The sequence below is a fragment of the Tachysurus fulvidraco genome, chromosome 22 (genome assembly GCF_022655615.1).
Source record: "Tachysurus fulvidraco isolate hzauxx_2018 chromosome 22, HZAU_PFXX_2.0, whole genome shotgun sequence".
Lineage (NCBI taxonomy): Eukaryota > Metazoa > Chordata > Actinopteri > Siluriformes > Bagridae > Tachysurus > Tachysurus fulvidraco.
This window is the reverse complement of record NC_062539.1, coordinates 5,100,960-5,238,441: the sequence shown is the minus strand read 5'-3', so window position 1 is coordinate 5,238,441 and position 137,482 is coordinate 5,100,960. Positions and strand designations below refer to the sequence as shown.

The 137,482-nt window shown below is 38.5% G+C and overlaps 3 protein-coding genes and 1 long non-coding RNA gene across 7 annotated transcripts in view; 3 read left to right on the top strand and 1 right to left on the bottom strand.

The window, feature by feature from the left end:
* The first annotated feature begins 21,919 nt into the window (after nt 1-21,919).
* Nucleotides 21,920-94,849, top strand: ncana (neurocan a). Of its 2 annotated transcripts, none has more exons than XM_027150424.2 (15): nt 21,920-22,264; nt 46,492-46,562; nt 52,524-52,901; nt 53,921-54,095; nt 55,112-55,239; nt 55,532-55,813; nt 57,885-58,364; nt 63,899-64,672; nt 71,706-71,819; nt 85,853-85,966; nt 91,081-91,239; nt 91,351-91,433; nt 92,493-92,637; nt 93,410-93,592; nt 94,014-94,849. In XM_027150424.2, the coding sequence occupies exons 2-15, from the start codon at nt 46,493-46,495 to the stop codon at nt 94,109-94,111; spliced, it is 3,183 nt and encodes a 1,060-aa protein (XP_027006225.2). In that variant the 5' UTR covers nt 21,920-22,264; nt 46,492; the 3' UTR covers nt 94,112-94,849. The 2 variants fall into 2 exon arrangements, with proteins under 2 accessions (XP_027006225.2, XP_027006226.2); XM_027150425.2 differs by having other exon boundaries at nt 21,941-22,048.
* A 12,315-nt stretch (nt 94,850-107,164) lies between these two features.
* tm6sf2a (transmembrane 6 superfamily member 2a) lies at nt 107,165-112,949 on the bottom strand. Its single transcript, XM_027150455.2, has 10 exons — nt 112,710-112,949; nt 111,886-111,989; nt 111,191-111,288; nt 110,979-111,082; nt 110,751-110,833; nt 110,466-110,590; nt 109,669-109,770; nt 109,270-109,362; nt 108,969-109,088; nt 107,165-108,464 (listed from the first exon to the last, which is right to left on the bottom strand). The coding sequence occupies exons 1-10, from the start codon at nt 112,802-112,804 to the stop codon at nt 108,255-108,257; spliced, it is 1,134 nt and encodes a 377-aa protein (XP_027006256.2). The 5' UTR covers nt 112,805-112,949; the 3' UTR covers nt 107,165-108,254.
* On the top strand, nt 111,875-113,280 carry LOC125139917. Its single transcript, XR_007139061.1, has 3 exons — nt 111,875-112,012; nt 112,337-112,415; nt 113,065-113,280. It is a non-coding gene; the product is annotated as an uncharacterized LOC125139917 (long non-coding RNA).
* Nucleotides 113,281-115,080: 1,800 nt separating this feature from the next.
* Nucleotides 115,081-137,482, top strand: part of sbno2a (strawberry notch homolog 2a) — a 25,977-nt gene continuing 3,575 nt past the window's right edge. The window contains exons 1-32 of one of the 3 annotated variants that reach the window (XM_027150608.2): nt 115,081-115,243; nt 116,082-116,282; nt 118,198-118,283; nt 119,001-119,100; nt 123,239-123,418; nt 123,928-123,999; nt 124,183-124,291; nt 124,569-124,729; nt 125,366-125,499; nt 125,773-125,863; nt 126,024-126,167; nt 126,483-126,600; nt 127,242-127,347; nt 127,506-127,659; nt 128,068-128,244; nt 128,511-128,608; nt 130,357-130,439; nt 130,556-130,738; nt 131,122-131,243; nt 131,320-131,451; nt 131,570-131,705; nt 131,854-131,966; nt 132,073-132,144; nt 132,541-132,649; nt 132,812-132,883; nt 133,386-133,529; nt 133,863-133,957; nt 135,638-135,730; nt 135,840-135,971; nt 136,266-136,342; nt 136,770-136,960; nt 137,137-137,482. The exon at nt 137,137-137,482 is cut by the window's right edge and continues 3,575 nt beyond it. In XM_027150608.2, the coding sequence (XP_027006409.1) occupies nt 116,163-116,282; nt 118,198-118,283; nt 119,001-119,100; nt 123,239-123,418; nt 123,928-123,999; nt 124,183-124,291; nt 124,569-124,729; nt 125,366-125,499; nt 125,773-125,863; nt 126,024-126,167; nt 126,483-126,600; nt 127,242-127,347; nt 127,506-127,659; nt 128,068-128,244; nt 128,511-128,608; nt 130,357-130,439; nt 130,556-130,738; nt 131,122-131,243; nt 131,320-131,451; nt 131,570-131,705; nt 131,854-131,966; nt 132,073-132,144; nt 132,541-132,649; nt 132,812-132,883; nt 133,386-133,529; nt 133,863-133,957; nt 135,638-135,730; nt 135,840-135,971; nt 136,266-136,342; nt 136,770-136,960; nt 137,137-137,482 (3,950 nt within the window). In that variant the 5' untranslated portion in view covers nt 115,081-115,243; nt 116,082-116,162. Of the gene's footprint in view, nt 115,244-115,398; nt 115,542-116,081; nt 116,283-118,197; nt 118,284-119,000; nt 119,101-123,238; nt 123,419-123,927; nt 124,000-124,182; nt 124,292-124,568; nt 124,730-125,365; nt 125,500-125,772; nt 125,864-126,023; nt 126,168-126,482; nt 126,601-127,241; nt 127,348-127,505; nt 127,660-128,067; nt 128,245-128,510; nt 128,609-130,356; nt 130,440-130,555; nt 130,739-131,121; nt 131,244-131,319; nt 131,452-131,569; nt 131,706-131,853; nt 131,967-132,072; nt 132,145-132,540; nt 132,650-132,811; nt 132,884-133,385; nt 133,530-133,862; nt 133,958-135,637; nt 135,731-135,839; nt 135,972-136,265; nt 136,343-136,769; nt 136,961-137,136 lie in introns of those variants that run through there. The other 2 variants (XM_027150609.2, XM_047806422.1) reach the window with 2 other exon arrangements.

Below are 137,482 nucleotides of genomic sequence, written 5' to 3'. Positions count from 1 at the left end.
AATAATAATAATAATAATAATAATAATAATAATAATAACAAAAACAACAATAAAATAACAAAAACAAACACAATAATAATAATAATATAATAATAATAGTGTTTTTATTTATTCTTATATTTATATTTATTATATTTATAATATTTATTATTATATTAATTATAAATATATTTATTCAACACGATTTAATAACTAATGCTATACACTGATTACATATGAGAACTTGACTAATTTAAAAAGATTTACTTTTAAAAATTGAGTACATTTAAAAGAAGCAACTTTTTAAACTTTCTCAGTTATATTTTTTGACTGAATGCTTGTTGAATAATAGCTTTTAGCTTCAAGGATAATTCTGCACTTCTGTTCAAATCTACAGCATGTTTTTTTTTTTTTTTTCATTTGTACTGAAAAGTACAGTTTGGTTTGCTAACACTTTCCAGCTCTATTAACACTTGAATAAACATCAATAATGCCTGAGGTTCTCTAATTGCCTTACTGTTGTATTAGGTGCTTAAAATAACCTTTCTTAGTGTAACATTAATAGCAGCAATTCCAAAAGTGTTTCCTTTCTAACAGAACTTACAAAGCTATCAAAGATGATCTACCATTTCCACTATCTTAGCCTGAGATCTGGCTGCCACTAGCTGATCAGCTGGTTATTCCTGTAGAACTAAAGGAAATAGAACTAGACCACACGTGTTTATTAGAGACTGAATCTGAGATAAAGTGCTACACACTGAGAGGTTTTGTACTACCAGTCATTATAGTCTTAAAATGCGGTTCTATCACAAATGAGATGAGGTAGATGGACAATATCATTTGAAAAAAGTCTTAGATTTTCATGATCATTGATGTGATGTAATTCCTGCGACCACCTGAGGATGGAGACAAATACTCACTTGTAGTTTCTGAGTACGTCTCAATTGAGTTGAACAAATTGGGAAAATCTTTAGATTAGAATATTAATATAATGTCTTATTCATATATACATGTTACTTAGTCTAGATTTCCAAAATGTGATGCTTGATGCTACAAATAGGCATGCGACAAATAAATATTTTTTATAGGTGCCACTGAGGATAAAAATAAAAGCCATATTCAACTGAGCTACATGTCCCAAATATTAATTTCCAAACATCATGTCCTACTCAACCAAACACACTGTCTTAAGTCAAACGCACTGTTCAAATTTCCAAACATATCTCCTGTCATGCGACCCCAAGTGAACTTTCTTTGTGGCACCAAAAGAAATTTGTGCTGAACGATGTACTGAAGCATTCTTTAGAAAACCATGTACAGTAATTGCTCTGAGGAACCTTTTTATAATTGTTATTTGGAAGAGTGACCAAGTATCCAAGGACTTTTTACTAACTAAATGATGGCTTATAAAATATAATATAATGTAATAACATTCATCTAAATCATTTTTTTTAGAGAGGCAAATACACAGTTGTAAGGTTGTACAAAGTTGTAAGGTTCTATAAAGCAAAGATTTGCAAGTTAGGGATCGTACTTGATTTACAAATGGACTCTCATTATTGCTATTATCGTCATAGTGTGGTCCGGTTATTTTATATGTGCTTGCCTAAGTGTTCTGCAAAAATAGACAGACTGCTTCATCCACTTCTTCGCATAACATCAAGTGACTCTGACTCAGTGAAACTTTAAAGGTCAAGAAAATGAACTAGAAAATACACTGAAATACACATTTATTAAATATAGATTAAGATCTTAAAATATAGATCTGGAGTAAAACAAAATGTTGGGAAGTCAAAGCTTGGGGTCATAGAAAAAGTCTTTTAACGCTCTAGGTTTATTCTTTTCTCCCAAGAATGTAGAATGCAGGGTCCAGGGTTCATTGCTCAAAATGACAACATAACAAAGCAGTATATAAAAATGATGAGACATAAGACATAAAGGCACTGGTGGTTTGGTTAGGGTGGAGTCAGAGACAGGAGTTGCTTCTGATATAACTCTGCAGTGGTCAGTGCTGCTCTGCTGGGAGGAGAAGAACCGTCGCTCTGAGCTTCATCGAAACAACAAACAGTGGGATAAAGATCTTATTGAAAGAGATAAACTCAAATATATTCAAATATTCAAACACTCTTATACATAAAGAAGAGGAAGGAAATGACATAAACGCTTAGCAAAACATCATCCTCACCCTAAATGTAGGCTACCTGAGCATCTCAGTAATGAGTGGGCGGATAATTTATTCGTTCACGGCATTCACAGGTGGGTCGTGTTTTGTCTTTGTCGTGATTTTTCTCATGAAGAACACGTTTTAGTGTGCGGAGATGATTTTGTTGGATGTGAGGCTCCGTTTTTGCAGAATCGTTCTGTACCATTGCATTTACATTTTATTTTCTTCTGGCAAATACCTTTATTCAAAGCGACTAACAAAACTCAGAGACTCGAACAGAATACAAAGCACAAAAGCTCTCAGTGTTGCAGAGGCTTAGGAAACACCTGTAGACCTGTTTGCTCATTCAATTGTCCAATCAGGTGAGAGTATTATAGCGCACACAGGTACAGATCAAAGGCTACAGATAAACATCAGGATGGAGATCTTGGTGACATTGTACGGTTTTAGTATTTTAGAAAAAGCTATTTGCATGCAGAACAGGCCAAATTCTACACAGTAGAAAATTTATTGATGCCGCACTCAATCTTTATCCTGTTCCTGCCTTCATACACCTGTTCATCATGTCTTGCTAATTACCCTCCCTATTTATACCTGTTTTATTGTGTGTGCTTGCTGAGTCCTTGTTGTTTGTTACCTGGTGTTCTCTGTTTTATGTTTTTTTGGGGGTTTTTTCCTCTAGTGTTTTGCTGTGACTCTTGGGATTGCTGTTTTGTTAATAAAACCCCTGTCTGTCTTCTATCCTTGCATTTGGAGGGTTTGGGTAACACTTCATAACCACTTAACACTCTTAACAACCGTAGTGTACAGTAAATCGTCTCAGGATGCACTGCTGCAACCACAGAATATTTAATTTGCTTGTTTTGTTTTTTTCTATGATGCGACAGAGTGCTGCAGTTACATATGCACAAGCAAGCTCTTTAGGCCTAAAGCAAGCATGAAGGAGACTGAGACCACTTTGTATTCACAAGACATGAAGCAAGTGGACCGCAAAATGAACCCACGAAACAAACCTTGCTGAGGCTATGTCTGGGGGTGAGCCGAGCGTGCTTTGCTCGTGGGCCGTTTTTTACACTTTTCTGACTCATCAACCCTTTCTTATATTTATGCATTTGACAGAAAAGTATAAATCTGAAGCTCCTTATTTCCAGATATTCAGACACTCGTTCAGCACTTGTCAAAACTGGCCTCGCTCTCATCCAAATGAAATGCACGGCTTTAAAATGTACAATATCTCACGTATAGCAGGAGAAAACCAGCTGTGTTAAGCTCCAAAAAAAAAGAATTGTTAGGTTATTAGTTTCATATCTCTTTACCTTGAGGATGATTGTGTGGCTGATTATTTACTCCAAACTGTGTGGCTGATTATTTACTCCAAACTGCTGAAGCGTGATTAACAGCACTATCAAACAGCTAAATTACACCATTTAACTCACTCCTTATGCCATTTAGACAAAGACAGAAAGACAAATAAATCTACTTTATTATTCCGCTTTACTTTTCTCTTATAGTTAATGCATTACAACTTTATGCTCTACTGAGAATTTTGTCTCTTTTAATATTGCATTGATTTTTATTTCTTTTATATTATTTTGATTTCACACTATTTGTGATATACAGGTTTTATTGGATGTTACTTCTTTTACTTCTGCTGCTGTGTCAACTTGATTTTCCCTTACAAAGGATTAGACATCTCATCTCGCTCCGCTCTCGTCTCAATCTGGAATTTGAAAGGTAATCAATAGTTTTCACAGAGTTGTAGAGATCTGGCAGATTTGATAGGCAAATTATATTTCTTAGGATTCAGCTAAAGTCATGAAGTGATAAAGAAGCCAATTACATTGTTTTGCTTATTTGAAGTTATTCTTTTCATAGCAGTCCAACAAACTACAGCCTGGAAGAAAGGAGTATGAATGCTTTTTGATTCATAAACATAAAAGTGGAGCACAAAAGTGGTTGTGAAACAAAGATCCCATGATTAGATAAATGGCCATTAAATGAAAGCCTACCATGGATTTGTTGCTGTTTGCTTGATGGCTGCTGTGTCAGTGTTTGTGTATAATCCTTAAGAGTTTAACTCTGGCAGTGTGTGCAAATGGCATTATCTGTATCTGTGTGAATGATTTTGGGTCATCATAAGCAGATGTAGTTACTTGCTGCAAGTACAAACCTGTTGTAAATGTGTACATTATTTATTTTACAGCCAAATACTTTTGAATTGAAGACATAATACTTCATAAGAATAAGACAGCTTAACCACTTGAATTCATTTTACAAGTTGAATTGATAAGGTGCATTATTTAAATATCTAATTATCCATTTCAGAGCTGTTTTTTTTATAGTATTCACCTGTGGATACAGCGAAAGAGAGAAAGAGAGAGAGAGAGAGAGAGAGAGAGAGAGAGAGAGAGAGAGAGACAGAGAAAGAGAATAAAATGAGATTGTCACAGAGAGTGCTCCTCATTTCTTAATGTTTCCTCGTTTTCTTGCTAGAGTAACTGACACCAAACATGTTTGCTAAATGAGACATCCTTGTTCACTGAAGCACTTATCGAGGATTTGGTGCACAGTCGCTTCACCTGCCACTGAACACAATCGGATCTGCTCTACACCAAGTGATTACACACTGTATTAACTTCAGAACATTTCTGTGGGTCTAAATCACATATTGATGTTGTGGCTTCAAGATTGTGCTCTGTCTGAGCAAAAAACATCTCATTACATCAGCAAACACAAAACATCAAAATCTTTTGCCCCGGTTATTCAGGGTGTCCCACAGGGCTCTGCACTCGGACCTATATGTCACCATCATGGTCAAATTACCGTTATGCAATGGCACACAAGTTGAGTACTAGATAATGCTAGCTGTACATGTTTGTTTATAAGCCTCCATGATCACAGTAGTAATCATCAAAATCACATGTTAATCTTGTTCTTTAGCTGGTTCTTTTTGGGGTATTTTTGGCACAGAAAATAAAGGTTTTACACCAGATAACAGCATACCTCCTCAGTTTATCCAGGTTTGGGATCAGCACTGAGACTTAAACCCTAAGTGGCTGGGTTGGTTCCCTGTCTGGGAATCAAACTCAGACCACGGTGGCGAGAAATTTCTTTTCTGGTTCGAATATTCTCTCACAGACACATCCAATGTGAGTGCACTCGCTGATAATTGGGATGTTGCACTCTTTGTATCACTGCTCATCAGATAAAACTCTGAATTCTAGTGCTAGTTTAAACCTGTTACTTTAGTAGTGTTAGCGATATCATCAGCGGACCTGACAAATGATAGCTTTTTCATGTATATAACTTTTGACTTGAAATTTCTGAAAGTTCATCTGATGAAGATAAAAAGGAGGAAAGGAAGACAATTACAACTAGAGTACCTAAAACAGGAATGTAGAAATGAACATGAGCTAGCCATTGAGACAACGTGAGTGTAGCTTCTTCTTTATCTATTTCTGCTAGCTGGCCATATTGTGTCCAAAATGTCACCCAGATCAAGATGGGTTCTCTTTGAGTCTGATTCCTCTGAAGGTTTCTTCCTCATATCGTCTCTGAGAGTTTCTCCTCATCACCCTCGCCTCTGGTTTGTACATTTTTATTCAGAATTTTTATATTTCCGTGTAAAGCTGCTTTGACACTATGTCCATTGTTAAAAGCATCAGACAAATAAAACTGAATTGAATTTAATATGTCTCTAGATATCATGGTCTAGAGGTATCTTTATAAACATATATAGGCATATTTTAGACATGTAGGTATATAGAGATATAGGTATATCTTAGACATTCATTCATTCATTTTCTACCGCTTATCCGAACTTCTCGGGTCACGGGGATCTCAGGTGTCATCGGGCATCGACGGAGTGCCAACCCATCACAGGGCACACACACACTCTAATTCACTCACGCAATCACACACAACGGACAATTTTCCAGAGATGCCAATCAACCTACCATGCATGTCTTTGGACCGGGGGAGGAAACCGGAGTACCCGGAGGAAACCCCCGAGGCACGGGGAGAACATGTAAACTCCACACACACAAGGCGGAGGCGGGAATCGAACCCCCAACCCTGGAGGTGTGAGGCAAACGTGCTAACCACTAAGCCACCGTGCCCCTTATCTTAGACATATTTTAGATAAAACTCCCTAACTTTCTAGTTTATCATTTTCTTGTCCAAGTCATGTTTTTGTATTTGTATTTCTTTGCTTGTTTGGTTGGTGATTATTGATTTGCTCATGTGTTGTGTTGGAACTCAATGCTTATGAGCCACCGTGTCATTTCCAATCCCATACAGTACATAGCTACCAAATGGGGCCGCATATGTTTTACCCTAGAAACATTAATTCTGCCTGTGTGTGTTGAGCTGTTGCTCATGGAAAGTTTCAGAGTAGCAGAAAACCGTTGGAGGGCATTCTGACTGCCCTCTTCCATATACATGAGCTTATAGACACCCACGACTGTTTCTGTCTGCATTGTCGTTAGTTTGTGTAGACACTATAGATCGTATAGTCTGAGTAAAGAAAACACTTAGTTGTGTAACCTTTTCCCCTGAAAACCGAATAACCTTCAGAACCTGCAGAAGACACCACATGTGTGCAGAGATACAGGAGGAGATGTGTGTGTGTTTACAGTATGTGTGCATAGTGACAAGATGTGCAATAATGAGTAGCATCACCTGTTTTTTGGCCACAGGATTCAAATAGCTGTTCTGTTTCACAGGACACACACGAATACACACACATACTACTGTACATACACACAGGTTGTGATTAAAAAAGATTAAAAAAATAATAAAATAAAGAAAAGGATATAATAAAAAAAGTAAATGCCCTTGAGACATCTACACTCTTTTTCTCTCACACAATAACAAACAGGATAACGATGGACACACACACACACACACACACACACACACACACACACACACACACACACACACACACACACACACACACTGCCAACTGCATATTTAAACAGGCAGAAATAGGAATGAGATGAAGATCTATCCGTGACCATTATCTATGACTTCTGAATTCATATGCACAAGCAAGTGTGTGTGTGTGTGTGTGTGTGTGTGTGTGTGTGTGTGTGTGTGTGTGTGTGTGTGTGTGTGTATGTGTGTGTGTGTGATGTGTGTGTGTGTGTGTGTGTGTGTGTGTGTGTGTGTGTTCTCCAGAAGTCGTATTATCAGTTTTGAGCAGCTTTAAGCTTTAAATAATCATAAATTTGACATTTCTGGGCAGGCACAATTTGCTTAAAGACAGCTAATTCTACTCAGTGGTCTATATACAAAACAATAACAAATGTGACTGTCACAATTTTTTTTGTCTTCAATACATTGTTTCTGTTCACTGTTACCGAGTAAACTCTAAGAAACACTGCATTTAACATTGGAAGACTGTAATCCTATTATAAATCACTATGAGCTAATTTTATACAATACAATGTCAACACCAAGTCTGAATTCATCAGTTTCCTGTCAAATGTCTACACATCAGGTGCCAAATGCTTTACTTAGTAGCAGCAATGTCTGACACAGTGAAGACAGATAAGCATCCTCCTCCTCCTCCTCCTCCTCCTCCTCCTCCTCCTCCTCCTCAATTGATCAGTTATGTATCGTAGTTTCTAGGAACTTCAGACAAAAAAGTGTGATAAAACCTTTGGAGATATCAACAAGTCCTAGGTAAAGCTCAAACCTGCATAAACATGCACAGATCAGCTATTAGCTAGCTTAGAGAGCTAAACCAACTAAACACATCATTTCATTAATTCAGCTTTATAACGATTGTTTGTAATGTCAGATACAGTAGATTAATAATTCTCAGCGTATGTAAGCATCATATTTGCTAGATAGCTTACTTTGAAATGTGTATGAGTTAAGATCAGCTAGCTAGATACCAAATCCCCAACAGCATTTTGCTAATTTACCATTCTGCTCATTTAGGCTAATGTTGTGTTTCTTATATATAGCAGTATATACTACTGCTAACTGTGGTGTTGCTCACTTCACTGGCTAATTAACAGAACAGAAATTATAATATTTTTAGATTCATTGTGTCAATTGTAGCTAACTAAGTAAGCAATGCTAACAAGAACACCACCATGAGAAAGATCGCTATTTGTTTAGTTGGCTAGGTAATTTATCCAACTGTTTTTGGGGTTTATTAGCTTGCTAGAATGTTTAGATCGGTAGCCAGATCATGTTAATTTATATAAGTTATCATATACATAGTTAGCTAAAACATTTTTGGATTAAAAAAATACTCAAAAGTATTTTAATGACTTATTCACTTGCTTTACTATAGCTATGATTAGTATATTTACTAAAGTGAATTATTAGAAATTAATGAAATGATTTTATTGATACGTTTATTTAATTCATCAGTAAATTCATTTTATTACATGCATTGGAACCTGTAGTGTTTACCCTGCTGGGCTCTGTTTTGTAGTATTTTTTGTTGTTGTTTGTTTCATTAAAGTTTCATGGTGCTGTGTAATATTTAAAAAAAAATGGGGAAGGAGTTTGTAATGACTAGGCTTGGGATAATAGCATTTATAGCTTTTGGAAAGGAAATTTTTGTGTATGTATGTGTGCAATACAAATCTCTTTATTAAAGTTCTTATTGTTGCAGCTTGGAAATAATTTTCTAATCTTCTGCTTTTTTTTGGGTGGTATGATATTATACTGAGTTTTATATCAGTAGAAAAACAGACCAAATTTACAGACTATTCGTGCTTCTTTGCTTTCTGTTGGAGCGTCACAGTCGGGGCGGTTGCACTCCTCCATAAATCACACCGCTATTGCATACTAATGATGCCACATGTCCCATGAAACATTAGAGTCTACACCATCTGTTTTCCTGGAATATAAAGCTCTGTTTTGTGACTATTCATTGGCTTTCTAAACAGGACTGACATAGTGCATGCATAGCCCTAATTGTTTTTGGGGTTTTTTCAATTTCCCTTTAAAATCTGTATCGTAGGCCAAACATACATATATGCTTTTTTTTTTTTTTTTTTTTTTTTTGGGAAAAAATTCTTCATAAAATTACTCTTCATATCTTTTCTAAGCGTGTTTGCACATTCCAAGGGGCCCTGTGGGGCAGCAAAGTCTCTGAATGCTCTGTGATTGCCATTCTTTTGTCAAATCTCGCTTTCAATCTAGCGCTATTGTCCGAACTCGTGTTTGGATAGCTGGTGGGGGAAGGATGATCAGGAAGGAGAAGGATGGTACTACCAAGCCTTCTAACATACAGATTAACATTGTTCATAGAAGCCTTTATTTTTGCCACATATTCATTATAGCACAGTGAAATTCTTTCTTCACATATCCCAACTTTGGAGGTTGGGGTCAGAGCACAGGGTCAGCCATTATACAGCGCCCCTGGAGCAGAGACGGTTAAGGGAATTGATCAAGTGCCCAACATTGGCAGCATGGCAGTGCTGGGGCTTCATCCCTAACCCTCCGATCAAAAACCTAGAGCCTTGTGCCCTGCCTGCCCCAGAGTCGCCCTTTGAGCCAGATAGAAAATACCTTCCTGCTTGGCCACAGGAAAAACCTCAGTGATGACAGTGATGGTTGCGTACGAATAGTTTGCTAATTTGTTACATTTGGAATTTCTATAGAGTATCGAGATGTTAATGTTCTGCCAATTTTTAAAGATCTCACTTTACCTTATAACACCAATTGTATCATATTTGCTACACACCTTTCTGAGACGTCTGAACCACCCACATAATATGTGGAAAACGTATCGTCCATCTTTACCTGAACAAAGACAGAAACTGTTTTCTTTGCCTGAAGGCGAAATAAAAATGCTGTAAAAATGTTCTTGGTTGGAAAAATAAATCAAACCAAAATGAATGTTTGAAATCTTCCAAATACAATCAACTGCCTTTGTTTGTGAACGAATTCATATACGTAATTGCTTATCCAAATCTTTGGCACCTGAAAATGCTTCAAGTTAAAATGAACAGAATCTTCTTTCAGTTGTCAGGCCATATAGGGTTAACACATCTTTAAATTTGGTTCAGGTTTCTAGTCCCATGGAAGACAGGAGATGTGTGTGTGAAGTCAATCAGTTTTGATGCATGCTGTGTCACCAGCAGAGCACTACATATGGTGTTTAATTAAACCAGTCAGCCTGAAAGAAAAATCAAATGACTCAGGTGTGCTAACACACACACCTACAAGCAATGGAGACAGAGAATCGGTAGGGTGGCCAGACCAGTGCAGTTCAGTCGAAGGACAGCCAGGCTGAATGATGCCCACATCTATGCTAATTTATGAGGTAAAAGTTTTGTAACCCAATCATCTGATTGGTATAAATCACACCACTCATTAAGAGAAGAGTCGCTCCCATCAGTAAGCATGGTGTTTTTCGGTTAGCAAAAGCAATTGTTAAAGTATCATTTGCTTTTCATGCCGTTTCTGTGTGTTTTTTTGCCCTCACCTGCATCTCACCTGCGTCGGTTTGTTACGGCTTAAAAACAACGACTATTAAAGGGTTTCTTTTATTTAATGGTTCAGCTTTCATTTCCTGTTTTGACTCTACCAACACTTAAGGCTGTTAAATTAGCTCACATTTTTCTTTAAATTGTTTCACATTTTTCTCTTTTCATCTTCTTGGGAGCAGGTACTGCATGACGATTGACATGAATCCTTGGCTTACAGCCTTTCTGGTGGTGAGCCATTTTCAGTCCCTTACTTTGTGCATTTTGGTGTGGAGTGTTGGTGTGTCATTGGTCAGAAAACACTTCTGAATTAATTCTGCTTCTACCATCACAAATTCCATCATCCATAAAGGTTAGTGACTCCGTTCCCAAAGCAGCCACGCAAGCCCAAAACATGACACTACCACCACCATGCTTCACTGATGAACTTCATAAGAAGATCCTTTCTTTCTATAAACTTTGGCCTTTTTATCAGAACTTTTGTGATTTATCTCTGTATTCAGTTGTTCAGTTCAATATTATTTGGATCATTAACACTGAATATTTTCACAAATCAGCTTTACAGCAATATATAATAGACTCCCTTGGATGACACTGGATGACGTGATAAATTATTTCCATTGTAAATTATTTACATCGTATAACATATAGCAATTAGTCAAAAATGGCAACTGTATATACTGTATACAGTGTCACCCATATGAGGATGGGTTCCCCTTGAGCCTGGTTCCTCTCAAGGTTTCTTCCTTACTAAGGGAGTTTTTCCTTGCCACTGCTGCCTGAGTCACCTCAGACTTGCTCATTGGGGATATATACTTACACATTGTGAACTAAATCTATCTAATATTAATCTTGAATTTTTGTATTCTATTAATCTTTATATTATTCTTATAATAACCCTTTGTTCTATGTTTATGTTCTGTAAAGCTGCATGGAGACAATGTCAATTGTAAAAAGCGCTATACAAATAAACTTGAATTGAATTGAATTATAAGCCGGAACTTATGAGCTATCAAGCAACTTATCAAAATGAGCATCTTATCAAATGAGTTCGATTTCTTACTGCTTATGTAACTTCTTGTATGGCATCTATATTTCTGCTTGTACAGTCTTCTATTAAACAACTAACAGGACAAACCTGGACAACAAGAAACATCTGTCAGTCAGATAATCCAATATTTTTGACAGACTTGAGTTAAAATACAAACACACGCAAGACACTCAGATGCCAAGACGTAACAATGGAACAGATTATATTGCAAAGTGTTTCTAAACTACTACATGAAGGTTATGAAATACATTCCAGACATAAATGTAAACCAGCAGTCTTTCACAGTTGGTGGTACATATAGTCCCTTGTAATTGTATTCGCACCTGGAGACTGACAGGCGTAGGAATAATACAGAGAGTCCAGTTCAAAACATTTCTCTACAATAACCTATGTAGATGATGCAGTTGTGAGCATATTGTAACAGACGTCATGACATCATGCGTTGGAGAGCAGCTGAGAGACAAGATGTTGTTAAAGAGAGTAAATGGAGACCAGGGAGATGAAAGGATCAAACAAGCATTAATTGGCCTCTTAACCAGCGCAAGGCTGCCAGCTTTTCAACACACTGACAGGCTCAACCAAGGTTTTTAATCAAAGGTGTGTGGGGAGGGGTGATGTAGCCCTCGCCATTCTGTTCCCACTACCTCCGTGATGGAGTAGTGGAGTTTCCCACCGAAGCTAGCGATGAGCTCATACTTTACTCTTGCTGATGGAAAGGTGATGCAACACGACAGAAACCTCAGTTATGATGAGCATCACACACATACCTGGGAAAGTATAAACACACGCACACAAGTATTGCAGCATATTTGCAGTGTTTTTCACAAAATGGAAATGTATGAAAAAGGATTTGAGGGCAAACGTGCAATATCCAGGCCTATTTGGGTAACAGCTTCTACATACATACACAATATAAAAAAAAGAAATTGACAGAAGAAATAGATGGTGACAGAAATACATCAATATATAGTGATCTTTTAGTATATAATACAAACAATCTAAATATAAATAAACAATACAGCAGAAAAGCTTATTTTAAGCTTTTAAGCTTTATCACAGAGTGCATGTAAAACTTTTAAGTAGTCCATGTTACCATAACAACCACAGAAATACACTGAAACTGAGAAGCATCAGACAGCATATTTGTTGTTCTTTAATAAATGATAAAAAATTGCTGCTATACAAGAGGAATAAAATTAAAATCAAAAGATTAAAAAGATGTACTTCTAGGTGGTAAAAGGAACTCAATAGGCCAACGTCTACCCACTGAGCCCCCACTTCTCTGTTTGTATATCTACTTTTATAGTTTTATTTTATTCTAATCAGAGAGACTCCGAGCAACTTTAGCTGCTGCCTTGGTAATATTCAGCTTGTCTGAGTCTGATAATGAAAAATATTATAAACAATAAAGAATATAGTTTTATTACATTGTCATGCTAATACCATATTCACAAAGATAAGGTGCTAGTTTAGAGTTAGTTGTGTTAGTGCTAGTCAAAAAGCTATGTTAACTTCCAGCAGAATTGCAGTAGGGTCAGTTTAAAAATAGAGAAGGATGTGAGATAAGTACTTAAATAGAAATATCACCTTAAGTGTCTTCTTTTATAAGTGATTTCTCCAAGTTAAATCTGGGTTATTACACCGCTGTCCTGCACTCATGCTAACTTCTCTGCTTGAACACAGCACCCGTCGTTGACTTATGCTCCACTTATTAAGCATTTGTCTCCTCGGCATCTCTTTCTCCATCCCACATTTCTCCCACTATGGATTCCGTTTGTGTATCAGTGGTAGTCCCAGATGATGATGAGTGTAACAACTGTACAAAGATAGGTCATGCATTAAAGGGCCCAGCTGCCATTGAGGGGAGCTTCACACACACTGTGACTCAACTGAAACGTACTCTCACAAGAGCGGCTCATGATGTGAATACTAAACTCCCCTGTACCTCAGAGACTAATTGAAGGTTTTGTTGTGCAGGGTGTAAAGTGCGTGCGTTTGTGTGTGCGTGTGTGTGCATTAGGGGCCCTTACACATACAGCACACACACACACACACACAAACACACTCGCTAAACAGATACACTCAGAGTAGATTCTTAATTTAGATAATTCTGTCTGTATCTTAATAGAAATCCAAAGCATTTTATTATCTATGACAAAGTGCATTTACATACAGTTGCATTGAGTTACAGAAGCATACACAGCTGCTCCTTGGTGGTAAAACATAACCTTTGCGGTTAAATTTTTTTTATTGTTTTTTTTAAAAATCAACCTTTTTGTATAAACCAAAAGATAAGAAAATAACGCACAAGCCTAGCGGAAGTAAGATTCAAAAAACACAAAAAAACCCCAAAGGAAATAATGCTTACTCCCTTACTGTATACAACTTGGATTCACACACCGATAAACTTGAAATGGGACTTCAAAACAGTCTCGCACTTTTCTTTCAGCCGTTTGAGATCTTTTCTTCTTTTGTAGTTTCTCACAGCCAAGCCATTTTCTCACAGGCTTCTCTCCCCTGAGCTATTACTCATGCAGGCCCACACCTCATGCAGATGAAGCCCAAATTAAAATCTAATTAACATTTGCCATTTGTTTAAGCCCCAGCCAGGATTGCATGCTGGAGAGCCCTGGTTCAAACCCATTCTCATTCGTCTCCTAAACGTTTCCTCTGTTGCTGACAAACCAACCGAGCAAAATCAAATGAATCTGAAACTTGTCGCATAAATCAGACATTTGTCATTGTTGTTGTTTTTAATCTGCTAAGTGAAAAGACACAATGCATACATGCCCAAACATGCTGTTTCTTTGTGCATAAATGCCTTCTTTTCTCATTCCCGATGTTCTTTTTATAGATTTCAGAAAGAATTTACTATGTGTGCTAGCTGGTCTTGCATGTACGATAAATTAACAATGTTTCAAGGACTTTGCTCGTTTTAGCTTCATAAATTAGATCAACATTATGTTGATCGTAAGCCAATGAACGAATGCTTTGAGAACTATGACACTGACAACCCCCAAATTCCCATTAATGGACATGAGAACTCACTTTTTTTCACTGCAGATAGTCCTTATTGGCCCAGTTGGCCCATTGTTTTCACTTTAATGACAAGAACTGGAATGAAACAACTGAAGACTTAATGACTAAAACATGGCATGGACACTCAGACCTGGTGCTAATGAGATTTACAACAGCAAGATATACAGCTTATTAGGTCAGAAAGACCATTTAATGTGATCTCTGAGTTAGCAAACAACCTCCTTCAGGGATATCAGCTCTGCCGAAACTTGAGAAGACAGACAAACTATAAGCAGGCAATTTAATTAATGTTAGACAGCATTTTTGAGCTTGAAGCAGACATATCATCTAGAGCATTGTGCACTGTTTTATCTAAAATCATTAATTACATTCTGAAACCTCTTTGCTTTCATTAATTTTAAACAATTCGTTTAAGGTATATTCTCTGACATTTGCATTTGAACTCATTTTCCACTTCTCTCCGTCTCTCTCAGGTCATTTGTGGGTGACTTGCTGCCTCCTCCAGCTCAGGGTTTTACTTACTGTTGTTTCTGTGATTGGAGATGGAGAGAGATTTTGACATTTTGAAAAGGTGGCAAGTCACACAGTGTCAGGAGAATCGCCGTGCGATGGGGCAGAAACAAACAAAAATGACAGGAAAAGGCTTTTATTACAATATACATAATATACAATACCTTGCATACTGTAAGTATTCACGCACCATAACTTTTCCTTTACGCATGTTATTGTGTTCCTACCTGGAAATAAAACTGACTTCATTGGGACTATAAGTCATGAATATGTACAAAATAGCATACAATATTGGATTCAGTGGAAGAAATATTCTCAATGAGTTAAATTAGTTTAACTGGTTAATCAAAAGTGAAAACACAAAGAATTAACTGGAGTTGACCTGTGTGCATTTAATCAGTCATATAATCTCAGTATAAACATACCTGTTCCTGGAAGGATGCAGAGGTTTCCATACTTAAACAAATCTTATGATGTCAGAAACAGGTGTCTCAACGGGAACAAATAGCAAAGACAGAGGTTTAATAAAAAATAACAAGACCGACACATTCAGGAAACACCAGGGAAAAACTAGACAACGAGATACAAAACAATATACAGAAACTAGGAAAATAAAACAGAGAACAAAAACACGTTAACACGAGACACCCAACTACATCCAGGACTCCACAAGGACAAAACACATGCAACACAACAGGTATAAATGTGGAAATTGATTTTTGAGAGATGGGAACAGGTGTGTGCAGGGGCAGGAATGGACTAAGGATTCAATGGGGCAAACACATGTTAGAGCACAGTACACATAGACACTGAATATAAACAAACCAGGGGACGTTCCGGCAGGGAATTGTCAAAGAATTTCATGAATATCAAATACATCTGGAACAAATTCTTGGAAAAGTATAATTTCTTATCTTATGTCCATTTTATGTATCTGGGTATGGAGAGCATTAATCAGAGAATCCAACAAGAGGCCAAAGTTGCATTCATCACGATGCTGCCAACACCATGCTTTACTATAGTGGGTGGTGTTTCTCAGGATGATGAGAGGGGCGATGGTCTGTTTTGTGGTTTAATAAATATTAAAGAAGGCTGCATTGGAATCATCAGTGATTAAATAACAATACAGTATAATCATAATACACACATATATATATATATATATATATATATATATATATATATATATATATATATATATATAGTTATAGTGTAGCAAATAATTGTTCTTCAGTTGTTGTTTTCATAAGCTAATTAATTTGCCTTTGAAAAAAACAGCTGTATTTGGCAAACTCTGACAATCCAAACTGCATTTTTAATGCAGTAAACATCCAAAGAAGTATTGATTGTTCTATAGAAACTCTTCTGGCTTAATCATACCTCCCAGCAAAATCGTTCGAGCCAAAAGCCGATGCCGACTTTTAGTTCTATGTTGGTGAAATATGTAGCGCTCGGAGCAGGTACCTCAGATAACAAATACAGTCCTCTGGCTGTGTGTGTGAGAGAGATGAAATTATATGTGAGCTACAGCACCAATAAAAATCCATAATGTGAACTTTTGGGTCACTGGAGCACCATTTCAGAGGGCTATCTGATGGAGAAAAACTAACCACAAGAGAAAATCACATAAATTATAAACAAGTGAGAAGCATATGGTTGGATATGCTTCAGTTTCACACTGTTAGGTTAAAATTTTTTGTCTTATCTTAAAACAGGATGTTAAAGACAGGTGATTATCTGACTGGTCTAAAATCATAGCTGTTGCTACAACTAGACAGAACTCAAATTAAGTTTTTTTCTAGTCGGAAAATTGTACTCATTTTTCTAAGACCATTGTATAAACACGATCCTGATATAAATATCTGTTGCTCTCTCTTTACACTTTGTATGATTTAACATGTACCTCTCTCTTTTTCTCTCAGGTTCTTCGGGGCCATATCCAGATGCATTGTACATATTAATAAACAGCTGTTGGGAGTCCAGAAAAAAGACTAATAACATCCATTAACAGATTAATTAGCACACAGCCCACTTAGCTGAGGGATGGGAGTGTGAATTGTACCTCTAGTGGTTTACTGATGTACTATAGATCCTTCTCACCTAGCAGATCATGGACACTCTACTGGATTGGAAGATTTTCTGGATTCACAAAGGCTTAATATATTCTAACATTATTATATATTATATTATCTCTTACACAGAGTGTATACTGTGCTATACAGTATATTAAAGTGAAATTTATTGGACCTTATTTTACTGCCAGTTAAGTCCATGCTGTTAATGGAAGATGAATTGGATATTAAAACATATTGAGCTGTCAGTGAAGCAGCTGTGGCTGGAACAGACAGACTACCTTCTGGCTTAGGGCCATATTTCGAGATCGAGTTAATGTTAAAATTGTGCATATCATATCATTATCAGACCTGAGAATTAACTGCAGACTTAAGCAGCACTCATACATTAATGAAATACTTCTCTGAGGCTTATTAGGATTAAGAAATGCTTTGAGTCCCTATTTTGGTGCAAGTGAAAACATTTCAGAAACACATGCTGGATGAATTGAACTTTCGGGCAGAAGGAAAAAAACACTGAAAAACAAAAAATAATAATTTATGATATGAGGATTAAAATTGTCTCATGGACTTCAGGCCAAAAGTCCATGAGACAAACCAAAACAAATAAATATGATGACGGCCAACTGTGGGTGAATCCTATGTTGAATTTCTGTGATTACAAATTGTTGCTGTAATCACTGTTATATGTCAGCTTTAAAAGATTCATTTGATATATATATATATATATATATATATATATATATTATCTCTTTCTCTCTTGCATGTATTCTGCAAATCATTGCAGTTGAAGGCAACAAATGTAATCAGTTTGCATTTGCTATCACTGGAGCTTTCATAGGAATGGTCTACATTTTTCTGCCAAGAAAATACCAAACAATAAATAATCTGGCAAGCTCAAATGCATGAACTGTGGGCAGGTCACATCAATAATCCACAAAATCCGCAAAGGAATTCAACATTCAGCAAATACAGAGAACTGTCCCTGGATAAATATTGATTGCCCTTAGGATATCTATCTATCTATCTATCTATCTATCTATCTATCTATCTATCTATCTATCTATCTATCTATCTATCTATCTATCTATCTATCTATCTATCTATCTATCTATCTATCTATCTATCTCCAAAATTCCATCTCTCTCTCTCTCTCTCTCTCTCTCTCTCTCTCTCTCTCTCTCTCTCTCTCTCTCTCTCTCTCTCTCTCTCTCTCTCTCTCTGTGTATGCATTGGGCAGCAGTGGGAGGATTATGTTTTAAGTCTTCTAGCAGTCAGCAGTTCTCAACTTGTACTGTGGTTTTCCAGCAATAACTCCAGAAACTTTATGATAAGCCTCAAAAAACAGGACCAAGACTGTATTCCTCTGTGAAAAAAACTCACATCAAATGAACATTTCCTATTAAACTAGTCAAGGAAACAGAGAATGTATTTCAGCTCATATCTTCTTAGCAGGACACACACCACAGGCAAGCTCCATGTGAGATTATTGTTTGGAGTTCCACACTGTGTTGGAGTGCAGGCTGAGACAGGGATCGCAGTGGGACAAAGCCATGGGACATCACCGCATTTCATCTTGAGTGGTTTTTATGGCATGTAATGTTGTTACCAAAGAACGGCCCCAGTGTATTTGATCTGGAGTTATTAAATAAACGCTAATACCACTCCAGACAGAGTGGAATATCTACTAAATTGGATGACACAAATCCAGTGTTGTTTTTGGATAGAGATGTATTGTGTGTCTTCCCCTGTTTATGCAGTGAGATGTGTCATATACATATACATAGTCATTACTAATTGGCCTGTTCTAAGTTGGCTGATAGACATTACCACGTGAAATCTTACAGCAGCATCGCAAAATTAGGACAGCACATAGAGCGTAACACGCAAACACACAATCTGAACCAGCAATTTTCTTCTGACGCTAATTAACCAAAGTGGCTGCTGGTAAAAATGCTCCAGTGTTGCACTATTACAGCTCACAAGTATGTAGTAGTTAGCACAAAATAATCAGACATGTAAAGCAGAGTCAATGCAGTAACTTCTTCAGGCAACCAGGATTTGATCCTCCTGCTTGGAGATATGTAGAGTATTTCAAAATGATTAAGCCGGAACCATCTGGAGTGTGGAAAGCTTTCTGCAAAACATGAAACACATTCGGTTTAAATAACCCTCCACACTGGTGCTCAGAGTGCTGCGAGCACACACCAGCCTTTAGTAATGCCTCTCCCATCATAAGCCTCATTTCCAGTAAATTCAGAGGCCATTACCCCCATTACGCTTCTCATGACTGATGGATATTCGGGCCCCTGAGACCCAGTTCTCAAGACCAGATTGAAATATGTAACAACGTGTGCCAAATTCTTCCTGACAGTCTACATAAAAGCATCTGAACGCTCTCTAAATCCTCTTAGAGAAGCACAAAGCTGATAAATATATATATATATATATATATATATATATATATATATATATATATATATACATATATATATATGTCCTATCTATCAGTCTCTCTTTCTGTCTGTATGTCTTTCTGACAGTCTGTCTGTTTGTCGATCTGTCTCTTGTTCTTCTTCTTCTTCTGTCTGTCTAGACTTTTAGATACTAATGTTTTTCCTCTGCTAGACCATATTCTGTGTAGAACCCTACAAATGGTTCATGATCAGAAAAGGTATCAAGTAGAATTCATTTAGGAGGCTGAATAACAGAAAAGTTACATATACTATTATTTTCCCACGACAGCATGCATTCCCAAACATCCAAAACTTTGACAGCAATTACAAATTTATCCCCATTTTTTTCACCGTTTTTTTTTTTTTTTTTGCCAATTCCCCAACAGCCAGCTCTGCCCTATCAGACTCCAACTACTGCCTGAGGTGGGTGAACACTGACAACTTCTTCCTTTGAGACACATAAATCCAACCAACCACATCGTTTCAATCTGCTGCTGATGTTGTGTCATGTGGAAAAACTCTCATACAAGTGAATTAATTGTTGTTATAGAACAATAATGTATTAATCAAGCACATAACATTAAACCTGTGATTTGTGTTGAGGTTAGCTCTACATTTAACCCTTAACTTCAGATAATTAATGGAAAATCAGTACAGGCTTGTATTTTACAATCCAGTGGGGAAAAAAGCAGTACCATCATAGAAATTATGAATGATAGAGAATGATGGATCAAAATAAACGGCTGGGCATTGCAGCAAAATGCAATGGTAGAAAAAGTGCAGACCTTTCCATAGTTCATTCATCTTTCAGTTTTTAAAGCAAAAGCACCAGAATACAAGATGTTAAAGGTGATTTCTTTTCATCCTTCTCATAATGTATTTCTTTAGAAAGTTGTTTCTTGTGCTCAGGGTCAAGGTGGACATGAAGCATCTGGAATACATGCTGCATGAGATAGGAGTTCAGTGCTGGGCACCATTAACAAGAGTACATTCACACGTTCTCTGAGCTCACAAGAGGGCAGATAGCACCTTTTGAGTGTGTTACTGAAAAAGTGTGTTTGAAATAATGGTTGGCTGTTTTCATGTGAAAGCCTTCATGGACCATGTGAAGAGTCATATTACATTAGAGACCTTTGTGGTGGGTGGGAACTGGCCAAGACTAAATTAGACAGACAATCGAGAAAATGGAAAAAAATCAAGTGATTGAAAATAGTCTATCATATGGCAAAATTATCTGCCAATAGATGCATGAAATGAATCAAATTATCTAGAAACCAGCTACATAATCTTATATTTTATTTATAATAATCTAATAATAAGAAATGTTACATATATTTGCCCATATTCATGATGTTTCCCCTTGCTAAGATATAATTTTCTGCAGTGTATCTACTGAAGATTCTTTTCATATCAGACACTTACAGACGGCATCAGAATGACTGATGAATAAAATTGAATAAATTGCATCTATTTAACTATTTAGTTGTCTGAAGAAAAGCTTTAAAGCTTTAATCCTGGACTGGATGATGATGATGCGTGTATTCACAACCTGTTTATGTCAGCTGTGTTGCTGTGAATTTCAATGAGTCTGTGATGGTTGTTGACTGGATAGGGATCCTTGGAAATCTGTGAATGTATGGTTCCCAAAGTTCTATCATTAGTCCCTTAGTTCTCGAGGTCATTGTTCTTGCATCATGTTACATCATCAGCATATTTGAAAAAATGTGTCTAAGCCTTTTTGATGGGTGAGTCCTTGAATTTCCATCTGTCCACTATCTGTTTCTCCTTGGAGCATGAAACACACAAGTTAGTGAGCTATGTAAGAATAAACAGGATTAATCTTGGAGCTCGGATGCAATGCAAAAACAGACATTTGTAATTTTTGGAAATTTCCTTTTAGTCAAATAAGTGAAATATATATATTTTCACTTTAATGCCCACACTATCATGGCATATCAATGCATATATATATATATATATATATATATATATATATATATATATATATATATATATATATATATACACACAATTTAACCAGTTGTAATGACTTGCAAAAGACCAATGTGTTATCACAGAAACTAGCGTTATAATCAGTCATTAGGGATTATTACATCTCCTTGGAGGAGTGGCCTCTGGTGTGTGGGCGTGGTTTATATGAACGGGGGAGGGGTTTTGTGCCTCCTGTCAGCAGCACCTCTTTGTTTGAGATCTGCGCCTCTAACGGTGCACGAGCCCCGGAAATCTGCGCTCTTTCTCTCTCCTCTGCGCCGGTAATAGGGACGACAGCAGACCGTGTTCAGACTGTCGAAAAACGTGTAAGTGTGTAGACACGCACGCGGGTGTGCGTTTGTGTTCAGGTAATTTCTTTGAGGTGAGTTATTTGTATCGCGGTGAAGAGAAGCGTCCAGGCGCCGCACAGCCTGAGGCACCGGCGCGCTCCTGCGCTTTAACGGCTTACCGGCGCTTAACGGCGGCGCTTCACCAACGTTCCGACCGACTGCCCGCTGGAAACTGCGATATTTCTGCAAGAGGCAAGAAACTTCCTTCCTTTAGAACAGAATTGCTGACTGAATCCATGAAAACATACAATGTCCAACTGCACGCATATGCATGCTGTAACTTATTATTCTCCATGACTTTATCACTTTAACATAAAATATTTAACATAATGAACTGAACTGGATAGAATGAAAAATCCTTATCCGTAATCTGTGAGGTCTACAAATGAAGACGAAATTCAGATTTAACAAGCTGAACAGAGGCGATGTTGAGAATTATGTATTGCTTATTATTAGCTGCATCTTCTTATCTTCTTTCTTTTCTTTGCATGTGTGCGTGCTGGACAGTTCACTTGGACAGCATGTGGGTAATGGTAATGATTGGATTCTGCCTGGTTAACAGCAGGAAACTCCATCTGAGGTCTTCCAAAGTCTCTAACACTCTGTTGGTCTCGAAGTGTTTGTGTGTGTGTGTGGTTAGACCGACCTCAAGCTGTTTCTGTTTGCCGTAATGAATTGCATGTCACATGTTTGGGCTTCGTCAGTTTTCCTGGAAAGATGCAATTACTGGCTGAGGAGTTGCACTTTCATTCAGACCACAAAGGTTTTCTGACTAAATCTTGTCAGTCTTCGTTTTATTGCACTGCTTGTATGTGTGTGTTTGTGTCTGTGTGTGTGTTAATATAGTGCAATATTGCACCGGCTACAGTAAACACCTTTTTACGGGAGTATCGATCCACTCATGCATGCCCCCACCCCTCCACCCTGCCTCACTCCAGCAGACAGAAGGAAGATGTCTGTGCTGGCAAATCTCAGTAAGTGCCCTCGACAGGCAGCTGTGTCGAGAGCAGGCGTTAGGCTCGACTCTCTCCTCCAGTGGCAGCTGCTGTGAAGTTGAGAGAGATCGAAAAACTCCCCGGCAGCTGCAGTATGCATTATTTATGCCGACACCTCTTCACCGGCTTACCAAGCATGAGATGCTTCAACGGTTCTACAGCGATGACAAAATGATGATACCAGTTTTATGACATAATATGTAAGAGAAAAATAGGAATGTGATTATTTACAGCATAAAAAATGCAAATGTGCAAAATATTTAAAAAAAATTCAAAAGAGTGGCCTGGCAATATAAACCCAGGGCATTATGCAGGGCATAATTTCGACTCAATTTCAGTTGAGTCGAGTTTGTTGGTCTGCAGAAGTAACATTTAGAGACCTAAAGGGAGTCATGGGGTACCAATAGTTTTGTCAAACATTTTGTCAGAGTAGAGAGAACAGTGAGGTTCATAGCCCTTAGAATGACAATATATTCCTGCTGTGTAAATGTCAAATTGTATTCTATAGTGCACTATGTAGTTCTATAAAGCCTTTGTAAAGCCTAGTGAAGGGTTACGAGTAAAATACTTCTACATGATGATGACTTAAGAAATGTATAACCATGCTGAAAAACTAGTCACATAAAACAAACCAGAAACAATAAAATATTTGATAACATTGTAAGGTTGCCTCCTTATAATTGGCTTTGCTTAATAAATGCCAGTTAGTACCTTGTGTAATTTATGTGATATGAATGCAAAGTGTAGTGTTATTGCTGTTGTTTGTTCTGTGGCAGAACTAATGACTAATTGCTATTCAAACTCTTTTTGTACTAAACATATTCAATCAAGCACTTAGGTATTTAAAAAGAAAAGCTTTCTGCTTCTTCTGTCGTGAAGCACACACACGGGACTGAGTGTTTTCTTTGTAATATCGATTCATATTGATTCACAAAGAAGTGAATCAATGACCAATGACCAAAGATTTGCTCATTGTGTTATAAGCTTGGGTCAGTACTGAAGGGTAAATGGATGAGTGTTATAGTCAGTGATTACTTACAGGTAGTGTTAGCATTGTGTGTTGGATCTTGTTTTTCAGTTCACTAGGAATAACACTAGGGAATGATATGATGACATGATGAATAGAGGTCAGGTCATTGCTAAGCTGATACATTTTGTTGAGCGGTCAAATATGATTAGAATTGTTTGATTAGTTCTGGAGATATTTCTCTAATTAACATTGATTTAAGAAAAAGTCTACAGGACTTCTTGAGGCAAGAGGTAACTATGGTTATTTGCATGAAAATAGGATAGTGTGTGTTTATACATGAAGAACCAAGAAAATGATCTGAATTCAGTTATATGAATTGAATTGATATATTGATAGTAAACTGTATGTCTTTATTGATGTAGTGATTTTGTGGCATAAGATTACAAACCTGATGGAAATGCAAAATGGAAGGCAGCTTTCCAGTGGAGTTTGTTTTAATCAGATGAAAAGCCTCTGCCTGCAACCCGTCTGAAATCGAGTGCCGGGCATGCTGCTTGATAAGGGTCAGAGGTGAAGGTCAGGTTTAGGAGAGCTTGCTGTTGTAATTGAGCTTGCAGCTCTTTGTTCTTCCACAGTGCCTTGTCCAACAGCAAACCTACAGCTGCAAGCTTCTTTGTCCTCTTCAATGGACTCAAGGGTCTACCCAGAATGCATCACCTCACACCGTTGAAGCCTCTCGTCTGCCAGAATATCCACTTAATGCCAATCAGCCTTTTACATATTCATGTACAAAGGAGCGCTCGACCAATTAATGTCCATTTTCAAGAAAGGCAAGAGGCCTTGGTGTGTGGCCGTGATCCAGATTTTCTCTCATAAGTGTGTTCACTGCTTTTCTTTGTGTGAAGGATAATACACTGTAGATGAAACAGTCAGTGGCTGAGGTTTAGGCTTTATTTGTGCCACCTCTATCCCTAAGCAGCATTTTTTTCCATTTAGGATTTTTACAAACGTGATGGAGATGAGATGTTAACCGAATAAACACTCTGAATCGGTTGTGTTTGGTTTTGAGCAGCTGCGTTAGACATGCAGGAGAAATAAGCTTTGTGCTATCGATTGCTCAATACTGCTGACCATCTCGAAACTCCGCTTTCTGCAAGCTGGGACCGACAGATGGATAGATGGACAGACGGACAGGGGAAAAAAGCACAAACAAACGGGATACGAAGCGTAATACATTTAAAAATCAGAGCTTATTTTCCCCATTTTCTACCTTTCAGCGAAGCAATTACATTCAGACATGTTCACACAAACACACACACACACACACACACACACAGGCACCAGAAAGGTGGCCAAGTAGACTGCTCAAGGTTCTTTAGTGGCACGCATGCATATTTAATTGCGTCTAGATGTGTGGAGGTTCACAGGAGGGTCTCTGGCTCCTCGCCAGTCACATGACAGCTCTGTATCAGATCAGAAGCCTGTTCCTTCCCGATTCAGTGAAGGAGAAATGGGAGAAAGAGAAAAATAGAGAGAGATAAGCTCCAGACTGACCTTATGGATGACATTAAAGGTGATGATCCTCTAGAGTCACTGGACTGGAGATAGAAGATGGTGGAAAGGAGAATTTATTGTTTTTAGTAATATATCTAGTTATTGTTATGGAGCACAAACATTTGATGAATTAGATTCCATCTCGAAAATGATTCTTAGATCCACTGAAATTAAGCCATCTTTTCAGTACTCTACAAAATGGGTATCATCCTTCAGCACAGAAAAAGGGATTTAAAAGACAAAGAAAAAAGATACCTTTTCAATACATTTTAAATGATATCTATTTTTTATAAGAATACCATTATGGTCAAGACACATATTATAGAACTAAAAACTGTGGGGTGAGATTAAATTGACTATATATTTTTTTAAGCAATGTAAGTCAGACCAGGTTGAGCCAATAATGGAAACATTTAAATAATGCAGTGTTCAAACCATCCCAGAAGCAGTGTTTAAATTGGTACTGTTGAGGTTTTTGGATTCTCCCTATGGGCAAATACATAAAGCTTCTGTTTAACGTTTACATCAGGGAGGTGTTTAAAAAATAGAATGAACAAACGAAAGATTTTTTTTTTACTTGCTATTACTATAGCATGTCATAGATTTCACACAAAAAGAACAAGAGGAAATAAAAAAGCCGGTCGAGAAAGCCGGCACTTAGCTACTAAAACAACAACCCTCTAATGCTTTTCTTGTTTTTTTTTTTTTTCAACCAACAGTGTAAAAGAAAATGACACTCCATATTTCTAAACCAATCTTAACATACTCTTTTTAAATAGAGTTTTTAAATCAAGTCACAACCAGTTACTGGGGATTCTTAAGGCTAGTAATGGATTTCACCTTCCTTGTCACATCATTGCTGCTATATGATTGCTTGAAATCTGCACAGAGAAGTAGTTGAATCAGGTTTGTCATTTAAAATCTAATATTATAGAGTCTCACCACACTTAATTCCCAGAATATCTCTAAATTTCATCAGGTTTCAGTGAGTTTTGATGTATTTCCTTACTGACCTGTCGCAGGTAGCCCTGCTGTTCTCTCTGCATCTACTGGTGTCAGATTCACGTCTTCAGTACTTTTGTAGTAATCTATTGAAGAAATGGAAATGGAAAGGAAATCTGAAATGATTATATGAAAAATCCTCTGAACTGTATCGCTGAACTTAGATGCAGCCAGAAAGTGTTGCGCTCACTCCATTTACACCTGAAGCAAAACAGCACTATTTTATAGAAATATCCATTTAGAACCTTTTGCATGACCTTTACCTACATAAAAAATGCTCGAGAAACAGCTTCCAGAGTGTAGAAAAGATGTTTTTTTGTGTTGTAACAGAATCATTTGGTGCAGAGTTTGCATATTCTCCTCATGCACATCTTCAGGGGTTTCTTCCTGTTACACAGGTTTCCTCCCCAGTCCAAAGACAGGCTGGTTGGCATCTCTAAATTGTTGAATTGTATGAATGAGAGTGTGCCCTGTGATAGACTGTGCACAGACTGCATCCTTTACATAGACTGCATCCTTTACAGGGTGTACACTGCCTTGTGACTCTGAGTCTTCTGGGATATGTAATTGGTGAAGAGGAACAGCCAGGAACACTTGGTGTAATATGAGGCAACGGTCTGGATTGGATGTTAGTCCATAAAACCATTAAATCTATGAGCAATGTCTCATGTCCTGTCCATCTACTGACGTGTATTTCAGGGGTTGGAGGAAACCGAAGTACTGTGAAGTTGAAACCTACACTGAAACAAAGAACCACCATCAAAACCGTGACCATGGAGTTGTCCACACATTATATGAGGAGTCATTTACTTTATTTATATTAAGAATATTAAGCTACCTGCCTATTTTCCTCCCTAAATGTTTATCTGAACAATGACCATGAGGTTACAGCAATTAATCCATATATAGTACCTGAGTGCTTGATGATGAAGGTGTAATTATTATTTTGTTTCCATAGACATGAATGTGGTTTGATTTGAATGAGAACTGGTTTGATTGGGTAATTGTCGAAGAGTACATATTTATTTTTTTCCACTGTGAACCCAAGATTTAGTTCATGCTCACAGGTTTGATTATGTAGAATTTGTTTGTATTGTAATAAAAGTGTGATTTCTTGGTCTTGAACCAGGGATTTAACAGCATGAGTCAATTTAAGGTCAATTGGTATTCCAGAAATGTCTCATACTGTGCCACAAATTTAAAAAAAAATGCAAGTCTGTGGCATGCAAGGTCAGTAGGTCTGGGATTTCATCTGAAAGATTTAGGCTCAAAAATGTATAGGACATTAATAACAATTAATGAATTGCATTGAAATTTTGCATCTTAAGAAAGGTCCAATAAAAGATACTCAACCAGTACAATAATGCAAGGATAACATGCAGTGAATGAAGGTAGGGTGTAAGTGTAAAAAATCAACTCAGCATGGTTGAGAACACAGATGGCAATGTCACACAAGGAAAATCTGAAAACAGAAAGAAAAGGAAAACAGAAAACGGCCAAACCAGTCCGAAAAATCATGTCCTTGAAGTGTCAATACATATACTATACATGATAGGACTTAGCAAGGCACTAATCAAGGAACCTAGGATAGGATCAGCAAGGCACTAATCAAGATGAGACACAGAACAGGCGAACAGATTCACACTAAATGATTCACACTAAATGAATTCACACTAATTCACACATATGTTTAAAAGAAGGTAATGTATATGGCTAACAGGTTTCTGGACACCTGACCATCTCACCCATATGTGAATTTTAAACCTTTTTCCATTCCATAGTTAGGCCCCTTTATGTTGTTATGATGGAATGTTACATCTGGAAGGCTTTCCCCAAGATATCTGAGCGTGCCTGTGGGGATTGGTGTTCATTCAGCTGTTCATTCACTGTTGTTGGGATGGTGAGGAGATCTGGGGTGCAGTCAGTGTTCCAGTTCATCACGAATGTGTTCACCTTGGAAAGCCATGCCTTCATGGAGCTTGCTTAGTTTTACTCACATAAAGTTCTATTCATCGTCCCCGGTGCTTTCCACCTCCAATTTTTCATGCTTGTAAAATGTCTTTGAGTTTTTCAGTGCAATTACTTTGTCTCTGTGGAGGGATTCAGCACCGGACAGCTCCCATGTTCCTACCCTAGAGCACAATCTCTCCATTTGCTGCTGTCTGATTATAACACGCATGCATTATAGCACAGATGCGGAGTAATACATCGTAGAATAAAGCTCCTGTCATTTATCCAGCTCAGCGTGGATGTGAGGACACAAGCATTTATTTATCTCCATCCTATCTTCTCTTCTTATGCTAAGGTAATCAGAAGAACATTATGCCTGACATTGCGTATACAAATGAGCTCATGGCACCTAATCAATCCTGCGCATCACACTGAATCGCGATTGGTGCACTGGGAATTTATTTTTTGTTCGAAAGTAGAGATAAGTGAGTGCCAGCAAATCAAAGCTGACTGTTGGTGAGGAGGCCATGAGTCAGCCAGCTGGGAATAGGTTAGTTGTACTTATTTGTTCCACTTGCATATATTTCCAAAAATTGTCCAACATTCTCCTGGGTGTACTTTTTACTATCCCAGCTGTTTTGTTTCCCTAGTTGACTGCGGGATGTTTTTTTACATTCTGACGGAAGGTTAACCGTCTGTGCCAGTCACTAGAGATACGGATAGTGTTTATATTTGTGTTTACATAGATCTAAGTAGGTATTTGCTCTGCTGGGGATACTGTAAAATGTCATTTGTCCTTGTTTGCCTTTCCAAGAATTAGTCATGACCCCCCCCCCCCCCCGCCCCCAGCTCCCCCTTTTCGTCTGCTTTTTCTCCGCGGGCGACTCGCAGGCCGATCCATCAGCTCTGCATTCTGCAGGAGGGCCGTCTCCCTCAGCCAATCACCAGAGGTGGTGGTATAACCAATAAGAAAAAAAAATCAGCTTAAACAAAGGCTTGAGTCTGTTCCTTTGTCTTTGGCCAGGCTCCATCATCCATTTTGTGTTTCTGACAGCCTGAGGCTGATGTGGTCACAGCTTCTCAGCTTCATCGTAGAAGAATATAGATGAGGTCTGTACCACATGGCATATAAGGCAAGACATGCATAATTTGATGTAAATGAATAATTTTCATGTCATTCTTCAATTTTTTAATGAGTTCTTTCAAAATTGATTTCTTTTGAATTTAGGTCTGAAAAATATTTAAGCTGGATAAAAACATAGCAGATTATATTTACATTGTGGAAGAAATTTAAGGAGAAATAAATAACTTTTAGCAAATGGGTCTGGGAAACAACCCGTAAGGAAATCATGTCTCTAAAATGACATCTTTGCAAGAAAAATCATCTTCTTTACATCTTTTAAAGCATCATTAAAATACTTCAGTATAGTACAGCGTTAATGGAGCAACAACATAAGAAAATAAAGCAAATCAAGGAATATGACAGCAAATCTGGCAAATTCAATTTGGTATTTGAGGACAATAACCTATTAATCAAAAACATTGTTCATTATAACACTCTCTGGTGTTTATAACAGTTTATAATAATCACACCCTCCAGTGTCACCCAAATGAGGATGAGGTTACCTTTTGAGTCTGGTTCCTTAGGGAGTTTTACCACAGTCGCCTCAGTCACCTCAGGCTTGTTCATTGGGGACAAATACAAACACATTTAAATTTAAGTCTAATATTAATCTTGAACTTTTTTTTTTACTATATTTCTTATGTCCTTTAAAGCTGCTTTAAGACAATGTGCATTGTTCAAAATGCTAAAAAATTTAAACAGTAAGTCTAAAAAAACAACAAATTCGGAATTACAAGAAATTCAAAAAGACAAGAGCAAATTCAGGAAAAAAAGCAAATTTGGAGATACACTAGAGAAAACCACCAATTTTGGAACTCAATAGCAAATTTAAAACAGAACAACAAATTTTGAAAAGAATTCGGAAACACAACAGCAAATTTCAAAGGAGGACGACTATGTAACAGAAAAATACAAAACTATTAACGTGTAAGAAACTGTAATACGTTGATCAAACTATTATAAGAAAAACTTAATGCTAAATTTTCAGCTTGTGGAAAAATCGACCAGTGGAAACTTTTTTATTCTATTTTTACTTTTGTTATTCTGTTTTTATCTTATCTATTGTGCTTTGTCATATCACAGATATGGTGTTTGCTTTTGTGATTTGTTCTTACCATTTCTGTTTGCTAACCTATTCTGCACTTGGGCTGCTGTACTCTTTAAACACTGAATTACTTGGTGCTCAGTCCATTTAGAAGGATACGTACAGCAATGTAGAGCTACAAACCGTCGACTTTTGACCATCGACTTAATGACATCATCATTAAATCTGTCAACAAAAATTGTACAAACTGGCACAACTGTCTGTATTTATAAACATGTCTGAAGTGAGTTTCATACATTTTACAACATCTAATGTTTTAAGTAGTGACAGTACAATGATGGCTATTCTACATTATTTCATTATCACTGTCACCGTCAGTAATTGTTTTGCCTCTTCGCCACTGACAGTCGCAGAGAGAAATTTGAGGGATAAAACAGTTTTTTTTTACTTGTTTTTTTTTCTTTTTCTTTTGCACATATGTCTGATTGGACACCTGGAGCATTTTATGCCCTACAATTTAAACGTGATTTGATTTTCTTTGTAATTTGCATATGCCTCAGTGAAAAGGTGATCTTGCTGTTCGAAGACATTTAAAAGCTGTGTGTGTTTTTGATGTTTAAATATTGTAATTGCGAAGAAGAACTTTGAATAGATTTCATAGCTAATGCACTTAATGCACCATCTCACTGGCTTCATTAACAATTCAATATTCCCCTGCTTCAAAATGATATACGTACATACATAAATGGTGTTATAAAGCTAAACCTCAACATTGATTAAGTGAGTTGTGATTGAGGCTCAGATTACAGAAGCTTAAATGTTTAATATTATCCGATTACACAAATGAGACAGATCCAGCTTGAGATTCTGGTGAAATCTATTTAATTTTTTAATTTAATTATTTATTTGCCTGGAAGAGAGGGGGGCACGGTGGCTTAGTGGTTAGCACGTTTGCTTCACACCACCAGGGTTGGGGGTTCGATTCCCACCTCTGCCTTGTGTGTGTGGAGTTTGCATGTTCTCCCCGTGCCTCGGGGGTTTCCTCCGGGTACTCCGGTTTCCTCCCCCGGTCCAAAGACTTGCATGGCAGGTTGATTGGCATCTCTGGAAAATTGTCCATAGTGTGTGAGTGTGTGAGTGAATGAGAGTGTGTGTGTGTGTGTGTGTGTGTGCCCTGCAATGGGTTGGCACTCCGTCCAGGGTGTATCCTGCCTCGATGCCCGATGTCACCTGAGATAGGCACAGGCTCCCCGTGACCCGTGAAATTTGGATAAGCGGTAAAAAATGAATGAATGAATGAATTTGCCTGGAAGAAATTCAAGAAATTTTTAATTTTAAGATATTTTTGTAGTAAAGTTTCCAGTACTAAAGGCATCTCTGTGAGAAAAGAAGTCATTAAATAAGAGAACCTCAACAAGAAATGTAATAATTAAAAGGAATTTACTTCCAGCTCTGAATCCAGAGAACATTGCCATGCACAATGGAGTCAGATAAAGTGGTTATTATTTATTTATATAAGATTCATTCATTTAGAATGATCTGATGTGGTGCTCCCGCAGTTGCAGAATTATGCCGAGTCACTCAGCAGCATTAGAGTTCAGATTTAGCTAAATGATTTCTTAAGAAGAAGAATCCACCAGCTGAATTCTTTATTATCTCAAATCCTGTTTCATATAGAGGATAAATCCATAGAGCTTATTGTCTGCACAGTTCATTTCACTACAGAGTGTTTAAAAAAAAAAGAAAGACATATAGTGTGTTACTGCTACATAGCAGAGTTGTTAACACATGCAGAAGTGATAGCATATGCTTAGCTTCACAGTTTAAGGTGAGATGTGAAATCCCTAGGCAGGGAGAAAAAGTTAGATCAAATCTCCTTGGCAACCAGACCAGCAGCTAGAGTGATGTTCAATATTTTGAATCCTACCCCATAGTTTCTGAGTGAACAAAAGTGCCAGTTTATGTATAAAAATAGAAGTAAGATATAATCACTTAAAATTAAATAGGTATCTAACCAAGACTCGTTCAGTCTCCAGATTTGATTTATAGAAGGAAGTGTAAGCAGATTAGGACAAGGAAGTGAATATTACAGCTAAGAGAATTCTGTAACTGCTTGGTTTTAGGACGTAACTGAATATGGATGCAGTTATGAACTTCAGTGATGTAGCTGAGTTCGAGGAACTGACTGAGTCACGACATGCTGACCGCGAGGCTTTACCGCTACCCCTCTTTTTTAAGCCACACCTACTTTGGCTTTAAATCAAAATACAGATACAGATACAGATAGTGATGACAAAAAAGCTTGGAGGCAAATGTAAATGTAAAGCAAGGGTTAGAATTACAGGTTCATGCAAACTTTTTTACTTTGTCTCAAAAATCTATGAAACTAAACACTAAATGCTTTGCTGCCATAAATTAAATATCTTTCTCTTTTCCATTTTGTCCTAAGGGTATATGCACTCAGCTGTAACACTATGCTTCCCAGGCTACTTCTCTTCTGTTAAACCACTCACTCATCCCCAGGGTACTAATTAATTACTTACACTCTCAGACTCTACATTCGACTCTTTGAGTGACTGGCATGATTAGTTCAGCTAATGCCGGGGACTAGTGTTTGTGGAAGACATCAACCTGTCCTTCTGTCGGTATAACTTAGGGATGTGATTCTCTCCATCTAAGCTGAATCAATGTACATTTTAATGTGTAATAAGCAAACTAATCTATGCAGTATAGATTTAAAACAGCCAACAATGAAAATAATAGGATTCTTTAGTGTTCAGGGTGCTATCGATGTAACAGATACAAAGGCCACTCCCTGTCACTGCTACTTACATGAAGACCTTCAGTAGGGCTGACAGATGCAGGGGCTACACTTCCTTCAAGAAGACAACTTCCAGACAACAGATCAGCCATGCCTCCTTTATTAGCTCTGGCAGGCGGCTTTCACTGGAACTGGTGCTTGGTGAAGCCACACCTCTGTTGTGCTGAGAGTGATGAGCCATCCCTCCTTGACTACAACTGACGGTCATAGCAGCCAAGCCTCCTTCTGGCAAAGATACCCTGAATACATTCACTCAGACTTTCCTCACTAGATCTGAGAAACACAGAGGCCACACCTTATTTGTTATGACTGGCAAGCACAGTAGCCACACCTTTGTCAGTGGTAATGTGAGGTTTTAAGATGACACCTACTACACTAGGACTATAGCACAAAGGCAACACCAATTTTCTTGTGATTGGCTGGATTGAAGCCATTCCATGTTTGTTAGGATGACCATTCACAGAGGCCATACCTCTATTCTTGTGATTGGCAGGATTAAGGCCATGCCTTATTCATTAGGACTGTTTCAACAGGACTGGCAAGCACAGAGACAGAACTTCTTTTAATGTACCCGGCAGGCACAGAGGCCATACCTCGGTCAGTAGGACTGCCAGGTTTCAAGGCCACGCCTGCTTTACTAGGACTGGCAGGCACAGAATCCATGCCTCTTTCACTAGCTCTAGCAGACATAAACCCTGTACCAGCTTTCACTGGGTCTGTCAGTCAACGAGGCCACACCTACTTCACAGTGTCTGACAGGCAAATCAGCCTCGCTTCCTTCTGGTGGACTAGCAGGTAAACACGCCATGCCCACTTTCACTTTGAACTGATGATTGCTGAGACCTCAGATCTGAGATAGGCAAAGATGCCCCAAAGATGGCTTGCACAGAGGCCACACCTCCTACTCTACATCTGACAGGTGCAGAAGCCACGCCCACTACATTTAAAAATGATAGAACACGAGTAATAAAGAAGAGAAAGGCGTGTGGTATTGGATTTTACTGAGCTACCTAGAAACGCCTGTATCGATTCTGTAATTCTATTTTCTCTCTGCTGGCTGATGCACTCATTGTAGGCTTGTTAATATACAGTAAGTATGGTTTATAAAGAGAATATTGATGCGACAGGATTCGTAGCATATTTTGTTTCAAACCAGCAACAAGCCTGCTCGTCCCTATATTGTATTTTGATTCAATAACCATGCAGAACAGGTAAAATATTTATAGCACATTCCTACGTTGTCAGCAGATATTGTGATCAAGTTGATTTATATTTCAACAGAAAGTACTAGAAATTCTCAATATGAGATAAAGCAATATGAATAAAAACAGCTTCGTAGCCAGCAATACGAAGCAAAGGCAAAAGGCTTAAGTATTTTTAGATGAGGAAGCATGAAACCGCAAATACACATCCATGTTGGTTGTAAAAATAAAACCGCTTGGTACAATGCACGACTGCTTTCTGTAAGCTGCATCTCCCTCTCAAGGTTACTGTGTGTGTCTGGTCTATGTGTGATCAATTAAAATGTATACCATATAGGCTGGCCTGGCATTAACTCATGTAAGAAGACTTCATTGTTTGTCCATTTTTGGACAATCATTCTGATTTTTCCCTAAATATCTTTTATACTGCAGTGCTATAGTTACTATTTGTAGGTTTATATTAATGCACTTGCTCTAATTTGATCATTTCAGCTCATTCATATGGACTTTTATGGCAGATGCCAAATAATAACGATGATGCAATTCTGTATTGAGATCTTTATTTATGATTTATGGAAGGAGTCTCCAGTTTCAGTCATTTTTCCACAAAGGCACGGACGGTTTTGCTCCTTGCAGTTTCATGACCATCTGCGTTTTATTGCCTCGTTAACAAATATTTATAGCTGCTCACGGTAACAGGATCTAACTTGTCACACAGATGTTCCGCATCATTAAATGTAACTCTAAATGCATAAAAAATATGACATTTATTAATAATAAACTTTGGGAGGTAACAGTAACCTCATTGATCCACATCCCATCACAGCACTGCATCAATGATTATTTTGCTATAACTGTTTGCTCTGTTGTGTTTTATTCCTGACATGTAACAGCGATTATCTTGTGATAGACAAAGACCTATACACTGCACCTGATTTATGTGCCCAAGACAACCTCGTTCATTATAAAGCACTGAAATACACACACCTGCTTTATATTGATTATTATATTGAATATATTTTACGTAGCTGCAGTCAATCAGACAATCAGACTATCTGATCAGCATTGATTCTTGACCTTTGACTGTTTAGAAGGACTGTGTGGGAGATTAATGGCCCAGCTCACCTTAAGAGTCAGAGCTATACAGATACCAAAGCAAAAGAGTCTTTTGTAAAAATTTGGCTCTTTGGGATGTTGTTTTCTTTTCACATAAAAAGGTTTGTCCTTTAATCTAACCCCAAAAAGCCCCAGAAGATCGCTGACCTGCAGTCATACACCAGCGTCTTTGACAAAAGTGCAAAGATTAAAAGGAATCCGAATGACCGAAGCTTTGTTGTATAAAACACTCAGATAACATTGTTGTGGCTCAGAGAATGTATGCTATAGGTGACAGTGGAGATGTCTTGACTCTACTAGATGCTGCTAAGCACAAAAAGCAGCATGGAAAGTAGCTTGGAAAGGGAATATACTCCAGATATGCTAAGGAGGAGTGTGTTTTTGTCTCATGTGTGTGAACCTGTTTTTTATAGGTGCAACATGGTGGATTATGAAGCGACAGAGAATCTGAATATGTGTAGAATTCTTTATAGTGGTATTATGTTCGCTTCATAGACTGGTATGAACCAGGGCTTAATTTGTACATGTATCCATCCTGAAAGAAATGAAAATTAAAAAAAGTTTGTGACAAGGTCATTGGATGGAACTTACGTAGCTTAGGTAAAAAAATCCATTTATAAAATACAAGATCGACATGTAGTGTGTGTGTATATAGAGTATGTATGTATTCGTATAGTATTTTAAGCTTAATATGTGAATACACGAGTTTAACAAACACATCCAATAGCTTTAGTACAATGTCTGTTAGAGATCACAGCAATAATGTACAAAACTGAAACACGCACACCAGCAGCAAGTGCTAAACCTCAAACAGCACAGTCACCATCTTCAGAATGATTTTTATCAGCTAGCACTTATTCATGGTACTTTGTGATTTTGAACTTGATTAGCCTGTGCTAAGATTACATGGGTTACATCATGGGAACGAGTAGAGTGAAGAAGATGTTTTGTTAATAAGATTTTATTCCACATTTTATATGATTGTGAATATGTGAACATTATGTGAATGTGTGTGTGTGTGTGTGTGTGTGTGTGTGTGTGTGTGTGTGTGTGTCTTCGGTCTGACAGATAAAACAAGTTAAAACAGTCTTGAACTCAGCAGGACCTGATGGTTCCATGCTAACTTAATGAAAGGCCACATTTTGAGGAAACTCTCTTCCTTTGCACTTAAATTTGAAGCTTGGTGTCTGAGGGTGGCGTTTAACATGCACATGAATTTTCTTTATATCTGTATGTATGGACCTTTTCTGGATCAACACCTGCTGTGTATTTGTTTAAATTGCTTTGAATTCTCTCTCTGTCTGTAGACAGTAGCAAGAATTGGTAGCAAGAATTTCTCTTCATTTTGGCACATCATTTTTTTCTACCAAAAGTAAGATTTATGACAATCTCCACAGCTCCTCTCCTACTGAAACATCCGTATCAGGCTAAACAATGAGGTGTTCAACTGCTACTCCACTGACTGACACCTGAACGGTCAGTTATTCTCAGGACCATCTGTATTTCCTGTACTGTGGACACAAACCTAAAGAGTTTTTTTGTTCGTTTTTTTTTTCATACCTTTTTTCAGCTCCGCAGATTCTTGGAAAGGCTAATTACAATTCACAACCTTCACACAGACATGCAGCAGACGACAAGCAGCTCAGAGTCAAATTTCCTGTCTGACTATTTGCAGAACATGAAGCGGCATAATTATTAATAATTCTTAGTAAAATCTTAAAAATGGTACAAAAAGTGCTGTGTTAATTCATTAAAATCCACACAGCTCCATCCAGCCTGAACAAAGTCTTTTACTACGACATCTTCTAATTGCTCTGATGAACACCTGAACAGAAAATATTGGGAGAAAGAAAATACTTTCTTTCCTGGAAGTGCAGCTTGTAAATGACTTTGTAAATGGGTGTTTAATAATAGCAATTAAATCTAACAGAACCATGATGTAATCATCCACACCAGCTACAGGACTATTTATTTTGCATGCACTAGCTTGACAATTTTAGTGGCCAGAAATGAAGGTATCTGGTCTGATCTAGTGCATCATTTTAAAATCTTCTTTTTGCTCCATGTCTCTTAGCTAAGCTAGAGTTAAATACTAAATACGTAATGACCTTTAGCATACTATTTTTACTTCTACTTAAATATCAACTTGACAGCTAATCACATATAATTATAAAAATGTTGCTGTTTTTACAAAGTGGTCAGATTTGTGGGGTTTGATTTGATTGGACATTACTTAACCACACCTGTAGATAACGTAGTCCATTGGTTTCCCCTTAACCACCACTCTTTACCCAGTGGCCATGAAATTACCAGTATTACCAGTATACCAGGACTCTCAAAATTCTACATACCCCTTCTTGATCTTCCATCCAGGGTATCTTTCATGACTAGTGTTCCCTTGGATCACCTTCGCTCTGCCACCTTGTGACTGCAAAATATTTTATCCCTCAACAAAACACACTATGAGAAACAGGAAGCTTACGGTTAAAGTGGCCAAATGGCTGCCATTTACAGCATCCACACTAGCACAGACCCTGTGTTGCTCTGATGGCATCAGTGTCAAATGTGTTTCACTTTGATGGCCGTGGAGAACAGGAAGTGGTCTGGCACTGTGTTCAGACACTGGCATTGAGAGATTTGGCATAGCAGGAGATTGTTAAAGAGAGGGAAAGAGGAGGTGTAGCTTCAGAGCCAGGCAACGCTATAGCCAAGCCAAAATGCCAAGGGGAATTTGGATTACCCAAACCCTCCAAAATGGCTAGAAAGGCTATTCAAGTCCCAAGTGGCACTCACAGAGCTTTTTGTTTTGAGTGTTTTACAAAGTTAAAGACAGGGATTTTTTTTTAAAGGGAGATGTCGGGAAGGTAGCACTGTCCTGGTTTGATCCCAGTTTGGTCACGTTGCAGTCAGTACTGAGGATGTTGCGGATTTGAGCTGAACCCTTGGACAAGGTACATGTGGCACCAGTGTTCCTGTATCTCGGTTTCTGTGTGATCACGGAGAAAAGTAGCAAGACTCCAAAGAAATAAAGATTTTAACAAAGCCAAAGATCACAGGGCACAATCACACACACTCACAAAACTATTTGCACTCTATGGACACTTTAGAGATGCCAGTCAGCCTAAAACACATGACTTTGGGCTACAGTATTAAGCACCTAGCCACTGGCACATGAGCAGTTTGTCTCTTGTGAGCTTGGTAGTAACTGCTGCTGTTGTCGCTTGAGGGCATGCACATGTCCAGCATTGTTTAATTCAGATGAGAAGCACTAGTACCTACAGCATATATCATTTGGAAGTTACTTGGTTAAGAACTCCGCTTTTATCCCACTTTAATGCCCACTCTATCAAGGCTTATTGCTTTATTAAATAATGCACTCATCAGTTTTAAAAATGTGTTGTTTAATTTATTGCAACAAAGCAGGAACCAATCAATATTAATGCCCATGGATTCGTCCATATAATTTAAAGACTCTCAAGAGCCACCAACAATGCGTTCTTCAGCTGCATTCTTCCAAACTTTATTACACTTCTCTATGCATTTAATGGGACGTTGAATGCAAAGTTTTTCTTCCATTGCATGTCAAACAGTAAATAGCAACTGAAACAATATCAGATCACCAAATAAGCTTAAACAATAAAATCATTGAAAAAAATGGATAGATATAATCTTTCACTATCCCTCAATGTACTGTTTAACATAACACTGGTTTTAGTGACTCAACATAACAGTTCAGCTACATTAGCTAAGCTAGTCAGCTCTCCAGATGTGGTTATCTGAGGAAATATCAATTCACTTGTCACTTGTTGCGCTGACTGGATCTATACCTTTATGTTGCGCACATACATAGAAAACCAACCTGTCGCTTGTCACTTTGTCTCATAGTACAGTATGACCGGATAAGAGCCTAATGGTCCCACTCTTAAGACACAGACTATTATAAATGAGCGAGATGGCCTTGGCCGTATCATCGATCTGGTTTTTATTTCGTGGTCATTAGAGAGCTGAATCACCTTATGGAGCCTTACGTTACTGACCTGAAGTCCCAGACATCCTGATATTTACCAATTAAACCTGTGTGTTAGAGAGACAGCAGCAGATATATAAAAAGAGAGAGGTCTGTTCTTACATCTGTCCTTCTCTCCTTTTTTTATCCCTTTTCTTATTGTTTAATATTTAACCTGCTGGAGTCCAGTGTGTCTAGGATATTTTTGAATTGTCATTTTTCTAAATGTGTTGCGACGCAGCAGGCATCATAGGCAGACATGTGGATCTCCGACAAGCTGTTTATTGTGTAGAGGACTTGCTGTTTAGGAAGGTTGCTGTTTAGTGAATATAAAGTCTAGATTTTCTTGACATATAGTTAGATTTTTTCTATAGTTTTATATTTCTGTGCCCTTTCATGTGATGGAGCTTATATGAGTCATTGTAATTGTTTCTATCTTTATGACAGTTTATATACTTTAACACTTTGTATTTTGTTTTTTCACTCTCAAAATAAATATCTATCTATCTAGCTTAGCTCAAGTAGCTTTGCTCCTGGTGTTTATCATTAGGCAAAATGTAACCGAATGTTAGCTACTGTAGTTTCATGGTTGATGTTGCTAGCTTATTAGTATCAGTTAGCTACTGCTGAAAATGTGACTTAAATGTTAGCTAAACTAAACAAGTACCTGGGAAGCTTAGCTTATGTAGCTGAAGTATTCCAATAAAACCAGCTTTATGTTAAGAGCGATGGTGATGCTTTGATTAGATCTATTCATTTTTTCATGATTTTTTAAATTTTTTTAAAAACTCTTATTTAATGCCGTAGTCGGTAAGATTTAGATACAAGCATGAATAATAATATTTGGAATTTTAACTATACTCTCTCTCTGGCAGAGATAGAAAGACTGGATAGTTGTTTTGCTAAAATATAATTATAGTATAATAAGGGTTCCTTCAGTTGGCAGCTCTGACAGAGGCTGTGAAGAGTTCACACAGGGACTGACAGCTCGTCCAAAACTCTCAGCCACAGGCTGAATCATGAGACACACTCGTCTCCGTTTCTCCCACCTCTAATTGAAAGATGTTCCCTCACTTTCCACCCACTATTACCTCTGGGGTAAACTGGCACACTGACTGTGACATCTAACTAATTCTCTTTCTCATCACTTCTCTCCATCAACTATTATATAATTGGCAAGATACAATCACACAATAATACTGATTAAAAAGCAGGATCGCACACGTGTAGGTGGTTCCACAGCCGTAATCCACACAAACCAGTTTGCAGTTGCTGGCTTTGCCTTAAAATCAAAGGCTTCATTATTTCCTACTCCTAGTCCCGGGTCTATTTTAATTATCTGGAGGGTGTGTGTTTGATTGACTTTGTGTGCATTTTAATCTCCAGGAATCAGTAATCACCCCGCACCCTTGAAGCAAGACAGAGATTCCCTACAGCACTGCTGAGCAATGCAAGCCAATTAGTATGGAAGCTAGCAAATCATTTTAAACCTCAGGGATCCTAAACCTGAGATTTTGCTAAATCATACTGGTGATAAAAAGCTATCCTGGTACAACCTGTGATAACTGCATTGTTGCGTATGTTAAGCTCGATTGTGCTGGTGTTAATTTCGAGGGCTGTCCACCAAGCACTTCTTAACAGCATATGATACATCATACAGTAGTCTCTTAATGCATAGTTACATTAGATGTTAAGGAATATTTATGAAACAGGATAGTTAATGTTATTACTGAGGTAGGATCAGCTCTAAACACAATAAACCAGTAAAAGGGTTCTGAAGACTTTCCCATGATGGAAAACTTACTGTAACAAAGCACTGACACTGAAGACTCCTTCCCTAAACTGTACAATAACCGTCTAACAAAAGATGAGCTAATGCCAGAGCTGAATTTATAGAACATGAACAACACCAAAATATCTCCATTTAAAGATTCATCAATCTCTTGAAAAAGTACGAAATCGTTAGCCTGTTGTATAGAGTATCTGTGTATTATGTGTGCTTTTACACACATACACAGATCGTTCTTTTCCCTCTCTCAGAAGCAAGGACATTGTGTATCAAGATGAGCTGTTTTTTTTTTTTTTTTTAAATCTAGAGATTGATGCTCTCAGCAAGACTGTCATCCGTAATTCCCGTCCAATCCTATTCGTCTGGCAGCATTTATATATGAGACTTTACCGCAGTATTTGTCCTTTCCAAAAGGTCCAGAGTGCAGGAGACCACCGGATCGATGAGGGTTACAGCACCACAGCGCTTCCAATATGGCTGCCTGTACTATGGGGCTCATCCATCATTAGCTGCCAGAAGATGTTTGATTAAGCTAAGGGTCCTAACAGGGCCTTGTCCTCGCCTTGGGGATTTATGATCAGGCCCTGAAGGGACACTTCCTCATGCTATGTAATGATACGCAGCCAGGCGTGCTGGGGGAATAGGGCCAGGAAGGCGGAGTGTTTTCTTTATGCCCACAAGTGTGAGTCAGAGATGATGTCTTGTTTCTGCAGTAGCTAGAGGGAACTGGTTATATCCCAATCAAAGTCATCTAAAACTAAATTGATGTCTATTTTTATCCCGCAGCGCTGTTGATTTCTCAAATCTGATTGGTCAGATGTGTAATTAAGTTTCTATGTACACAGAGAATCTGGAGAACCAGTCTCTTGTGTTCTGACATGTCTGTTCTGAAATTCTAACACCAAATGCAGTAAATAGATAATAGGTGAAATAAATCCTTCATTATTCCTTTAACTGTATCCTAAAGTCAACTAGAAGGAAAACCTGGAGTGTTTAAGCTTTACTCACTAGTTTGGGGATAAAAATGACAGTAATATTTAGACTATAGATGAAAGGGACCAACTGTGACACCCAAAGAGAGAAATGATTTATGTATATCTTGCATTATTACAGTACATACCCCAAAGCTTCATGCTGACAAATATGTTTCTCTGTCACTGTCTTCCTGTAGACGTGACAACATATCAACTGGCTGCTTTTCCTTGGGTGTACGATTTGCCAATTCGATAATCTCCTTATGGCTAATCCTTGATTGTAGGGATCAGAAAAATGCGAAAGAAACCAGAACCAGGTTTTCCATAAGCCTTAAGCATATGCTTGCGTCATGGTTGCATTAATAGTCATGATTAGTAGACATTCTTTCCCAAGTGAGTTGTAAACAAGCTTCTTTCCAGCAAAGAGTTATTGAAATATTCATTTTATTGATTTGGTCCATTATTTTTTTTACACAGTAAGTCTAAACAGTAACGCTGTAGTGTTAGGATAAAGCTTATAATCGTTCATTCTTTTGCTGGGTTTTATTCTTTTCATCTGTATTTAAGCTTCAAACATGTACAGACTACTAGGAGCTATTGGATTTCAGCCATCCAGGCCAACACGAGACGTGCATTTTTTGCAGATCTCTCAGTACAAGCACTCGCATGGCATAGGTGAGCTAATAATAGTGCTCTGGTGCTGTGAAAGTCTGTCTGGTTTTAGCCTATATATTAATAAGGCATTCAGTCACCTCCGCTTGACATAATAACCCCCTCCCTGCCATCATGGAGCATTAAACTGGAAGAATGTGAAAAGTTGAACAAATCATGTTCAAGCTCAGATGCAGCTTTGACAGTGGATAACTTCGAGAACCATGGTTTGGTGGATGTTAGCACCAGACTGCTTTTTTCATGAGGACCAGGAATCATTCTATGAGTTAGGAGAAAAAATGCAAGCAAGAAAATAACCAGAGGGAACAAATATCCACAAGATTGGATGCTCCTGGTTCCAAAGACTAATTTCAATAACCAGCTGCCTCTTTGTGTCATTCAGGAGCCGAGCTAACCAAAGACATTTAAATCACGGCTAACGAAAAGCCTTGTAAAGCCTGAAAGGACCGTCTTTTCTAAATGATTGGCTGTCTAAAGCTAAACGATTGGTTCGAGAGAGAAGGGCGGTTCTGATAGAGAATTTACAGTAGAGGCAGGAGCTGCGTCATCGTCTTCAGGCTTTGAGAAACTCATTCCCCATTTCAATCTCAATAGAGTCTCTCTTGGGCACCGTTGGTGTCAATGCCGAGAGCATGCCCTTCCCAGGCCTGTAAATAAGTCTCTTTAGTGCTCCCTTTTCTTTTGGTCTTGCTTAGTCTCTATTTATTTCCCTGTCTCATTTTCTTTTCACTGTCTACCCTTCAGTCTGTCCTAGCTGGTTGTACATTAGCCATTAAATTTTGGCTGCAGTCCCGAGCCATGATTTGACATTTTCTCACACCAAGTCCTCCAAATTCTCTCTCTCTCTCTCTCTCTCTCTCTCTCTCTCTCTCTCTCTCTCTCTCTCTCTCTCTCTCTCTCTCTCTCTCTCTCTCTCTCTCTCTCTGTCCAGCCCCCTTCCTGTTAGGACTGCACAATATAGACAAAGATAGCATATTGTGACTATATTGCTATAGATCATAATCACAATATGCCTCACAATGTCCTAGGGAAAGAAAAAACATGTGCACGTAAATATTTCAGGAAATATTACCCATATACTGTACCAGTATATGATCTCATGAGTTTCCTCCAGGTTTCCATTAAAAAAAGGAACAACATACGGGTCAGCAGATTGGCAAAGCTAAATTGTGTTAGTGTGAATGTGTGTGGAAGTGAAAGTGAATGCACACAAAATAAATCCATTGCACATACAGACCTTCGCCATATTCATTTTGCTAAGACACAGAGATCCAGTTAACAACCAATATATTGTGCTACTGTTCATCTTTGATTTTCTCTCTCGTTTTCCTGGAGGGAGAAATTTTTTTCCCTGGCAGCTCATCTGTAGCTCATGTCCTGCTGTCTGGCAGAATATTCTCTCCCTCCCTCCTCGTTCTTTCTGGCATCTGGTTACTGTGGCCACATGATGCCCGCTTGATGCCCATGTGATGCCCGTTCAGCAGCACCGGGCCCTCTCCACATGCATAATGGATGGGCTACATAAGCTCTCTTCACACTTGCCTTCTCCCTGCCAAGAGTTGGGCTGGTGAAACGCAAACAGGCAAGCAATGTGTTCAAGAAGCCAATCGCAAAACCACACACACCCACACACACACACACACACACACACACACACACACACACACACACACACACACACACACACACACACACACACACACACACACACACAAACAGACATGCAGTCACTGCTCCCATGTATATTTTTAACAAGCTATGTCCTGTCTGTCGAGTGTCCTGCATCTTTTCTTTTTTTAATCTGTCATATCAGCAGTGTGTCATTTTTCTGAGTTGTCTTTATATAAAAATATATATATACTACTAATAAAACAGCATCTCTCTGTTTAAAGCTGCTCTGTTTTATGAGGTTGCAGAGGGCCAGAAAATCAATTCTAGCATGATATAAACAAAATTAGGGGTTTCGTTACAATGAAATTTATATTGATATTATTATTATTAATATTATGTTACTTATGTTAAAAATAATATATATATATACGTATATATATATACTTATATATATATATATATATACATACGTGTATATATATATATATATATATATACACGTATGTATATATATATATATATATATATATATATATATATATATATATATATATATATAACTTTTACTACCTTTAGCAGTTTTTAATGGTATCTTTAACATTTTTAAACTTTATAAACTGCCCCTTTAAAGCTGAAGGCTTTTCTTTATGGCTGAGACAATAAAATAATATGTTTTAAAAAGAACCTGTAAGGCAGCATGACCACCCACAAAGAGAGAGAGAGAGAGAGAGAGAGAGAGAGAGAGAGAGAGAGAGAGAGAGAGAGAGAGAGAGAGGAATTTCTTGAGCTGAGGCAAAGAAGGAAAATGCAGAAAAAATGTTAAGGGGCTGTTAGTGCCAGAAAGAAAGAAAAAGAGAAAAGACAAAGCAGGAGGGAAGGAACAGGATGCAAAGCTCATTAACATTCACAGTGCCACAACCCGGGCCACCTGATTTCTATTCTATATTTGATTAAAAAAAGTGAAACTTTTTATAATTTCAGCGAGTGGACACACATTTACATTCATCTCTCCTCTTCCTCCTGGTCATAAAGGACGCCTAGGCAGCCTAATAAACCCTGGTGTTTTTCATTTTTCATCAGGACACTGAGCGTGCCTCATCAGTTAAGCGTGAATGTGCGTGTGTGTCAAGAGTGTGTGTGTGTGGGTGGGAAGGCACTTGCGATTTCATGATGCCCTTACTACTGACAAATGTCACAGGTCGCCTCTGTTGAAAGAGGCTCTCGCTTTTCAGCTTTATCTGCCCGCGTGAGTGTGTGTGCGAGCGTGTAATGATATGCTTGTGGAGCTGGCAGCGAAAGGAGGTTGGCCGTGTTCTCGCTGATGATGAGAGATTGGTGGAAGGTCAGGGTGCTGGTTTATAAATTATCAACACAGGCTTAGATGGAGAATGTGAAAGAGAGAGAGAAAGAGAGAGAGAAAGAGAGAGAGAGAGAGAGATTTTGGTGGAATCTTTTTTAATGAATGTCTTTGTGTGACCCTCAAACAGCCAATAAAGCTTCATTTCAGATTCAAATCACAGCAGTGTTTCTTCTGTCTTCGCTTTCTTGACTTGCTACCTTACAGTATTCTCTCTGTTTTTCCTCGACAGGATGGAGGGTGTGTGTGGTCCCAGTGGGCTGCAGGCACTATTAGTGCTCCTCTGTCTCTCCAGTGGATGTGGTAAGTCAAAGATGTGTCTCCTTTCATATGTCCTGAACTTGTGTAGAATTCTGTATAAAGATGCTCACTTTTGATTAATTAGCTTCGACTCATATAAGCGTCCAATATAAAGTGTATATTTGCTTTGTTCAATTTCAAGCACAAATTGAAACATTTAATGAAACACGGTCGTATTTCATATCTGAAGTATAATATGGTATCATATCGTATTGTACGCACCAAGATTCTGTCAGATGTCAGCATACTTGAACAAGGTTAGGTTGTTGATGGCTACATTAACTTAGTTGTAGGAAAATGAGAGTAAGAGACTAGCGAGACTGAGGCGAGGCATCTCACAAGGCGCCATGGCGGGAGTCTGACGTGAAGTACCACATACGCTGCTACGATTACCTGCTGCAGGAATTTATTTAATTATTATTATTATTATTATTATTATTTTTTAATTTTTGTTGTATCTTTATCATCAAAAGTTTGTATCTGTAGTGTATTTCAGAAGTGGGAAATCAGAGATTTGAATTAATTGAGGTTTTGGAGTTCAAGTGGGGAAAAAACATGGATGCCCTCATATCAACTTGTCCCCAAGCTGGCCAGTGAAACCTGTGACACGTGATGGATAGTCAGTGTTATAGTTTGCATGTTAATGGAAATAAAAGAAATATTCAGTATAATTTCAGTAAAAGTGAGTTTGTTTATTGTTAACGCTGTGTGCAGCCTGGTTAATTTGACATCATTGATCGGATAGAGAGGAAAGCGTTATCTGATCACTTCCTCATGCTTGAGCTCCCAGAGGTGGTTAGTGTTGCTGTGATTAATAGAGAGAGAGAGAGAGAGAGAGAGAGAGAGAGAGAGAGAGAGAGAGAGAGAGAGAGAGAGAGAGAGAGATGGTTGTGGCACCATCTGGATTCCACCGTACACTCTGCACATGATAGGGCAAGGGCTTCTCTGTTGCACCACTCGGACGCCCCCTGAGTAGCAGAGAAGGTATATTCTTTTTTTTTTGTCAGAGGTGATGAATTGTGAGATCCGACCTCTAGAACTAAGCAGAAGAATGCAGTCTAAACGGTTTAGCTTGCTCATGCCATTGGTTTCGAATAGTTGCATTTTTGCATTGATTTTTATAAACCTGAAACATCAGTAGCAGAGGCTGTGCAGTGTCCGAGCTGCATTAGTGGAAGATTAGAGCAGCATCAAGATTAGGGGTGCGTTTATTTATCATTTAGTTAGCAGCTTTTTTACTTTTTTACTTTCTACGAAAATATTTGCACGCAACTTTATTTAAAGGTTGATAAACGAGGCCCGGTGTTAGTGATAAGGGCTTATTGGTGCACTTTAAAAGCTTCCTATTCAACATAATTGGTTCACAAGACAAACACGTAAAACCTTGTATATCACAGTGAGTGCTTGAAACCTGAGTTGTCTGTATATGTATGAGTCATGTAGAGTTTCGGATAGACGATGGTAAAGTCGGTCACTGTCCCAGTCTCAGGGCAGCCTCACTCACTCGGCCAGGCATTTCATTAACTGCCCCATAGCGGTGTTAGGCATCACAGCGGGGCTGATGGGAAAGTAAGTTCCCTGCCAGGCTACATTTAAGCTCCTGAAAGTCTGGAGCAGCAGTTTATAGTATGTTAGGTTAAAGCTCACAGATGGACTATGGGAGAGGTTTATTGTTCAGGGATTTTTCGAGTGCTGTGAGGTAGCACATGTGAAATGTGGCTTCAAAAATAATTGTAGTGACTGCGTGTGTCGATACATAATGGCTCTGTACACTAGTGCACACCATGCAGCCACCTAAAGCTGTTGCTCTCTCACTCTCACTCAAGCACTTGTGTGTATGTGTGTGTGTGTGTGTGTGTGTGTGTGTGTGTGTGTGTGTGTGTGTGTGCGCACGCAAGCTCACAGTGTCTGTGGAAATAAAAGCACAAGAGAAAATAAAGTTGCCGCTTCCTTCCTTTGTGCTCAGCAGTCATAATCTGACACATCTGTTCACACACATGCACTAACACACACGTATACACACGCACACATATATACACACAACCACATACACACGTATATACACACACACCTTTGAAGTAGGTTTGAAAAGCACTTCAGCTTCACCACTGGCAGTGGCGATTTAATTATTCACTCAGGGATTGATGCCTGGGTGTCTACATGATTTCCTACCATATGTCTCTCTCTCTGTGTAACTGTCTTACTCTGTGTGTGTGTGTGTGTGTGTGTGTGTGTGTGTGTGTGTGTGTGTGTGTGTGTGTGTGTGTGTGTGTGTTACTGTATCACTGTGTCTCTGTCTTACCCTCTCTCTAACTGTCTTCCTCTGTGTGTTACTGTCTCACTGTCTCTCTGTCTTAATGTCTTACCCCTTCTCTGTTACTGTCTTTCTCTCTCTGTTACTGCCCCCTTTCTCTTTCCCTGTCTTTCTCTCTCTCTCCTCCCTCTATAAGAGCCATATTGAGCAGTTTGACCAATTCTTTTCTCCCACTTACCAAGCAGCTGTTGCCATGGTTTTGCCTGGTGATGGCTGAGGTCTGTGTGTGGGTGCAGATGTGCAGCTATGTGTGTATGTGTGGGTGTTTGTGTGTTTGTGTGTGTGTGTGTGTGTGTGAGAGGGAAAGAGAGAGAGAGAGAGAGAGAGAGAGAGAGAGAGAGAGAGAGAGAGAGAGAGAGAAAGAGAGAGAGAAAGAGACAGATTTTTTTAAAGATAGGGGGAGGTTTGAGGATAAACTGTGCTTTCACTGGCCTGGGAGTATTAATGCATACCCCCCCTGAGAGAGAGAGAGAGAGAGAGAGAGAGAGAGAGAGAGAGAGAGAGAGAGAGAGAGAGAGAGAGAGAGAAAGAGAGAGGCAGGTTGGGGAAGGAATAGATGAAGAAGAAGCAGAGTCGATACTCAAAACACTCTATTTGTGACTGTTCTAGTGAAATGACAGAACTGACAAGACATGATGTGAGATGTACCACGTGTGAGAACAGTGTGTAATCGCACCTGTGTGTGTTACAACCCATTCGGAGGAATAAAACGAGTGGATTTTTGAACAATAGTGAGGCTCTAGGGGGTCTGCACTGTGAAAGCTCTTCTATCTAAATGCAGATTTTAGGTTTTTTTTTCTTTATATACCACGGGTTAACACGCCTTATATCCGTTATCCAAACAACACACACACACCACACACACACACACACACACACACACACACACACACACACACACACACACACACACAAGCCCCGCCCTTATCCGTTTTCCTTAAAGCTGATGGTATTAAATTTTAGCAGTTTAGTTTGCTTTCACAGTCACAAATGGATTCAGGAGACAGATGGAAGAAGGAAGAAGAGTCAGATGAAATCTCAGAGTCAAGTTTGTTCTCGGATCATGTGGCTGACTGAGTCAAGTCAAGTGATCCGAGACGGTGCAGTTCCCAAACCCGACAGTGATGCAGCTGCTCAGGATGCTCTCAATGGTCCCTGTGTAAAACATAATCAGGATAGGTGGAGGGAGATGAGCTTTCCTCAACCTCCAAAGGAAATAGAGTCTCAGCTTTTTTACTTATGGAGCTGGTGTCGAGTGACCAGGTGAAGTTCTCCACCAGATGCAAGGAATTTGGTTCTCTTGATGATCTCTACGGAGGATCCGTCGATGTTCAGCAGATAGCGGTCGCTCTGTGTTCTCCTAAAGTCAGCAACCATCTCTTTAGTTTTATCAACATTCAGAGACAGGTTGTCGGCTCTACACCAGGCAGTTATCAGTTGTACCTCCTCTATATATGCTGATGAGACCACCATCATGTCATCGGTGAACTTGATGATGTGCTTCGAACTGTGAATTGCTACACAGTCGGAAATCAGCAAGTGAACCGAAGTGGGCTGAGTATACAAAACCTTATGGAAATGAGAAACGAGTATGTCAAATTTTTGACTCGTTTCTACAGTAAGAAAAAACGCTAGCTAGCTGAATTGTTAGCTTTTACCATAAGCTTGTTTCTGCTTCCTTGCATAGTTTTCTAGTTGCCAAGCAACAGCATTTTATGACTGCTAAAAAGAAAACTATTCTCACCTTTTAATTTAAAATGCACTAATTCGCAAGTAACCCAATGTCAGTTATAGTAACCTCAATAAAAGTGGTATGGTTCTGAATCTGTTTATTAAGCTTTAATACACACACACAAATACACACACACACAGACAGATACACACACATACACAGACAGACACACACACACACGCTCCACTGAAAAACTCTGATTAATGCGACGGCGACCAAACTGTTGCCCTTTCCACTGACTCCTCTCTCTCTTACCATGATCAGGCCATCGGTCTCCTGCCGAGTGTGTATAATGGTGCTGACATCAATCAGTAACCTCGCTTTCATTACCAGACACAACATACACAGCGTGCACACACACACACACACACACACACACACACACACACACACACACACAGTTATTTAGTTAATTAGAATATTTCTCAAAAGCAGTGACAGGAACGAACACATCGCTATAGAAACAGCCATCACTCTCGGATGCCGATACATCCCCTCTTTAGAAACACATACATAAAGACATTGGATTTCTACTTTTTCTGTTTACCTCATTAGCTGTTTTATGCTAACGGCTTTCTTAGGTCAAAAGGTCTTTTTCCGAAGCTCTTTTCTTTTGCCGAAGCTGTTCTCAAGCCAGTGCAGATCTATGGGAAGACTCCCAGCTGTTACTCAATTTAGCAACTGATTTTCACTAATCGTGCTTTCTTAGGGACGTCCTACATTTTTCGTATATCACTGTTGACGTAAATATACATGCACTGATGATCATTTAACTGGTGAGTATAAATTCTGGTATAAATCAGATCTATGAAGCCAACACTCCCCTTCAGATCCCACATCCCCAAGGTCCTTCCACTCCCCCCTCCCACTAACATACGAAAACATGCACCAGTCACTTTGTGCAGCATTGGTCTGCTTATTCTTCACTGTATCTACATATGCTTTGCACTTTATTTAAATTTCATTGCTAATATTTTGCACCTTGGGACTGAGAGAAATAAATTTTCAATTCTTTTTTTGTGTATGTATTGTACATGTGAAAGAGTTGACAATAAAGAAAAAACTTGAACTTGAACTTGAAATCCTGGTCAATGCAGCAGATTTTGGTCTAAATTAAATGTATGTGTGTGTGTGTGTTTATATATATATATATATATATATATATATATATATATATATATATATATATATATATATATATATATAAATAAATAAATGATCATAAAACTAAAGCTAAGGGATAGAAAATAGCTAAAGGATAGAAAATATGTACTGATGAATGACTAGAAAGGAATATGTGTGATGTTTTGATTCCCATCATCCCTCGTTTCCCCGAAGTTAAAATTAAAGTCCACTCGACTATTTCCTCTTTGCTCATTTTTGCTGGCTTCACAATCTCAGAGAAATGAATAACTTCCACCCACTTCCAGCTTGAACAGCAGGTAATGAGTATGATTATTCTACAAACACTGTCTTCAGAACAGTGAGTTCTGTAGATTATGATTTTAAAACAGCTCATATAAAGAGCAAGTGTATGATTTGAATAGAGCTCTATGGAGTTTATGCTTGACTCATTCAAAAAAAAATAGGCTGTGAGAAGAAAGTGAGCATGTGATGGATGTGACTCACTCTTCTTTTGGAGTGGATATACTGTGATGTAAGCATTAAGTATACGTTTTCAGGGTTCTGGGGAAAGTACTGTACGTAAGGAGCACAGGCCATTTGATGGGGTTTGTTGAAGTAAGGCTTTTGTTCACGATGTGTGGTGAAACTCGCAAATTCAGACCCAAATGCTGAAAAATTGTCGACCCCTTTGTCAAAATCTTTGTGAATCTCTGTGAGTTTTTTCCACGCTGTGTTTTTTTGCCTAAATTCTTCATAATAATTTTAGGTGTTTCTGTTTTTTCTTGCTCTACAGGTTTGAGTGAAGCAGAAACTCTTGTTACTGCACGCAAAGTAACACACCTTGCAGTGCAAGAGCCTCTCGCAGGCTCCGCCCTCCTTCCCTGCTTTCACACCCTCCAGCTTGGCTCCTCCCAAAATGGCTGGCCTCCTCGTGTGCGATGGACCCGCCTTCAGGGTGACACAGAGACGACTGTGCTCTTGCTGGAGAACAGGGATGCTCGTGTACATAGGGCCTACCAAGGCCGGGTCAGTGTGCCAGGGTACCACTCAAACAGCCTGAACTTCTCACTGGCTGTCTCCCAGCTCCGCACCAACGACTCTGGGACCTTTCGCTGCCATGTGATCCTCGGGGACACTTATGAGCAGGACACCGTCACACTGGAGGTTACAGGTGGGATTTCATAATAATGAACCGGAGCGGATAGGGCAGTGTGTCTTAATGGTTAGATTATTACCACTTGGGTTGGTGAATGATTCCAGTCTCCATGTTTTGTGTGTTCTCCCTGTGCATTAGGAGTTTCTTTCGGGTTCTCTGAATACTTCAACCTGTCCAAAGATGCTTTGTAGCCTGATCTTTGTAGCAGTCTGATAATAGCATCTCTAAATTGTCCGTTGCGTATGATTAAGCATGTCTGTTGGTTTATTGTGTCTCGTAAAGGGTTTTCTCTCTCCTAGTGCCCTGAGTCCTGGGATAATCTCAAATTTCCCTGTGAACCCTGTGTAGTAAAGTTGCTGAGAATTGATGGATGGAATCAGAGGAACCCATTAAACACTGCTAATGGTTCCGTTGGAATAGAGTACAATCCAATATTATCCCAATTATTATAAACAACACCGTCAATTCAGCGATCAAATTATAATGTTATTAAATTTGACTTCTTACTCCAGCCATCTTCTCTTAGAACTTTGACCAATGTTAACTAGCTATCTGCCAGGGGCTTTGCTGTGAGGGCCATCAATTACAAACCTCCAGGGAAACAGAAGTCGATAAGCGAGCCCAAAGGTCTGTCTTTAATTTAGGCTGCTGAAGTGTGCCAGGACGATGCTGCCTCATTAATGAGTCCTCAGAGCTGTAGTGAATTAATTACTTCCTAATCGTGATCGATTTATTCTGTCAAAGTAATATCAGGTTTTTGCCTATAGTGCTGTTTAGTTTAGTTTTATCCTTATTTTCATGAAAGTCTATGGTTAATCGGTCAATTACCCATTACTCTTTAATTAAAATCTTTTGGATTGATTACCTATAATGCTGCACAGTTCATTAATAAAATACAGCAAGCGTTACTGATCAAACAGCTGATGAGTCACGAGAAATATATGACAGGATAAAATATTGTGTAGTAATTTGCTGCCTTTGATTTTATTAATTCTCTGACTCAGTGTGTGGTTGTGTGTGATGGATGTGTTTAGGGGTTGTGTTTCATTACCGCGCGCTGTCAGAGTCCTACTCCTTGTCGTTTGTGGACGCTGAGCGGGCGTGTGAGCAGAACTCGGCTCAGATAGCGTCTGCAGAACAACTCTGGGCTGCTTTCCACTCGGGCCTGGACGAGTGCTCGGCCGGCTGGCTCAGAGATCAGACCGTCAGGTTAGCCGTGCTTACACTTACTTTAAACTGTGTTTGTGTGTGTGTGTGTGTGTGTGTGTGTGTGTGTGTGTGTGTGTGTGTGTGTGTGTGTGTGTGTGTGATATCATCTCATATTAAAGGAAAGATTTGCAACTTTTCGAAAACGTTGCCACCTGATTCTGCGTATGAAAGGTGACTAAATTCAGTCTGACAACTTAATTGGTTAATAGAAAAGAGAAGAAATAGAAGAAAATTGGTCCAAGATTAAATTCGTACATGTACAAGGAAAAGTTCAGCCAAATGTTTCAGCTACTGAAATTCAAAGGAGAAGTAAACACTAACCTTTAACCTTTTAACACTTTTATTCACTACTTAACCAAAGTCAATCCTTTTGTTATTGATGCAAAACATTTCATTTTAAGCTCAAAATCTAAAAAAAGGCAATTACTTTATGACTTTTACTCTTAATATCTACAATAACACTAATAATAACGGCCCAAGAGTGAGTACCTGGACCTTATTGTCTGTGAGAGGAAAATTTACTGTAAATTTACTTAAGCTTTATTATAAAAAAAACCCGTTTGAACTCTGATAAAGGCATCCTGATGTGAGGAATTAACGCTCATATGCTAGCCAATCAGAATCGGGTATTTTAACAGTATACATATACAGTATATATTAGAAATAAATACAAACAACGCTTATGGATATACAGTAGACACAAAAAACATCCCTGACGGTCCTCTTTGTCGCAGGTGTGCAGTGATTTCTGTGTCATTGCCTTATCATTTGCAAGCCATATTAAGCTGTTCATTAGCAACAAAGCAATCCCCGAGCATCCGACTTGTGGCAGTACGCACTGACGCTCACTCTCCTCTCCAGAGTCCTCGTAGCCTTACAGGATCCTCCATTAATGGATCAAAGCAATTATTCATTAATGACACCGACTTCAGCCATGCATCGTTTGCATAATAATACTGGGGAACGCATCCTGGGGAATGCTGGGAGGATTTGATGCTTAGTTCAGCTCTTCACAGGTACTCGATTCAGAAACCAGAGCTGGGCTGCTACGGACACACCGAAAACACGCGAGGGGTGAGGAACTATGGGAACCGAGACGCCTCTGAACTGTTTGACGTGTACTGCTTCGCCAGTGGCATGCAAGGTGAAAGGAAGCTGTATGACATTGTTTAATTTATTATTATATGCTTGTTTATTTTGCTATTCTGGATTGTGAGACTAAATTTATTTTAGCCTTCGGGAAGATCCCGGGAATGTTTGACATTTATTGTACATCAAATACACAAGATGGATCTTTATTGTCAATCTGCTGTAAAAAGCTACAAAATGGAAGAGTGGAATAAAAATAAGAGTATATACTGAGACCTTTTATATGGAATAACTAAAAAAAAAAAATTTAAATCACACTTCAGTTATCTTTTGCGCTTCTTCTCCAGGTGATGTGTTTCCTATGTCGGCTCCGGGGAATCTCACCCTGGCTGAGGCCGTGGCTCAGTGCGCTGTTCTGGGTGCTCAGCTTGCCACAGTGGGTCAGCTCCATCTGGCATGGCGCTCTGGCCTGGAGCACTGTGAACCCGGATGGCTTGCAGATGGCAGTGTGAGGTACTCGGTGATTAAACCCCGTCCTGAGTGTAGAAGCCGAGATCCGGGAGTCCACTCTGATTCATCCCCAGAGCTGGCCAATGGGACTGCCATGTTCAGTGCATACTGCTACATAGGTAAATATTCAGGAATCCTGACAGGAAAACAAGGCTTGGGTTTAATTTCGTACTAAGACAACAACTAAGGCCATCAGAGTAATCAGAACAAAACACAGTACAGGTTAACACAAACGGAAATGGACTAACAGAACTCATTAGAAAACATCACGGAAGAAATACTCACATGAAAGTTTATTGTAGCCGAATATTAGTTTTGAGGATCGTTTACTAAATTCCAATTTTTTTTTTCAAATTGTCTCTTTGCGATGCGAAATATTTTGTTACAACACTAATCGATGCTTAAATTCGAACACATGCTTCAAACTAGCCACGTTTTCTAAAATAAGGGCGACAGGGTTGCGTTTCATTCAGTTTTATTTCTTATCTCTAACCTTCATATCTTATCCTGTTTGTCTTTCGCACTGTCCTTTATGAGTTGTGAAATAAAGTAAGACAGAAATTTGGAATGACTAAATATTTTCCAATTTTTAATGTTTGTTGCTGAGTAATGAGCCATGCTCTTGTGAAAAAGACTGCTAGATGCCCACATGGCATGGTACACAATTGGGGACTTTTTGTTTGACATTTCAGTCGCGGATCACAGCAGGAGGGTCGGCCGTAATGTGAAACACTCTGACAGAGTAAATAAGGAGGAAATAGAGGCTTGGGAATCTGTGAATCTTTTTTTTTTTTTTTTTTTTTTGAAAATGGCTGCACCTGATAGTCTGCTAGCCAAGAATCCACAGGAGGTTTCACCAACATTATGAAGTCCCTCCTGAGACCACTGATGTATTTAATAGAGGCTGAACCCAGAGGAGAGCCTGAGAGATGCCTTCAGCACGCACACTCCCAGCGGTTCAGCTTTTTAAAATAGAGATTTATTTACTCGTCTCTAGCTTTTATTAGTTATACATATTTTGTGAGTTTTTTTTACACAGTTTGTGATTTTATTTTCTCCTGATTTCCTTGTTGATCTTACAGAGACAGTGATTGAGTCTCTGTTTGTTTTTGCCCAGTGACTCAACAGGCCTGTGCCAAAGAGGAAATCTGAAACTAAAGCCATGAGTACACATTTACAACTGTCTTGTGTATTATCAGTCAATGTGAGGGCAAGCACTTCATCTATAAAAATCCAAGTGCACCTAAACTTACAATGGCCTTAAATTGGTGCTTAAAGTATTTTCGTGAAAATATCCAATGCTAAAAGTGAACACTATGCTTTTCATACACATACACACACACACACACACACACACACACACACACACACACACACACACACACACACACACACACACACTATTCTATAGCGGGGTTTTTTTTTAAACAGTAACCGTTTTATATTTATAGCAGTCACAGAATTATAATTTTAAAAACCTTATTTTCTTTCTTGGGTGCTGTGAATGACTCTTGAAAACCTATAAAAAGCTATTTAAAGTCATTTAGGTTCAAACTGAAAGCAAATATCAAATACACATTTTACAGTCTAGCTTAGATACATCCAACATCATCAAACTCAAAAGAAACACTCAGAAATTTCTAGATCGGAGGCATTATAAAATGAAACACCTTTTCTCTTCAACAAGTCTTTGACTAGCTTGATTTAGTTTGTCAGTGTTCCTCGGCTAGCTCACTACCATCATACAGCATGCTCATTCATCCTAACAGAGAAGTCTTTTCTCCTTCGAAAAAGCCTTGTTTTTCCCGAGCTAGCTAATTTTACCAAAACAGAGCCCACTACCTTTTTCAAAAGTGTTTTGATGGATCCTAACAGAGAAGTATTTTCCATTAACAAGGCCTTGTTTTTAAGCTACTGTAGCTACCCAGGATAGGTTGCCAGCACACTATTATTGGCTTTGTGCTGTGCATTACCATTAATCACAAACTATGACGGTATGATGGAAAACTGATGGTATTTATTCATCCTGTTTGGTACATACTGTGTGGTTTGGGATGAAGCTTTGAATTCTGAGTTTAGCTTACTTGCCTCTCAAAGCTGTTCATTAAAATCTTTCATCCAAATACTTGAGTATGATTTTGGTATGATTGACACAATTCTCATGAAATCTAGCATGTCTCTATCTTCCAGAAACACAAAGTTCCTCTACCGAGCCACCTGCACCCCAGACATCAAACTGGACCGGTCAAGTGGATCTGGGCACCGATTCCATCATGGCCAGCGACTCCATCTCTGATGATTATATTATGGCAAGTCTCTGTGTAGAGGACGGCTCCCTGGACTGGAGCAACCAGGAAGATTCCACCCAAAATACCCAGCAGGATGTCTCTACCCCAATGTCTGACATCACCACTGAGAGCCTCAAAGAGGAAAATAAAGGCGATGAAGTTACAACAGTGCTCTTGCCAACAGCAACCACGACTCAGAACAAATTGTCGTTCAGAAATGTCATGAGCATGAGCTCCTGGTGGAAACCTTGGAACTTGCTGACAGGAAACAATCAGGAGAAGAAGGACACCACTGCAAGTCCTCTGACCACAGTGCCAGGTGTGATGATCCTCGAAGTGGACACCAATTCAAACATAAAGTCTACTGCTTCTACTGCATCAGGTACAAATTATATATATATTAAGTACTTGACACTTAAGAAAATCAAAATTATTTTATTGAAAATTCTTAACAGAATTAAACCTGTCTCTGAGCCAGTGCTCCAATCATTAAGCATAAAAAACCTCTCTTACTCGATGCAGACTTTATTCTCTCTGTTATTGTTTCATTTCTTTTATCTTAAAGCAACCTTTAGTTCTGTTTTCAAAGGGCTATTATTGAAGTGGCATCTCTTTTTCTTCATCTGTCTCGTATACCTTTTTTTCTTCCTCAAAACCAGAAAAGAAGTTGACACATAGAGTCTCTTATCTTTAATACAGACTTTTGGTTGTGAAGATCCTGCCATGAGCTAAAGAATACATGAGTACTCAGGATGCAAATGAGTATGAATACATTACTTGGAATAAACAGATAATGTGTTCTAAATAGATACAAATACAGATACGAAACAGGAGATGCTCCGATCTTTCTTTGAACCGAAGTGCTGTTTTTTTTTGTTTGTTTTTTAAGGTAGCTTGTTGAGAACAGAGTCTTCCATTGGGATCACATAGAGTGATGCAAGACGGAGGGTATTGCTTTCATTCTGACAAGCAGTGAGATGTTAAGCTTTGGGCATGAGCGAGTGGTCAGATATGAAGTCTGTGGAACAAAGATTGACCATATTTATGAACGTGTGTGTGATGCGTTTACAGAAATGCCTTAATAGTGTTTGTTCATTCATCCTTAGTAACTGCCTGGTCAGCGTCGCTGTGGTATAAATAAGCTATCGGTTTATTCAATTAAATTAAATTTCATTTATTTGTATAGCACTTTTAACAATTGACATTGTCTCAAAGCAGCATTATATAAGCATAGAAACAGAATTAATTAACTTAATACTACTAAATTAAATACTATTTATCTTTAACATCTATCCCTAATGAGCAAGCTTGCTGCAACGGTGGTGAGGATAAACTCCCCGAGATGATATGAGGAAGAAACCTTGACACGAACCAGACTCAAAGTTTATCAAAATAACTACATTTGTTGAAAAATGCCACAAACAAAAATAATACAATTATTATGTAAATTAGACAAATAAAATCTCTGTTTCAAGAAAATAACAACAAGGGCATTAACCAGATACAAATAGGCATTGTAATTGTGTTAGGATTAAGTTGGTATGTCAGTAGTAGCTAGTGTGATATACAAGCTGCCCCCGGGGTTAATTTGTGGCACTTGTACAGTATATAAATCTGACAGTTGTTCCTAACCTGAACCATTTAGCCAATCACTGGTAATTAATTCCCCAGTTTGAGTCACCAGGTGGTTCTTGTGTCAACATATTCAATATGCTGAATATCCAGCTCCTAATTTACAGTCTCTTCAGTACTGCGGGTCAAATATCACAGAGGTACAGTAGAACATGTGAGTTTCTAAATGCAGCATGCGAGTTGTCATGATTGTTTATGAGCAGTGATCGTATTGTAATCTTAGGGAAATGCTGGTTTCAAACACCACTGCTTTTTTACAGGGGCATCACCAGGATCGAATTGTTGGTGAAATCCACATTACAGAAATACGACAATACTGAACGTGTAATACATCAACTGATCGTTTTTTTAGCTGTTATGTTATTTCTCGGTGCTTCCATATTGAGTTTCCATTCCTGAGCTTGCTGTTGATTTCTCAAATCTGTAATGTGGAACTATGGCAGCAACACATTAATTAATAATAGACTTTATAATGCTTGTAGTATGTTATTAATGAATAACTTTAATGATTCAGCCAGTTCAGTTTCACGTAATATTTCATTTCATGTTTGTTTTTGACAGCAAACTTTATTGCAGCTGAACGACTGATTTGACGGATGGCGTTAATGAATTTAGAACGTACATAATGGATGTCTAAGTCTAGGGCTAAACCTAATGTGTCTACATAGATGTCACTGTTTCCTGAAGAAACCTGTAAAAAAAAAAAAAACCTTCTGAAAGTAAGGAGTTCCAAGACTTTTTGGCTCTGGTCCTATATGTAAATCCCAGAAGATCATAAATGGCTACAGATCATAAACTTATATTTTCGCTCTGGGTTTTACACCTAATATTCTTTTGGATGGCTTACAGCCATTGCTGTTTCTAAAGAAGCCACATTTTTCCACATAGCCACTTACATTGTCATATTATCTGATGATCGATGATGTCGGTTTGACCAAAGAACATCTGATACAGTGTTAAATGTAGATGGAATTAAAATAGCAATAACTGAATAATAATAAAAAATACTAAATGGACAAGCTGGAGGTTTTTAGTTATGTCTTTAAATTTAAGCGCTGCCAAAATTTCCACCTTAAAAAACGAGTCCAAATTATAAGGACAGGCTTGTTATTTATATTAATTTTATAAGAGGCAGTTTAGAAAATCTTTGAAACCTTGGGCCACTGTGGTAAATATTGAGATATTATTGCTGAGATATTATTCATAAATGTTCACAAGCCCACAGCAATATGTTCTCCATAATTGATGATTAATGCTTTTTTTTTTTTAAACCATAATTGTCCCTACCCCTTCTGGCATTAATATTTCCAAACAAAGATGTATGACTAGCAGTTAAAAGCAGTGAGTACTGATACTTTTGCCAGAACATTTTTATGATTTCAAACCATTAGCTTCATCCTCAGTGTTTTTCAATGCAGATTAATCCGTTTTTGCATTAAACATAGTGTCAGTGCATAAACATTAAGAGTTTGTTGCTTTGTTTTTATCAATGAGGATTACCGTTTTATCTGAATGATTGCGGGGGGTTTCGAGAGAGAATTGTGTGCTAGATAAATATGAGTTTGTGCCTCAGGGAGAAATAAAGAAGAGAGAAATGGTTGGGCAAGAAGTCTGAGCCAGCCTAGGTTATTGTAATGGATGTTGCCTTGTCAGTACTGCTACTTCAAATTAAACCCAGTGCCTGAGCACTTCTCTCTAGAGCAAACTAAGCAAAGTCACTGCTCCCTGCAAGCTTGTTCCACTTCTAGGCCAGATCCAGGCCAGAGGCCGTAAGAGAAAGACCTTGCATCCTTCAGTTAGATGATTATTTAGGTTTGCTTTAAATCATGTGAGTCATGTTCTGCATCCAGAGCTGGCAAATTGAAGACAAATGTTCTATGTTACACTTCCAATTCAGAGATTTGTTACTCAGCTCATCAAATAGATTTTCAGGGCTCTTTATTCATATTATACAGTTTCCTTGTGTGTACTTCAGATATTCTTGATTCAACAGATGTAAAATTAACACCACCGTTTAAAAACAGAATAGAAAATGCAGACTAAAGGCAGTTCTAACGGATAATACATAAACACGACAATGTCAAGCGTTCAAATTAAACTTGTGTGAAAGTGTCAAGTATATCGGCTATGTAATGCTGCATGAACAGTCCCAGTTGCACTGATCACATTAATCATTAAAGATCTGTCAATCTGGCTTTCACCCTTATTATTCAGTAATTTGATAGTCTATAGCTAGCTAGCTCTTTGAATTAATAAAATAAAACAAAAAAAGTTTAATGCAGTCTCTTAAAAAAAAAAAACTTGACCAAGCACTTCTCTGTTAAAGTGAACTCCTCAGTTCATAACTTTACCCATGAATAATTAATGATTCATTAGTAGTGTCCTATATTATTAATATTTATTTTTACTTGCAACAATCTGTGTATTTACTGGCAAATGGAAAATAAAATAAATTTCACGGTAACGTATGATGCTTACCACTGATGCTCTCATCAGAGATCTAAATCTCTCTCCAGGATTCGGCAATGTGTATTGTGAAAATCACTATACAAATAAATTATGTATTGAATGGAATAGTGAGATTGAGTTTCAGTGTCAGTGGAGGTCGGTAGAATGGGTTGATGACCTCTACAGACCACTCTACCCTCTAGACGAGAGAACTAGAGCTTTCCAAGATCGGGTTTAGTCTATAGGTTTGGATTTCAGTACATGTTTCAAACTTGGCCCAAACTTCAACCATCAATGTTTCAAAGCAAGTAGAAATCCAACCATGTTGAGTACATTATTGAAGTCAGATTCAATAATGGATGCGAGTGCTTGCTCTCTCTGGCTTGCTGAGATAAAAACTTGGCGTGAGAACTAACAGAAATACACCCTCCAGTTATCTCATAAACAGTTGGTCAGTGAGTTTATAGACTCTGATATTCTGAGTGGTTTGTTTGTTCCAAAAAGTCCATTAATAATGAAGTTAATATTTCAGTTCAAGCATTAATTTTACTTTAGGCATCTGATTGAATCATCAATTAGTGCTGTTGTTGAAATATTGACCTGACTGGTGAATTGATAGCAATTAGATTTAATTGGGTGGAATCTAGAGCGCAAGGGAGCTCACAAACAAATTTTGCTCTGCATGCTGGCAAGGACGTCTCCTCATGTAATGCATGTTTAATTTATAAACTTGCTAATTGAAGGCAGGGCGCTGCAATGATTAGTTGCAAATGGAAGTAATAATTGAATGATTTAAGTGGTTGGAAAGGCTGAAGTTGGTTGCTAATGTGTTCCAGTCATAGAGAAGCAAGAAGCAGCATGGTAGAAATAATTACATTTTCTTATTAGTCTTTAGGCATCTACAGATTTGTTAGAGTTTCTGAGTTTTACACGGCAGATTTTTATTGCTAAGGACTATTTTCTTTCATAAGAGGAGGTCATTGGCATTCCACCGGATAAGAACAGAAAAATAATTTTATGTACAGTACAAAATACCGTATGTTGAATGTTGTTATATAAGTATATTGTAATTCCAATACATAGCTGTGTGCATCCATATATTGTGGCTTTAGATGTAAACCCAGGTAAAAAAAATTATGCTTACAGCTAAGCTATTGTAAGTTAATTTAAATAAAAGTAAAAAAAAGTTTCAGTGAAAGTTTATTGGCTTAGAAATGGTATTAATCACTATGAACAGATTCTCCAGAATGAATTTGTGTGCATCATTTAGCGTTAATTGTATTCAATTATTTTAATATTCAATTTACTTGTTTTTATGAAACACATTTGCAAACATCCACATACACATAGTTATTAGATACATGCACACCCACAGAGACAAAACTCAAAGAGCTCGCAGCTCCTGATGTCTCGGCCTGAATAAATAAAGAGGAGGGATGTGACAAGCGATTACATGATGAAACTGTCTGGCATATATTTCTCAAGTCAGTCTCCCCCCTTCAACTCCGCTGAGAGAAAAGAGGGAACACAAACACATATGCATGCTAATTACCAAACCAGCTAACGTTGATGACTTATTAATACATTCGGTCTTTAGATTGATGTGATCCCATGATATTGCTCTTTTTCCTTCTCAGATACCTTCCTACCAAAGACGTTTTTTTTTGCAGAAATGTTTATTTTTGTCTGATTAATTGCTGCTCATGCACGTGCACCATTAATATATTGATAAGTGGCTGTGATAGAAATAGGGTTTTATTCATAGTTCCCATGCTTTCATAACCGGAGTCTCCGCATCTGGCTTATGTTCATTTCTATTTGCTTGTTTTTCTATAGGACCAGTTCCTTGGTGGTCACGTTCATGGTTCAACAAATTTTCCACAACCGGAGATAAAATGACGGCATCCCCTCAACTAGAGAACACAGAAGCCTCATCGGAAGTCTTGCTTGAGACCACAATAGAAGACCTGGACCAAGTCATGACCACAGCTACAGCAGATTGGGCAGTAGTGACTGAGGTTCTCCAGCTTGGAAGCATGACGCCTGACATGGAGAAGGAGGTTGTGCCCTCTGCAGTTTCAAACAAGAAAGAAGAAGGAGTAGAAGAAGACAAGGAGAAAGGGACTGGCCTAATGCAAGAGGAACTTAGAGAGGGGACGAGGACAGAGGTGGAGGGTAGCTCCTGGGGGGAAGTGGATCTATCAGAAAGTACAAGCACATCCCTAACAACAGGGCAAGTCCTGACTAGTACGTCTCCTAGCGCGAAGGGTACTGTAGTGACAACTACACAGCAAGTGGAAGAGATAACTGCTGCTGAGGCTCGGGGAGAGATCCAGTATGAACTGATGACAACAGCAAGCCAAGCCAACCAAAAAATAACCACCGTCTCTGCCTCCTCAACATTGGCTGCTTCTGAAAAGGAAGAAGGAGCCCAGACCACCTTCATTTCTGATCTACCCACTTCGTCTCCTCAAAGTCTGACAGAAAGAGGAGTCATCTCTCCCATGACTTCTGATGAGTACCATCTGTCAATCTTTGGTACCCTGTTGCCTGGCAACCCAGAGAGCGGCCTTGGTAACTCTGATTCCAGCAGGAACAATGGATCTGAAGGTATGTCTGGCTTTTTTTTCTGTCTCTCTCTTTTCGCATTCAATTGGACCTTGATTTGCCCAAAATTTCTGAGTTAATGTGGCATGTGCACTTGAGTGTCAGGTCTCTACAAAATACAGATAGCCGGAATACATCCGCCGAATACATCATTGGCAATATCATAATGTTTGACAGCTGAAACACCCCATTTCATATTTTCTTCCACATTCCCTTTTTCAGAACATCTGCCTGCTTTTGGGAGTAAAAAAAGCATTAAAAAGCCAGCGATATTGATGGGGTGTTGGCAGCTATTAGCTGTCAAACACGTGGGCAAAAAAATGAACTAAAACCCCATAGGGATAAATATCTCATTAGATCCAGAGTAATTACTGTTGATAAGGCAGCTCTTATGAAACACTCCATAATACAGCTTGAATATTGGATATTACATTAACAGAACATGGCAGAGAGCTAAATATGCATATGCAGACAAGAAACACTTACTGGGCCAAATTAGCAGCTCTCAGAGCCCGAAAGGCACTCAGAACTCTTCAATATGGACGGAAAGTTTCTGAGGAAACAGAACTCTATTCATTACTCCCGCCAGACCCAACGGCAGCAACATTCGGTACTAATAGTCATCCTCCAAGCCTAAATTAGAACTCTCTAAGTCTCCCAGGCCAGGTTGTATTACAGCAACAACAAAAGACTTCAACGTGAGCTGTTAAAAGGATCAAAAGCTATCAACGCTAGCAGAAAATAGAGAGCGAATCAACTGATTAGACTCAGGGTGCAATGGCCTTTTTCAGATCTTTCCTTCTGATTGGGAATCAATCCGAATTATGTCTGAGGAATATCATATTAGCATTTTTATAGCATACAGCAGTTGAGCGAGGCTTATAGAAAACCAAAGTAGACAAAATAAATTGATGTATGTTTGTCTTACACATAGACTCTGTTGCTGTGTATGTTTGTTTTATTTTGTCTACTTTGCCCCTTTGGAATGTATCTGGACCACCACATCCACACACACACACACACACACACACATACACACACACATACACACACACACACACACACACACACACACACACACACACACATATATCTATATATATACGGTCTCAGTTTAATGGCAATATGGATCCGATCGTTCATTTCTTCTTTTATTTTTGATTTACTCCTGCTGTTCATATACAGTACGGTACTGTATGTGTAAAAATGATTAACACGGGTCTGGTTAATTAATAACAGCACTTCTCAAAGGCTGGGTAATTTTCACTGAGCAGCTGCAGAGTGATTTGCGTTTAGAGATGAACACTTTTGAGTAATCGTTCCTTTCATTCTGATGAATAGTTAGTGGTTAAAGATTTTGCGAGGGCCATTAGTGAAAACCAAAACTTAGATAATGGAGATATCCAACATTTTCCTCATTCAGCGAAAAGACAGTGCAGGCACACACACGCCAACAGATTCTGTCCTCTGTGTCAAAGTCATGAGCTGAATCCAAAACGAGTTGCACAAAAGCATCCATTAAGGAAGGATATTTCTCCCAAGACTTTATAGTGCTGCCATCCAACTGTATCTTTTCCTTTTCAACCCCTTTAGTGTCTCTTCTTTTTATACACACACACACATGCACACACACACTAATATCATCCCTCTCAGATCATCTCTCTAGAGCTCCTCTGTCCATCTCTGTAAGCTCTATGCACACACGTATAAGCCTCTGACTCCTAAATGTCCTCCAAATGGGAATTTTCCTCTCATAAAAATCCTAAAGGTCAGTCCTGAGATAACACAATGGCTGGAGGCTACAATGACAAATCCTACATATCATCATTTTCAGCCAACCATGGCAGCTCCTGTCATGACCTGCTCCTACTACTTTGTGTGGAAACTTATCGTGAGGATATTTTGGCTAGGAGTGTGGGCTTGTGCACCAGTTGATTGATTCTCTGTCGGTTCGGTTTAGAGAAATTCAGGCTGAACGAGGTCGAGCCGCTCTCTCTCACAACTGTCAGCTCTGTTTATAAGGCCTGCTTTGACCTTGTGTGTTACATCACACTTCAGCCAACGTGCTCTGGTGGCTGGGCCGCTCGTCAGATCCTGAAAAGAGGGACAGAGCTTGCTTTCTCTTTCTCTCTCATTCTCTCTTTCTTTCTCTCTCTCTCTCACACACACACACATTGCCCATGTGGTGACATCAGCTTCAGAGAAGTCCATAAATCCATCGCCGCCGTCCATTTCACTTCTTCCCTCCCGGTGATTGGGCTGATCGTCGATTGAGTTGGAGTTTCGATTAAGTACGCCTGTGTGATGTGTGTGGCCTACTCCAGTTCAGTTTCACTACCTGGAATAACTTTGCCAACGAGAGCAGAACCAGATTTGTATGTGCCTCCATAAATATAATAAACAAGAGGCGTAGGCAGGAATTTATTTTAAAACTTTTGAGGAAATCTAATAAAGTCCTCATGTGATTCATACAATGATACTGATAACTGTGACATGCGCATGCTTTTTGTGAAACTGCAGATACCTATATGACATCTACATAAAATCTAAATAATTAATCTATTGATGAAACCACTTATCCAATTATCTATTCATTCATCTATCCATCCATCTGGCCATCAAGCCTTTTAATATCTCTATGAACCATCTATCTTTCCATCCGTTCATTCATCCATATGTCCTTATCTATCCATCCATTTTTTATCTATCTATCTATCTATCTATCTATCTATCTATCTATCTATCTATCTATCTATCTATCTATCTATGAAACCACATATTCACTATCTATTCATTCATTCATACATCCATACATCCATCAATCCATCCAACTATCCATCCATCCATCAATCCAGTTATCCATCTATCCATTAATATCTCTATGAAGTCATCCATCCATCCATAAATCCATCCATCCATTCATCCATTCATCCATCCATACAACTATCCATCCATCCATCCATCCATCCATCCATCCATCCATCCATCCATCAATCCATCTATCCATTAATATCTCTATGAAGTCATCCATCCATCCATAAATCCATTCAGTACATCCATCCATCCATCCATCCATCCATCCATCCATCCATCTATCAAATAATATCTCTATGAAACCATCCATCCAGACATTCATAAATCCATCAATTTATCCATTCATCTATCCATCAATCTATGTATCCATACATACATCCATACATCCATGTACACAATCGATTCTAAGCCTAATCAGGTCAGTTGGTATGGAGTCTTTAAAATATTTTTTCTTCCTTTTCACTTTTCACAACATTTTAAAATTTCAAGACTATATTTAATAATAGAAAAAATTGTATGATTTTACCATCTAAAGTGTTTTCCCAGGCCACCACACATTTCTTTCTCTATTGACTGCTAAATTTCTTGGTGTCAGGTATAATGCCAGGCTGACACAATATTAAGCATGTTGACAAAAACACACCTCTAAACCCCGCTGGACTTAACTGATGTCTAGCACTGTGTGTATCTGGTGTTTCTGCCTATCCCTCTCACCCGCTGACAAAAAAAAACAAAAAAACAAAGTCCATCACTGGGATGTCTGCAAATCCATTAGTGTGCTAATAATTATGCCCAGTGCCAGTGATGTGCGAATGCGCATGTATTGAGGCTGGCAGGCTTATTAGAGGATGTGACGAGAGCACCTAACGAGCCAATTAAGGCTTGGGGTGCCGCTTGCCACTTAAAGAAATGAGGGGCTTCTAATTAACGCCGGGAGGTGACCAGTCGAGAGAAAAAAACGTGTGAGGATGAGGAGGGGGTGTGCGGAAGAAAGAGGGACAGGATGGCGGGGGGTTCAAGGCTCATACGCAGCCACTTTCAGTGCGGTTTCTATGGCGATGGAGCTGCAGAGCATCGAATGTGGTGTGGATAGTTTGTAAAGCACAGCAAGAGAATGAGAAACAGACGATGGGATTACAAAAGGGGAGAAAAATACAGCCAGGTTCAAATGTGGCATTTCAAGAGATTTTCATTTTAAATGGTCCTGCCAGATGAGAGCATCAGTGATAAAATATGTAAAGTCCAGATTTTGAAGCAAAACTAATTAAAATAATAGTTATTCATTGTGACAGAAAAGCATTTGCATGAATAAATAATGTGCCTGATTAGTGACTGAGCTGACAGAAAGCCTGTTCTTCAAAGGGGTCTTTTCAGCTAAAAGCTTGGTATAAAACATCTCTCCATCGCACTCGCACTATCGCACTACGCGTGCTATTGCTTTAAACGCCTGTTTCCGGTGCTAATATATTTTTTGTGTGCGGGTTGCCTTCACCGAAATGTGACCATTTAGATTAAATAGCTTTCCCAGTACTACGGATCAAAAATATCGCACATCATTTTTTTCAAACTTCCCAGCTCAATGAAACCTGTCAACATGGCTAAGCTAACAGCGGAAAATCAGCACTAATTATTGCCTTATTGCTTTCCATAATTCCAACCAGATCTGGTCTCCCTCAGTTGAATTCACTATATAAAGGCGAGTATGGGTTGTGAGATGAAACACAGACTAACCCTGAGAAATAGATGAACAGATAGAAAGAGAAAGGCAATTAAGCAGTGAGCTATTCATCTCTCTGAAGAGAACAGGGGTCGAGGTGTTCATTAAAGTGAATCGTCAGGACACAGCTGAGCTCAGCGAGTGGCATTACATCACCGATTTACAGCACTTAGCACTTCCACATCATCGTTTCAAACATCCCTGGTGTATCGGTTACTGTACAGAGTGCAATGTAAAGAAGATCCTATTCTATTCTTGTCATTTCATTTAACTATGCACCAACTGACCACAGACCATAATTTAACCCATTGAACCAGTACATTGTCGTTCCTTTCCCACGGAAATCGACTTATCGGTGTAAACAAATAAATAATTTTATCGGCAGTCACAAATCTGATATAAACATAAGAGTCAGGACTCTGTTAGCTTTTGAGAGTGAGACATGTGTTTTGCGTCTGTTGATAACCTTACACAGAATTGTAGTGGTTAAAGGTAAACTCCTTCAGATTTTAGATGATTATGAGCAAGTACTTGGAGGATCTCTGCTAGATCCTTCACTTGTTCCAATAACAGCCTACACTCTACTGAACATTTTAGACTGTGACGATTCAGGTTACTAGTCAGGATGCTGTCATTACTCTGAGAAAAGACTTGATTCATCATGCATGGATCCACAAGGTGGAAATGTGAGGGAATGAATTGTTCATTTAAAGATTGCGGTTGAATATAGTGTTACTTCACAATACAATATTGAATACCGACTCTCTCTCTCTCTCTCTCTCTCTCTCTCTCATTCTCTCTCTCTCTCTCTCTCTCTCTCATTCTCTCTTTTCTCTTTCTCTTTCTCTCTCTCTCTTTCTCTCTCTCTCACTCACTCACTCACTCTCTCTCTCTCACACACACACACACACACACACACACACACACACACACACACACACACACACACACACACACACACACACACACACACATTTGATGATGTTGTGTGTTTTAGTGTAAAGTGAGCTCCAGACTTAGGGGTGTGTTTTTGTGTCAAAATCCTAGTCATTTGTGTTAGCTAGGAAAGTGGACTGTGTTTTTGTTGTTGTATAAATCTGCAAATGTGTTTTTCGTGCAATTTAGTCAAAGCGCACTGCTGCCATTGAGTGTGTCTCAAAATGCTGTTTATCTAATAGCAGTGCAAGGGGAAAGGGTGTGTGTGTGTGTGTGTGTGTGTGTGTGTGTGTGTGTGTGTGTGTGTGTGTGTGTGTGTGTGTGTGTGTGTGTGTGTGTGTGTGTGTGTGTGTATGTGTGTGTGTGTGTGAGTATTTGTGTGTGTGTGTGTGTGTGTGTGTGTGTGTGTGTGTGTGTGTGTGTGTGTGTGTGTGTGTGTGTGTGGGACACAGTGTGGTCTACCATAAGTAACCCTCTCAGAGACAGTGGAATAGATGTTCTTCTGTTTCAAAAGCAAGTTGTTTTGAAAAAAGCTTTCTCTCTCTCTCTCTTACAAACACACACAAATAATGTGTGTAGAGTGCAGAGTACAGCAGAGCATCTGAGAAACTGCGTAGTTGCACTTCAAGTTGTTTAGACAGGTTTGTCACAGCGCAGGTCAAAGGCAGAGCTCATCCAACACGCAGAGGTACATTAGAGGGAACAGAGCACTGAACCTCTGGAAAGCCATTACAAGCCCCAGTAAGCACTGCTGCCAGACCTGCTCTGGTGTGTGCTTGTTTTGTGTGTGTGTGTGTGTGTGTGTGTGTGTGTGTGTGTGTGTGTGTGTGTGTGTGTGTGTGTGTGTGTGTGTGTGCGCTCTTACCCAGTCGCTGAGACAGAAATTGCTCTCTGCCTTTCTCGCGAAATCAACTCATTTGGACTTTAGAGCAGTTAGTGGTGGCTGCTTGATAACAGCACCATGTTCACATTATTTCTCTAAAACCTACCTGTCTCTACACACACAGACAGAGTGTCAAACACCACGCCAGATACAATTAACCTCTTTATTGTACCTCGGCGGTGAGAGCTAAAGTAAAGTGAAATTCGCTCGACTTCGTGCCGAGGAGCTCATCAAGGTGGTGAGATTTCTATTCTTAAAAACAAGGAACAATGGCAAGACCTGAACAAATCAACTAGACCAAAACACGAACAAATCAATGACTTAACACAGAAAGATTGTTCACTTGTGTGATATCTCCCACCTCATGCACTGTAACAAGATAATCAACACTATTCACTTCACCTCTCAGTGGTTTTAATGTTATGGCTGATGGGTGCTTTTCCACACAGCTCAGTATTATAAAAAGACGTCCATGAGCTGAAGTCAGAGGCCCCTTTAAAGCGTTGTTTGTTTTAACGGCGTCCCATTTCGTCTTTATTGCTATGAGCACCGGGTCATGACAGTGTTTATAGTGTTGTCTGGGAGATACTACACTTAATGAGCAATGCGTTTGTTTGTGTGTGTGTGTGTGTGTGTGTGTGTGTGTGTGTGTGTGTGTGTGTGCGCGCTTGTGTGTGTGTGTTTAGACTCTACAGCTATGGATAGATGCAGTTGCTTGCACGGAGGAACGTGTCTCCCTCATGACGAAGGCTTCCAGTGTTTCTGCCCACAGGGATATACAGGAGAGAGCTGTGAGATTGGTGAGTCGTACCACACACACTTACAGTACACTCACACACACACACACACACACTGAAACACACTCAGACACACTTTAACGCACTCACACACACCCAGACACACACATTCACTTACACACACTCACCCACACACACACAGACACTCACAGACACTCACAAACACACACACACACTCACCCACACACACACCAACACACACACAAGCACACACTTTACAACCATGTACATTGCTCAGGGCTCACAGAATCTCCTCAGGCCTCTGCATCACCCACTGCTTCATCGTCTCTCCACATTGACTGAGTGTGTGTTTGTATCTGAAGAGAATAAATGACATGGTTGGCATTGGTAATAAAACTGAGCTACCTGATTCAAGGTATGCACCATGTCTTTTTTATCTAGCAAGAAATCAAACCGGCAATCCGTATAGAGCAATCCTGCTTTTCATTACGATGCTAAACAGCTAACAGGATGCTTTATGCGTTTCAGGAGAGTAACTCATTTGTCCAAGTTTTTCTGTCATTCTGTGAGCAACTATGAGAAAAAAAACATTAAGAAAAAATTGTCATTTTGACACAACTAAAACGATAACATCTATAAACATAGAAACTATAACATTTTTATCCTTGCTTGGGACCAGCACTGAGATTTTATCCCCTCAGTGGTTGGATCGATCGCCTGCTAGTTTTTGGTTGTCATTAAAAGTCATGTTTAATCCAGCTGACCTTCTGCTGATTTTTCCATTATGTTATTAAGACAGTAGCTGTGTTTATAAGCCGATTAACATGATGCGATCTGCTGTATTGTGTAACCTATCCATTCCATTAGCCTGTCCACTAGCCGTCACAACGATACCATCACCTCCATCAGCCTGCAGTTCTCTGACTCTGTTAGCCTAACCTAGCAGGGATGCCATGTCGGATTCTTCAGCTGTTTGCACCTCGCTGAAGCTTATTTACAGCTCAGTCAGAGCTCCTGCAGCAGCAGGAATAAATCAGCCTCAGATCCTGAACACTTACAGCCTTCAGTAAAGCCTCAGCTGAAATAAAGAGATTTGCAGGGCGCGCTGCACAACACCACAACATCCAGCGTCTGTTCCAGAAATCCTCACACGTCCGTCCGTTGCTTCTGTGTCCTCGGTAGATTCTGCATTAACGTGTAGCGTGAGCTAGAAAGCATTTCAATCACAGCAGTCAATGGGACACCGATGACCTCTGTGTCATTCGTTAACACGTTGATATAGAAAGCGAGCGGAACAGAAAAGGCTCAACGTGCGCTGAATCACAGAGGTCAAAGCTCAACTAGTTCATCATGAGAGAGACATGAATGATGGATGTGGAGAGGTCAGGGTTGAGATCTGAGCATGATTCATCTCTGCTGGTCACGTGATCTGATGCGTCACCAGGCTGCATGGACAGACGCGAGCTGTTGCATTTGTTTGGTCGGGATTTATTCAGCTTATCTTGGAGAGAAACTTTTATTCGAGCCCTCAGGAAAAGACCGCGATGCAGTAGCTGAATTGTTGATTCTGATCAGGTTACTTGTAAAGCTGACCGTGATTCAAATCACAGGTTTATATTATTATTCAATCCGGTTTTATTTTAGTAGCACATATAACAATAGACACGAGCAGAAAAAGCAGTAGGAAAATAAAAAATAAGAACGTAATAGATATAATTGTGACATTAAGTGTATCCCAAAGAAGCAAGCCAGAGGTGACGGTGGTGAGGGAAAAAGTCCCTGATACGATATGAGGAAGAAAAAGAGAACCTTTTTCTCATCTGGTGACATCAGAGAGGTTATAAATCATTTACTTTAATTCTAAAATATATTGTAAGTGCCATTGTGTAACAAGGAGCTCATGAACAACATGTTAACCTGAGCTTCAGCACAATTTCTGAACGAATTCTAGTTTAAAAAATGAAGTCTGTTTTGTTGACGTTTTCAGCTGTTCAATGATCTAGATTTGAGAGTCTAAAGCCAGCTTCATGGTCTCTAAGTGACAAGCGGAAGTGAGGAGGAGCCTCCAAGTGATGAGACTCCAAACAGAAGTATTAATGCTGATGAATTAGTGTTGCTTTTACTGTTCATTTATATCTAGCAAGATAAAAACATCATAAAGTTATTCTGTTGTGATCTTTTAATCTATATATAGATAGATAGATAGATAGATAGATAGATAGATAGATAGATAGATAGATAGATAGATAGATAGATAGATAGATAGATAGATAGATAGATAGATAGATAGATAGATAGATAGATAGATAGAGATGTTTTAAAAAGGATTTCAACGATAGTTAAATAAAAAAAGTATATAATAAAAGGTAAAAAAAGAAAAATGCACTGATAAATTCCTCGAGTAAATGTTTTCCATTCTGGATTTTTAGAAGGAGTCACTAGTGTCATTGCTTTGTAACAGCCAGTGGTAGAGCTGAAGCTTTCTGCCGCAGGAAAGCATCAACACGGAGAACGGGATGGTTTCTCTGTAACAAGCTATGTATCGAGTGAATGTCATGGACATTCAACAGGTTTAACTGTAACTGTATATGGATACAAATTATGACATCATTAACCAGAAATCAGAAACTGTAACTGTGGAAAATGCCTTTTATAAAAGGCATCTTTTCTAGAAGTTTCTGCACTTCAGATAAAATAGAAACCCACCGGGAACAAAAAGATCTCTGTTTAAGGTTTCAGACGTCACAGTACAATAATATTACAGTTGTAATCAAATATCTGGGACACAATCTCAAAAAACTCAGGATGACGATGAAGCCTGTAGATCGAGAACCATTCATCTAGCAGCGTGAATGGTGTTCTGGAGGAGCGTAGAGTCAATAAGCATTAAGGGAAATGGTTGGATGTGGTGTTGAGAAAAGAAAAGTGAAGAGTCGTTTTGAGCTGCGTGCGATTGGTGCAGTGAAGCCGGCGAGAAAACTCAGAGCGTCGAGCAGAAAAGGGCTGCGGCTTTATGGCTCCTGTCGAAAGAGTTGCAGCTGTGCGGTCTGACTGAATCCAACCTGTTTGCATAATGCATAAGCGGATCAATATTCATGAGGAGAAAAAGTACGTCGAGGCTGAGGGAATGGAAAATGACCTCTGTATTGTCGCCATCTCGGGTGACCCACTCCTAAGCTGGCGTCTCCTTCGGAGAAACTGGAGCGAAGTACAGCGTATGCGGCTTGTTAGGGACACGGAAACCACGTGGCGTAAAGTGTCACGCAAAGTCACACAAAGTTTCCGCGGTGTTACTGCATACAGCGGGTAAAATGAAATGATTTAATTAAGTAAGATCACTTGCGATGGATCAGTTACTTCAGCATGAGAAATAAAAATAAACGAAATAATCTCAATATCTAGTCCATCTCTCTATTTTTACACCGTCACCATGGCAACAATCCAGACAGTATGCGTGATGGTCAGTTTTGGTCTGCTGGGCCATGATATGGCAGTTCCGTCTTTCTCTGGAGTCATTATCTTTGGTGAATTTTGATGCAGATTTTCTCATCTCTTTGCACTGATTTCGTGTTCTGATTCACAAGAAAAGCTTGATTCTTGGCCTGAATCATCCCTTTGTTTCTCTTTTTCTTTTGACTTCTAGTGATATATAGAGATGTTATTTTTATGCACACAGACCTGGGCAGCACTGACCACACGGTCATCATTTAAACTTAAATCTTCATTTGGGTTACTCGCTTTCTGACTCAACGACTCACGTTAAGTGAACGTGAATGACTCGTGATTCCTTTATGGAAAACGTCTCTTTTATGATCACTTCAGAAAAAAGGATATTCATCTAAAAGTACAACTTTTCCAATAGTCTTATTAATCTAGAAAAGGATTCATCTAGAAGCGTGAATGGAATTATGGAGATGTTCATCAAACCCATGAGGAGCTTAGAGTCAATAAGCATTAAGAGATATTATTGAATGTGGTGTTTAGGAAAGAGGCCAAAAAAATGGAAATTGTGCCTGTTTTTGTTGTTTCCATTTTTATCATTGAATGTCTTTGTCATGTCCTTCTCTACACCGGTGTTTAATGGTTTATATTAAAGTAGATACTCAGGACTTTAAGAATTTGTAGTTTTTCATAAGTATTTCTGTTTTCCCCCAGTGTACTGTGGCAGTATATACATAGAAAAGTTCTACAAAAAAGGGAAATCTAAAATCTGAAGGTGTTATGGTGTTATCTTCAGCCACTAAGGCCACGTTCACACTGCAAGTCTTTTAATGCTCAATTCGGATATTTTGCTCAGATCTGATTTTTTTGTTTTGGCTGTTCACATTACCTTTTAAAATGTGGCCTATATCAGATACCAGTGTGAACAGTTTGCTGTTTGAACTGACCCGCATGCGCAAACGAACAATAACAATGACGTCACACGCAGCACGCCGTTGCGCTAAAAAGTTGGCGAGGTTATGGAGGAGGTATTGTATCATCTGGTGCAAGCAAACATATCATGTAATGCTATAATGTGATGGATTCAATGCAAACATGTGCCGCGTAACCACTTTATATAACACTCTTAACACGTACACACGTTACCAGTCACGTTTCTGTCACATTTTCGCCGGCACAAAAAAATAAAATAAATAAAAATAAACGTTTGCGCGGCGAAAACGTGACACAAACGTGGCAACTGGTAAGGGGTGTGTGTTTTAAAAAAAAAAAAGTCTTCGCCGGCACATAATTGTGACAAATGTCGATGTAGATTAACGTAAAAGTCGCATCAAATCCGCCTTGGCTGTTCACACTGCGGCCACATTGGAAAAAATCAGATTTGGGTCTGATTCAGGACCACATATGGAAGTGGCCCAGATGTGAGTGTTCATACTACTCCTGAAGAAGTCTGACCTGGTCACTTGACCTCAAAAAAGTCTTACATTTTATATCAGGCTTTTATATCAAAAATCTCAGCTAGTCTTGGACTGACACTGGAGACTCCTTCCTTAAATGTTAAAAAGAACAAAAAAACTATAGAGATGCTTTTCTTTATTTAAACAGGAAAAAGTCACCATGTCACTGAGTAGACGTTAAATCTCAACACACGTTTTAAAAAGTGAATGAGTATCTCGTCGTGCGTATTAAAGAACAAGAGCTGTTCTTTGTGAGATTACATTATGTTAACACTTACATCATTTGGCACAGGCTCTTATTCAGAGCGTCTCACATTTATTTATCCCATTTATACAACCGAGGGTTTGATTGTTAAGGGCCTTGCTCTTTGAGCCCCCAGGTAAAGTTGTCTTGGGATTTGCACTCACAAGCTTCTGATCTGTAAGCCATCAACTACTTTTAAACAAATATAAAACCTTTTATGTCTGAATCTTCCGACCAATCAGTGACTTGACCGGCGTCTAAACACATATTTATTCGAACCGACAAAAATTCGAATGAAAACATAAACCATTAAAAGGCTTCATTTCTGTGCACGTTGTACTCTGGTGTCCAGAGCTCTGTTGCCTCGGGCTGTTTGTTCTGAGACTGAAAACACTTTGGCATTAATGATTCAGCCTGTGCACACAAATGCAGAAAGACAGACAGTGAGATGGCTTTCTGTGCTCTGCCAGGGCACCGGGTCAGGTCGAACTTACCCTCACAGTGTTTCCCCTTTACTCTGTGAATGGAAGAGGAAAGTTTATCGATAGCCGTAGCGTCCATCCTGTTGACATTACAGCCGTATTAAGTCTCGTACCTGTCAGCGGAGACGTTCTTGGCACATATTTTATTTGAGACCTGTTACAATGAGTGTTGAATATCATTGTTAAACTACCCACGAAACATTTATAGTGCAGTATACACTGTGTTCTTGCTCAGAGGGTCGAGACCTTGTAAAGGCGGCCGTACTGGTCCGCTCTGACAGGTTGTGTGTGTCGCTGATGCTCTTGGCGGGGGTCCAGAACATTCCGACACTGAGATCCATGTACCACCTGGTGCTCAGACACCCCGCGATTGATAGATTGACAGGAGAAAGACAGACCCCGGCGAGGTTCTCGGCACGTACGCGCTGTTTTGAGCACGGCACAAGGAAGCAAGTGAAAGCAAAAGCTCTGTGCTGCCTGACAGCCTGATAGAGAGAGGAGAGAGGTGAAGATACAGGGGGCAAAGCCAGTGATGGGGTGCTGGAAGGTTGAAATGTTTTGACAAGCCTCACCATTAGGGTTTTTTTTTAAGCCATTGTCATTTGTAAGAGCAGTGTGTGAGCAGAGTGTGAAGGAAAGCCTTCATCGGGTTTCATGAGAAAGTCAACAAAAGACCTCAAGGCAGCACCACACAGGGTTTCCCATGAGTCTCTGCTTCACTGACAGATAAAAGATAAGAGTTGTACTGAAAAATTCTTCTCGCAATTTGAGTCTCAATAACCACCGGAAAAACACCTATCGATAGTATTCTTCCTAGAAATGAGAGAGAGAAGAGAGAGAGAGAGAGATATGAGAGAGAGAGAGAGAGAAGAGAGAGAGAGAGAGCGGGAGATAGAGAGAGAGAGAGAGAGAGGGAGATAGAGAGAGAGAGAGAGAGAGAGAGGAGAGAGAGAGGAGAGCTCTCTCTCTCTCTTATCTCTCTCTCATCTCTCTCTTTCTCTCTCTTATCTCTCTCTCATCTCTCTCTCCTCTCCATCAGCTCTTCTCTCTCTCTCTCTCTCTCTCTCTCTCTCTCTCTCCCTCCTTCTCTCTCTCTCTGTCTCTCCCTCTCTCTCTCTCTCTCTCTCTCTCTCTCTCTCTCTCTCTCTCTCTCCCTCTCTCTCTCTGTCTCTCTACTCCAACCATACACCAGTACTTCTTTTTCTCTTCATGGCTCTAAGCAGATTTGAGTCATGAGCTCATGAGGATTTAATACCAAAACTGAAATTTTAGACACACAAGAAAGGCTTTATACCTGCGATTTATTTCCGCATCTTGACCTATTTCCTTTTGAAACAGGAATTCGGAGTGACATCATGTTGAACTGCATGACCGACTCACACAAAAACCCAATAGTCACGCCACACTAAGGCCCCATCTACACAAACCTGACGGCAGCTTAGGGATCTATCTAAATATAGAGACGAGTAAAGAGATTACAGAGAACCTTTTACTTCCTGTCGCATGGAGGACATCAGAGGAGGAGCGTCTTAACCTGAGAAGTTACGAATGAACTTTAGATGAGCTGTAGTCAAGGGCGTCGATTTGGGTAGGGACGGTAGGGACATGTCCCTACCAATATCCAGGGAACACTCAATTGTCCCTAGCAATAATTCGACCAAGCCTATATATATTTATACATAACCACTGATATCCGTCTGTGTCTTGTGCTTTTTTACTTATTTCATTTAACATTTATCCAGGAATCATTAAATAAGATGAAAATAACGCAACTTGTGGAACACAAACGGTTAACAGATTTACGCCCTGCAATGAATCCCGCCTCTGTAGCTCAACTCTCTAAAAGGATTGGCCCTTGCCTTTTTTTGAGTCCTGCCTCTCTAACCCACGTCGCTGTTTGATTGGCTTTGTCTTTTTCGCTAATGTGTTGAGGTCGGCTGCAGCTAGATTCCGTTGTATGAAGCAATATGTAACGTGATTATGCAGGTTACCGGTATGTGAGGAAGAAAGTATTCTTATAACAACAGTTTTATGCACAAAATACGGGGAATGTTGTTCCCACTAATGTCAAATAAATTATGTCCCCACAAATGTCAAATAAATTATGTCCCCACCAATGTCAAACTCAAACTTTCGCCATAGGCTGTAGTGTAGTTGATGAGTGCTTGGACAGATTATCCTTCAAAACCATGGGACATCGATTTAAACATAAACTGTAGTTTTACTATTATTTGTTCAAAACAGAATTCAAAATTCAATTCAATTCAATAAAGATTTATTTGTAAAGCACTTTTAATAGTGGACATTGCCTCAAAGCAGCTTTACAGCATAAAATGCAGAACATTTATATTATATCCAACACCCCCCCCCACACACACACACACACACACACACCTCAATGTATCTTCTCGTAGCTTCCTTTACCTGAGCGCACAATTAATTGTCCTAGTTGGTTCAAAAAATGGCAAATTAATTCCAGAAACGTCTTTTTCTCCTTTCTCCATGTTTGATTAATGGCATCGGGTCTCTGTAGCTGAGATATCCTTTTTAAACAGCTTCAGTGGTGACAGGAGCAGGTGGTAAAGAAAGCTGTTTACAGCTGCAAGCCTCCCTGTGTTGTAGTAATCCCAGCAACACACACACACACACACACACACACACACACACATTCAGAAACAGATGTCAAAGAAGCCGTCAATCATACTTTTAAGAAAATCCAGGAAAATGATCTTAGCTTCCTTGACACGGGAGGCTAAAATGTGACTTAGACAGGAACAGGTTCAGAATCCCGTTGATCAAATCCACCTTTTCTTCTTATACGGCTTCCCGGCAGGATCATGTGTACGGCTTCGGCATCTCAGATCAGACTTTTAAACTGATGTCAACTGCTTTCACTTTTTTTCTCCACTTGTTTGGTCTGTTTTGTGCTGAGATGAAAACTTCCCGACTCACGACCACACAACACTTTTCCACTTTTTTCCCTTAATCTCAGCTGGCATCAAGAAAAATTCAATTCCTTGTGTTCTCTATGGAAATATCTACTATATAACATGCCACGAATGTCCTTAAAGTCGCCCCTAAACAAGACTGAACAAACACTTTTTTATTCCCCTATTTTGTTCAGTATTTTGTACTTTTCTTGATTTGAACAGTCATAAATAATAAAACAGCTCTTAATGTCAGTTGGGAACTGGTTAAGAAAATGTTGTGTTTTATATTTGGTTGGTTGGTTGATTGTTTTTAGATTATAACACATGCACTGGTGGTTGTGAAATACTGTACCTCATTTTTCCACACAAGATGTTTGGATCTTCAAAGTAAATGTTGATATCAAACCCGTTTCTTCTCCCTGAGACGCCCCGAGTGCTTGTTCATAATCATCTGAAATCTGAAGGTGTTTATCTTCAACCACTAAAATTCTGTGTAAGATTATCAACAGAGGAAAAGACTAACGTCTCAGACTGAAAGCTAACAGAGTCCTGACTCATTTCATATAAGACTCTGGGATTGGTGATAGCATTATTTATTTATTTGTTTGTTTGTTTATTTATTTATTTATACTGATTGAAAAAGTCTCGTAAGTTGATACGTTGCGGCTGTACAATAATTCATTTGTTTTTACTGATTGAAAATGTCTGCTACGTCAATTTCCATTCCGCCTTGGGAAAGAAACAACAGTCAAATCATTTACAGATGTGTATTTATTTGGCAGAATTTAACATTAGTTGATAACAAAATGGCGTATTTCATTATTTCTATGAACAGGCAGCATGATGCGTGAATATAAACTAGCTTTATATCTGTGACCTGGTTATGCTGGAACTGAAACTGAACTCTGTTATTCATCAGTCTCAACGTGTCACATGTCCCACTGATCACCTTCACCTGCTGTTGACGTTGTGTGTGTGTGTGTTTGTGTGTGTGTGTGTGTGTGTGTGTGTGTGTGTGTGTGTGTGTGTGTGTGTGTGTGTGTGTGTGTGTGTGTGTGTGTGTGTGTGTGTGCGCGCTCATAGTCTGTGATTTTTGTTTATGGTTCTTGTTCTTCACAGGTTGTTGGTTCTGCACTTTACAGTATAAAATCATTTTCTTTTGCAAAATAAAATCAACAAATTTAAAGTTAAAGGGTTTTTTTTTAATTAATTTATTTATGAATTTATTTTGACATTTTCCTGCTGATATTTGAATACACATATTTTTGTGTATCTTTAATTTTTTTCATATTTTTTAAATTTTTTGGCTTATTGCCTTCCAGTGTTTAAGAAATCATTTATCATTAACAATATTGCCTATAAACAACTCTTCTGCCTTTGCAATCGAGTCTCTCAAGAGAAAGCTTTGGTCGCTAGGCAACATAACGAACACAAATGAAGCATATTCCATGGACAGCGCAACGTAACGGATTTATCGATTTAAATCCTTGGGCATTAATTCAGTATGTAGAGGATTGTACACAGGAGCTTCAGATGGGATGTTAGGACTATTATTATATGGATTTGTTATCAGATGAACATAGAGTTCACTGAAAGAATACAAAGATCATTTGGTGTGTAGTTTTGTCAGGAATGGGAGGGAAATCATGGAAGGTCTTTTAGCAAAACTAATCCTGTGCAAATAAGACTACAAATGAACATTCAGAGTCGGTCAGCGTTTGACGTGAATCAACAACATAATCTGATTTATATATAGAACGGAAAGCATGTGATGTTGACAGTCTATTTTTTGTGCTCCTGCTGTGTCGAGGTTCTAATATAATGTGACAGCGTTGCTTGCTTCAGTAAACATTTCGCCATGCTGCTCACACACCCCGGCAGACTAATTCCAGCACTGAGTGTTCGTATTAGGAAAATTGTACCTGCTGCTCTAATCTCTTTGCTCATAGCAGGGACCGTTTCAGAGGGCCATCATATTTAGAGTGTTAAGCTATAGTGGAGCTTGGAGACACACAAATAATAGGTACTAATCAACAGCGTAGACTGGCTGACGTAAAATTGCTTGCTCAGTGGACTGAGAAGGGCACTGAAGACCTCTTTGCTTAATCTAGCCCTCTTTCCAAGCCGTGCTTCAGCAGATTTGCAGAAACAGTGATTGAGGCACAGCGTGAGAGATCATTGATGCCCCATTTAAAAGACCGCTGTTTGCCCTGGGAGTCATTTTTGGGTTAGAACGCAGTAGAGCGCAAAAAAAAAAAGAGAAAGAAATCTGCATTCGGTGTGATTTTAGGGCGATAAAAAGGAAAAATGTGCTTCTAATTTTACAATTTTATAAACAAAAAACTGGCATTTTAAAGTTCAGCGGTGATCTCAAAGAAAAGTCCATCTGGAGACACAACAGCTTTACTCCTAGGCTTTGCATCAGACGATGTCTTGTATGCGATTTTGCCGTCTTAAAGTCTTAAGTCTTGGCGATGGAAAGTTAACTGAATGATTTTTTACAGGTGGCTTAGTGGTGAGCATGTTTACCTCACAAACAATATGAGACATAAATATAGAGTCTGCCCTTAATAAATAACAAGCTGTTATAATAGATTAGGAGAAAAAACATGGTTTGAGAGGAATTAAACACTGGGCTTACAGGATAATAGCCTCACAGTGTTAGCTCCTAACCCCTTGCGTGATTATTTTCCTATAACCGCACGCCCTGTCATGTATAAATCATTACATATACGCTTTAAAGCATGGAGACGATGGCTTAGTTCTGCACAAACACCCATGCTTCAGTGTTTCATCTGTTTTTTCCGGTTATCTCCCCCAGTTAAAAAACGGACATGTGTTGTAAGCTGCCCATAGTGTGTGTGCTTGTGATTGAGTGTGTGCGATTGTGTCCTGTGATGGGTTGGGACCTTGTCCAGAATAGACTCCAGGTTCCCTGCGATGCTGTGTAGGATAAACGGTACAGAAGTGTTTTGACATTTAATGTACTGTAAAGTTATTTGTCTTACATTCATGGTACCATATGTTTAGTGTTGCTTGGACAACGTTTTCAGCTTTAACACTTTGACCTTCTGCCTCCATAAACTGCTGGCACAGCATAGAAATTTTAAACAGACTTTGTTGAAAAAAAAAAAGTATATTGAAATGATCCTCAAGCATTAAAAAGTTTTGCCATGAACCTGTCAAACAATGAGGAACAATGCTGATAAGGAAAAGACTGTTTATAGCTGTTATAATGTAAGTGATAACGAACTAAATAGTTTTGTAATAGATAAAAAACTATTTGGTCATTCTTTAATTAATAAATAGGTTGTAAATCGCTTGCAAATTGTCACCTTATAAAGGGAACTGAAACATTTTGAGATGTACCATCATTGAGAAATATTAAACTTCTAGCATGTTTCTGGACACACCACCATTTCACTAGCATTCACAGCACCATGACAGTCTATCACTGAGTCTATCACTAGGGACTCTCTAGAACACTAGAGACAGTTTACAAATGCCAATCAGCCTATTGGACCGAGAAGGAAACCAAAGAACCCTGAGGAAATCCCTAAAGAACAGGGAGACTCCACACAGCGCAGAGGCAGAAATCAAACCCCCAAACCTGCACATGTGAGGGAAACATGCTATCCACTAAGCCACTGCGCGTCCCGCTAAATTTCCCGAAGGTGTGTGAATGTTTGATGAACTGGCGTCACATCCAGAATGTTCTTCCGAACCCGCTGCTCCTAAGATCGGCTTTGGATCCACACTGAAACTGACCACAGAGTGTTTCTCAGGATGAATGAATGAATGAATGAATGAATGAATGAATGAATACAGGCAGATCAATCAGCCCCAACTAACATTATATATAACTAGCATAACTTATATAGTGTTCAATCAGCAACCTTTTCTATGCTAGTGAAGATTAATATCTCTTCATTGTTGCAGCTGAAACTCGCTCCTCATCGCTCCTCATCATTCGTCACAAATCCTGACATTTTTTCAGACTTAAATATCTGCATTCAGGACTTCAGCATCTCCAAACCTTTTTAATCTCATCTTCCTCCTGGATGAGATCCTCACTCTGCAGCTCCGGTTGCTTTGCTTTTCTTATAGACGTGAGCTCCATTTAGCAGAGATTTAAACCCTGTGGCTGTGATTGGCAGCAGACCAATAGAAGCCATAAATCTGTCTTTCTGCTCAGAGCTGCTGGGAAGTCGCTGTGTTTACTTCGCTGTTCATTTCCAAAGCAGCACTCTGTTAAAGCGACGGATAGAGGAGGCTCATAAATTCCCGTTGTGGGAATTGTGGCGAGTTGTGTTGCTAGGAACTGTAGCATTAGTGCAATGAACCTTTATCCTAGTCATTTTAATATCCTCCATGAATGTGATAAATTATTTGCCCCCTGCAGGAGCTGACATCATGGTAAACAACAGCAGATTGGTGTTGATAAAAAACAAAACAAAAAAAAAAACGTCCTCCTGGGGTTACTGTGTGTGTGTGTGCGCTTGTGTGTTTTCCATTTTTAACTACTTTTTGCCCTAATCCCCAACTAAACAGCTAATAAATGATTGTTTTGAATGTAATAAGGCATTACAAGCATTATTATACCTTTCAACACCAGTGATTAAGACGTGAAGCGTAACTAAAGGAGCATTTGTGCATTATGGGCCACACAAAGGCTCACTGTCTGTGTTGGCATTCACTTCAGCTTGCTTTGTAATTAAAGTGTCTTCGGGCGAAACACTACGACAGTTTAAACAAGCTTGCAGGAGGCTATTATGCGACATATTCATGCAGCAGAAAGCGCCTTTGCTGAAATAATTGCCTTGGACCTGTATAGGGGAATAATTAATTCACTGATTCAATCTGGGTACAGGTGTTAATTCTGGCTATAAGTTTAATTAAAATGGCTCTTTAGGCTAAAATGTCAATTAAGACATGCTTTTTTTTTTTAAAAAAAAAAACTACATTTTTACCTGCCTTGTTTTTTTTTTGGTCTCCAAAAGCAACATGGTTCCCCTTGGGATATGAGGTTGATTAAAGAGTTAAACACTTTACATTGTGTGTGTTAATGATGACGATTAGATGGTTTATGAGTTTAAGGAAAAAAGACTCTCGTTCATGCTCGACTGAACAAAGAAGAACCAGGAGGCAAGTTACTGGGGTCTGGATATAAATCTCACAAGTTGGTAGTAAAGTATTTTCCCTAAAGCGATGAGATTTCTTGCCAAGTTATAAAATCAAATGTTAGTAAAAAACTGCAGCTCATGCAATTCAGTCTCACTCTGCAAGCACTGGAATGGTCAAATCATACATGCATTTATAAAAGGTCTTGAATGGAAAATTAAAGTTACCTCTGCAGATTTATTAACCTTGGAAGCCAGAAGTAGATGTTGTGCTGTTGTACTTGATGATTAAAACATCCCGTGTCTGCAGCTATGTTCGATCTCACAGGATTCCAATACTGATGTTAACACACACTAGCACTTATACTAAGACTAACATTTTTACTTCTGTTTTCTTGTAGATGTAGATGACTGTCTGTCCAACCCATGTGAGAACGGAGGAACCTGCATCGATAAAGTGGACTCCTTCATCTGCCTGTGTTTACCCAGCTACAGTGGAGACATGTGTGAGAAAGGTAGAAGATCATAGCTGAATTTCTTATCACACACACACACACACACACACACACACACACACACACACACACACACACACACACACACACACACAAAATAGTGCAGTCACAACCATAAGAAAGCACCATGATCTCATTATACATACGCAAATCAGAAAATGTGCAGGTTTTTTTTATTTTCCCAGACACCAATAATAATAATAAATAGAATTTACGCCTGTCTTTGTTGTGTCTGTGTTCCGCATTGAATATCTTTGTTATGTCTCACTGCACAGTGCTGCTTAATGACTCATATCATAGTAGACACTCCGGACTTGTAGTTTTTCAGCAGTATTTCTGTTTTTCTTTTATCCTACGAGCGGCAAAATATTCATAGAAAAGTTCCAAAAAAGTCCCTTTTTTGCTAACCTTCAAAGTAAGTTGATCTTAAATCCATTTCTGCTCTCTGAGTCCCAAGGACTTGTTCATAAACAGCTAAAATCTGAAGGCGTTTATCTTCAACCACTAAAATTCTATGTAAGATTATCAACAGAGGGAAAACGCACATCTCCTGAGTCCTGACTAATTTTTTTATTGATAAAATAATTCATTTGTTTATACCGATTGAAAAAGTCGATTTCCATTATGCCAGTAGAATGGAACGCCAGTGCACTGGTAAAAACAGTTAACTGTATTTGTTTATCCATGCATATATTGTAGTATTTTACCTCAGAATGCTCAGTTCAGGGCTTTAGTAATGCAGCTGTAGTCAGTTATGAACTTGAACTACTGACACTCCTTGGTGTCTCAGCATGTGCAGTCAAACATTATTTCCCACCTCCCTTAGCAAGGTTTGATGAAACACCATAAAAAAGGTTGCATTTTGAGATTAAAATGAATGTCAGTGTTAGTGGTCATAATGAAAACTAAAGAAAGTGTTACTTTTCTGCGAAGGAGTGTTTTATTCTGCCAGTGATGCAGTAGGAGGTTTGCTTCAGGTGTCTCAGTGGTAGCAGGTGTTAGTCTTCAGAGCTGGAAGATGTATGATCTACTGTACATATGATATGGTTCCAGCAATGGTCCAAACTGGGGGAGGAAAAATGGGGGAAATGAAAATATTCATTTAAATAAATAAATAAAAATTATGATGCGAGAATCTGTTTTGTTTGTATAGTTTATTTCGAACCTTTATTTATTTATTTATTTATTTATTTATTTATTTATATGGACTTTTCATTTCTTTGTGCTAGTTACAATATTTTACCACAAAAATGTTTTAAAAAATTTATATGTAATATTTCTCAGTGAAATCTCTTAATATTTCTATAAATAAATACAATTTTCAAAGCTTCAAAGTCCAGAAAGAAAAAAAAACAGTGCTCATACAGTGCTCAATAGCATAATATTAGCAGACAACACAAACTTGACGAAACACAAACATGACAAGAAAAAAAAAACATTAAAAAAAACACCACCATTTCACTGCGCTGCCCCTAGTGGTCTGGATTACTTTTGTTCTAAGCAACTTTGGTGGTGTTTCCTTTTGATTTATGTTGCCGCCTTCTCACTTAATTGCATAGCTGTAAGCGCTTGATTGTTTCCTCAAAACGCTGCACACTCAGAAGTGTTTCATTCGGGCTAATGTTGTTTCGTGCACCTCTGGGCCACTGCACTTAACAGCACCTCGCATGAGTCAATAAGGTTGACGCACGATAATGCATTATCCAGAATTTTAATACCCGCTCTCTGCATTATGAAAACATTTCGGGGATGGTATTAATCTGAAACGCTTGCTAGGGTCGTGGCTGTTACAGGGCTGGCTGACTCTGTAGTCTGTGTGACATTCATCTCCAGCTCCCCACCGTCCACACAGCCATTAATCTCAACAGCTTTACACTCTCGCAACAATTCAATTCTTGAATCCTCCGGAGGCACATGTACACACATATATACATATACGTATACGAGCGCACACACAAACAGATATACACACTAACAATGATTTATGAATTGTAATAATGCAGCTGTTGTGGATCAGGATAAAGATGATGTAACGATGCTAACAGGAGAGTTTGAGGGAGATCACACACTTGGGCACGACCTTGTGATGGTAAACTTTTCAATCTCTACAAACTGATCTTTGTAGTGATCAGAAGGCTGTGTTGGATCAAGTGGTTATGGCTCTGGTTTGTTGATTAAAGGATTGGTGTTCAAGCCACAGCACTGCCAAGCTGCCACTGTTGGGCCCTTGAGCAAGGCCCTTAACCCTCTCTGCTCCAGGGTGCTGTATTATGTCTGAACCCAACCGCCAACGATGGGATATGTAAAGAAAGAATTTCACTGTGCTATAATGTAAAGGCTTTATCTATGATAAAGGAGATGAAACTGTATACAGTGCTGTTGAATCTGTTCTCAAATCTGATTGGTCAATGGGTGTTTAGTAAAATTCTATAACATCAGCTCTCAAACAAATTTATAATAATGCGCTTGTTCAAATCCTTTATCGTTTCTATAGTAACAGCCGTTTTATAAAAACATGTATGGTGGAATATCTACAGGAATGGATTTTTATCAAAATATGTGATTTGGTGAGGAGGAAACAAAAGCTTTTTTAGAGAAGGAGTCTCCTGTGTCTGTGGTTAATGTGCTTAGTTTTGTGATACAGGAAATTCTCCATGACAGAGAATAACTTCTTGTTTTGAGAGAACAACTTCTTCTAGCTGCTATAAAGTACTAACCTTTCTCAGAGATGTTCCAAAATGTTAAGTGTAACTATTACTTATTTACTTAGTTACTTAGGAGGTTAGTGTTTAATAAATGAACACCGTTAACACTCTATAAATTGCGGTGATACGAAAGAAGCAAAACACATCGATCTTTTATCCCTTCGCTCATTCCAGTGTCCTGGATATTTCACTCCACAAAGGTCCATTAAACAAATGATACTGAAACATTGAGCTGGGAGTCCAGTGATGTGAGTTAGTAGCGTGAGTGTCTCGAGCTGCATCAGGGTGGTGAAGACGAAATGATGCAGAGCTTCATTAGAATTCACAGCGTGCCTTTGTACTGATGGGGTCTTAATTAGCACCCGGTGCGCTTCTAATCGCAGGTCCCTCATTGCACTCACACGCCGTGCAGCAGAAACCGGTGACCATGTGCTTAGCGTTTGAGCGTTGCACATGCCGTCTTCCTGTCTCTGTGTCTGTCTCACACGCAGACGATTTCACACATAAAGGTTTCATGTTGCTGTAACTCTGTTAAAGCATCCTGCTCTAACTCGGTTAAGGTGATTGATTACAAAAGGCTAGCAAAGAAAGCAGAATGTCACGGAAACGCATTTTTGTCAATGGCAATCCTATTAGCTCAGATGCGTGACTGATCGATGTCAGCACATTTATAAGGAGATTTATTGCTCGGACAATTCAGACCTTAGATATTAAAATGCTGCTAGAACATGCTGCTTTAAAAAGTTCCTCACTTGACTGGACAATTTTATGACTAGGTTATAACACCCTTAGGCCAATGACATTTTGGAAACTGTAGGCAACATGTCCTGGACTTTTCAGCACCAAACTGGAATTGACACAGATCCAACATTCAATTTAGTATCATAAAGAACCCTTGAGAAGAACCAGACACCAAAGGAAACTCTTGTGGATGATAGGAGATCGTAGGATTATAAATCATTACAGTAGACGTGTACAGTACAATGCTACAGAGTGTAGAACAGATTAACTACTGAAACCAAGCTGAGATTGCGAATGAACCACCTCGCCGAAGTGCAAATGTTTTAGGGTTTCCATGTTTGACTGGACCCATTCTTAAACAGATAGGTTCTTCAATGGTTCTGTTTCAGGGTGGATGGTTCTCTGTGGAATCTTTAACATCCATGGATCCATTGTTCTTCGTAGTGGAAAAAGATTCTTTATTCTATTCTTTATGGCACTAAGATAAAAAGGCTTATTTGAAGAACCATTTACTAAAAAAATATTTTGTTTAAAATATTTTTTTAAAATAGAAATTAAAATAGTTCTGCTATGGCATGAATGGGAAAAAAATCCAAAAGTGTATGGAACCTAAAATCGGTTCTGTACAGTATATAGGGCTGTTGTTTTCATTTGTTCATTTGGCTTCTTTGTATCCGAGTGTATCTTTTTTATTTATTATAATTTATTATAATTATCATTAGTAGTACTAGTAGTAGTAGTATAGTAGAATTAATAATAATAAATTACAGGATACATTTATTTCAACAAATACTACATTGTGTTATGAAAATATTGTTTATAGTAAATATCAGCGAAACTTCTCCCTCTTACTGAAGTGTTTCTTTCCTTTCGTTTTGAAGTATTTCATGAACTATTTCTTCTTTTCTAAAATGATTTCATAAACATGTCACTTCCGAACATCTCGCAGCGTTATTTACATCGAGATAAAGTGAAGTGTTTTCATCTAAGAGGTTCATTGCTCTCCAAAAGTTCGCCATAAAACCATTTTTGTAGAAGGATCTACTGGACAAGTATATTTAAAATACTTTTTTATATGAGTGCACAGTAGCAAAAGTTTAAAGCTCTGAGCATCAGGATGAATCAGACAGGACCGAAAGGAAAGCCGAGTCACAGCAGCAGAAGAAATGATCTAGAACCTCGGCATCGCATCAAGCAGCTGGAGCATCTGATGTTTCCAGATGTTCCAGTTACATGCGTTCAGTAGGGGAAGCTGAAATCTGAATGTTGGGATCAGCTAGAGCTAGCAGTGTGTGTTAGTGATATTGGTGGTATATTTGTGACAGGAGACATCGTCATGCAAACGAACACTCAGGGAAACCGAAACAGACAGACAGCTTTTGTTCGTCTGTAGAAAAGTGGCAAATGTGGTGATAATGTCATTATAATGTTGTTGTTGTTGTTGCATCTTTTCATCAGAATGGTTCAGGTTCATACAACGACATTTAAATGATTATTTATTTATTTTTGTTTTTGTTCGATAGCTTTCCGTCTTACCTCTGTGAGTGTTCCAGATTAGACCAGTGAATCTGTTCTTGTCGTTTAACGCACAGAAAAACACTTCATTGTGCTGTAGCGTGTTTTAAACCTCTCTCTTGGTCTCTACCTCTGTGTTTCTCTCTTTTGTAGACACTGAAGGTTGTGAACATGGCTGGAAGAAGTTCCACGGTCACTGCTACAAACTTTTCAGCCGCCGGCACACCTGGGAGGATGCCGAGAAGGACTGTAGAGAGCTCAGCGGCCATCTGACCAGCGTCACATCCAGCATGGAGCAGGACTTCCTCAATGGTGAGGCCTTTAAAATGTCAAGCTAGCATTGATGCCGGATACCGACTGCTCGTGTCTCATGGATTATTGCTGTGCTTAATGATGGCTAACATGTTCAACTCCATCTGGCAGGCCTGGGTCATGAAAACGTGTGGATTGGGCTGAACGACAGAACAGTGGAGGAAGATTTCCAGTGGACTGACAACATGGACCTGGTGAGTGCTTTGAGAATGAGCTTGCTTTTAGCTTTAGCTGAATTCTTTTGATATGTCTGAACTGGCGTCATTCTCACAAGTCAAAGTCTGATCTCTCATGACTGACCCATTGCAGTCTGATCTCCCTTGAGCCTATTTGACTAGTATTGAGTCACTTTGGCCAATCAGACTCTGATCTCATCATCTAAATTAGACTCAAATTTCTCCAATCTCATTCTAATGAATCAGACTCTGATTTCTCTTTAAACACATACTTACCAGACTCTGGTTTCTAAAATCTCATTTTACCAAATCAGACTCTGATTTCTCCACGCTTATACTTAGCAGTCAGACTCAGATTTCTCCACGCTTATACTTAGCAGTCAGACTCAGATTTCTCCATGCTCATTCCAACCAATCAGATTCTGATTTTTCCAATCTCATACTAACCAATCAGACTAATTTCCCCAATCTCATACTAACCAATCAGACTAATATCTCCATGCTCATACTAACCAATCAGACTGCCCACAAATCAGATTTGTCCATGCTTATTCTAAACTAGAGTCTAGAGTCTGTTTCCATCCTCACTGTGACCAGAGTCTAATTTGTCTTCGCTCACTCTGACTGTCATAGTTTCTTTCTTTTATTTGTGTTTTTATTTGTATTGGTTTTTGATCTATTCCTGACTCTACACCAGTCCTGTCAATGGTTTGTTATCGACATGCGTTGAACTATTGTGTTCACCTTGATATTTAGTCACTGTATACCCTGGTCCCTGTTGTACCAAAACATTTCATGCATTATTGTTACTTTATGTCCAAGCTTGGCTTACCTAGTTTTTTTTTTTTGCCTGTTTTAAAACACTAGATTATTCTTGAAATCACCTGCCTATGTTTGACCCTATATAGACCTTGATTTTAATACTCAGATACGCTCAAAGTTTACTCCCTTGCATCCTGCGTCTCACTGCCCGTTACACTGACAGATCAGATTAGAAAAGATCAGATCTCTCCAAACCCTGTCCAGTCACAGTATAATCTCTGACCATTAGACGTCTGTGTCTCTCTGCTGTAACAGGTTTATGAGAACTGGCGTGAGAACCAGCCGGATAATTTCTTTGCAGGTGGAGAAGATTGTGTGGTGATGATCTCTCGAGAGGACGGCAAGTGGAACGATGTGCCTTGTAACTACAACCTGCCCTACATCTGCAAGAAGGGCACAGGTGAGACACTGTCTGATCATGCTGAACTAGTTTCTGCTTTAAAGTTCCATTGGGACAGTACAGTGTATATTTGGAACAAACATTTTGGTGATACATTATAACTCAAGTTTCTTTGTGCACTTACTATGATACTACAATTTTTTTATTCTACAAACATACTTTTAGTAGCAAACATACTTTTAGTCGCGTGTAGGCGGAACATCCTGGGGGGTTTTCAGGATCATAAGTTGCGTCCCAAATGACATACCACACTCTATGCACTTACAATATGAACTATGTATTCTGTCGTCTAGCATGGAAGGGTCGTATCATCTCAAATGGAACACTAACCAAATGTCTAACCGATGACCAATGTCAAATGCACGTGAAGTGGCAACGCTAACAGAATAATGTGGGCTAATTGCAGAGACGTTTGTAAGATGTCTTTTTCACCAGAGAGTCGTCGGCCAACTTGAAGATGTTTTCTTGTCCATTGTCAGCACCTGGTAGTCCAGCCCTCTCTTCCACTACATAAGCAAATCTGTGACGTGTGCATGAAGTTTCCAATATTCCCAATATTATGCTTTAGAAAAATCATTGGAATGCCTTGCACACTTTTTTCAATTTCCATAGAGCGCAATAGATTTTCAGTAGCTTCCGAAAGAACAGTAACAAAAATCTTTTTTCTTGACTTTGATGCTGATTAAAGTCATCCATTATTATTATTATTATTATTATTATTATTATTATTATTAAACTACAATTAAAGTATAACTTGTGTGTGTGTTATCAGTGATGTGTGGCACTCCTCCTGCTGTGAGAAACACGTATCTTGTTGGTCGGAGGCGGGCGCACTACGACATCCACTCAGTGGTGCGTTACCAGTGCGCTGATGGCTTCTTCCAGAGACACGTCCCAACGGTGCGCTGCCGACCCAACGGCACCTGGGAGAGACCCAAGATCGTCTGCACTAAGTGTGAGTGGGAGTCAGAATCTATCACATCTGCCTGTAGTGCATGATTATTATCCTGAAACAGCACACCGGCCCTGCAGAGGTTTATTCCTCACACATCCACAGGCATATCATTTAGCAGTAAATATTTACTCTGAAATCTGGTCCATTCTTAGTCTAATATTGCCGTAGTATTTTTTTTCCCTAATTCTGCATATCATTTCCTGTTAATATTTCTTATAACACCTAAGCAAAAGATGAGTCAGGGGTCAGAACCTGAAAAAATTTCACTTCAGCTCCTACGCTCCACTGCAAACTGTTACTGATACCGCTGTTTATCTTCAGATGCTCTCATAACACTCACCACCTTCCCCTCTCTCTCTCTCTCTCTCTCTCTCTCTCTCTCTCTCTCTCTCTCTCTCTCTCTCTCTCTCCCCCACCCCAGCACGGAGGTCTCATCGTTACCGCCGGCAACATCACAGATATCACCGCGAGCACCGGCGACACCGCAGACACGGCTTGGGCCACAGGGGGCGGGACTAGATCCGCCATTCTCCTCTCACAGGTCCCTGTGTGATATCACTTCCTTTGCTGGAAGTGAGAGAGCCTTCAAGGACAGAAATGGTCATGCATCCTTTTTGTTTTTTCCCTCACTTCTTAATCTAGAGTCTTTCTCTTCTTTCAAAGAGTGTGTTCTGACTCATCCTTTCTCTGTACGTGTTTTTCTCCGCTTCGGATTTTCATTTCCATCTCGTTTCAAAAAGTAAACTGGTTCTTCTAGCTTCGGTGCCACTATACAACCTAACTGTGGGTGTTTAAGAAAAGTTCTGGATGATGAAATGATGATCGCAGGTCAGGTTCTACTGAGAAAGTCATTAACCTGTGGATTTGAAGAAGCAGGTTTATGCTTTGATAGGACGTTTGTATTCATTATTGTTGTAGGGGCAGAATGTTCTCATAGGTCTTGCTTAGTATCTGTTTGATTAGACTTCTGTATATCCACTTCGTAGTGCAATAATAAATTCTTTAATGAATGTGGTCCAAAACTTCCCAAAAATTACACACACATAATATCACACTATTGGTCACGTCTATATATATATATATACATAATCAGTCCCAGTCACAATAAATGATTTCTCTTTTGAGTTCATAATTTTCAAAAAGAACTTATGGGTGTAAAGCTGCATAGGTGTAAAGATGAAAAAAAAAAAGATTTTGCTTTTGCTCTTTTTTTTTTTTTCTAATGCTTTGGTTGAGTTTTTTTTTTTTTTTTTTTTTTTTAGAACAGCCCCCAAACAGATGGAGAAGTATTCATAATTTTGTCAAAAAAAGAAACAGCAGACAGAAAGGAAGCTCTATAAATACACAATTATTTTAAGTTCCTCTTTTGGAATCACAGTATTTAACACCCTTTCTTTCAACTGCGGTGTTAATTAAAAAGTCGTTAACTTAAAGAAAAGAAGGCACGTCAGTTTAGCACATTACAGTACATACTTTATAATGAATGTATCCTGGCATGTATTTTTTATGAGTTAGCACTTTGTTTTATGGATAAAGGCACTGAAATAGATTGCAGTATTTGTTTATTTGGGCGACACAAGTTTGAGATAAGAACAGGAAGCATAGCAAGGAATGACCTTCTTGTTTCAAAAGTTTTAAAAGCTTAAAAAATGAGGAAAAAGCAAGTACAGGTTTAAATCCTTCTAGAGTCCAAAAGTCTGAAACTACACTGAACATCTGGGATTTTTGTCCTGAAAATGTAAAATTAACAGAAGCTTTTTAAAATTCTAAAAACAAAAAAGTGTCCAGTCTCCTAAATATCAGGATTCTGCACCATTTCTTGGACCCTATTTAAATGTGAAATGTTTCAGTGTTTAAACAGCAGTGTACAAAAGGTCAGACTTTCCTCATGTCTGAGCTCTTGCGTTGAAGCGTGTGTTCAAACGATATTTAGTCTGAAAATCAAATCAAACTACAAATTTGATCTAAAATGGATCTTAAAGTATTACTAGCTTGAGTGCTGGTTGTCATAAAAGCAAAAAACGACGTACTGAGTACTAAAAAACTTGAAGAATGTTCTACTTACCACTTAAATTGGAGTCGGGGATATCATTTGTAACATATCAAGCAAACTCTGCGATACTTTAACATTGCGATTTTTTCAAAATTTTCCACAGAATTGAACCGAGACGTGTCGCGTGACATCATCGCAACACGCATTCGGCCACATCCGTCTTTGATTCACATGAGTGCAGATATCATAGGAAGCCGTTACATACAGTATACAGTATGTGTCTTCACTGGTAGGAGTTTTAAAGAAGAATCCTGTGCTCGCAATTGTACCAATTTGAAGTAGTTTTCAGCAAAAAAACAAAACAAAAAGAAAAAAAACAAAAATTTCGAAAAAACTGCGGCAAAATCAAGCATGTTTGGCTGAAACATTCACATAAAAACTCTGTGAAATCCTGAAGGGAGTCATTCAATTAGAAACGAGTGTGAAACAGGATCATTTTCATTCGAGCTTCTCAGACTTTTGGACTTCATTGTAAAGTTCTAAATCTCTGCTAATCTCAAAAATATGACTCAATTATTAGCCTTGCCATATTCCTTTCCTAGGTATTAATACACGTATCTGTACATATTCTCTCAGCTAGTCTCGGCAACGCTTTAGTTTTGCTGTGAGACTAATGTAGCTAACACGTACAGTAGCGGGTGCTTACAGCCACCGTTTACATGAGAATTTTGACGTTATATGACTAGCGTTGTGATAAATGTGGAGGTTGACCTGATTGTGCGACAAAAGCTGATGAGCCAGAGTGAGTAATTTGACTAAAATTTATCTGAGACATTTTGAACCCAGAATCATGTCATAGTTTTAGGACAGGTGGAGACAGAGGGTTGAGTAATCCTGATCTTTTATAAAAATCTACACATATAAGGTACTTCTTCTTCATACACTCCATCATTCTGTGGTCTTATTCTCTTAGTACATTTACTCTTACAAAAATCTGAGCGCTAGTCTTGTCTTGGCAGATTGTATACCTTTGAGGTAAGTCAAAATTTTGACAGTGCTTTAATCATTTTTTGCATATCCTGCAGCTATACTGAGACTTTCACTTACTTACTTACATACTTAGTCTATCGTATGATTTGACAGTGTAGACATTATGCAAACTAACCTCCAAGGGATGTGATGTGCTTGGTGATTTTCCAGATATGTGAGCCAGACTTAAATTAAAGGAGCTTTCTTGGAAATAGATGCCTTCCTGTTTGATCATTACAGCACATGCTGAATCACAGATGGTTCCTTATTCTCTGTTATTGTGTGAAATTACAGCTTCTACACCTTTGTCTAATAGCCAGCTGGTATTTAGTCCCTATACTGTGTGTAGTATATGCATTCTTATTCCGGCAGCTGTTTAATCAACCAATCACATGGCTTGCAGCACAAAACCTAATCTTATGCAGAGACGAGTCAAGTTTCAGTGCAGTCCAGTTTTTTCTAGTGACTGTAGATTTCACTATAGCCTCAGACTTTCAGGTTTTCTGCATGTCGTAGCACATCCACCTCATATCATATATCATGAGATGCTTTTCAGCTCACCAAGCTTGTCCGGAGTGCTTATTCGAGTTATTGTAGCCTCTGTCTGTCGTTAACAATTCATCTCAATTCAATTCACTAGAAGAACGGACGTTCGCTGGGTGTTTTTTTTTTTTTTTTTTTTTTTGGGTGTGCTTTGTCTTTTTTGCATCATTTATATACTTCTTGAGATCTTTATGTGTGGAAATTCCAAGAGATTTCTAACATACTCATCCAGCCTAAAACTTTCAATGGGTACATTTTTAAATTCCAACCATAGAGGTGCATTTCTTATCCCACCTTATGTTGTGCAGCATATGTGTATTTGTGAGCCATATGGGATTCAGGCAGTGTGTAATTGGAAGTGTGCGATTCCAGACCTTGTTAAAATAGAAAGTGGCAGTGTGTATTGGCCATGCTTACTGCGGATAAAAAACATGAAAACATCTTAAATATCGGTGAACTTCTATAATGTTTCTTCTTCAGAAATTAACAGAAGAAAGTAGAAGCGCATTGAAGCCATTTCTAGACTTATTGACTAATCAAGCTTGAAATTGTAATACGGAGAATGGTACAGCGTTGTCAGATAAAATTTGCCACTTTCTAGACATACGTGCTAGAGAGCAGCAAATCTGGGAACAGAATTCATTCATTCTAATCTCGTACTAAAAGATATTAGAAAACACTTTTACACTTTTTCACTTTTATATCTTTTTTTTTCCTATGAAATTTTAACTTTTTGCTTTTAGCATGCACCAGTTTGTGTGTGTTGTGTTTTATTTGGGTTCATGCTACCCTGTGTGTGTGTGCGCAAGTGTGCGTGTGTGTGTGTTTTAGACTTAACTCATTTAAACCCACACTTTATAACATTAGCATTCATCAGATAGTAACTTCATAACCTAACACATTGTGGATGTTCTGTTTCCGAGTATCTGTTCATAAACTCTACATGTAAGTGACTTATTCTCTAAAATTAGCTTGTTGTCTTTTTTCTTGGATTCTATGTGTTTTTCTTTATAACATGTTAGACAAAAAAAGACATATTAGAGCTGTTATTGATCCATGTTGCGTTTTTAATTCCTCTGACTGACTTTTGGTTTGTACAACGTGATCTCTTCTTGTACTTTCGTTCTGAAGGAACTTTTTGGTGCCGACCTCAGAGCTCACAATCTGAAAAACTCTCCCTAATGAATTGGGTGGAAAGTTTTAAACCAGTGTCTCAGTACCACCTGACAAAGGCTTGCCTTGTAGAATGTTTTCTTTCAATAAATTCATTTAAAGCAGGCTAAATTGTGAGATATTTTTTGAATGTACTGTGGAGTAATTGAGGATGATTGTGAGATGAATGTGAGAGGTTGGATTTGGTCTCTGAGATATTTAATGTGTCCACTATTTGGTGTTCTTATGACTCCTCGTTGCTGTGTTTTGTTCTTTATTAAACTGGAAACAGACAAACAATAAAACTGATTGCCTCAGTACTGTCACTGTCTATGAGATCTTCTTATTGGCTAGTCATCAAGTGTAAATGTTTTTATCCCTTGGGGTTTTTTTGAGCATCACGTGAAATGTTATGCATCAAGACAGCAATTTAATAATAATTAGAAGAAGAACAAGAACAAGAAGAAAACATCTTACATGGCCACTTTTGTTATATTGGTATACTTGAAATAATGAAGGAACACTAAATATTTTTATTTCTTATAGTTTTTGTATTTTTATTTTACATTGGGGTGTGCAAATTGGGGTTTGTATTGAAAAAAAAACATATTCTAATACTATAAAATCAATTATTTCTGAAAAATTCATCTAGTATTGAAAACATACTGAAATTCACTCTGGTAATAGTACTGAAAATAATTTAATACTGACAATTTGTTTAGAACTATAAAGTCATCTAGTACGACAAACTGACATAGCAGTGAAAGATAACCTGGTACTGAAAAACCATCTAATACTGAATAGCCATCTGGTATTGAAAAAATATTCTAGTGCTATAAAATCATTTAGTTAGAGGAGTTATAACTCTTCTAACTAAATGAGACGGAAAATAATCTTGTACTAATAATTCACTTATGAAAAATGAATGAAAAATCATCTTGAACTGAATAATAATCTTACATTGAGAAGTCTGTACTGCATAATCACAGAGTTCTGAAAAATCATCTAATTTGTCTAGTACTTAAAATCAACTAGCACTGAAAAGTACTTTTAAAAAAAGTACTTGAAAAATATCATGTACTTAAAATCATCTAATACTAAAAAAAATCATATGGTTCTCAAAAGGCATCTAGTACTGATAAAAAAAATAATGCTGAACATCAGTCATAAGAATTAACCTGTGACTGAATCTACTAAACTGCATGAAGCTTCATTATTACTGAAACAGAAGATATGGGAATGACTTTCAACATACAGTAGGATATTCTAATAACAAACACTAGAAACAAGGCTTAGGTTTCAGTTTACGGAGAGTAAAGAAATGAGCGGTTAGGGGGATGAGGAAACGTCAGGGTGTCCTTTTCTTCACAGCCTCAGGTTTGCTGTTCATTACTCCTCATTTAGGCTTTGTCTCTATGGAAAGACATCTCCATGGGTTTATTTTGGGATGTCTGCATTCAGCTGTGGTACCTGGAGCATCGAGTTTTATACACACACACACCTGCTGTAGATGGACAGATGTCCCTTGAGGATGTATTTCTCTGGCATGCCTAGTGTTTGCAGGATAGGCCCCAAACCACTGCAACTCTGACCATGAAACTCTGAGAAAGTAGTTAGTGACATGGGTGGATGAAGGGATCGATGGAAGGATGGATAGATGAATGGATGGATGGAAGGATGGACGGATGGTTGGATGGATGGACTGATGGGTGGATTGACGGATGAATGAAATTACAACATTTTTCCCTTCACCGATGGTTTTATTTCTTGCCTTATTAGAATTTTGGCACATGATCTATAAATACACACTGTTTTTGTTTTTTTTTTGTTTTTTTGCTTTTAAGTGGTACATTTAGAAGCCTGAAAGATTTGGTTTGTGCTTCTGGTGAACCTTACAACAGATTGTTTTGCCATCTGAAAAAATTCAAAATATCTCTTCAGCAAGAAAGGAATCACTAGCTAAGGACCCTTTGAATCATACAGTATGTCTGCTGAATGACACACACACACACACACACACACACACTACAGAACCTCCAACATAGCCTCCGGTGACTTTTGCTATTAATACAAAACTAATAGTTTCACCACTGAGGCCTGACATTGACTGAGTTTAACTGTCATTTACACTGTTTACTGTGAGCAGATTTTCTCCCAGCTTGGGCTGTCCTCCCGTGACTGCTGCCTTCACACACGCTCCACCTGCTTGCTCAGCCTCATTCTCCCCTCATTGCCTAATGGGCTGGAAATCGCCAGTGTCACCTCTCATGGGCCGAGTGCAGAGCCAAGCTGTTTTTCTGCAGGCTGCTGCTTTCTAAGGCGATCAGGCCCAGCTGCTTCTCCTTCCATGCAGAATGCAGACTCTGTCGTTCTCACAGCTTCTCATGCACTCAGAGTGCTACAAGTCAAACTAGACCTTTGACGTGCCTGTTTATGCACCAATGAACGCATAAAGAACAGTATATGTCAGAGATTTCTCTTTCCCAATAGCGATTTTCTTTCTATAACCGGAGTCAGACAGAAAGCAGAAATCAACTGAATTAGCCCAGGAAGCTAAGCATGAAGATGATTGATGATATTAAACTTCACATTTACGGTCTTGAATAATGCATGAAGACATGTTCAGTGCTATAATTATAAAGCAGTAGTCAAAATTTTCACCTATTTCTAGCCAATATAACCGTCTGCACCTTTACTGTACATAGCCACAACCTAATAATTCATGACAAGAAGATATTTAGCTTGTCTTCTCCAAATGTTATCTTGTGGCCACACCTTAGTAAAAAATATTCATCAGGTCACCTCAGCAGCTCTGTAGATTTTAGCCAAAACTACTTAACTACTTATGGTCTATCTATCTACTGGAACAATGGCAGTTGTTTTCAGTTTAAGTTAATCAATGCAGAAAAAAATATCAAGAAAAATGTTAATTGTGAATGTTGATGACCTTCTCATGTCTCGGTAAATTGTTTCAATATGCTGGCATAAGGAAAGACTTATAATACGATTGAATAAAATGATTAAAAGGCTTAAACTCTATCCATTATGTCAAAGCTAGGTAAGTTTTGCTAATTTGCTAATCGTAACTGGCTATATTTATCTACATAATAATAGCTTGATTCTTTGCTAACACTAGGCATTGATTCCAGTAGACTGCATTGAATCAGTTACTTACAAGATGTTTTACCTGCGATTCTTTCATTCATTATCAGACGATGTATCGCTAGTCCAGTGAACATATAATCTGAATTCTGTCCACATTATCTGAATTTAGACACCCCCCCCCCTTCTTTTAATAAGTGTCTTAATCTGTCTAAAAATTACCCACATGTCCTGTACCACATTCTTTTAAACCACTGTGCTCTTTTAGCCCATTCCTGGGCTCCAGAATACTGGATCTCAGTGGAGTGTATAAGATAAGGTTTTGAGCACAGCTCTGTACACACAGACTTTCCCTGCAATAATATCATTTACTTCTGACCCTGAAGCCAAAGAAAATTTCTTCGAGCAACAGAAAGAGGTCTACAGACTGCCATCAGACCTAATCTACTGCACAGCTCTGAGAGTGTCATGACCTTCTGTCCTGCAGTCGTCCTGCCGTATCACACTCCAATTTCTACATCTTTTCCCCTCGGCTGAGAGGGAACCATTCATCTCCAACCCCGCCAGCCGCAGATAAATGAGTCCAAATTGAAAGCCTTTTGTGATTTAATGGTGTTGAATTTACTCAAGTCGCCAGCCCTTTTGTTGCCTTTATTTCATTTGCTGCTCAGGAGAACACACTATTTTTCAGTCACTTGAAAAGGCAGTTTTCACATTCATTGTTGTGTGACAGTTGATGTGGAAGAGTGTCAGCATATAGAGACGCATAAAAACTACACACACATACAAAACATACCATGCAAACATTATACGGTACATACGATAGAATTTTGTGTCTATGTGTCCAGGATATGTACACATTTCACTGTTCACTTAGTCTAGGTTTATTAATCTTCTACATGTTTTCCCAATGAGGGAATGATTTTGGTGGTGGCCCTTGACAGTTGTCTTTCATTGTCCTTCTGATTTGAGACTGATTTGTCTCTAGTCTAATTTTGTTTGGATTTTTACCCAAGTAGTCCAGCTCCTCCATAGATGTCACATCTATGTCACATCTATTACCATCGAAAGGAAGTTTGGTGTATCTCACAGTTTTAAGAGCATGGAGGAGGTACCAAGAGACAGGCTATTACAGGAGGAGAGCTGGACACGATTGAGGAAGGGCAACAACTCATCAGCAGGACTAGTCTCCTACTTTGGTCTTATACCAGGTCTGGTAGAAGATCCACCAGGAAACCTCCTCGCCCTGATTAGTAGCATTTCCAGAAGTTGTCAGAAATACATACAGCATGGTGGCCATACACTCTACTGACTTCATTATAAGTTGGCATCATGAAATTCATGTAATTTAGATTTTGCTTTAATTTCAATACTTTATGAGACCATTGTCACATCATTTTATTTTTAACAAATTACACTATGTATATAAGTAAAGATTTATCATTTAAATGTTTCATTTGGGATCTGTGGGCTCGGTGGCTTAGTGGTTAGCACGTTTTCCTCACACCTCCAGGGTTGGGTGTTCGATTCCCGCCTCCGCCTTGTGTGGGTGGAGTTTGTATGTTCTCCCCGTGCCTCGGGAGTTTCCTCCGGGTACTCCGGTTTCCTCCCCTGGTCCAAAGACATGCATGGTAGGTTGACTGGCATCTCTGGAAAAGTGTGTGAGTGAATGAGAGTGTGTGCCCTGTGATGGGTTGGCACTCCGTCCAGGGTGTATTCTGCCTCGATGCCCGATGACGCCTGAGACCCCTGGCTCCCCGTGACCCAAGAAGTTCGGATAAGTGGTAGAAAATGAATGAATGAATGAATGAATGAATGAATGAATGAATGAATGAATGAATGAATGAATGAATTTGTGATCTAACGCATATTTTAACGTGTTCACTTAATTCTTTTGAGTTACGTCTTCCCAATCATTACAATAACCTTTAAATAATTAGTTAATGAAATAAATCTTACAATAAGAAATAATTAAAAGTGTTTTTTGACTGCTGTGTGGATTGCCCACATCATGTGTGTGATTCGTTTTCACTGACATGCAACTCTTATGGACTAACCCCTTTTAGTGCATTAGTCATTTCCTGAAATTACTTAGACTTAAAAAATAAAAAATGCATAAACCCATTTTATTCATCAGTTTCTCATTAATAGGCCATTTAAGAGCTAGAATTTCTCATTAAAAGGCCCACTTTTTAATAGTACAGAATGTTCTGAGGCTTAATTTTTTGCCTGAAGTCTGGATTTGAATCATTTCATGACATGTCACTTCTTTTCATCACATGGTTGTACATTAAAAGGAAAGGCATTTGATTTTCTCAGCAGGAGGTCAGCCTATTATCTTTAAATATAGGCACTTTCAGAGACGGTCACAAAAGTAGTGACAAAGTGAATGTGGAAAAAAAGAGCAGGAATAATGAAATGACCCAAGATGTTATTATTCTCAGCTACAGAGTGATCTGGAATCGCTCCAGCATATAGGTGGACAGAGCTTATACAGATTTATCCCAAAGTAATGAAGCAATATATAACAGACCTCATTTTTTGGCTATGATGTGATTCCAGATTTTATATTTTAGTCTTTGTGTTTGTAGGACCTCATCTAAAAATGCTCATTTCAAAGCATTTCTTATTATCATCTGAGAAAGAAGCCAAAATAAGAAATATGCTAACCTGCATGATGCTGAGAAAGTAGTACAGTCTTTCATAAAGTCCTGATTGGAATAATGTAATGTGTTGCTGGCTGGCTGCCCTGTTGCCTTTTTAATGAATTCTCAGCTTGTTCACAAAGCAGCAGTCTGCATCCTTACCAGGAAATGAGCACTTGATCCCAGTCTTATACAAGCTACATTAGCTGCCTAAGTCCTGCTTATGATGCTTAAAACTCTGAACGGTTTTCTGATCTCCTGAAGCAGTGGAACCCATCGCTAGAATTTCTCTGAATGGATGCTAAATACTGTTTGACTTAACTCAGAAGTGACAGGTCTGAACATGGAACTGCTTCAATTCTATGAGCCAAAATTTGGGAAGATAATCTCATGAAAGCAGGTGAGTTTGTGATGTATTTACTTTTTCATAACAGTGTAAAGTATAGCTGGGTTATGGAGACCATCCGGACTTTCAGAGTAGGAATTCCCAGTAAAAGTTTAAAGGCATAATTTAGTTTTCTGCAGTTTTTCCTATTCAGTGGTCAGAAATTTCCAAGATCTATTTGAACATTTCTGAAGTAATGAGCTCATTGCTAATTGCAGCTCAGCTTCCTGAATACTGGGACAATGCTAGCTAGGGTTCTGTTTACACTCATGATACACTTGTAGAATTTTTTTTAAATAAACAAACAAACAAACAAACAAACAAACAAACAAATAAATATTGTTTGTATAGAAAACAATGTTTATCATTTCTTATAATAAAACTAATTTTAAATAAAATTATACAATCTCCCTGCAAGTGTTTTTATTTATTTTTTTAATTAAATTTATTATTAAATTACATAATGATTTAATATATTTTAGATTTTCATATGAACAAAATTATTATTATTATTATTATTATTATTATTATTATTATTATTATTATTATTATTATTATTATTATTTTGGAGTTCAGTCATATAAAGGAACACCCTAGTCTGAATAACTACTTTTTAAAGACAATAATCAGTCAGAAACAAGACAGAATTTTAATCTGCGGTACCTCTTGCTAAAGAGTGTTGCTTTTCTGACAAATTAGCATGCTTTTGATGATCCAGTCATCCTTGGCCGATTACATCTCAGCCCCGCGCTGCCACAGTAACCTCCCACACCACAGGGTGCCACTTTGCTAATACTATAGGGGGGAGCTTTTCCTTTCTTATGCTGTAATTCAGCAAATGTGTGGGTTTTGATATTGTAATGAGGCAATCTGAAAGACATCTTGTTTCTGAATGACTGGGAATGACCTGAATTAATTCAAGAAAATCTGATTCATGATGTGTCTGTAATATAGAGATGTGCGTAAATATCTTTGAGGTTAGCAAGCATTTAATTTGGAATCAACACTTGGTTAATTATGACCAAAGTTTTAATACATAATCTCTCTATTCGCACTGTTGTAATGAACATTGTTGTGTTGTGTTTGTCTTTTGCTGCTTAATAAACCTGAAATTAAATGATTGTAAAGGCCTTTATTTATAACAAGATCTTTTACTGCGGTGGCATGTGACTTTTTTTTTATTTTGTTAGGACAGGATAAGATTAAAAAAGAAGTAACCTCAAACAAAATGTAGTGGAGAAGATATCACAGCTTACGATCTATAGCTATAGCGTACTACTGTAGCTAGTGAATATTTAGAGTAACGCTGTAACACGCAGCATCGTCCATGATATAGTATGGCAACTCGTTTTGTGCAGGTTTAGACATACAATTGTGCAGAAGTGTTCAGTACAGCAGCCATGTACAAGAGGTTATATCATTTCGTGTTGCAGGGATTCAGCAAAATTTCCAGCTGACAAAACACTACAAAGGACCTGAACCTAGCTCAGAAAATCCTGCTGCTGGAAAATAGCACTTTTTTTCACATTGGAAACAAGGTCACACATTTCTGATGCAGATATATATATATTTCACCCTTTCCCTAATCCAATTTTTGATCATATCCTATAACAGACCTGGTTTAGTACATCACAGATGCAACATACAACAAGATACTGGCAGCTGTGGAGTATTTTTAAACTAGGCCAATTTAATAAAAAGTCTGTGAGCCTGGTAACCCTGTCATTATCTGTCTATTAAAAGGACAATGACATTATTATCTTATACACAGTATTCTATATAACACGGTTTTAATTTAGAATGATTACTAATAATGCATAACTAGATTTGTAATGTCTGTCACGACAAACTTTGATGTTGGCTTTGACGATGCATGTATTCGCCAAAAGGCTGGTCCTCTTTGGGGTTGAGTGGACATAAGGGTCAGTGTTACTTTTGGAAGCAAGTAGACAGAAAGCTTGGGTGGCAAAACATTTGGAGGTAAGTGGAGACGAGCATGTGACATCATCCAAATACTCTTGAGGAAGTTCCCCACATTGGGCTGAGTGTTTTGATATGTCACATGTCCATGTTGTGCTAATTATTTTTTTCATGTGACGTCACGTGACGTGACTAGAATACATGTGAGGCAGTTTTCCTCATTGTGCTGAGTGTTTTGATATGTCACAAGTCCATGATGTGCTAATTTTTCATTTTCACGTGACATCAGAATACCCTGTCAGGAAGTTCCCCTCATTGTTCTGAGTGTTTTGATATGTCACATGTCAATGTTGTAAAACGTTTTTTGATTTTGCATATTTTGGGGCGGGGCTGCGGCACAACCGAAAAGCCAGTCGGTACACCAATTTAAAACTTTGTTCAGAGTATCACCCTAAAGGAGCTGGCCGAGTTTGGTGTAGATAGTTCAAAAGCTTGCTGAGTTATAAACCTTCATAAAGTTTATAATGGGAGTTTATGGGAAAAAAGGCCACTTTGAGACCCTTTACCGAAAGCACAGGTACTCGAATCGCTTATGAAAGTAATAACAACAAACTTCAGACCAGGTTCCACAACATATCCGAATTTGGTGCATGTGGCTCGAAAGCCCTAGGAGGAGGTACTCTTGATGATTTTTTGTCTAAGCTTAAATAGGAAAACAGAATGCTGGCTTCTACAAAGCAACATAAATATTACTCATCTTTACATAAATGATGTCTAGCTATGTAGTAAACATTTTACATGGGTGCAATTTAGAGCTTTATTAAACAAATAACATAACCTTTTGTTAACAAGTTATATGTGTTCCTTTAAATAAAGTGTTACTAACATATTTATCAGTCACTTTGACTGCCGAAGTTCACAAACAAAGCTCTGTAATGGTTTCTGATTAACAGCGACGTTGCAAAACCCTGCAGTCATTCCTTAGTAATCTCTGTAAAACTGTGGGGTCAGAGTTCACTAGGCCATGTGTGGGATCATTGAAATTCTATGACCTGGATGATGTCATTGATAAAGCACAGAGACAAGAGTCAGGGGTTTGGCCGGAAGAGCAGAACGAGTTTGCAAACATGGAAAGGAAATCTAACTGATAAAACCTCACGCACATTACAGTTTCCTTACAAGCTGCACCTCCCTCCCTGAGTATAATAAACAGTGCATTTCACAAGACTATAGATTCATATCAGGGAATGTGCACCAAATATGAGCTGCTGGTGTGCATCTTTAAAAAAAAGTCCTGATTTGTTTCTTATTTTTATTATTATTATTATTACTGCAAAAGATCAGTTTCAACCTCATCACAAGCCGTTTGATATAAATCCTCCGAAACCAAAAAACAACAACAGATAAACAACAGATAAAAAAAATCCTGAGCAAGATAATTAGAAAGAAAACTGTCTACAATAAACCACTTTGAGAGACAATCACATTTCTTGTACATCACAATGGCTCATTAGGAAGAGAGGATTTAACTGTCAGATCTTTGCAAGATACCTTTGCAGATAACAATGTAGCTTTGAAATCAAGCCTCAAAGACTCACAGTATGAAGTAATTCTGCCGTCTGTGTTGTGTTGGCAGAAAAGTGTGTGCCAGAGTCCAGAGTTACTGTCTGGATTGCATCAAATGACTCATTCATCTAGCAGAGATAAGCTTTTGAACAGCAGAGCTGATTCTATTCCACACAGCAGAGACAAGGGTCATTCAGGAGAGGAGATGAGGTGAAGTCCACCACTGGGAGCTTCAGATTCCAGACACAATCAGGGGACTCACTGTCTCACTTACGTAGTTAAGTTTGTAGGTACGTAAGAACTTTGCTTTGCTTGGGTTTTATGCATCTACTTGCGCTTTTTGTCGTTGTCTGCTTGTCCTGGAGGCACCGGCTTCATGAAAAAGGCTGGGTCTATGTAGCAGCGTGCAGCTAGCAGGACAGGGACAGCTAAATACACAAGGTTAAGGGTCATGACTAGCCTCCACTCCTCTTTAGGGATGCGATAGGTGAAGGGCGTCCGAGAGTGCACGGACGCACCGATGTACGTCCACTGCATCTGCAGGTGCACACCAAAATATCACACATTTAATCACTGTATTCTCTGCCTATATACAGAATATTAAACAATCTTGGCTTAAATATTTTAGTTAGCATTTAGCATGTGTTGTATCACGTTTGGAAATACTATAGAAATTGTTTTCATAATGGTTTATCTGCTCTGGCTTTACTCTGCCTTTATCACCAATATGTATAGGTGTAAAACTAGTTTTCACCAAGCTTCTAACTCTATTACATAACAACATAACAGCCACCAGTGTGTGATGCCAGACATCTAACCAAACTTGCTGCTATAAGTAATATATCATTGTTCAGCTGGAGAGTGATAACATCCCTATTTTGTACCCATAAGCTAACAGATGATCTTATAGACAGCAGTTAACTCCTCTGATAGAGCAAGGATGTTAAATCGGCAAACATACAGCTAATGCTTCACCCAATATTATTACATTAATATAATGCTTAGCATGGCTGATTATCAGAACACATGGCACTTATTTACCTGAGCCATAGCTCCTGTGAGCAACAAAGTCCAATCCAGCATCCAAGTGCATCCTGGAACGGTCAGCCCGTAAACTAACATGGTTAGCAGGGGCATAACGTAGAAGAGGAACACCAACATCTACAATGAGACATGTTTCTGTAAAATTGCTGAAACACAACACTTCAGCCATAGTTGTGTTCTGAAATGATGCTCTAAAATGTTGAGCCTGCAGAGTTTTAGCTTCAGTGATGGCAATGTAAATAGGCTCATTAGTAAATATTCTGTGATAAATATTAGGATTAGGATGACCAGCACATACCATGACCTTAGGGAAGGAAACACTGTCCTTCATGTAGGGCTCGTACTGGTAAATGTAGGTGAAACACATGTCCAGCGTGCACTCAAGGACAACCTGTAAGATGGTCCATGACATAGGATTAGATATAGCTTCAAATAAATAAGGAATTCTAAAAACAAAAAAAAAATAAAAAATCAGCTTCAATAATGAGAGTCAGACAGAAATAGAGATGACCTCCTTGACCAAACGAGAAAGAAAGAAAGAAAGAAAGAAAGAAAGAAAGAAAGAAAGAAAGAGTCTGGTGAATCTAATGTTATTTCAGGATAAAATCAAACTTCAAGAGAGTGAAAAGAAGAAGAAAACAGTGTTGCAGAAGGAAAAAAACAAGTGAAATGAAAAGGAGAGGAGAAAAAGACTTACAAATCCTCTGAACAGAGTGAAGGCCATGGCTCCGAGCAAAGTAAGTGTGAGCAGGAAGTCTTTTGGGCGATACAAAAGCCTTTTCTTCTGATCTGCTGCAACCTACAGAAACATCCAAACACATTCAAAACACATGCTCCTTATATACTATACACTACACAGTAAATATTATAAATTATACAGCATACACTATACACTATATACTATACACTACACTGCAAATACTATATATTATACAGCATACACTATATACTATATACTATACACTACACTGTAAATACTATATATTATACAGCATACACTATATACTATATACTATACACTACACTGTAAATACTATATATTATACAGCATACACTATACACTATATACTATACACTACACTGTAAATACTATATATTATACAGCATACACTATATACTATATACTATACACTACACTGTAAATACTATATATTATACAGCATACACTATATACTATATACTATACACTACACTGTAAATACTATATATTATACAGCATACACTATACACTATATACTATACACTACACTGTAAATACTATATATTATACAGCATACACTATACACTATATACACTATATACAATACACTATACAGTAAATATTATATATTATATAGCATACACTAAACACTACATACTTCACACTATACAGTAAATACTATATACCTTACATTACACAGTATATAGATGTACAGTATATACCTAATACCCAATACGGAATATGCTATAAACTACAGACTATATAATTTTGTTTTGTTTTGTCAGGAACCTCACCTTGTCTGCTGGAATGATTGGCAGCTCTCTGGGCCTTTTAAAAACCTTTACTGCTGTCCATATGGACAGAATCAGGAAAAAGAGGCTGAGCCCAAATGCTGGATAGATGTTCTTAGCATGTTTACCTGCAAAAAAATAATTATATTAAAATATTATAGATCCTATAATGGCATTATAAGACGATGTGGAGGGAAATTTATTTTTTATTATTTTGCTTTGTTCTGTGGATTAATTCAAATTAAAATGTAATGGCACTAGAGGACAGAAACATCACAGATATATTACCTATAACAATGCTTGGAATAAAGACGATCTGAGTGGCTACCATGGAACCCACCCAAAGAAGCGCCAAGTTCCGATATGGCTTCCTATAGAGAAAGTGGGAGAAATATTAATAGCATATTGCTGCCATAGAGAGTCTAAACCTTTAACGAAAAGACATTATGCTGAAAATAACAAAAGCATTCTTGACATCTTGCAAAGAAATATTTTTAATAAAGGCGCAGTATTCACCCTTTCCGCATGCGGTAGATAATGGAAAGGAGCAAAACAAAGTGCACCCCTCCATTCCAGTAGTTCTTCATGATGCAATGTGCTGTGTTCAAATACGGTTCTCCCTGTGCCAGAAAAAGAATGTTTGAATTGTGTTTTGTTTAAAATAATTAAGTGTGTGTGTGTGTGTGTGTGTGTGTGTGTGTGTGTGTGTGTGTTTTTTTTACATTAACCTTATTAATATAGAAATCCACAAAGCCCTTGATATATCCATCCAGCTCAAGAGCACACACAAGGTCAACGATGGACGTGAAAGAAAACACAACGAATACTGAAACAAAGACAAAACAGAGCAGGAAAAATGATCACAGTTAGCCCCCCAGCTCTGTGTTTCTTTCTCTGACTCCCTCTCCATCAGCCCATGTTCCCGTTTACAGTCTTCCCTCCATCACTCTTTCACTTTCCTTTCCGCTCCAGCTATTGATTTCTCCCCGACTGTGAGTTTATGATGGCCTGTGGCTATGTAGGTGAAGCTGGATCTCTATCACTGACAAACAGACCTGTCTTTCCTTTAGCGCTCTACCACAGTGCTGAAAAGGGCATCTCCTGATGTTTAAGAATAGCCACATCAGACCTAGCAGCAGGGTGAGGGTGGAGGCACTGGGGTGAAAATTAGGAGTGACAGGAAAACAGAGTGAGGGAGGAGAAAACCCGAGGGAGCTGTGAGGCCCAACTGCTGATTGATTGCTGTGTTGTTTCACAGCAGAGTTTTCTCCATTGTAGCTTGCTCAAGGATTAAGGACAGGCTTAAACTTCATTCACTGGCTTTAAACAAGCTCTACCACCACACATACAAAAACTATGTAGTATTACCTAAACAGAAATTCAATGTAACTGGTTATCTAACAGTTCTGCATACACGTCTTACCATAAAACAGGAAGTCCACCGCTTTTTCTTTTCGAACACACAGATATGCCATAAAGAATACTGCAGCAAGAACAGCTACTTCTACCCCCAGGATAACCAGTGGCCTAAAGGAAAATGAAGAGTGCAGGTAAAGTCAAAGAACTCAAGACCAGAAATGTTCAAACACGCAGCTATTTCAGGCTGTAAATCAGGTCTTCCAAAGAGCCTTTTAAGTGTAAAAAAATAAAAATAAAAAATACACAGACCACTTTATGATTGCAGCACAGATTTCTTAATCAAGCAAATTTCATCATACATATTTATTGCATCCAGTAGAATTAGTAACCATCTTTTCATTTCAGACCACATAAATCACAAATATTTGTGCATTCTAAACGTTTCTCAGCAGGATTAATATTACAGTTATATTTCGATTGACATTTTTGTGTGTGCTTTTTTTAATATTGTCAAGCTTTAGACTGGGAAATGAGCACCTGCCTAAAAGAAAGCCACTGGTGTGACTGGCACTAATTTGAACCCCATCAATCCAGGTGACAGTTAATAACAATTTTCAGACACATATATACACACACACACACACACCCACACACACACACACACACACACACACACACACACACACACACACACACACACACACACACACACAAATACATAAATAATAAGCTTTGACATAGGTTCTAGCGGTCAAATCTGGCACTTACTGACGTTCTGTAAAATGTAGACAGAATTAGCCCATTGTTTTATTCCTCTTATACCACAACAATTTGCCAACAACCAACACCATTCATTGCAGTTAAAAAAATGTGAAGATAATAACTTACGTTTGCAACGCAGAAATGTTGTTTGATGCATAAAGTACAAGAGGTGCCATCAGAGATAAAATAAAAGTAAGGATCTCCTTTGGAAAAGCCATCATCTCTCCAGTAGAAGACTAAAAACTTTAAAAGATTAAGCAAAAATGTGATTGAGAGAAAAAGGGAAATTCATGCAAATTGTTCCTAAAGGCGGTTTGAGGAGGTGAAATGCAGCTGTGTCACACTGCCAGCTCACTGATTTCATACAGGCTGGAGTTGAGGGTAATATAGTGCTCTGTGTCAAAGTCCATGACCTGAAGAAGATAAAGTCGATAGAGAGGCATTGATAATAAAGTGGTGTATTTACCTCTCATTTCCATAGGGGGGCGGTAGAAAGCCTCGGAACGACAAGCCTTGAGGACGTGAGTGGTTTCCCCCCATGGGCTATGGGCCAAGGCTACTGGTGCTGCAGACTGATACAGAAGCTTAAAATTTTAACTTCTAAATAAAAAAATTATTTAGTAATAATAATTTATTAATAAAACATTTTATCCTATCCACTGAAAGCATGCTGACAATAGCATTCTGCTGGGACAAAGTTTGCATACCCCACTTCAAAATAAATTAATTGATATATTTATTTGTTCATTTCATTATTTATTTCTATAATAAGTCATTTATTTGTTCATTCAGTCACAGTCACTGCTTTATACAATTTGGATATGGATATGCATGGGAGGGAGAAAGATATCGTGAGAACCTGGAAGAACCCCAAACAGACACAGAGAGAAATCCAGACAGGCAATAACAGGACATCAGTGATGGTAATAACAAAACAAAAATATTATTTAATGCCTTGATAACTGCCATCAGTCCCTGTAGATCTGAACAGCATTTGTCTGTTTCATTTTGATTCATTCATTCATTCAACCAGTAACTGTTTTATGCAGGTCAGGTTCAGGATGGATCTGGATCCTATACCATGAGCTCAGATCTAGAATACAATTGAATAATGTTCTGTTGTTTCAGTTTTCATTAATAATAACAACCCTCATCATTTGCTCAGTGATGAGAGATATATAAACTGTTAGAAAAGCATATGCTAGGTTTAGATTGGGTTCATTGGAAATATATATATATATATATATATATATATATATATAGTGATAGTGTTATACAAAGGACGTTTACTATAGCACTTAGTGTATCACTTATTTGTCTGCTTGCTTGCTTGACTAGGACAGCTATTGGCTATTACAAATCGTTTTATTTGATTTGATTTGATTTTATTATTTGCTCAATAACAAATGATAACAAAATACAATGTTGTATTATTCAAATCTTACAATAGTAACATAACATAAAGAAAAAAAATAAAAATAAAAAATACAAATAAGGGGTATCATGCAATATAATTAACTTAAAAAAGAGGATTTAGCAGTCTTGTAAAAGTCCATAGTTTTGACAACTTTTCGGCTCGTAAGTCCTTTTAAAGTTTCAAGATAAGTTTTTATTTCCAGCTTAAAATGGAACATGTTTGTTAGACCACTTTACATTTATGGATTATGAAACTTTTCCACTAAAATAAGCAGATTTAAATATAAATATGACATTTCACCATTTTAAATTCCTCATGAAAATTAACATCTTTTTTCTGTATATTAATTTTTGTCCCACATAATGATTCAAACAAATGTTGTAGACATAAATCTAAAACAAATCTAGTGTATATACTGTACAATCACAAAAAGGTGCACAGCAGATTTTTTTCTTAATTAAATTCTCCAACTCAATCCAAAATATTTTTGTATGTAGGCAATGGAAAATCAAATGAAAAATAGTTTCCTTTTCACCTTTACAGAAATTACAGGAGCAATCAATATCTAATTTAAAACGTTCCAGCACATGTTTTTCTAGGTATATTGTATGCATCATTTTAAAAGAGACTTCTTTTACTTTATTTATTAACATAGAATTTATCCACTGTTCTCCAAGCTTTACGCCATTTCACATCCCCAAACACAGAAGACCAGAAAAAATGAGCTGAGGGATAAACAATATTAATAAGTATATTTCTAATATAGTTATTTGAGAGTCTATTTTGTAACATATTTGCATTACCAGTAAATGTTTTACCCCTGATATCTGTAATATTTAGATCTTCCTCCCTGTAATGCATTCCTCAGAAGGATCAATACTTTTTGGGGAATTGCATCCATTACAACAGCAAATTCTTTAGGTCTAACTGGTATTTTAAATGTATTCAAAAATTCTCTATATGGCAATAAATTTCCATCATTATTTAAAAGCTGACTAGATATATAGAGCTGAGAGATGGAGCTGGCTAACGCGTGACGTCACCAGTGGAGCGGAAGATTTTCCCCACCCCCCACCCCCTCCTAAAATTAAAATGGCGACGTTGACCAGGAAGTGAGATAAACAACCGTGCCGAAAGAATTATGGATTAATTTCGGAATTTCATAGGGTCTAAAACAGTTTCTAGGGACTGTCGGTCGCCGAGGTGAGGAAAATCGCGAGGAAATGAGTATTCATTGTATCCGGTAAGTGTGCTTTTACGTCCGCGAGAGGAAAAAAAATTGACGCTCGCGCATATCGTTAGCTTAGTTAGCAAGCAGGCTAACGAATTTGCTAGTGGCAGCCAGCTAGCTGGTCAAACAATAGGGGTTTGGCCTTGTTAATAAATTCGGAATCAAACAGGAGAATTGGCATAAGGAATCAAACAAAGCTGGTTGTACGCTATCGTTTTTGATTAAAATAAAAACATACATTCGTGCTAAACCGGTATTTATAAAGCTAGTGAAGTTAACTGTGGTAACATTTCGTTAAGGATTGGACAAGGTAAGTTAGCCTGTTGTCGCTGACTAGCACTAGTGAGCGAAAAGGCAAATTAATTGTGGATTTGGTCGAATATGTTCCACGGATAAAGTCACTGGTGTTTAGTTTGACATGCCTTAAGTTTGCTGTGAAGCTAAGCACACTTGTAGGTCTGGACGTCGAATATATTATTTCTGTTAAATGTTTAACCTTTTTCTCCTCCATACTCTTAGCCATTTAAACCCTGCCAGCTAATAGTTCTAAACTGCTGGTATAAGGTTGGGGGTTTCTGGCTTAACATCTAACACTATCATGTTTGTCAAGGCTTATGAAACCTAGAAGTCCAAAACAAATTTACAAACGAAATCACAGATAATGTCAGATAAAGTAAAATAAAATAAAAAAACAATGAAGAAAATCCATATTTTTAAAATGTATTTCATTTTTAACCTATCATGCTTCTTGCTATTCGTTTTCACATCAGTGTGAACAATTTTATAACCTAAAATTGTCTTGTTGAACTATTTCCACTTGTGACCTGTTTCTCTTTCTGTCTCTCCTTAGACATGGCTGGAATATGATGAAATGCATCTCTCCATTGGGCACGCTGGCCAGCTTAGTCCCTGTGGTGCTGCATAGAGCCTGATGCCCATTCTCGCAACATCTGTCGTCATGGACACGGAGGACTTCCTGCACCCAGAGGGCCCTCAGCTGGAGAGCCCCAAATACATTGCACCCAGTCCTCCACTCCCCAATGCCGTCGAGGTACCAGTAAACCATTTTCCCTGTTTACATTTTCACATGATCTTATTTCACTGTAGGGGAGGTGGGTAGGTATCAAAAGCTATTCATGGCAAAATCATCATTATATGAACTAAATTTCGTTAGTTCTCAAACTCTGAACTCTTTTTTTTTTTTTTGTTAAAAAAAAATAGCAGCCTGATTTTGTTATTTCTTATTAGTCTTCTGCGCTTCCTACACTTTGAGTAAGTTTTGGTTGTTGGGGTTACTGGTCTTTTATCACATGAGGCCAATATGTCAAAGTTCAAATGCTGGAATATTTTATAAATAAATGTGAAGATTAAGTTATCAGCATTAGTAGCATGCTAAGAGGAGAATGCTATTCAAAGATTATTTTCTTTCATTTATGGTGATTCAGTCGACTTCTGTATATATTTTTTGTGTTGTAAATGCAATTTTTGTTGTTGTTGGTCTTCAGTTATACCACAGAGAATTGTTGATTCTGAATGGTTAGAAAGCATGGAGTATTTCTCACAGTATTGCTTAACTGCAAAGTTTATATTAATGCATGACATCTAAAATGTTACAGTTTCTGTAGTAACAGCGTGTACAAGTACTCGTATGTTGGACGCTCCGCATAGGCAGATTTAAAAATGTTTAATAGTTGATGATATACAGAAGTTTTTTTTTTTTTTTTTTTTTTTTTTAATATTTTCTGGAAGCGTCTTCAGTGTCCGGTAAAAGTGTAACTCTTAACAAGAGCTTGTAACAAGCAAAAAACGAGAGATTTTGGACATAACCCATAAAAAGAACGAACTTTGCAGACATTCCATAACATGACTACAAATGGATAAAAGTGCGATGTTTTAGTTTTCCTCCTAAGAAATCCTATTGTAACTGTTGGCAGATTGATTGAGGAATTAGTGCCCTGCTGAATCAAGCCACCTTGTTGATGATCTAGAACAGAATGTCTCAGATTTTATTCCTTACTTTGTGTGCAGTAAGTCCTGGGGCAAGTCGTGGCCTAATGGTTAGAGAGTCTGACTTGTAATCCTAAGGTTGTGGGTTCAAGTCTCGGGCCGGCCACGACTGAGGTGTGCCCTTGAGCAAGGCACCAAACCCCCCACTCCCTGGGCACCGCAGCATAAATGGCTACACACTGCTCCGGGTGTGTGTTCACTGCTGTGTGTGTGCACTTTGGCTGGGTCAAATGCAGAGAACGAATTCTGAGTATGGGTCACCATGCTTAGCCTGTATGTCATGTCACTCACTCAGTATCAGGAACATGAAGGAGAATCAGGGACAACAGTTTGGTTCCTGCTCTGGCTGTTAGCATTGTTGTGCTTATAAACAAGGCTGAATTTGTTCATGAGGGATGCAGTATGAAATCCCATCATTCCTGCAATATTACAAGCTCCATAACAATGTTTGTTATTGCAGAAGACTTAGTTTTGGACTTGTTACAAAAGAAATGTGGCTAATGAGTGTGTTATGACTAGCTTCCCTTTCTCTTTCCCTAACTATTTCTCAGTTCCTCTGTCTTTTCTCTGTTAAACGTTTCAATGCCATTCAGCTTGGACCACTACAGACACCACTGCAGTTTTTGTAAACAATGCTGTACTAATAAAAACACTTACCGCAATACTTTGACCATTGTCAATGTAACTTTAAAAGACACTTTACTGGTTGGTGCAATGTTTGTGTGGTTATTTAGTACACCATGTACCTATCTCACACATTTTAAAGTGTGAATGTGCCTCTTTTTGGTATTCAGTAGGTGAATTTGACACCTTGTTTAGGTAGAGGTAAGTTTGTAGTTTTGTGAAATGGTGCAGCTTTCCAACTTTTGTATTACACAAGGTGTTATCATTGTTGTTTTTCTCAGTTCCCTTACTGTGTCCTGTGAAAAATGTGATGTTTGTTTCCTTTTCTCCTTCAGACTCAGCTGTTTTCCTCTAACTCGTGGCCATTTCCCCAGCAACCTCAGTACAGCCAGTACAGCTATCCTATGCAACAATCTGGGAGGTAATTGACAAACACTTTTTCTCTCTAACTGTCTCTCACTCTCAGAGCAAGAAACATTATGTAAGATGATAAATTAATTCCAGGAAGTTCAGAGACAAGCAAATATAGATGGCATAAGATAAAGGCATAAAAGTTTGACGATTAAGATGCTATAAACACATGTTTATTTGCTTTAGTTGGAATTCATATTATTTAGAAATGAAGTTCCAGCAATGTAATACTTAATGAGATCTGGTGCTTTAACAATGCAGTTCAAGGAGTTCAGCTTTGGCTACCGAGCATGCTCAGACATGCATATAATTGCATGCACCTCTGTCTGATAGAGATCTTTTGTTCAGCGCCGTAGATAGCTGTTCTTTTTCTTTTGAGACATTTCAGGGACTCATCTCCTTTTTCTATAGGCTTATAAAAATGAAATACTTCATTGTTTACTAAGCAACACAGTTTCTTGTAGAGTTAACAGGCATGTCTGTAAAACTCTTACCACTGCAGCAAAGCAATTGTCTGACTTTCTTTGATGACATGTTCATCTCATTTGTGAGGCCCATTACATTTAAGCCAGCCCTGACCTGTTCTGTTTGGCTTGTCCTGACAGGTGATTAAATCTTGTCTTCTAATAATATTTGGAGACAGTAATTACTTTAAGTTAATTAACAGGACACAAAGTAACAAAGCAGATAAGTTTCTTGGTTTTGATTTAATGTTTTGATCTTTCAGGCAGTTCCAGGTCAACCCTCCACCTGTGGACGAGTTCAGCTCATTCACTGAAGTGGATTTCGCTGACCTCACATCAGGCAGAAATGGAGACTTCCAACCAGTAAGTTCCAGTCTGATCTCAGTCCCTCATTGGCTTTTGTTTATTATACTAAGAGCGTTCCTCTAGTGTCCTTTAGATATTTTCATTTTGATCGCATAAGTGTGGCTGTCTCCAGCCTAATCAATCAGTCTGAAACTTGAGTGCACCTGCTTTTGCTTTGCTTTATAAAAGTGGACACTTTTAGCTTGATGTCTCAAAAGTGGTTTAGTTCATTTAGTCTAATCGCATGAGCTACTAACATAAGCACAAAGGCTGCTTTAGAATCACTGTTTTACTCAAACGACTTTTTTTTTTTTTTTTACTTCAACTCCTATGCAATTGCTTGAGGGTGGTAACTGCAACTGGTTTGGCTTCCACTTTTATTTTCATTTTGAGCTGGTTATGTTCTCTTTCTGAGTAATATGCATATGCGTTCTACACCTTGGGTTTACCATGCAGTACTTTACTGCTCTTGAAATATATTCAGAAGAGGAAAATTAGTGGGCAAAGTTTTCCACATATCAATTTCACATGACTTATTCACCGTTATAAAAGAGAAGACTTTAATATACTATAAACGACATACTATATTTTAAAGGTGCGTCTCAGTCAGCTCGGTGAGTCAGTATATTGTGCATTTGAGCGTGATATGTTTCCTGTATTGGTCATTATTTTAGAACATCACAGAGGATAATGATGATTAAAGTATATAAATGTATTGTGAGAGTTAATAAAGCATGTCAGCAGACTAAATCAGCTCTGAGTCATCAAATAAGAGCTGCCATGTCGGTGTCCCGGTGTCCCAGTGTCCTGAAGAGCACGCAAACAGAAGCTAAAATTTGGCACTGGTTACTGCTTGGATTATTTTTAAAACAAATCCTAAACTAGTGTCACCATGGAAACTGCTTTTTTTTAAGCTTCTTTTGTAGGAGCTACCAGTTCATAATATGTTCTTACAGTACCATTTAAAGCTGTGGTGACTTCCTAGTAAAAAGTATGGTGTAAATTCCAGTAATCTGGAAACTCCAACAAGGGCATCATTTCCTGAAATTAGACCAACCCTCCCAACCATCACTCACATACAAATACAGCCACACAGATATTTATCTGTGCCCTGTGGTGTAATTGTGAAACTCTTACCTGTACTACTGGTTCTAGGACAGGGATCAGTAAGATTGTTTGTGAGTATAGATGTGTGAAAGATCATCCTGCATGTCCAAGGCCATGGTGGTTAGTGGAAGTTACCGGATTTCTTGATTTATTTCATCGGTTTTGTTTTTGTTTTGTTTTTTGTCTTATTTCTGCTTTTGAGTTAATTTCCCATTTGAGCTTTGTGTAATGTCATGCCTGTACTTTTGGAATAGACACTTTTCTGAGGTTGGAAATGTGCTATGAATGGTGCTACATCTTGAGGTGTACGGCTAACTGAAATGTTTTTAACAAGGGCAGTGTGCAGTGGCACATTTTATTACATTTTTAATTAAAACTACGTTTTAATTCTCACTTGTCAAGTGCTTCATGTTCAGGTTACTGGTTAGAACTAGTCAACATGGCATTTTTGGCTAAACGAAAACTAAACAAATGTTTTTCAAAGTACTTCACTAAGATTTTCTGTTTGGTACAAAAGGTTGGCTTGGTTTCAGTTTATATCAACAAAACTCTGATGGTGTAAGAAATTTGATAACCAAAACCGTCTGAGAAAAAGAACAATGAGGGCATGCAAGTGTTTTTGTTTTTTCCTTTAGTTTTTTCTTGTAAAGAGAAGGATGCATAAAATATTTTCTATGATATGTGTAGACTTTATAAACAAACTTCTTATAGGAGTTATTTTTGTGTTCAGGTTTTACCCTGCCTTATTTGCCTCCTTGATGATAAATGCATTACTAAAGCTATATCGGGACTTTCTTTTCTTAGGTCATCAGTTAAAACGCTGGTTTGTTTGTACAGATGGCTGTCTTGTTTAAGCAAAAGGGATTTTTTAAATCCAGTTCCCTTCTGTTTGTGTAGTGCTTTTTATCTATGGGCATTGTCACAAAATGCTTTTACAAAAACCTAGTTGTAGATTTAGGTCACTAATGAGCAAACCGGAAGTGAGAGTGGTGAGGAAAATCTCCCTGTGACACTGAGGGAGGAAACCTCGACAGATTTAAAAGAGAATGAATCCCTTTTCTGGGCCACCCCAGATCGTAAAGCATACAGGGAAAGAAGAGAGAAGTTCAAGTGCATTTACAGGATGTTCAGTATGAGTAGATTGTGAATAAGTCTTCTGACTTGATCACAGGAGTGGTTCTTGTGTATAGATCGTCAGTATACAGGTGAGATTATCCACTGAGGCCAGTGTGACACTTGTCTTCATTATCTGTATTATGTTGTGTGAAAGCTCTAGATAGCCTGTATGAAGTTCTTTTATACATTTGTGTAGTGTTGCAGCTTAGAATTCTTTTTCGTATGAATCATCTCCAAACCCAACCCTTCTTTTGTTTGAATCGTTTTCTAGACTTTCGTTTTGTCGTACTGTTTGGTTGCTTAATTGTGGACCTATGTGCAATCAGCACTTCCCTGGCATCCTGAAATGCCTATTATGTTGCTGTCAGTCAACCTCCTTTCATCTCTGCCAAACTGTCTATCATTCTTTTGCAGCAGAGCAGGGTGCGTAACTGGAAGTTTGGCTTTTTGTATTGCAGTACAGGAACATCATTTTTATGAATGTCGCAAATGTTTTTTTTCCCCTTTGCACTAGAATATAAGTATTCATGAGTCAGTAAAACCTTAAACTCTAGCGATTAGGGCTTTACGTTTACTGGGGAGCTGCTGGAGTGTAAGACGGTCTAGAGAGAAAAGAGAGCTAACATCAAACCCAGAGAATTCCTTATCTTCTCCTTACAGACGCATCTCCAGTTCAGTTTGGTCTCGGACCCCCCCACCACCACCACCACCCCACACACAAACACACACACACACAGAGCTGGGTTCTGTATGTTTTCCCACCTTCATCTTGCTGAATTTATAGCAGAAATGATCATTTTATGACTGTCACTCTAATTTTGTTTGCATTTGTGTGGATCACTAGGAAAAGGCCTTTTTTTTCTTCTTATAACTAAATCATGCCTGTGTGTTCATCTGTATCATATTAAACACACATTTGTTTGAATGTATTTATAAACAATGTGGTTTGGGGAAGCTTGCGAGTTACACAATTCATAATAAATACGTCCAGTTCCAGCTAATACAGCTCCCTTGAGCTTAATGGAGTGATATGGAATGTGAAAGGGTTTGCTAGATTCCCAGAAGGAGAAATATCCAGTGGTGGGTTTACAGTAAATGTTTTGTATTGCATCCAAGTCATCTGTATGTTCTTTTGAATGAACCAGAGAGTTTCTAAGGAATACACAATCTTCTCATTTAGTTCAGTTTAGCTTTTCTCTTCTGTCTATCTTTTGTGTCTCAATCTGTTTGCTACATGATTATCTTCATTACATTAGACCAGGCATGTCCAAAGTCCGGCCCGGGGACCGATTGCGGCCCGTGTTGAAATTTCCATCGGCCCGCAGCCTCTGGCATAAAATTAATAATGTGTGGCCCGTCAGCAGTGTTTTATATACTTTACCAGAAGATGGCAGCTGATCTGTGGACACACTATCGCTGGGTGACCCTTTATAGCCCATCTCTAAAATGGCGACTGTAAAGAAGAAAAGGAAAGTGACAGACAGGGCTGTCGCTTCCAGGACAAGTGGAAATTGGCATATTTTTTCACTGAAATACAAACCAACTGTGTCTGCCTAAGAGACTGTGTCTGTTTTCAAGGAATTCAATATTAAGAGGCACTACTAGATGAAACATGCTAACTACGACAAGCTAACTGTGAGCAAACGTCATAAAAAAATAAAGCAACTAGAAGCTGTTTTAACAGCAGCAGCTTTATACGCACAGCAGCGTATTTTTTTTTTTTTTTTACAAGAGCCCGGGAGTCAAATGAAAATGCCACAAAGGCGAGCTATGAGGTGGCAAAGCTGATTGCCAAGCAGTGCAAACTTTTTACGGAGGGCGAATTTATTGATGTCGGCCCCCACACACTCTCACCTCACCAAATCTGGCCCTCTTTGCAAAAAGTTTGGACACCCCTGCATTAGACTCAACCTTGTCTTCTGTTTTCTTACAGGACCTGTCGTGTATGGATGACCTGTCCAACACGTCCCTGTTCTCTTCTACCCCTGAGTCTCTTTCTGAATATCCTGACCCTGTCTTTAGTATTGATGGCCTGTCCCACATGACCAGCGAGGGCTCTGCCTCAACACCACACACCTGGACATGGGACACACCTGGACATAGCCAGAGACAGGTGAGTGTTCACACACACCTGCTATGTTCTCTACATTCTCTGCTCTTACACGCACACACACAAGCAAGCATTATTCATCAACCAGCTTCAATTGACAAACGTCAGATAGCATTATGAAGATTGGTGACAGATTTTGTAATTAGAACTTATTTGCAAACATAAACATGTGGTTATAGTCAGTAGCAGTACTGTTGTGACATACTGATGTGGCATTTATAAGCAAGAAGATTCAGATTATGTGTTCAGGACATGCATTCTCTGTCTTTCTCTGAAATGTTTTAATTCTGAAAAGTATTAATTACAATCTTCAACAAAAATCCGTTCATTTGGGAATTTGAAGTCGTTTTCCATTACATTTCATTAACGCTATTACTTCAGTAGAGTACAAACCATCGGAAATAATTAAAAATCCATACTCCCAACTCAAGTGGCAATTCATCATGTTTTGTCTTTCTCATCATTAAGTTTGTGTGTCCTTGTGTTTTCCATGTTATCCATTTCTCCATCAGTCGGCCAGGTCCCCAGGTTTACGCAATCTGGACATCAATGCCATCTTGAACCAACAATTAAAAGGATTTAAGGTAGCTTAGTGTCATTTCATTTAAGTTTGTCTTTGATTAGCAGGGAATTTAATGTCAGGTTACAAGTGATCAATATCTCTTTTGCACTGTGATGTTGCTCATTATCTCTCTCTTGTGCTCTCTCTCTCTTGTGCTCTCTCTCTCTCTCTCTCTCTCTCTGCCCACCTCCTCCACCTTGTCCAGCTCCCTGAAATCGGTCAGACTCCGCCAGAGGAGGAAGAGGAGGCAGATGAGGAAGAGACAGAAGAACTTGGCCACGTAGACACTTATGCTGAATACAAGCCGTCCAAATGTACAAATACTACTTTATTCTTGTATTCTTGTTGTCCTCAGTGTTAAGCTGCTGTGGTTACTGTAGCATATTTTAATTAGGTAAAAAGCTGAGAGCACTCTCTTTTGAGTCATAGCTAATATGCATAATAGCAAAACAAAACCTGAATGGGTTGGACATATTATATCGTTATTATATAAATTTTTGACGTAAAATAAACATAATCATAAACCGGTTCTGTTCCCGCACAGTAATTTATGTTAATCATCATATTCTGATTGTCTTCTGGTATCTGCAGCTACTATAGGAATTTCTCATCCAGACTTTGTGGTAGAGACCAGCACACTCTCTAGCGTCCCTCCCCCAGACATCAGCTACACACTCTCCATCCCAGAAAACACTATCCGGACTGGCCAGCTTTCTGCCCTGCAGCTCGAAGCGATCATTTATGCCTGCCAGGTACACTGATCAGCCACGTACAGATTAGTTTGTAACAAGAACTACATTAGCTTAGTTTAATTCAGATGCTTTAGTCTCAAATATTCTTGTGATTAACCAATATAATTGTTAAAGGCAAGCACATTATAACAAGCAGTGCAAGTAGTCTGTTTAAAAAAAAAATAACTGCAAATTAACTAACTTATTTCCGCAAAAGCAAAACTCGTATTTACACTGTATAAAATCTCGTGTCTGTGTGAGTGTCTAGCACGTTGTTTTATTTATTTAATTTTACCTGCCCAGATGTATGTTAGCATGTTTAAAATTTAATGTACCGGTTCCATTGCTACTTGCTCACTACATTCTTCATCGGTCCCCTAAAGGGATTTGCTTTTACTGTTAAACATAGCTTGTAGACAGCTAAACGCTGTTTGTTTGCCAAAAAGCATCCAAAAATAAATTCACATAATGACTTGCTTTGTAAAGGTGTTGCCCTGTTATTTTTAGTTATTCTTTGGATGGGCTTCTGCCGTTTTGTACTTGCACGCAATTTTTAGTTCATCGGATGAATATTCCTATTTTTAATCAGTTTGTGTTCCAGAAAATATTGGGACTTTCCTGTATATTAATTACGGTTTTGTTTTTTTCACCCTTCAGCAACATGAGGTTATCCTGAAGAATGACCAGAGGGCAGGTTTTCTGATTGGGGATGGAGCGGGTGTGGGAAAGGGTCGCACTATAGCTGGCATCATACTGGAGAACTACTTAAAAGGAAGGAAGCGAGCCCTGTGGTAAGGCAGTCATTTCAGGGATCTAAGATCTTATTCTGAAGAGAATAATTTATTCCCCTGGCCATTTTTCATTAGAAAGCCTTTATATTTTAATTCTCTATATGCTGGAAAGGTTATTGGAGGGGAAAACTGTCTGTAGCGCTCCGTGCTATTAAATTTAAAATCATCTCTGTTCCTAAATTTATCACAGAGTGACATATTCTAAATTCTAAATAATTATCAAAATGTTTGTTCTTTTTCTTGTAAAATTGGTTTTCTTTGTTTTTCTTTCAGGTTCAGTGTGTCTAATGATCTGAAGTATGATGCAGAAAGAGACCTCAAGGACATAGATGCCCCAAATATTCCTGTGTTTGCTTTAAACAAGGTACAGCGTCGTTCTTATTAGATTATTGCCTAATCTAATTCTCTTTTCCTGTTCTGAACAAGTGCTATAGTGTATTGTGTGCTTATTTTCATAACTAAACAATTGTATTAGGGATGCCCTAGTGCCTCTTGAATGTAACTTGATGTAACTTTCTTGTCAGATTAAGTATGGAGACACAGCTACCTCAGAGGGTGTCCTGTTTGCCACATACTCAGCGCTGATCGGGGAGAGTCAGGCAGGGGGACAGCACCGCACTCGACTCAAACAGATATTGGACTGGTGTAAACCTGGCTTTGACGGAGTCGTATCCTTTCCATTAGTGCTTTTAATTAGTAGTTCTAGGATAATAGGTCTTAGCAAAAGAACAGGTGTCAAAAAAATATTTTGGTTTAAATGTATTATTACAACAAAGCAAATAAACGGAAAATGAATTAATCTAGAAAAAAGAAGTATTTTGTCCTCGTCAACTTGTTGCTATTGGTAACAACGAATGAAACGCTCCTGGTGATTGATAAGGTATGGGATGTTAGTACTGGATGAGTACAGAAAAGTAATGCAGTTTAGTGTTTAATCAAAATTGCTATATATGTATTTTTCCTTGACATTTAAACCCTCTCAGATTGTGTTTGATGAATGCCATAAAGCCAAAAATGCGACATCTACGAAGATGGGCAAAGCTGTCCTGGATCTGCAGAATAAGCTGCCCCGTGCCAGGGTGGTGTATGCTAGTGCCACAGGTCTGAGGACCCAATTCTTAAATGTTTATACACCTAATATGGTTATGCATGTTAACATTTAGTGCTAGTCATTGCACGTCCCTAATAAACACTCATTTCCGAGATTTTTCCCTCAACTGAAAATGTTACATTTCTAATCTCCCCACGATGGGAAAAATGCTGTTGAGAATTGTAAATCTTATTTCAAAGCAGATAATTAATCAGTTTGGATTGTTTGAAAATGATGGATTGTTTGTTGATTTGAATGCTTTCTATTCCTCCTGAAACAGTTGGGTTTCAAAATGACATTAGACATTAGCCAGAGGTAAACTCTTATGAGAAAGTACCTTGAGTTTATTTATGTGCCAGATATAAATCTAGCATTATGTGCTTTTTTGTCTGGTTAATACGCCACCTTTTAGATTCAAAACAAAACATTGTGTCCTGCCTCCTCTTGCCTCTGTTACAGGAAGTTCTCACTTTGTGGTATCGCCAATACAAGCACCCTTCAAATTTTAATTAAATTCATTTAAATTAAATTGAAATTAATATTGACTTTTTTTTTAATGATCATTTTTGCTCAAGCAGAGAATTTAATCTAAACAGTCCTACATGGCCATTTCTTGATCTCGCCATTGCCTTTGCTCTCTCTTGTTCTCTAGGTGCCTCTGAGCCAAAGAACATGATCTATATGAGCCGGTTGGGGATTTGGGGAGAGGGAACACCTTTCAAAACATTTGAGGACTTCCTACATGCCATTGAGAAGAGGTAAGTCTCACTTAAAGAGCTGTTTGACAACTGAATCATATGAAGATATTTACTAAGTAGTTATACTAAGTGGAGCTCCTTGCTAAAGATAAAATTGCATTTGCATGTCACGACAAATGAGAATCCACCAATTTTAATGCGTACCTTGCTGTTCACAGGGGTGTTGGCGCCATGGAGATAGTTGCCATGGATATGAAAGTCAGTGGCATGTACATAGCCCGGCAGCTCAGCTTTTCTGACGTGAGGTTTCGAATCGAGGAAATCACACTGGATCAAGAGTTCAAGGTGGTCTACAACAAGGCAGCACGTCTGGTAAGAGGCCGAGTAAAAATCACTGATGCAGACAGAACAATTTTGCACACTGTGACTAGTTTTATTTAGTTCACCTCGCACTACCACTCCTAAAGTGCTAAAGGGCTCGTTTCAGACACACCTAACGTATAGGTGCACTGTGTAGATATACACTTACAGACTGTAAGCCATTTGCTGTCATGCATGATTTGATGTTTTATGGTATTTTTCTCCACTACATTTGCTAAAGCTGTATGCAGTCTATAAAGTAGCTAAGGATGTATAATCTAATTTTTGGGTATTTTTACTTCATTTTGTCTGTTCAATTATTTCCTGCTTATGAGTGCAAAGATTACTCTTACTTTAAAAAGATGTCTTGACAATGAAATGACTGTTCTGCCTTTATGTTTATTCCCTGCTTTTCCCTAGTGGGCTGAAGCTCTGGAAGTGTTCACCAGGGCAGCAGATATGCTGGGACTTGTCTCCCGTAAGTCCCTCTGGGGTCAGTTTTGGTCCTCTCACCAGCGCTTCTTTAAATACCTCTGTATTGCCGCCAAAGTGCGCCGTCTGGTGGAGCTCGCAAAGGCTGAGATAAATCGTGGCAAGGTGAGACACATTAACATTGTATGATGAGCCTGAATGTTTGTTTTTTTTTTTTTTAGTTTTTTTTTTAATGTCAGACAGTTACAGTGTATAGTTAAAGTGCGTGTTTACTCTAGGTGTGGATAAATGGAGTTTGCTGACGTACAGTGGAGGGATGATGCACTGATTGAATTTAATTCTTGTCAACTGAGAGTTCAGTTTAGATTTCACTTGGTTCTATTTGGTGTGTGTGTGTGTGTGTGTGTGTGTGTGTGTGTGTGTGTGTGTAGTGCATTGTGATTGGACTACAGTCTACTGGTGAGGCCCGCACTCGTGAGGTTCTGGATGAGAATGATGGACATCTAGACCGATTCGTCTCTGCAGCTGAGTGAGTGTCTGGGGAACTCAGTCTGTAACTTAATCAAAGCTGCTTGTTCTTTCCTCCTGACCCTGACTCTGTCCTTGACTCTATACTCACTTTTGATTGAGGGATTTGGTAACTTTGTGTATTACTCATGATCCAGGACTTCAAGAACAAGAGGTTTATATCGCATATCTGACAGGAACTGGGAGCAGTTAAAATGGTTTAATTTTAAGTTATTGTTCTCAGGGGTGAGATGATTCATTTTGGAAACATTCTTTTGTGAATTCTTTCACATGTATAAAGATTAAAGAATCTTTCAAATGATAACTCTAAACGCAGACCCAAATAAGTTACCACACCAATAAAGAAATAAGCCATTTAACAAGCCTCCACAGTGCTAGAGGTTTTTTCAAGAAAACATTTAACATGTTTAGAAGGACTCGCCAGAGCCAGCACTTTGGCTGTCGGAAATAGTTTCAGATACATGAAAGTGTTCGGGGTGGAGAGCTTGTGGATGAAAAGCTGCATTTTTCCATCTTATTAAGTTTGATGGCTATAATCAGACGTTCCAACACCAGCCTCGCTCTCTTTCTCCGTTATTAACTGTAGTGGTAGTTTGTGGTAAGAATATCTATTAACATATAAAAAGTGTAACAATGTGCCATTGGTGTAATGCCAGAGGAATTAAACACTATAGGACCAACTGTAGAAAGTCATCTTTCTTATGCTTTGTTCATGCTGTTGTGTTTTAAATACTGATTATGATTAGAAAATTCTTCACCTTAGGGTTAAGGCAGAGATCTTGTGGAAATAATACCCTGCTATCTACTTTAGTCATGTTAAAGGCCTAAATTAATGCCATAGTCAATATAAAATTTAACTGGTGCATAAATTGGAGGTTATTCTAAGAATTACTGTGAAGTCTTCTTGGTTTCACTTTTCATCATGTACACATCATGAGCAGCTGAACTGGTCATTATTATGCCCATATAATCAAAATGAGTGCTTGGTGCGCTGCTATTTCACGACTATGTTCTGTCACGTGATCGATAGCAGGACCAAATGGAGAGGCCGTCGTCTCTGCTGTTATGAGAGCGATGGATCTCTGCAGAACGTCTAACGTTAGGTTGCATAAATGCCGCAAGCCACAATTTTATGCTTGTAAACTATTTTGTTTATGCAGACAAGTGAACAAAAGAATCAGGAGAGCTGGGAAGGAGGCAGAATTATGAGATGACATTTAATTTTCTATAAAACCTTATTTATGGTCTTGATTGCCACATTATTATGAACATAAATTTACCATGGAAAAGAATCCACTGTTAAAATGTTTAAATATACTGTATTATGGGTGTAATATGATGGATAAATGTCTTGTTGTGTTTTTTTTTTTAACCTTCCTTTATTTTGGGCATTGAAATTACATACAAGTCCCTGTGCCAAAAAATAACCATTAATCCCATTATCACGCATTGATCCATTGGCTATATTACAGTATAGTTTCAAAATTGTGCAGCCCTTACAGAGCTGTTGCTATTGTTGACTCCTGTATAGTTTTCTTTTCTTACAATCTAATTTTAAACCTTAATCTGATTATTGTAATATTATCTTTTTGCCACATCACCCAATATAACCGGAAAATCGTACGCGTTTTTTCAACAGACTCTTAAATGATGATACTTTACACAGCCGAATTATATATAATAATATTCAGGTATTACATTATGGAAGCCTACTGTAGATGATTAATGCTGAAATTGTTGTATCTCCAGGGGTGTGTTTCAGTCTCTGGTTCAGAAGCACTTTCCATTAGAGAAACCGAAGAGAGAAAAAACTGCTGGAAATAAAAGAAAGCGTGAGTTGTTCCTATGTCTGTTTAATATTAAAGCCTTACATTATTGTGTGTTCAACATCAGTCTGTGTACTGTACCTAGACATGTATGCAAAGGTTATTTGTTTGGGATCCCGTAGGAAAACCGAGAGGTCGTCCTCCCAAATTTCCAAAGCACTGTGTAGAGGTGGGTGGAGTTATTAAGATCAGCGATGGTTCAGATTCAGACTCCGAGGACATGGATAGTGACTCAAACTCGTCCCCTGATTCACTGCAAGACAACGACGACGTCATCTTTGTTAACCACATCAGTGGACCTACTGGTAGGTTAAAGGACAGTAGTTACTGTGAAATGGTATGTAGTCTTCTGTAGGATGTAAAGATGTGGTCTAACATTTCTTTGTATCAAAGTTTTTCATTGTTTCAGAAACAATTACCTGGGAGGGTTTGAAGTATGCAATGTGTAATGACATTTATAGGAATGTAAATCCGAATGGTGTTAGAATGTATACAATAAAGCACCGTGTGTTTGAGTGTCTACATTACAGCTTTGGTGTAATTATTAAATCTGAGGTCAAATTTAAGTCTAGACTGCTAAATCACATAGGAGAGATTCGGCTCTTCCTGTTTCTCTTAGCTGAAACTGTAATGAGAGAGAGAGTGCGTGTGTGTGTGTGTGGGGTAATCATTTTTTTTCTGCCCTCAGCAAAACTGGAGGAGTTAAAACATGGCCTGCTGGCTAAGATAGCAGAGCTGGGAAAGGAGCTTCCTCTTAACACACTGGATGAGCTTATTGATCAATTTGGAGGGCCAGAGAAAGTGTCTGAAGTGAGCACCTGACTGCAAAACAAACACGTTTTCTGAAGTCTGTGAAAATGCCTACTCACATTGTGTTTGTGTGTAGATGACTGGTCGCAAGGGTCGAGTGGTGCGGAGGCTGGATGGGAGGGTGCAGTATGAATCACGTGCTGAACAAGGATTCACCATCGACCACGTGAACATCAAAGAGAAGGAACGCTTTATGGATGGTGAAAAGGTAAATTCTTTTAGTGACTCGCAGCCACTTCCTGGAGGTTAACGTATAAAATATGTGCCGGTGGTTTAAAAATAAATGTGAAAACTGCTTTATTCTTTCTCTTTGCACCCTCACAAAGTTGGTGGCGATCATCTCAGAGGCTGCAAGTTCAGGGATTTCTCTACAGGCGGATAAACGTGTGAAGAATCAAAAGAGAAGGGTGCACATGACACTAGAGCTGCCATGGAGTGCTGACCGTGCCATCCAGCAATTCGGTGTGTGTCTGTGTGTGTGGTGAAAATACTATAATGAGAAAAGACTCCCATGGTGTTTGTTGGACATCATGGCACAAGTTTGCTCTCATCAAGGTTGAATAAAAATGGGGTATGTTGTTCAGTAAAGTGTGAGTGTGTGCTCCAACAGGTCGGACTCATCGCTCTAACCAGGAAACGGCTCCGGAGTACATCTTTTTGATCTCAGAGTTAGCAGGAGAGAGACGCTTCGCTTCCATTGTGGCCAAGCGCCTGGAGAGTTTGGTAATTAGACACCACAGTCTTACTTTTCCCTGTTATATATTTATAAGCATACACATGCAGTGTATCATGCTTATCTTTGTGTATCATGCTCTCTTATTCATATCAGGGGGCACTGACACATGGTGATAGACGAGCCACTGAGTCCAGAGATCTGAGCAAATACAACTTTGAAAACAAAGTAGGAGCATGGACACACACACACACACACACACAGACTAAAATACATCTGAAATATTTAATAAGCATTTATTAAGGATGATCAGTTCAAAAGGATGTAACATTAACTGTTTTACATTTAAACTCTGTCTAATATGCTACACACAACATTCATGCTGAAGCCTATATAAAAATCCATCCTCTCAAGCTCATCTAGATGCATTCTAGTTATGAATGTAATATAGTTGACAGAGTATTTGCAGTCAATTAAATGAGTTAATGTTCTCCAAATGCTGTAATTGTAAATGTAATTTATAGCTGTCGATTTGTGTAAGTAAAAAACAGAACGGCTTGGGCTTTAAGATTGTTTCCTGAATGTGCATTAATATTTAGTTTGTCTGTCGACTTCTCTACGTAGTATGGCACAAAAGCTTTGGATAAAATCACTAAAGCCATCCTGGGATACATTGAAAACAAAGTTCCTCCACCAAAAGGCTATCCAGGGGGAGAAGCAAGATTCTTTACAGGTTGTAATTTACTCTTTATAGTCTACAGTGTTTCTCATTCTATTCTATTTTTGTTTTCTCTAAATATTAGGCAGAATTTAGTGCGAGATCTGCCTATTTTTAATTAATTATTCGGACTGATGAACTAATTATTCTGTGTGTTTGTGTGTGCGCCCGAGACAGAAATGAAGAAAGGGATGATTGACGTGGGCATTTTCTGTAAAGAGCCACGCTTTGGCCTCAACACAGAGAAAGGTAAATATTTACACCCCATATGAAGGTTTCTGATGATCTTGAGAGTTTTTTCGCGATAATCTGTCAAAATGTTTGGAATTGTGCAGATTCACACTGGAAATTCAAAAGTTTCTTTTTTTCTTCTATGTTGTCTTTTCATCCCCATTTTTAAATCCACCCTCTAAAGTGGGTAAATCTGAAACTTGTATGATCTACTGAAGCTGGTGAAATGGATCATGATGCTGCACGATATCTCTCAGTGCATTTTAATGAGAGTCCTTCATTGCTTCCTCGTTTAGAATATAAAATGCTCTCTGGAAGGAAGCTCTGTGGACGACGGCATTAAACATTAAAGATGCCGGTGTCTGGGATTAAAGCTTAATGAAGGTCCACATTGGAGTTTAGTTTGTCTTCACTGCCTTTGTATTTGCCCAGGATGATGCTGTCAGACTTTATTGGAAAGGCTTGTCAGTCCAGCATAATCATGAAAATGTTTTCTCTCCCTCTCCCTCCCATATCCTAGACTGCACCATCACTAAATTCCTGAATCGTATTCTGGGCCTGGAGGTGCACCAGCAGAACTTTCTCTTCCAGTACTTCATTGACAACTTTGAATACCTGATTGACAAGGACAAAAAGGAAGGCAAATATGACATGGGAATACTTGGTAAGCAGTTAATCCTACACACAGTGGCTTGGTCTACAGGCTCACTGAAATCTATTCACTGTTATTACAGATTCCAAGCAGCTTGTTTTGTCACACTCCATTTATGCTTCATGTCGTCTAAATCAAATGTTTGTGTGTGAGGAGGTGACTTACTTGCACCTTTTTAATGTTTTGCTAGTTGATCACAGGGTTGAATCACAGGGATTAATCTGGCAAAACCGTTGAACTGTGTGATACAGAGAGAGCAAATGTTACTGGTGTTGGGTAACACTGATATGGAGCTGAAAATTATAGTCTGCGTGTGTGTATTTCTTGATCTGTGCGTGTTATTAGATCTGGCGCCAGGTAATGATGAGATTCATGAAGAGAAACAGGAAGTGTTTCTGACTCCTGGGAACCCCCAAGAAGGCCAGGTCATCCTCTATAAGGTACTCATATCCCATGTGATTTTATATCTATTTCTTTTTTTTTTCTACCCAGTGGAACACTTGGGAATTTCTGTACTTAAAATGTCAATGATGTCATTTCAGATGTTGACCCAATACAATATATAGTGCTAAATATATGTATAAAAAACTACACAACAGAAAATAAGTTGCCGAATATAATTCTATTTAGTTTTCCATGCAGCATGTAAATTGTTTGAATTCAATGTGGAACGTTTGAGCTGCCAGGATATGCAAGAGTGCACATTTATGCAACGGTTTCCGATTGAGAAGCCTGGATTCATTCGTTTTATTTAAAGATCACGCACAAAACCAGCTCAGCATTCTAAACAAATATATCTGTAATACTCTTAGAAATTTGAAACAAAACTTATAGCTAAAATTAATCCATTGGGTTTAGACCCAATCGATTCAATGTTTAGAGCCATTGGCTCATAGAAGGATCTTTATAATGTGATACTGTGTTGTTGTTGTTATTATTATTATTATTATTAGTAGTAGTAGTAGTAGTAGTAGTAGTAGTATTAAGTATATATTAATATTATTATTAGTAAAGGATGTTAACACTGTGAAATAACACACATGGGGTTATACAGTGACCAATAAGTGTTAAACCAGAGGTGTCAAACTCTGGTGTAATTATATTTGGCTCGGGAGATCATATCAGATGTGCATTACAGCTGGCTAGCCGCATGCTCCGCTAATACTACAAATCCCAGAATGCCTTGCCACTGTATTGAAGCGTAGTCACGAACAGTAAGCTCCCCTCATTCTCTGACAGTCATTAACAACCATGCTACAATCACATCGGGCAACTTAATTCTACTCTCCACAAAAATGGCCAAAGGAAAGATGGACAATAGGAGCTTTCAAGACAGGAGGGAGGCAGATTATCTGTTCATGTATATAAAGGACAGACCTGTTTGTCTTGTGTGCTAACTGAGCTAACGTGTCTGTAATGAAAGAATATAACATAAGAAGACACTATGAAACGAAACATTATGAGAAGTATAAGGACCTGGACATAAAGCAGAAGCTCCAGAAGGCGGAGGAGATGAAAAAAAGTCTGGTTTCCCAGCAGACTATGTTCATGAAAGCAAAATCAAAAAGTGAAGCCGCTGTAAAGATTTATTGTGGCAGCAGAGATTGCAAAATCTGCTCGGCCCTTTAATGAGGGAGAGTTTGTCAAAAAGTGTATGCAGTTTGTGAAATGAACACCACTGATGTCTTTTATTTCGAATTTAATTTCTTATGTGTTTGTAATATCAAGCTCTGGTTGTTCCAAATCCTGTATTTAAGCAAAACTATGTTGAAACTGTTTGTTTCCATATGAAAAAGGTTGAACATTACATATCAGTTGCAGTTAATTTTTCAGTAAATATTCAGTTTGGCCCGTGACTTTATCTCAGTTTTATATTTTGGCCCACTGTGAATTTGAGTTTGACATCCCGGTGTTAAACAAATGGTTAGCCTAAGTGAAAATTCCATGGGGAACCAATTTTAATTGAAATAAAAAAAAAACAATTCAATTAAAATATTATTAAGAAATAAATGTACATTTTGCTATTTATATTTCAACCATACACTTTCAGCACAGTTTTTAAGGCAGTGAAAATTCTGCATCGAATTGCAAATGGCATGCTTTTGTCTTGTTGTGTTTAGATCAGCGTGGATCGGGGGATGCCGTGGGCCGAGGCCTTGCGCAAATCGGAGACACTAACTGGGGAATACGAGGGGTTCTATCTTTCTCACAAGGTATTTAGAATTATTACAGTAATCATTTATATTTTATACTCATTATTCTGTCTTTATACCTATTGGTGGCTTGTTCCGTTGTTATGGTGGTCATTTTGTCCGTCTCCAGCTACGAGGGAGCCAGCCGTGTGTGTTGCTTGCAGAGCAAGGCAGAGGTCGTAATCTTGTTGTCTATAAGCCTAACATCGGTAGGCAGGCCCATCCTGAGAATTTGGAGAATCTGCTGCAGCGATACAGAAAGGTCAGGAGAAAAAGCAGGACACAATTCTTCACATATCTTCTGCCAAAGGCAACATCATTTTAAACACTCGTATCAGCTGGACGGGCACTTATCTTTGAATTCATTGATTTCAGTCATTGTAGTATATTCTTCTTGTCATGATCTCCTGTTAATCTAAGTCTGAAATGCTGTATGAGTGCTATTCTAAAATCTACACCTTATATTACACCGCTGCAGTTTTACATTGCACAGTGACACCCTGTGGATGTCAAGAGGTATGTGATCATCTTTGTTTATTACTTTGCTATACTACAGGTGACACCAGAAGAGGCCAAAGATTGCTGGGAGAATCAGTTTGTCTTCTCGTTTCAGAAGTGTAGCCATGCCAACTGGTGAGTAACAGAAGGTTTTAAGGTTATTTTAGCGGATAAGCATCTCAGAAAGAAGGATAATGATGGACACATTGTTGTATATACTGTATCTACAGTCAACTGTAAGCAGGTGACCAGTTTAGAGGTGGTTGTTGGTGTTTGTGTGTCTTGAGGGGATATTCTATGGCTGCACATACTTGTGTAAGAATATTATTGATGGTTAGGAAAATCTCCTGGGTTGGTGGAAAGACACAAGAAAGGTTTTTCCTTCATATGAGAACTTTCATGATAGTGTGTCAGTTTAGTGCCAGGGTTAATATTTTTTGTTAACCTAAAACACTAGTTTGTGAAGTCAGATAATGTTTTGACTTTTTTATTTTTCTTTTAATTGCCATCAAAGTTTGACTTGACTCATGTATGTATATGTTGTGTGTGTTTGGGTTTATAGGAAAGGTAAGTGTAAGCAGGTGGAGCAGGGTCAGGAGTGTTGGCTGGGCATGCGTCTGCGACAGTATCACATGCTGTGTGGGGCTTTGCTAAGAGTGTGGAAGCGAGTCGCAGATGTCGTCTCTGACATCACCAACTCTAGCATCCTGCAGATTGTGCGCCTCAAAACTAAACAGAACAGCAAGCAAGTTGGTAAGTAATATAACTTGTGAACACACGCACACATGACCTACACTGCACAAACTGTACATACAGCCACATTTGAAGTGATCGTATAAAATGGTTCCAGATTTTGTGTCGGTCAGTTATTACGTCATGATTGTTGTAGTGTGCTTAAATTCTACAATATTATGTTCAATCTTTTTCAGGTATAAAGATACCAGAGAACTGTGTGGAGCGTGTGCGCAGCGAGCTCTCTCAGATGGATGCCGAGGTGAAGCGAGCTCGTCAGCAGAAGGAGCTGAAAGCGCAGGAGCGTGCAAAGGAACAGAGCAACCGCCAGGAGCTTCACAGGTTGGAGCAGCAGAGACTCCTCTACAGACACAGGAACTTGAGTCACACTGCTATGCATCTAGCAAGCCCCCCATCCTACCCAGGCTCACATCCTGGCCAGGCTGCCCTGCCCAAAAGCCATGCTGTGGATGAAGTGCTGGACCTCACTCTCAGCTCCTCCCCTGAGCCGAAACCGACTCATGCAAATGGAACTCTGAGCCT

What these genes read in the sequence shown, in the direction of transcription:
- tm6sf2a (XM_027150455.2), bottom strand. Translation starts at nt 112,804, where the DNA reads ATGATGGCTTTTCCAAAGGAGATCCTTACTTTTATTTTATCTCTGATG. An exon ending in ATCTACCGCATGCGGAAAGG is followed by an intron (nt 110,834 to 110,978) that starts GTGAATACTGCG and finishes CTTTCTCTATAG; the next exon opens with GAAGCCATATCGGAACTTGG. An exon ending in TCACAGGAGCTATGGCTCAG is followed by an intron (nt 108,465 to 108,968) that starts GTAAATAAGTGC and finishes GTGCACCTGCAG; the next exon opens with ATGCAGTGGACGTACATCGG.
- ncana (XM_027150424.2), top strand. Translation starts at nt 46,493, where the DNA reads ATGGAGGGTGTGTGTGGTCCCAGTGGGCTGCAGGCACTATTAGTGCTC. An exon ending in TACTGCTTCTACTGCATCAG is followed by an intron (nt 58,365 to 63,898) that starts GTACAAATTATA and finishes GTTTTTCTATAG; the next exon opens with GACCAGTTCCTTGGTGGTCA. An exon ending in GGACTGACAACATGGACCTG is followed by an intron (nt 91,434 to 92,492) that starts GTGAGTGCTTTG and finishes CTGCTGTAACAG; the next exon opens with GTTTATGAGAACTGGCGTGA.